Below are 129,003 nucleotides of genomic sequence, written 5' to 3' on the forward strand. Positions count from 1 at the left end.
AAAAGGAATTTCAAAGGAAATTGAGTTAAGTTATAATCAAAGACAGATGGTGACTAGCAAAAAGAAAAGAAAAGAAAGGAAAATTTGGAAAAGAATAGAAAACATATTAACATTTAAGAAAAATTTTATTGTGGTTTAAAATATTTTAATCTTAACTTCAAACGTTTGGTCTCCTTTGCATGCTGCTCACACTCGTAAGAATGCTAAAGAAATAATGAAGAATTTCCAAATAGTATCTTTGAGTAAATATTCTCCTGGGTCCTGGACTACACATGCAGACATTGATTGAACCCATGGCAGTACTAAATTATCTTTGGTCAAGTATCGACTAGAAAGATTTATAACGTGTGTTGGTGTTTCTAACTGCTTCATCCCAAAAAACCTTACGTAAAAAGTGAAGCAATCTTTACTCAAGTTATCTTTGAGGGATGAAAAGGAGGACCTAAAATTTTTCTTACTTTGGTTTTCTCCAGGATGAATGCAGACTATCTTCAAACCAAGAACATCTAGTTGGGTTTTTTAACTCACTTTTTAAAAATATAGTACTGGAAATGCTGGTGGTATTTTTTGGATAAAAATACAGTAATTGTCCCTGAAAAGTTGATAATAACTTTTTTTTTTTTTTTTATGATAGTTACAGAGAGAGAGAGGGAGGCAGAGACACAGGCAGAGGGAGAAGCAGGCTCCATGCAGGGAGCCCGATGTGGGATTCGATCCCGGGTTCCCGGGATCACGCCCCGGGCCAAAGGCAGGCGCCAAACCGCTGCGCCACCCAGGGATCCCTGATAATAACTTTTTAGGAAAAAAACCCACAAATATAACACTCAATTGCATTCTTTTAGGCCCATGACAAATAGCTAGAGACACAATAAAAAAGATTCTATTACAATTGAAACCATTAAATGCATATTTATTTAATTCAAGACATAAATGATTTAATTATTCAAATAAAATTTAAAAGTCCTAATGGGAGAAATAAAAGATGAGAGGAATAATTGGAGATATATATATATTGCTTCTTATTGGAAAAACCAAATACAGTAGTAATGACAATAATTCCTGAGCAAATATTTATAGATTTTATGCAAAACCATGATCCCAAATGAATACATCAGACTCTGACAAACTCACAGAGTAATCATTTAGAAGAATAAACTATCAAGAATATTGAAATGTTCTTTTAACCAAGATAATTATAATGGCTTGCTATAGCAGATTTTAAAACGTGATTTATAACAACCATTATCAAAACAATTAGTTATTGGGGTAAAAATAAGTTGACCAGTGGTTTGGAATAGTGTTTCTAAACTTAGTACTTAATATTCAAAGAACCAAAGCAACAGCCATATTACACCAATGACTTAAATTGGAATTATTGTCAGCCAGGACTTCAAATCTTCTGCACATATTGTATCCTACCCAAGTTATTCCTGTTCTTTACTTTATTATAGGTAACCTTAAAAATAAGATAAAATAACAATTCTTGTATAAATATAAAGTGGACATGTGTTAAATATGTTATTTAAATCACTAATAAGGGGAGCAAGCTCAAAGGAGAATCCAAAGAATACATTTATAGACTGGGAATATTGAAATGAATTTGCAAATGGAGACAAGACTCGCCAATCCGCAGAGTCAATTGAAATTCCACTGGACAAAACTTATTTGCAAGTCTATAGACAAGAATTATTTTGCACTGCTCTAGCTTATCTATAATTTACATAATTGTAAAATAGCTCAAAGGCAGTGAAAGGTGCAAAATCTCCAAAGAATCAGATTATCCAGAAGATTGTGCTGTAAACAATGCATATTTTGCCACTGAAGCACACGCTTTTCTCTGCAATTTGCACAGTTTTCTTTTTTGTACCCAACCCAAGAGTTTAACATTCATGCTGATTAGATCCCACTTTGATAGATTCAGCCTATCACAATCTCCACCCCTCCCAGCTTTATGCATACGTGTACTCGATCAGGATGTTATCAATGACACCATCCAAACCACTGATGTTTTGAAAGCAAGTTGAACAGGACAGAAAATCAAAGCATACATATATATCGACCACCAAGATGAGAAGCCTTTCTTTAAATTGAAAAGGCTGAGGTGATCATTGGAAACAAGATAGGTGGAGAGAAGTATCATCCTTTCAAACTGCAAAATGAGAGGACATAGAGAACACAAAGAAACGGGATGAGTAAATTTTTAAAATACCTGTTTCATTTATGTAACAAGTGATTCTTTTGAGAACCACTGGGTGCCAGGCACTATACGAGGTGCCAAGGGTACTGCAGATGAAAGACAAAGCCCTGTGCTCAGGAGGATGTATAGTCTGCAGTGAAATGGGACAAACAAACATTAAACAATCTTTTTGTTTGTTTGTTTTTGTTTTGTTTTGTTTTAACATTAAACAATCTTTAAGTCAGAATATTTCCTGGTAAGCGATCTACCTAACGCAGTAAGTGATACCAGAAAGAATTTCAGCCTGTCAAACAAGGGTAGAGAGGATAGACGTGAACATGTTACTCCTCTTCATTCATTTCAACCTGGTAGCTCTTAGGCTCTTTTTATTTTCTCTGTCTTTGGGGGAATGTAAGGATGTTTGAAGTGCAAACCAAAAGAAAGAGTTGTGGGTTGAGAGACAACTGCTACCTAACTACAAAACGAGAATGGTTAGTGCTTTGCTGGATTTTCTCCTCTTTCAGGACAACCAAGAGGTATCAATCACATGTTTCCCCTAGGTTGGAGGTACAGTGATGAAGACAAATCCTTAGCTGTTCAGATTCTAATGTAGCCAATTGTATAAAACACTGCTACTACCAGCCAGACACTAGGATATAAAATAGTATTGTTACACTGCAATGGGAATTTACCTTTTGCATCCAACTGGAGCTATCTATGTATGCGTATGTGATGAATGGTGAAAATATTAGCACAATTTTATAAGGAAATTAAAATTTGACTCACACATTTGCCACACAAATGACAAAGGATTAATATATAGGGCATTTAAATAATCTCTAAAATTAATAATCAATCCCATAAGAATTGGACAGTTCATGGAAGAAGAAATTCTTATGGCCAATAACCATATGAAAACATGCTCAACCTCATCAAAAGGGAGGATTTAAATTAAAACCACAACTATTTTGCCTCCACCAGATGGCAAAAATGCAGAAGTCTGGCAACAGCAAAGATTGAAGAGAATGTAGAACAATCAAAATTCCTATATATTGCTGGCGGAGTTTAAACCACTCTGGTAAAAAACGATTTGTCATTACCTAATCAAACGGAAGATGTGCATTTCCTACTACAGAACTGTTCAGATCTTGGGAGACTCTTGCACAAGTGTTCCAGCGAACATGGACAAGAATGTTCATGTCAGCATTTTTGGAATTGTAATATCTAGAAAGAGCCTAAATGTCTAATAACAAGAGTCCGGACAAATAAACTGTGGTATTCTTAAAATGAAATACCACACAGCAAAAACCCCCCAGAATTCTCAAAGCCCAAAACTGAAAGAGGAAAAGTTCCAGGGGATATATATATATATAAACATATACAGCATATCTTCCACTTGTATGAAGTTTCAAACTAAACTACTAAGGTTATAGATGTGGTAAAAATTCAAGACAGTGGTTAGCTCTAGAAAGCAGGCAGAAGGATCAGAGCAGGATGAGCACACAGGAGTACCAGATGTTATATTTTTTAAGCTTATTGTTGAACCCATTGGTCTTCATTTCATTATTAATCTTTAAACTTTACATGTAACTTTACATACAAATTATATTATTTTTATATATGTTATGTTTAATAAAAATAAATGTGAACAGATATATCTATCTATCTGTAAATAATATTTGTCAGGGCAGCGACCAGTGCTTAGAGGTCAGCCTTCAAACAATGCACAGTTTATTTATTCGTGGTTGTTTTTAATGTGTTTCTCTTCCTCTAGGTATTTTGGTTACTAGTTTCCTCTTTCATACATATGCAAAGCTGAAATTCTCCAGGTCTATGTTACTCCAATACGAAAGTGTTTCTGCAAAATAATTGCTATAAAGTGCCTTCTCTTCTGCACTGCTGTGGTGGGAAGGTGTTCTAAATTATCTTAAATTTTGGATGAAAAGAAAATAATTTCTAACACGAGTGCTATCTGGAAAGCTCTTCCTGCATACTCTGAAGTTCTTTATGGTGATTTCTTGTGTCACACTATCAAGCATACCACCTGGCTGTAGCAGCTGTGGATAAAACCTATCCACTTGCGTTCTCATGGGGCTTGTGCTGTTTAATATTTTAATTCCTACTCCAAGTGGATCTTACCAGGGGAAGTTGTGTCCAAGGGTCCAGGGTCTCTCCCTGAGTTATTGTTGAGATCTCCTTTCCCTGTCGTCTCCCTCCCACCTGAACACTCCTCTTACAGCCTGACTGAGTGCTGCTGGCTGCCTCATGCTATTCACTGTTCCATCATAGTCCCCATCTGGAAATTTTAAGACAAATTAATTCCCTGACTTCCCAAACAATCAGTGTCTCTGCTTGCATGCTAAATAACAAAGCAATGGGCTCCTTGTTTAAAGATTTGTTTGTTTGTTTTACTTTGACATCACTCATTTCCATCCTCTAGGTGCACTAACCTCAGCGAGAGGGCATGTCAGGCTTTGTCAAGTCATTGTCACTGATTCTCAAGTTGAATTACAGAGCCTCACCCATGTTACGACACCTTTCCAACATCCTTTGCTGGATGGCCCTTGCCTAAAGAATCAGCTCCTGTTTACCCCCATTTTATCCCATTTTATCCCCATGATTACAGGAAACACAAAGCTATGTCACTGGGGATTATTAAGGTTATGTGTTCCTAGTAGTCATAAGAGATTTTCCAGCATGTTGCCAGGTATATATGTCTTTGGCTCCGTGTTCTGCCCTATATGTGACATAATGGATGAATTGATCACTCTTGCAAATTGATGTCAACTGTATGCAGGGCCAGGTTTCTCACATTAAAACATAGGACATGTTCAAAAAGTTCATTTTTAGGTCAGTTGCTGAAATGTGAAACCCATTTTCTTCTAAAAACAGTTTTTGTAGTGTTGGAGCTGACCACATAGTTGGCCGTACTACCCTCTCTAACCCACAAGTATCAGAAATAGCACACTATTGTAATGAAAATAAGTAGAATACGACATTGTTTCGAAGCTGATAATAAAACATGCAACAACCACAAAGAAATCATTTTTGTTTGTTTGAATTCTGGTCTCGAGGAAAGGTCAGTTCATCTAGGGGAGACAAAGGGGTGGCTGAAAACTTCTGTGAGTATTCTGAAAGGGAATTCAGGCAATTTTCCAAGGGTTGGAGATACCATGAAGCTGGTTTTGTGGTGGGAGTAGTAGAAGAAGAATCATCATCACTCAAGCTTTCCATTTCCATGTTTTCATCTTTTCATTGATATAAACCTATCATATGTAGAACTCAAGTTATTTGTCAGTTCAGAATGAAATAACAGGGTAGGCGAAAGGTTGAAATTGAGAAAAGAGGGGCTTCTCAGAAGAAACAAAAGAAAGAAGCATCTTGAATAGGATTCATTGATTAACAGCCCACACATTTTTACTTAGCATCTACTATCTGCCCCGCTTTATGCTAGGTCTTAGGGATATGAAGACAAATGAGAAAGTCACTACTATCATGGCACCAACCTATTGCAGCAAGAGGTGGAGGAGGAGGAGTGGGACAAAATGAGGTGAAGGATTGGGAGAAAGACATGTCAACACATACATTACACTATAACGTGCTAAAAGCTGTGTTAAAGGCAGAGTATGGTGCTGTCTGGGGGAGTCTGGAAATGCTTCTCCCAAATGACTGTTAATCCTCAAAAAATGAACAGGGATTTTTCAGAAGGAACAAAATGTACAAAACCCACAGGCATGAAATCATTTTGGAAATGATGCGAGGTTCAGAGCAAATGCAGAGAAGAGGGGTAGGAAACAGAGGGAGATGAGGCTAAAGAAATAAGGTAGAAACTAACCCTACATCTTCGAATGCCGAAAGAGAGGTTAAAGTCCACTCTGGGTATGTTGGGGACCACAGCTACAGTTTGTTACGGTATGTTAGTATGTTGGAAAAACCAAGGAAATTAACTGATGTGGAATTAATTGATTTTTGTATGACTTAGAGAAATCAGCACTGGGAAATCATGGTTCCTTTTGTGGAGACAGAAAGGAGGGAATGGTCAAAAGGCATCAGATCAGAGTGTTTCTCTGGCAAGGCAGCAGTGGAGACAGTTCAATGACTTTCAAGTGACGTTGGGAAAGGGACCGACCTTGGGGTCTTCGGGAGGTGAGGTGAACAAGCAGGCACTGCTGGATGTTTGCAAGTGCACACCTCTGCCTCTTACAATGTGATTTCATTTTCATTTTGAACATACGCTGAATTTTATTTTTTTCATGTCAGTCACTGCTGACGAAATGGAAATCATGTACCAACAGGTCATCTGCGAGTTCTGGGTCATATGGAAATGGGGAATTCATGTTTAATCATTGGCAGTAGCTAATGAACAATCACTCACTTGTTCGAACCTCCCTTCGGCATTTCTGCAATGTGGTTCCTAGAATCATACTTCTCTTTTTCTTCCTTCCCGCCCCCGGCTTTCAACAATAAAAGAGTGCTTTGGTGGCTAGAAACCTCTCTAGTGAAGAATGCTCTCTTAGAATAAATTTGTGGTATTTCAATAGTTCCTCTTCTCTCTGGCACTGGTTTTTGACTTTTCACAGATCTTAAATTTTAGAACCTTGTGCAGGGAATAAGAACCGAACGAGTTAAACAAGAAAATGAGAAAATAAAAACATTACAGCTAAAAAATAAAAATAAATAAATAAAAACCCTCACATGTAATCAGGAACAACATAGTTCTCAGAACACTAAATCCTGTTATCTGATTCCCCTGTCTCTGGAGGAGCTGTCCCGGGCTGGGGTAGGTGGCCTCATCTCTCACAATGTATGCATTGCAGCCTCCTTCCTGCCTCAGGAAATGAAAATGGCCAAGCATCTAGCTGTGTATACAGAAGGAAGGCACTGCCACCTACAGGTTATAAAATCAGGGACATAATAAATTAATAATTTGTAGGAAAAAAATTTGTTTTATTAATGTAACATTTTCATAGCCTTAAAACCCTCAAAGTTAGCTAGTTTATCCTCCTGCCGTGGGGCAGATCTGTTCCTAAATATTCAAGAACTTTCCCTGAGATTAGAGAAGCTCAGCCCTCAGACAATTAAAATCTAACCAAAGTCGGGTTGGACTTGGCAGACAGTGAGCAGTCAAGGGGTGGTGGGCAATTGCTTTCTGGTACATTTTTTAAACTCAGAACTCTCTGGGCCTCAGTTTCCTCATTTGTAAACTGAGATAATAGATTAGATCAGTGTTTCTCAAAGTGTGGTCCCTGGACTAGTTCATCAGCAACACCTGGGATTTAAATATGCAAGTCTCTCTGGCCTTGTCTCAAACCCTAGACCTACTAACCTGGATACTTGTGAGTAGGATCCAGCAATCTGTGATTTCACAAGATCTTCAAGTAATCGAGATATATATGCAAATGGAAAAAATCACTGGATTATATGATCTAGAAATGTCTGTTGTGCAATTTCATATCGCTAAAGTGATGTCACCGGCAGTCAATCACCAGTCTATGGAGGAGCTGTCTCCCTGGGAAGGTTGACCTTGGGGGAAAAGAGGGGAAAAGTTGGAGCTATAGAAGCAAATTTACCACTCTATGGAATGGCCATGTGGCCACCGATGGATCATCTCAATAGTCAACCAAGTGTTTTAAAAGCTATTGGTCCAACAAAAAGGTTTTCACCCTAGATCATCAATACATAAATGTACCTGGCCATCAATCAGATCTGTCTACCTCTGTGTAAATTAATGCTTCCTCTCAGCTGAACTCCAACTACCAACTTCGACTGACCCCTGAACTCCATAGCAGGAAATTTAGTACTTAATGACAGCATCCTAGAGTATTCTCAAATTCGTTTCCCATGATTATCTCATCTTGCTCACCAGATTTCCCTCAGGATTTTTGCTTATGTAGCTCATATACTCATCTATAGGCTTCCGGCAAGACCCCACCATAGCTCTGGCACAAACTGGTGTTTAACAAAGTGTCAATGACTGGCTTTATATGGTTCTGTGGAAAACACAAATTTGAGTCTTTGAACAGATTTTAAGCCATCACAATTTTCCTCCTTCTCCCATTGTGCTTCTGAAGGATTCTGTGAAAGGATTATGTTGACTTTAAAAATACCTGACACCCACAAAAAGCAGTAGAAATTAAAGAACTGAGGTGGTGGGGGTTCTAAGTGTTATATTAGACCCACGTATGTAGATCAGTGGCATAGTCACAACTCTGACTTCCTATGTTTTGGAGCATTTATTTGGGCAGTTAAAGCAATAAAATCTAAACAACATAATAAAAATCTGAATCACCCCTTTGAAGAAAACTTAATAAAAATTATGTTTGAATGTAATTAGCACTAGAAAAGAAACACAAATGCCAGTGTCATTTCTAGCATCATGACAACAAAGTTGTTTATGCAATAATTATTGAAAAGCTCCCCAGATTTGCTTGGCTTTCCTTTCAATAATAAGAGGGAGACTGAGGGCAGCCTGGGATAGTCTTTGGCTGCCAGTGCTGTTCTAGTTGGGTGTTTGACCAAGAGAGGCCCACGTGTTAAGAAGAAGAGTCAAGGGTCTGAGATTACCCCAAGCCCTTTCCTTTTACATAGGGAATGTGAACATCTGAATGTGCTTGACTTCAAGGCCAGAAACTGTCCACTTCATGTTAGCCACTCAGCTCCAAGTCTGGCTCTGGCACATAGCCGACCCTCTGTGGAATTGTATTAGGCAAAACACATGAGTACCCATAGTTATTTGGAGACAAGACCAAGTAAAGCTTATTACACCACTCTCACATTTTATCTATATAATTCCCATTTTAAGACACCTAATTGTTTATAATAAAGAGACCACTTTGAATAGGACAAAAATGGACTGGGTCAAATTTTGGATCTTCAGCGCAAAACAAACCCAACATCACATAAACAACTTCGGTCTGGTTTTCTTAGGATCAGTTGGAGGTTGGTTAAGCGTGTGTGTGTGTGTGTGTGTGTGTGTGTGTGTGTGTTTTACGAAACTCCAGGCTTTCCTATAACCTGCAGGCCTCGGTGCTACCCTGAACTCTCATCAGCGTATAACATTCTAAATGACCCAGAATCGAGAGATGTTTTCTGCACAGCTCAGAACAGCTGTCTGGCAGCCGCACAGCGGAGGTGGTGGCATTTCAACAGCACTGGTCAATGAAAGACCCTTTATTGTCTAATGGCAGAGGACCAGGCTGTGAAGTGTATTGTGTGCTCAGGAATCTTTTGAGATAAAAGGTGCAGAAGAAGGAGAATGGACTCTATTCAGCTTCGTGGAGGGTAGAACAGAGACCGTCTTCACAGGGTCGGATTCTGTGCTTTGGGTAGAAGGAGGGCACTGGCAGCAGAGCCTCATGGGCCCAGAGGGGTGAGGGAACCCCTGGTGGCTCATCTGGGTGGCCCTGAGTCCGGGCGCACAAAAGCACTGCTGAAGAATCACTACCCTGTTGCAAGAAGCCTCTGTGGTCTCCCTCAAAGACATGCCCTGCGCTCCCACGGGGGAGGAAAGGCAGAGGTCTCCCCGAGGGGCAGAGCCCTGGGGACCACACAACAGGGAGCAGCGTGTAGGGTGCCCAGCCCTTCACTGGGCCCGGCACCGCCCAGGCTACAGGTCACTCTCAGAGACACGGCAGGGAGTCCTCTGGGAAACATCCAGGGCGGGTCTTAATACTTCCATTTATTAGATGAGGCAAATGGGGCCCAAGAGTTTAAGCGACTTGCCCAAACTTGCAGAGCAAATAACTGGGACCAGAGCCCACATCTTCTCATCCTAGTTAAGCATTCTTCTTGCACCGCCAGGCAGCTTCTCAGAGACTGCTCTTCAGGCATAACCTAGAACTAGAAGCCACCTGGCCACTAGAAGCCATCCATGTCGGCGGACGGCTACCTGATGAGGAGCGCCACCTCCCTGGCCACTCTTTCCCTGTGCTTTCCTCTCCTGGCCCAAAATGCACTTATCCCAGTATGTCCTCGGCGGTGCTGGGAAGTGGGCAAGATAAGGCTACTGCCACGGCAGGAGCCAAACCACACTAATGTCCCCAAAGGGCCATTAGTAGAGCCCCCAGCCCCTCGCCCCAACATCTGGGTCTTGTGGAGGCTCTCAGATTTTAAGTAAAGGCAAATAGGAAGTCATACTCAGGTGACTGAATCCCTTCTTTGGAAGGGTCTGGAAATGCACTAGCTCCAGTAAGTATAATAAAAAAAGGAAATCTGCAAAGAAAGCAAAGAGTAGTCCAAGATTTTCCACATCTCCAGTCACTCCGAGAGGCCTCCAAAAAGACTACAGAACTTCAGAATGCATGAGATGAAATAGCCTCATCAATGGCAACGTGTTGCTTCCTGAATGAGACCTTATAGAATTTCTGCATTGGATGTTTCCTCAAAACTCAGATCAGCCTGATTCCTGGGGATCAAATAGCTTTGTGCTTGGGGACAGTTTCTTTGTCCATTAAAATGGAGACTATGATTGGACATCTGCTCCATTTGCTTCACAAAGGTGTGTGTGTGTGTGTGTGTGTGTGTGTGTGTGAGAGAGAGAGAGAGAGAGAGAGAGAGAGAGCACAGGCAATACTTCTTGCAAAAGTGCTCTTTAAATACCAAGAACTTGACTTTTTTTTCCTTACTGTCAATGCACAGAAATACAATGGCCATCAAAGAAGAAAGTCTCCATCACCATCACCTAGGAAGGTAGGCCAAAGGAAATCTTTTTCATTTCCATTTAAGATTTTTTTAAGTTTGCATTGCTTTGCAAACTTCAGCTAACATCAGAAACTCCTGGGGGCTTGTTTCCAAATTGCTGGGTCCCAGCCCGAGTTTCCAATTTAGTAGATCTGGAGTGGGACCCCAGAGTTTTACGTTCCTCTTATTCCTGTGATGTGGAGATTACTGGTCCTGGGGTCATGCTTTAAAAACCCCTAACACAGGGAATTAAACAACAAACGGATGGAAGAGGGGGTGGTATTTGGAAAATGACTCTATGAGGGCCCAAAAAGTCCTACCAGCGTGGCCCAGGATATTAGAATCCACTTTTACTCTGGGTGACTTTGGAGATGGAACCAGGCAGTTGCCACCTTCTCAATGACACTGCCTACAGCGCTGCAATCTGTTTCCAATTTAAAGGAAGAGGGCGAGTGCTCTGCACGCGCTGAGCTCAATAAACCTGTCGTCGACAGGCAGCTCTGCACCTGGAGCTGAGCTGACGTGATGCTTATGGGTTTCAGAGAACTTTGTGAAGACTATTCCTTGCAAGAGATTTTGTCATGAGTCAAGATTCTAAACACCACTCAAAAGCCAGCCCTAGGCAAAATTATGAGTAAGACCCTCATTATTCTCCCACCTTCCCAGGGCCTCCTCTGTCTTCCACAAATCTGATCTCTCTCTATCCCCGCCTCCTGCCTTCAGCCAGTGCCTTTCAAAATGCAGTGATCCCCCAAATTACCTGGGGATCTTATTAAAATGCAGATTCTGATTTAGTTGGTCTGATGGCATGGGGCCCGAAGCTCTGCGTTTCTACTGACCTCCCAAGGGATGTCGATGTTTCTGATTCCTGGGCTATGCTTTTGGTAGCAAGGCATCAAATAAATTGAAGCTTCTTAAGATTATCTATAAATCCTATCTTTCATTCCCTAGTTACATTTCTGTCAGGTGAGACTAGGCACTAATGGAAAATCATATCCACTCCTGTTAGATGGAAGCTTTAGCAACCATTACCTCTCCTGGTAAAGTGACACTAGAATGCGCAGGATCCAGAGGCTTCCTCAGGGAATGACACAGCGGGGACTCTCAGTACAGGGACTGACCTTTCAGGGAGGTCAGTCTCAAATCTGGGGCCAGTTCTTACTCCCTTAGTATAGATCTGACCTCCATTCACTGGGGAAGAAACTAATTCCTAAGTGGACGAGCTGACCTGATTATTTATTTATTTGCAATTTATATCCTGTCTCCTTCTAACGTGGATTTAAAGCAAAGAGTTCAGAGTAAGGATCAGGTTATCTGACTGGTAAAGTCAGGTGTAAAATCTTCCCCTCCCCTACGTTTTCAAGTGTCTTCTCTTATGAAGCAGGAGGAGGAGGGGGAGGGGGGACACGCCAGTCTCCCTCCTCCCTGCCCCCACCCCCGCTTTCCTATGGGTGCACACTCAGACATTCTTTTACTTCTCGGGTGATGCATTCATCCTATCAGATCAAATTCTCAATTGTTCTCTCCCTGTTATTTTATCTGAAAAATGCCAGCTCAAATCAGAATAACCCATGCCAAGAACCAAATGAGAGAGATGATTTATCAATAATTTATGGAGTCTTCTGTGACCCTCGCTTCTCCCCTGTGCCCTTGCCCCCCATCTGTCACCATGCTCCGTCTGTGCTGCCTTTCACATTCCCTCCCGCATTCGCCCTCCCAGCCTCCCTCCCATGCCTACCAAATAGGCCAGCCTCTCGACCTCACGTCAGAATATCATTATTAATACATAGCATTTATTGGCAACCTGCTCTGGACCAGCCAATCGGCCAACAGTTCTTTGTGCATGAACCCTCCGAGTCCTTGCCACACGCTGTAGGTGCTTTCATCATCCCCTTTTTCCAGGCGGCATGTCTGGGGCTGACCTAAGTTTCCACAGCTGGCAAAGAACCTAGTAGTGGAATGGACTCTCTGACTTGGGCTCTGGAGCTGAAGCATCTGTCTGTGTGCTTATTGGTCTGTCCATCTCAGCTTATCCCCTGCCCCCCCCACACACACACACCCCCACACACAAAATTGAGACGGCTTAGAAATTATCTGTGTTAGACTAGAGTTCTCTTCCCTTGGTGAGACACTGTGCCAAGGGCACGCTCTCCGGGTGTGAGCTCTGCACATCATTCCTATGCTGCTCCCCGCGGAGGCCCTCCAGTTCCATCTCTCTCCTGCAATCCATTCCACAGACTCCCCCCAAATGCTGTGTTTAGTCAGCTCCAGCTGCTATAACACGATATCACAGACTGGGGGACTTAACCATTAGACAGTGCTCTCTCCTGGGTCTGGAGGCTGAGAGTTCAAGGTGCTGGCAGATTCCGTTCTCGGTAAGGGCCCCTTCCTGGTCTTCAGATGTTCATCTTCTGGTTGTATCCTCACATGGAAAGCAGAGAGAAGCAAGCTCGATTGTGTCTCTTCTCATAAGAGGACTAATCTCATCACGAGGACTCCACCCTTAGGACCTAACTGCCTCACAAAGGCCCCGTCTCCAAACACCATCACACCGGGGAGTAGGGTTCCCATATATGAATTGGAGGAGAACACAAACATGTAGTACTTAATGCACAATTTTCCTCACGTTTCTCTCCTGTCTTAAGAATGGACAAGGCCCAAGGGGATAAATACATAGCATTTATGTATTTGACATAAATGTTACTGTCCAGCATCTGAACCCTATTTGGGGGATTCTCTATCTTAAGAAGCAGAGACCACTCGTAAAAGTTGCATCGCTAGCCTTCCTTGCAACTAAGGCCTGGACATGTAACCTAGGACCCACTATCAGATGACAACCCCCCAATTTTAAAGTGGAAAAATCCTGGGCCTCGGAGAGCTCATTCTGGCAAAGGTTGGTGGGTGGCTATGCTGGTTTTCCAGAAGCAAGTGTGGCTGCAATTTTCACAAGAGACCAGGACTGTGGTTGCAGGAGGAGGAGCTGAGCCCTGGTGCCCAATGACAGTAAGAGAGATGTCTTCAATGACCGAGTAGGTTATACCTGGTAATGCAGCTTCCAAACGCTGCTAGTAAATCTCAGAGCTTCCCAGAACTGTCTGATGATACCTTTCCTGGAAGAAATTAACCAGATTTGGGTTTTGACCTTGCTGCTAAGCATGCTGCCTGCTACAAACCCTTTACCTCACCAGTGGGAGGGCAGTCATTCCCACCCGCCACATATGGCTCACACTCCTTAGAAGGGGAGCAACAGAGGGAGCCCTACAAGAGACAAATCTTGGCTTCTCTTTTATCATTTTCAGTGAGAGACTCACTTACATTGACCTGTCGTGCCCTGACCTAGTATAGGGGGACCACTGTGGACTCTTAAGACAGACATATGCTCTGACCACAGCAGACAGGCAGAAAGAATGCCAGGTCTTCTGTGCACACCACCCCAGTAACTGGAGCCTTAGGCCCCCCAAGCCACCACCCAGCAGAGGCTAGGGGAACTAACAAGTGAAAGAACCTGACAAAACGTGCCACTCGCAGTGACTGTCCTGCCACAGCCCCTGCTGAAAGACAACCCTGAACTAACCACCCGGGCCTGAGCCCCCTCTAGTCTCCCACAGGGACCTAGGCTATGATTCAATGGCACATAATCCGTAGAAACCAATTCTCTGACTCACCAGTGACCCATACTTTGATTGTGGTGATGGTTTCATGGGTGTTTGCATATGTCCGAACTCATCAAATTATACACATTAAATATTTGCAGTTCCTTGTATTTTAGTTATACCTCAAGAAAGCTGTTCTGGAAAAAAGAAGAAGTAAAATGGCTTGGTGCAAAATAAAATGAGCTGGTCCTTTCCAATGTTTACTTTTGGGAGGCAAAATTGGGAAAAAATAAATAAATGAAACCGATGTAAGCAGGCAGTTTGCAATAAGAAACCAAGCTGAAAAGCCATGTTGTAAGACAAGCAGGGGCCATTGTGGGCCATGAAGAAGCCCAGTTATGAGGAAGGAGAAGCCTGAGTGAGCAGAGCAATAAGGGGGTAGGAAGCCTGAGGGAGGAAGCTGATAGAAAAAGATGACAGTGAGCACTGGGAAGGCAGCAGAGTCCCATTAACAGACTGATTAGAGTGAAGACCCCTTGAACTACAGCAAGGCTAATGGCCACTGTGGGTCTGGAAGACGGCCTCATTCCACTCCGCTGCCAGGCCGCTTGCTTTCCTGAAGTCTCCATGGGTAGGCATCCTGACTACACATTGCTCAGGCCTTGAGGTCACTTAAGGTCAGGTATGATCTTGTGTGTGTGTGTGTGTGTGTGTGTGTGTGTGTGTGTGTGTGCTGCTTTTCTATTTGAAATACTGTTTAGAGGCATGGGTTGTTCAGTCAGTTAGGCATCTTTCTTTGGCTCAGGTCATGATCCATGGGTCCTAGGATCCAGCGTCCGGCTCCCTGCTCGGTGAGGACTCTGCTTCTCCCTCTCCCTCTGCCCCTCCTCCCTGCTCATGCTCTCTCTCTTTCTGTCTCTCTCAGATAAATAAAACCTTAAAATAAATAAATAAAATTAAATACTGTGTATTTGTGATTTAACATCAATTACCATTATGTCTAAGAGCAATATGAGATACCATGTATATGCTTTCCACAGGACGCTACGGTTCAGTGGTTCGTTCTTTATGCCAGTTGCAGGTAAATAGAGGTATTAGCATAAGATGCAAATAGTTCACTGTTATATTTAAAAAGTATTTATGCACACTGCGTTTATTTAAGATGTGTGTGTGTGTGTGTGTGCGCGTGTACCTGTATTTCTTTAATGTTATGGAACAGCATAGTTCACAGGTCACTGTTTCCACATACGTTGTAATAGAACATAAATGAACATAGGGATACACATCTCTGCCAAAACAAGGCTCGGCTTCCCAAGGGCCCTGACTTCAGGCCTGGCTTCTCCCTCCCAAAGCACAGAGAGAACCCAGAGGCTGGCCATCGCAAATGTCACTCGGGCGCATTGAAACATAAACACAGCAGTGTGAAATTAGGGGATGCTCCCTCCTAGAAAAACAATACTGGTGAGAAAATAAATTCTCATGATTGAAAAAAAAATACCACAGCACTGCATTCTCTTCACATCTCCAGTTCCATTTTGTTTCCTTAATTACTTCTCTTTTATTTCCTTTCCATTTCCCGGTACAGAAGTCCAGTAACTTTGCCCTCAGCCTCCGTGTGTAAAATGACTGTGGGGACACAGACACGCAGCAATGGCCCATGACCCCATAGAGGCTTGGTCTCTGCCTTTGGAACAGTTGCCCGTGCTCTGGCTTCCTGGGCCAGGGCTGAGCTCCTGGGCCGCTTCTCAAAGCCCTTCCTAGCCAGGGCCCGCCCTCTTCATCTAACTTTATTTCCCTTGCCAATAATAACCCATTAACGCAGGCCTAAACTTCCATCTTTATAAAAGGGCTCGTGTAGATTTGCTACAAGCAGCTAATTTGTCATAACTTCTAAGCACATTATACCCCCGGGACAGGGCCAGAAAAATAACGTCTGGGCCCTTGAAGATATTTCTTTGCCTTGCTGTTGTCACAGCTAAATGGAGTGATTCATTAGCCCTTGTGAGAAACTCCTGACTGTCATTCTTAGAAGCTATTACCCTTACCATGCCATATCAAGTCAGTATTCAAGGAAAACTGAAATCTCTCCTTCTCTGAACTCTCCTAGTACTTTGAGTCTACAATTCCCACAGCCCTTATCAACGGAGCCCTGTTCCTGGATTATTTCTGCCCTCATAGGGCTCAGCCCCCTGCCCGACTTCACTCTGCAACATCTGCACAACTGGCTCGAGTCAGCTCCCTGTGCCTCACTATGGCTGGCAGGACGAAGGTAATCATAATTGCTTGAAACTTAGTTTTCCTTTTTCCTTTTTAAAGAAACTACATGTATTACCCATCTTGCTTGCTCCAGACAAGGGACTACATGATTTATGCATCCTGTTGAATTATCTCCTTGAATCCCCAGAATGAATTTAAGAAGCCGGTATCACTCCCATATCCATGATCCTGACTAATGCAAGCGTTCCTTTGCCGGTAAACCCACCTCCCAGTCTTCTCTTTTTCCAGTGGCTGAGAAAGTAATTGAGACCTTCAGAGTAAGAGAAAAATACAACCTCAACAGCAAGCAATGTAAATTAACCTCTTCAACCTGCCTTCAAGTGTTTCTCCATGTGTGGACCTCAAGAAGCAGCAGAGTCACAGACTAAACCAGAATTTCTGTGGACAATTTAACATACAATTAAATGAAGATTCCTGGGCCCCCCCTCAAATCTACTGGATCAGATGCTTTATGGTGAGGTTTTGTTTGCTTGTTTATTCATGAGAGACACACAGAGAGACGCAGACACATAAGCAGAGGGAGAAGCAGGCTCCATGCAGGGAGCCTGATGTGGGACTCCATCCCAGGACCCTAGGTCATAACCTGAGTTGAAGGCAAGACGCTCAACCACTGAGCTACCCATGTGCCCCTAGGATGAGTTTTAAAGCACTTAGGGTAGTTTTGATGAACACACAAGTTTGAGAAATGGTCTTAGACTGAGTCTGTGTATTGGTCAGAATATGTTAATTATGCTGCAGTAACAAACAATGCCAAAATCTCAGGGGCTTCATGCAAGAAAAGTTAACATGTCCCTCAAGGTGGGTATGAGTAACTCTCCAGGGAGTTGTTTTCTATGTGATAATTCAGTGAACCTAACTATACTGATCTTGTGGTCCCTCCATCATTCACTGTGTCAGAAGGGAACTTGCCTCCAGAAGGAGTTATGAAACAATATTCCATGTTCACAATCTTCAGAAAAAAGAGAACTGAAAATACTAGTTGACGTGGTTTGAAGTGTTGGGGTTCAGAGCCAACAGACAAGAAAGAATTCTTGAGATGTCTTTCATGCAAAAAGGTGGTTTTATTAAAGCACTGGGACAGGACTCATGAGCAGAAAGGGCTGCACTGGGGTTGTGAGGAGTGGCTGATTCTAGAATATTTTCTATCCTGGGGCAGGGAGGGTGATGTTAAGGTCCCAGGAGATTGGGTCTATAGGTTTCTGGAGATTGCTTTTTTTCTTGTAAATCATTAAGACAGTTGCAAACTGATGGAGACTCATGTCCTGCTAGACTGTGATCTCTATCAGTTAACCACTTATTTTTCTCTTTCCTTTGTTCTCGAGCAGCCAGGAGTGCCTGAAGAATGGCACATATAACCCACCTGGGGTGTGGGGGCGTTAGCTTATGGTTTGCCTTTAGGTTGCCTTCTGTTCCCTTGTCCTGAGTGATTACCAGTAAAATATACCTTCCATAAAACAGTGTTTAAGTCCCCATGAACACATACTACCCTTCCAGGAAGCCCTGATTTGTTCTCTAGTTTACGAAATCCTAGAGTGACAGGTGAGAAGGGTGTTTAAGTTAGTATTTGCATCTTCCAGGTCCATTCCAGGAGCATGGTAGACCCCTAGGAGGAGAGCCATGGGAAAAGACAGTGATCATTTGCCTCATTGCCTTCCTTTCTTTGTGTTTCCATGTGAAGAAAATGAACTAGAGGTAGAATTTTCCTCATGTCATGTTTACAATGAGGGCAAGATGTTCATATTGCTAAATACTCCTAAGGAAGCCTCCTGGTGCTAAATACTTATCCGGCCCACTTCTAGACGCTGGAGATATCTCAAAGACAGTTCCCTTGCAAGACTTGGGGTTGGACTACTCAATCACTGCCTTTGCACTGCCTTCCCTGCCCCAGAATTTTCCTACTCCTTGGTTTACCATGGAGCAGGCAAATCAACAGTTTCTTCTTCTTTCCCATCTCCCTGAAAAATAGCACAAAAGCCCTCTAGTTTGCACATTACAAAGGAGAAATAGCCACAGGTCAACAGAATAATAAGGACAAGAAGTGTAAGAAAATGTCTATCTTAGGAAAAAGGCTGGTAAAATGGAGGTCGCATAAAGGCATATGTTAATCTGCCTGAATTGTCCTGTCTTCCCACCAGGAGGAAGGGACCACATGCCCTTTGGCTAGGCAGAGGCTGAGTGGAGGAAAGGATCAGTGAACAGAAGACAGAGGCCAACTGTGTTTCCAATTACGCCTCAGGAGGAAGCCAGAGACTCTAGAACAGTGTTCTCCACAAGAACCTTGAAAAGACTTTTGCAAGCTCCATAAGTTTTTGTTATTCTTTTTCTCCTCAGATAAGAAATGGCATCCCATGTTTCAACCAGGCTTTTATGTACTATGTGTATACAAATGTATACATGTACATACTAGAATGTTCTATGAGAAAGGAAGGAGGGTGCTGGAACTAGTATGACCTGAAAAGGGGGCCTGGTTATAACCCTGGGATGGGTTCAGTGACAGCTCCTTCAGGAAGTTACAAAGCAATATAATTTTTTTTTTAATTTTTAAGCTTTGTGCAATAACCATCCAAAGTCAAAATTGAAATTGACACACCTCTAATTTTTCTTTCAGGAGATGGTGTTGGCTACACCTCTGTATTTGTTAGATATGAGGGCTGAAAGAGGACATTGGAGAGTGAGCTTAGAAACTTCATTTTATGGACAAGGAAATTGAGGCACAGAGTTACAGTCATCTGAGATGAGTCCGTACTTCATTCCAAGGCTCTTTCCCGACAGCCCACTGCCACTCCATCCAAAGGAGATAGTGGAACAATGGGAAACTTTGGCAGTCTCTTCCCTCTATTCTCAGAATGGGTTTCTCTAAGTGTTCCTCTCTTCAATAAGTGTATCTTACCATTTTCTTGGTAATGGAGTTAAAAATAAAGTCTAATGATGAGCAACTAAACTAGTCACATCTCAGGCTCAGGTCTCAGATGAGAGACTTGGTTTCTGGCCAGAAAAGTGATCTGCACTGAGTCACTGACAAGGAAGCACAATGAGAGGCCAAGTATAGGTCCACATTTACCTTTCTCACCTCCTCCCTAAAAGTCTTTTTCTGGTGCTTTTAATGCTGCACCAGATGGCTAAAGCCTGGGTACATGAGAAAAGTCTTATTTCCCTGTGGTTCCTCCTCTTAACAAGAAATAATAGTGCTCAATTCCATCCTTGTAAGAGGAAGCCTAAGTAGATAATCACTCACCTCCCTGTTTTCAGATTTCCAAGATAAAACTGGCTTACTATGCCTACAAAGACCATTAAATCTCTTATTTCACCAAAGAAGGGAGTCCCAGGTACTGTCACCTTCATGCATCTGGCCTGCCATGTCCCTCACGGCCATGTCCCTCACGGCCAGGGCAACACACAGAGACACTTCTCTGAAAACAGAGACTTTGTTCATGGATACCTTTGTTACTGTTTGTGGACTTCCTGAGTTTTCTACTCAGTTGCTAGAGACTCTTGCTTCTCACCCAAAATAGTTGAATATGTTGAAACTGATGCTGGTAGAGAAAACTATGCAAGAATGAAACAAACATAATCTTCTCTGGGTATTTTTTCACACTAGAAATCTTTCAACTCTTCACCCCAATCCTAATACCAGGTCACACGGAAGATTGTATTCCACCTTTAGAGACATGTGGCTGAATGGCTACCATCAGATACATTCCATTTTCCTTCATGAAGAGGTAAGGCTATTGACTGCATGCGCCAGCCCTGACTCCTGCCTTGTTGACAGCTCTGTCTAAGGAAGTTCACCACATACTAGCCATGCAAACCTCTAGGACTTTGTTCCTCTTCTGTAAACTGAAAATAATCATAGAACAGCTTCATGGGTTGATTAAGTGAATATGAAAGTGAATTAAATTAATATTGATTAAATAAATGTGACGATTAAATAAAACAATATATATAAAATGCTCATAACAGTGTTCAATAAACCTTAACTTCCCTTACACCTTTATCATTATGTGACTCTGCTCCCTCCCTTGGGAATAGCCAGTTGGATCATTACTGTGTACCTGAACCTAGGACAGCAACTGAATTCATAGACTGGACAACAATTTTTTGCTGTGGCCCATCAGTGGGCCCATCTTCTTGTCCGTGCAGCTTACCCTAGAAATCTGAACTCAGATTGAATCTGAACATGCTGAGAAAGGTAGGTAGATAGAAATGGAAGCAGGCATTGAAAGTGAAGATAGAGAAAAGCAGCTACTGAGCACCAGGCCAAAGACCCCTAAGTACTGCTTGTTCTAGAGTTCTAGTTTCTTGAGGACTCCTCTTCCCAGTGATAGACCTTTCCTGGAATCCTGAGTACATGCAACCCTATAAGCCATCTAGTATTTGAAGTACCTCAAGTAGACCTCCTTTTCTTGCCAAATTAAAACAAAACAACAACAAAAACAAAAATGCATAATCTGACTCCAGCCTACCTTTCCATGCTCATCTCTCAGCTTACTTCTACTACATATAAGGCAATATAGCCACATCAACTACTTTCTCACCTCTAAACACATCCTATGATGTCATGCTTCAGAGCTTTTATTCAGGCTATCACTTAGCCTGGAATGCCCTTCCCTCCTACCTCACATCATCCTCATGAACCTCAGGTGAAGTGGACACTGCTAAGGTTTCATCCAGATTCATCCAGATTCCAAACATTTTGTTTCTAATGTTCTACACCTGAAACAGCCTACAGAGGCCCACTCTCTGGCTACTGGAACAAATCTGCCCATTAGTTCTTCCCAACCCTGTTCACCATGGCCCTTAGCCAATGACCAACTAATGTGAGACTATGAAAGTCCAGTCCCTTTGCCTGGAAGCAGGGGCAAACTCTGAAGTATAAATAATTCTCTGGAGTTACCCCATAGCATCAGGCTAAACTACTCTCCACGGAACTCGGCCAGATATCTCATCCTTGCATGGGTCTTCTCCTGATCCTCTATTCTTTTCTCTACACTCCCTTTTTAGGTCTTCCCAGGAACACTTCCTTAAGAAGTCACTTGTCAACTCACCTCCTTCTGAGGAGCCCAAGCTAAGATGCCAGGTAAAAATTATCTCCCCAGCTTCCCTTGGTCAGTTCCCTTCTGCCCCTATAATCTACCACGGCATTAGTACAACAACAGCATACTTAACTGCTTTCCATATCTGTCTAGATGGTGAGTTTCTCGAAGGGAAGGTTTGTCTTGCTGTTGTTTATTTCCCCAGTGCTTAACACAATCCTTGAAAACCATTTTTTAAAAAAATGTATGTGTTTTACAACTATCTACTATCTACAATATCCCTATAGCTATAGAAGAGAAAAATCATATAAAGTTACTGACTTCAAAGAGCTTCTGGGCTTCAAATTTCTCATATTTGAGAAGGCGATGATTATCTCTAAGTTTCCCCCAATCTATGATCTTATATTTGAGCAGGATGATGACAATTTCTCATAATCAGCTGTGCCATTTAGTGTTCCATATGCAAGAAAGGCTTGAACACCTGAATAGTCATCTTTTACCTCTGAATCAAGATATCTGATTATCCAGCAACAACTTATAAATTTTCAATTTTATAAATGTCTAAATATGACTTGGAGAGGTACAAAAATATTTTGAAAACTCAGACTCACAAATTCATTTATTAGTTTATTATCCAACAAATATTTATTGAATGAGTACTTTGCCCAAGGCATTGTAAGCAACAGGGTGATAAAACGGACTTGGATATACAACAGTTTAAATATATCAATTTACTGTTATGCTTTCATACACAGTAGCTCAATGCCTAACAAAATTGTGAGGTCATGAATATGCATTTTTTTCTAGGCCCCATAGCCAGATGGAGGGGCTCACACAAGATCACACAGTCAATAAATGAGGAGCTTGAGCCTATGAGGTCTCTCACCTTAGACATCTAGCCATTTCCACTCCACCACATTGCTTTCCTTTACAAAACATCCACAAGTATCAGCCTTTACCACATTTTCTCATTTGCTTTAGCTCGTAGAGCTAGAGGTCACCTTGAAATGTCTCAGAACATCACCCTTTAACATAGGCCTTTTAAATGATAAATGTTGAAAATACCTACTTAATAAGGTAAATACTGCTTGCATTCATTTAAGCTCTATTAAGTCTTCACAAATAATGTGATTTTATTCCTAAGTACAAGTGACACATTCCTTGTTGGGCATATGTACCAACTGAATAGAAATGTAGAAGCTTATGATAGATCACACCTGTAAATAAATTTATATCTTTATAGATGAATTCAGTTATAATAATAAGTCATACATAAGGATACATTTAGTTATAGAAATCTAAACATATGTTTATATGAGATGCCAACATATTTCTAGATAATGGTATCTGGCAAGAGCACAAAAAGCTTTAAAGCACTTGTTATTTATTCCCAGGAAACCAGGATCAGGTTCAGAGCATTCAGAGTAAGGTGGGGAAAAATGACATAAAACATAAGTAACACAAAAACACCAACACAATAAAAATAACCAATGAGATATCTAAATTAGAGTCAAGCAACATACATAGGGAATCACCCCTGTCAGCCCCTACAAAGTGATCTAAGTTTTAATCTATGTCAGAATAAAAACAAGAAAACCCTGACATTCGGGAGATTGTATGAGGAGTGAAGGTATGAATACACAGAAGAGAGTCAGCTTTGTAAAGGAGGAGGCCAAAATGTTTAAGGAAATAAGAACTAGGGCTTTTGCGATTAGTAGGTCAAGAAATTCAAATACTAAGTTTGCAAAGATGCCTCAATAGCAATGAAGTTGCCTGTTTGGTGACAAAGATCCAATTTCAGCACTATCACAGTTTAAGGCTTTCCAAAGTGAGGCACCTAACCCCTGACTGGATGGTCTGTATGCCATGAGTAGGACTGGTCCACCATGGGCCACTCTACAGAATGATGTGGACCTGATCCTCCACTGGAGAATACCCCAAATGTCCAACTCTTTAGGTCTTTTCTCATAGGTCAGTTTCCCTTGAGAAGGATTTTCTAATCTCCTATCTGGGGTATTGGGTAGAAGCCTAGCTTCCAGAAATCTGGAAGCCAATCAGGAAAAGGGGTTTGTGAAATCCTACCATACAGTATGCAAACTTTGATTTAAGCCACTGCTTCCACCAGTGTCTCTTCCCAGGCTTTGGCTATAGCTGGCATGTCTGGATCCAGAGCTTTGCTGGGTTATAGTCTGTAGAGTATACCTTCCTTAGGCAGTCTGCTGAGGTCCAAGAGGAGGAGTCGTGTAGCTGAGCAGGGAGGTGGCCTCACTTCTTTCTTCTGTACTCAGTGGCAGTCGGCACTTCTACTTTTATTCTTTCTGGGATTCTGCAATGGGAACTGTCTTGCATCTTACTGGCTTCCCACTGCCTCCCCCCACACACACACACACCCACTGCTCCCACATCACCCTACCCCACCCTCAGACATTTGGGTTTCAGATTTCTCTGCTATGCCAGGTCATTTATTGCTCATCCATCCATGTTTCATCTTCCAAATTTTGTTTGAGATGCTCGCTCTCCTTTTCTTTCTCCTTGTAGGTTTATATCGTTTTTTATTCCTCTGCTTTTGTTTCTAGAGAGAAATAAACATATGTGTGCAATTCACCATGTTAAATCCAAAGTACAATGATTTAAGAAGCCTCGGTTGCAGATATGCAAAGAGAGATTTGAAATGTATAATCAAGTGAACCTGGCAAGATCATAAGCAGCAGCCACAAAAGCAGCTTTGAGTTAAAGGGGAGTTTTCATCATGATTATGCCAATTCACAGGGGCTCGCTGAAACACAAGCTTGGGGTAAAAGGTTTTCACATTCTGCTTGTGGCAGGACATGCAGGGGGTACAGCAGGTATGAATGGATTCAGGCCTAGGCACAGGTTCCTTCTTAGCTATGTGATATTGGGCAAGTTGCTGACCCCTTCCATGGCTTCTTTGGAAAAGAGATTTAATTGTATCTCCTTCACTGAGTAATGAAAATGAGATGAGATCGTGCACATGAAAGTGGGCAGCACAGTGCCAGGCACATAGGCACACATTCCGCAGCAAGCAAAGCTGATTCTTTCATAGCCCTTGGAACCAAATGTGGGCCTAGTGGGCATCCATTTGTCTCCGCTTACTGCTCTTTGCCCCAGTAGCAAAGGGCTTATAGGCAAGGAAAAATAGAGCAATCAATCACACGTGCTGTAACCTTCAAAGTCTGAAGAATAGCACCCCAGGCAACTCCCGCACCATCCAGCGAAGGGTGCTGGCTTCCTTTCTCATCCACGTCACACACCCGAGGGCTGCCTGGCTCTGCTTGCCACCATGGAGGGGGAGACTCAGCGGGACTTAGTTGGATGTTTTCTTAACTCTTCAAGCATGATCCTACCCCTGAGGATATGGGTCAAATGACCTGTGAGGAGAGGAGAAAGGCAAGGGAAAGGCATTCCATATTCATGTGACTCTTGACCCACTCAAAGGTCACTCTCCAAGCTACATCACCCCTTCCTGGGAACAGTTAGCACCTGACTCTGGAGGGAGTGGTTGGCCTCTTCCTTGTGATTTAATTAGTTGCCCACAGGGTGGTTGGCTGAAAGCCCACATTCCATACAATCTCATAACTGGAAGGAACCTTCAAGATCACCCATCCAGGGCTTAAGTCTCCTCTGTCACATCCTCAAGTCATCGTTTGCCATGTCTGGATCCCTCCAGCGATAGGACACTTAATAACTTTGAGGGGAAGCTATGCGATCTGTGGATAGCTCTGAGTACTTCGATGTTCTCATTTTAATCAGTTCATCCCTTCGCTATTTTTTTTTTTTTGAAACATTTCTAAAGTTTAGGAGTAGCAAAGAACTCTGGAGTCCATCCCTGCTCTCAAGAAGCTGGTGAGAGAGGAGATGAACAGATTCCCAAGAACTCTAGAAGTGAGAGGAATGTGATGAGGGCTACAGAAGGAAAGGCACAGGGTGCTCTGGGCCCACCTGTCTACACACTGGTTCCCGACCACATTAGAGGAGCGGAGGACAGTTTAACCCCCCAGGGACAATTGGGAGGACAATGTCTCCAAATATCTGGAGACATTTGTTATTGTCACAGCTGAAGGAATGCTGCCAGCATCCAGTGGAAAGAAGCCAGCGATGCTAGCAGACATCTACCACAAAGAATTACTCTGCCCAAAATAGTGCCACTTAAAGAAACCTGATCTAGAGAATTTAAGGAAGGCCTCCTGTTCTAGAGAAGTGAAGTATAAGCCGTTAGCCAAAGGAGGAGTCAAAGTTATCCACCGAGAGTGTCCTAGCAAAGCAAAGAGAACTGCAGAGGCGATTCGGCATAGCCAGAAACTGGAGAAGGAAGGTAATTTGGGGACTGGATTTATGACTCGGCCTAGTTCTACCCACTGGGATCTCACAGCACAAGTTCATTCCTCCTTCCTCAGGAGGACACTTCAAGTGTCTGAGGACAGCCATGCTGGTCTTGTTAATTTTCTCTTCCAGAAACCTTTTGGTGTTTCTCCAACAGACATCTTTGTGACTCTCCCAATCACACTGACATTGTGTTTGCTTCTCCCCCTGATTCAGGGCCATGCCAACAACTAAGCCATCCTACCAGGTATGAGAGTATGGACATGGAGACATGTGGGCCCATCATCCTTTCCAGAGGTACAGACAGGATCCTGAGGCTATTTCCCTACAGCTATTTTTTCTGGGTAGAAGGAATCAACTGTGTAGGCACATCACTCTTATCATACCTGTATGGAAAATGAACCCTGACTATGGTTGACCTTGAATGTTTCTGGCCCTGGTCTGAAAAACTTGGCGAGAAAAGTGTGTGTACAGAGTGAGCCGGCCAGATGCAGGTCTTCAAACCTAACTCCAGGGTCAGGAAGGAAGAGGAAGAGACAAAGGAGAGAAGGGAGGGATTTCTCCTTACACCAGGCCTGACCGTCAGCCTTCCCAATCAAGCGTGCACACCCACCTGGAGCAAACACCCCCAGGCTGCACAGCTCTGTCAATTGCTCTGTCAGCCCCTTTCCTGACCGAGGCCGGCCTCCACAGACTCAAGGTCAGGCAGCTTAGGGCAGGACACAGGAGTCAGTTTGGGTTACAGAAGTAGGGAGGGAAGCAGGGAGTAGACCATCAGGAAAAAGTTTCTCCTCCTGAGGTGGAGGAGACTAGGCTAGGCTCAGCCCTGGGGTATAAAAGGAAATAGCATGCAAGACTGCTTGTGAAAAGTACCCAAGACCTAGGAGTCACAAGGTGGCTGTGTGGGACAATCTCTGCTCACACAGATAGGCCTAACATGTAATTACATCTGAGATCCAAGTTAACTTACCAATGGCCAATGTAGACTCATCACTGAAACCAGCAATTATTCTTTCTTCAAGTATTTTGAGTTGAATGTGTTTTGCTTTTTATTATTATTCTTATTATTCTTTAAGCTGTCAAGAGACAGAAATTATTGGTGGGGATATGTGTTCTACATTTGAACTGATGCATTCATTCATTAATTTTGAGTAGCCTCAGTTCACTAAGTCAGTTTAACTCAACAAATACTGATCGTCTCCAATGTGTCAGGCTCTGTGTTACCTTCTGGGATGGACAAAAAGGAATAGGAAGTGTATCCCCAAGGTGGAATATACCCTCATGTAGGATGGCTAAGTAAAACCATAGAGATACAATGTGCTAAAGACCACAGAGGAAAGGGAGAGTCTATTCTGAGAAGGGATATAAAAGATGTCATGGAAAAGGTAGCATGTGATCTGGGTCTTGGAGGAGGAGGAGGATTTTGATGGAAGAAGGGAATTTTGTATGTGGAAAGGAGAAAGATAAGGGGAGAAACAGAGGTTAAAAGGGGCAGGCTCTCTTTTTCCAGCTTGTTAGGTGGACGCAGCTTAAGCCAGAAGAGCTTCATCAAAGAGACATTGGTGTGTTTTCTTATAGCAGAGACTGTGCCTATCTCTCCATGGGCTCTGAGACCTTCCTGTGGTGACATCTGTTCCCCTACGAATCTCCAGTCTGGCTGGGATCATTTGTCAGGTTCCATTTCACCTTTTCTCGTGCAATCCTAGTGAAGATAAAGGCCTACTTCTGTGGTCTCCACCCTAACTGGCCATCTGATTCGCCTCAAGGACTTTTGAAATGTACGTGCTGGGACATATCCGGACTTATTAAAATGCTAGGCTATGGCCCAAGTAACTGAACTTAACAAGCTTCCCAGATTTTCCTGATGCCTATCAAGGATTCGGAACCACTGGCCTGATTGGAAGGCTGGTGTCCAGTGAAGATGCCTGTTCACCCATGGCAGTTCTACCCATGTCTACAGGGCCCAGTCACATTTGATGAACACATCTGGGCCTCATTCAACCTAAGGAGCAGACAAGGAAGCCGGTCATCTCTATGCTAGTCCTGCTTCTCACTTTTCTCTATGAGCTTGGGCAAATCCCTAAATTCTTTCTCCCTTACTTTCCTCATCTGACAAATGGAGACTACTGTCATTCGCCATACATGGTATGAAAATGGAATAGGATAATGTTTGAAATGAGTGCATTCAAAAGCAAAGGCATCTATGCATATTTTGCTATAATGCCTTATCATTAACTCACCTGCTTCTAGCTCCTTGTGGGCAAGGAGGACTATCTCATTCCCCTAGAAGGAGCCTTCAGGCAGGGTTCTGCGCACAATAGTCCATGGCAGACACCTCAATAAATGAAAATCCACTGAGCTAAGGCTGTCCTCTGCCAAGACACTAAAATGTCCTCTTTGTCTGAGGGTAATAACTGCAGTTACTATTTAATTAAGAAAGACTTCTAAGGAAGAATAATCAATTTGCAAATTACACTGGGTAAAAAGCAGACAAGGAATTGCTCGACCATCATGGTAGTCGATGCATACTGAGTGAGGGGAGAGTTCCAGCACAGAGGCCTGCCCGCCTGCCCACTCTCTGCCTTTGCAGATTTACAGTCTCCAGAGTTCACCCAAAGTTGTCAGCTCAGGGAATTTTGATGCATTGGTATATTTCTTGGGTCAGGGGCCAAACCCACTGGGTAGAACACTGTCCCTTTATCAGTGAGAGAAATGATCAATCTGAAAAAGAATATATAATTCATGACCAAATAGAGCAAAGCATTAAATCAGGAAGCCGACACTAGCCCAATTTATGACATTGCTTTACTAAGTGTATTCCCCACTGTGTCATCCAACGGCCCATCTTGATCTAAAAACACCTGCTTTGGAGAATGGGGCTCTCTTCAGTGCTGGGGAGAAAGCAAATCGCCTCAATCAGCAGCCATTTCTGTTGATGGAAAACCTTGTGGCCCCACGCCAACAACATATAAAAGTAAATAAAAATTGAAGTGCAGGTCTGAAAGAAACAGCGACACGGTATGGCTACATTAAAATATTTATGCCCTCAGACTTTTAGACATCCATTATCTACAGTATGTTAATAAGAATGCTAAACTGACCTTGGCTGGGACACAAAACTTCCAGTGCCCTGCAAAACAACTCTGTCCTCCCACATGCCTTCGGTTCTGGAGAAATACACGAGGGAGAAGGTGAACAGAAAAACTCCCCCTGGGGCTCCTGGGTGCCAACTCGTGATGGGGGTGAGTCCCGGGTGTCGGCCAATAATGAGCGGGGTGACACTGGGGGGTGGCTTGGCCTTCCTGGCCCTCCGTCTCCTCTATAAAAGGGTCGCAGAAGAGCAGCGAGTCCCAAACCTGGCTAATTGCTTTCAGATTTGAAATGAGATGTTTGAACACACAGATTGTCAGATCCCACCCAGACTTAGCATCAGAAGTGGGAAGGCGGCCCCACTCCTCACCCCCCGCAACCCCACCCATTCCAGAAAGTCCAAGAATGAAGGGAATCCTGGCACTGAACTCTGAACCACCCTACCTGTAATGGCCTGTGGCTAAGTCCTACTCGGTGACATTTCTAGCTCACCTGAGAAAACCTTCAATTGCTTCTCATTGCCTACGGAATCGGTGGCTCTGGATTTGATTCAGTCGTGGTGGTCTGGGTGCCACCTACTCTCCTGGCTCATTCCCTCACCACCAGTTGTGCTCTTACAACTTACTCCCAACACGAGTCACTTTACTTCAGACCTCCACACACTCACAGAAGCAATCTGCATCTCCCAAAATGCTTCCCCCATCCCTCAAAATCCCAAGTCCCTTCTTCAAGACCCAGCTTTAGCGTTTATTTCCATGATTGCTCGTCTTCTCCATGGCATTGCTGTGGGGTGTGCCTGGCTGTCTGTCCCACCAGACTTTGAGTTCTCCTCCTTGCCTCTCTTGTGATACTCCTGTCTGGGGGTGCACAGTTGTGTGCAAAGGAGCTTGGGGTCAGCATTGTGCTTAGGGCAACAATGTTCTTTTTTAGGTTGGGGGACATTTTTAATATTTAAACAAAGAGAGCCAAGTGCAAGAGGTACATGAAGTTTTAAACTGAGACAGAAGCCCTCAAACAAACATTAAGAGAGATTCTGACAAGTTATGCTGCCCAGCCAGCAGCAGCATCCCAAGCCAAGGGATTGGCATTGGCATTGGCTCCTCTGCACTCAATCTGCACTCAGTCCCCTGGAACCTAGACCTATGTCATGGGAAATTGCAAACAGCACTAATGGGTCTGAAAATAGTCATCGGTCACCTTTCTTCCCTTCTTCTTCTTCAGCACTATTTCTGGCACATGGGAGATGGCTCAGTACATTCGTATCCAATCACTAATTGGATGAAAAAAATGGACATATGCATTAGGAATAGTGATGTCTATGTAAAAAAAAAGTTTCTTCACACCAAGTCCCCCCAAAATGTCAAGATTTCATCATCTTTCTAATGCCAACCTCTCTTTAATACAATAAAAGTAATATACATAGTCCCTGCAGGCCACTTGGCACTAAAAAACAATGTGAAGCTTCCATGGGCTGGGATGGGGTGGGATTCTGTTAAGACTCGTTCAGATGAGAAGAAAGGCAAACTGCCCACAGTGGCTCCCACCCTCACAAGCCCTAAAGGACCTCCAGGGTCACAGAGACCATTCAGCCAGGATTGAGCCCCACCGACTGCCTGAGGGGAGAATGGCTACTGAGCTGTAACCAAAAACTAGAAGGGCTCGTAGCAACCCTGGGCTACTAAACTTGCTCAGTCACGGGTGAAAGTGAGTGAGGAGAGATGGGGCATAGGGGAGGATTGTGTAAGGCTGACATAGCCACATTCCAGAAGAGTGGAAATTCAGAGCCCAAGAACCAAATACCAAGGTCTCTTTCCCCGCGCCCCCATTTGCAGACATGGTCGTGCACCTGCAGGCTTGAAAAAGAAACCGAAAACTCAACCCAGGGGTTGAATGACCCCTCACAGTTAAGCTCTAAGGCAAAAATGCTTCAGGTGGAAACCCAATGGGACAAACCAAGCTTAGAGCAGCATTCACAAGCAGAAGGAATAAAATTAAACAAAGGCCTTCCCGCTGCTTTCTCCCTGCTGCCTACGCACTCTGCCTCCTCCAACCCTGACCCTTGCTTTTATTTCTGGCCTTCCTGGCCCACTCGGGCAGCCCTCTGGCTCCCTCTCTCTCTCCCTCCCCTCACCAGCAAATCTTCTCCAAAGCCTTGCCTCCTGGATGTCCCTCAGCGTCACCACCCCTGCCCTCCATGGCCAGCACCTAGTCCGCGGCAGCTACTCTGTCTCTCCTACACTGAGATAATAGCCTACCTGGGGTCCCCACACCTGACGGGTACCCCCCCCGCCATCCTTCTCCAACGTGCAGAACGAGATCCTGTGCTTAAAATTCTTTTGTCTTCTCATGGTCCAGAGGCTTCAAGTCTAAAGTCCTGACCCTAATGGCCTCTTCCTCCCCAGTCCCATCGCATCTTTGCTATTTCTCAGCCTCTAATCTTCAGATACTGCCTTCTTTCAGGCCACCGGAGTGGGAAGCCTTGCTGTGTAGCATGTCCTCGGCCTTGGAAGCTCTCCCAGGCCCATTTTGCTTGTTATCCTCCTCTCCTCCTTCAGCTCTTCCCTGATCTCTCCCTCGAGGCCTAAATCCCTCCTTCCCAGCACTTGCCACAGGCATATATGCCCATCACAGGGATAACTTACATCTGTGCATTTCTTTCACAATACATTGAAAACTCCATGAAAGCAAAGATTATGTGGTTTTGCTCACCATTTTGTCACCAGTATGTGGAACTTTTCCATGGTAGACACTCAATAAACATTTGTGGGATGAATGAACGAGTGAATGATGGAACGAGCAAGCTGCAAGAATCCATGGGCAGCTGTTAACACAGCTCACCAGGAGGTGAGGCCATGGGCATGTCACCTTTCTTTATAAGGTGACATCAGGTCATGTGACAAAGGAGGAAAGGTGGCCTCAGCCTGGCCACAGCTACTGAGGCTGGGGCTTATGACTATGTAGACCTTCACACAAGAGTGACCCCTGATGCCAAAACTCCTGCTTTCCACCAATCTATCCTTCAGCCACATGTACCCAGCAAATTTTATTGTTTGTCCCAGATATACCAACTATAGATCTCAATTCTCCCGAGCCCAAGTTTTAGGCAGCCAGAACTGCTTCCAAGTGAGTCAGATGCTAGAAGCAGTGGGACTCTTTCTTTAAGGAGCTCATAGATACAGTCCCCTTCCAGTATAGATATAGATTCAGATACAGATGTGGATATAGATAACAGAGAGGCAACACTGAGGAAGAGGGAGAAGGAATTAACAGGATGTTAACTCCTCATGAGTTCTAGAATCTATATACCTTGCATAACACTTAGGTCTCTACTTATCTCAGTATCAGTTAAACTGGATCGACACATAAGACCTAAGGAGAAGCTAGAATTATACTCAAGTCAACTGAAACAATGAAGCAACTGTTGTTTGTCAAGCTCCGGGCACGGTGTCACCTGTCCCCTAGCTGTTCTCGCTCCCTCTGTGATGTGAATGAATGAGTCAATGTCTGAGTTTCATGAGGCCCTTAGACTAATTGCAATGGTCAGCGCTAGAATATTATCATAACAGGATTTTAGGATTGGAGAGATTTGAGAAGGGCGTTGTCCAGCTGAGTGGAAATTTCTTCCTCAAGGAACCTTCTCTTCCTCCTCCTCCTCAAACAATTGCACCATTGGAAAGGCTGACATGAAGCCCTGAGGTTTTGCCATCCTCCGAAATTATAAAACCAAGTGTCATATGAAATCTATGGGCCAAACCTCCAAAATCAAAATATACCTTCCAACTCCCAGCAGCCCAAAGGGTAAAGATTTTTTTCCCCTAGGCGTAAAGACTCTTGATGATAATCTTTCTTTCCACTTATGTATCACCCCACAATCATATCCGTTCATTTGAAATCCCAACCATGCTTACTATCCCCCACTTCACAAAGCAGGAGATTAAGACTTGTAAAGGCTAAACCTCTTGCCCAAGGTCATCTGGCTAATTAGTAGGACAGCCAGGATTCAAGCCCAATTCTTCCGATTTCAGAACCAGGGCCCTTTCCACAACACTCTGCTTCCAATAGGAGAGAATCATGCTCAGATTATTGATATTATTAAATTAAGACCTTGTAACAGATGCCGTAAAATTTTAGTACTAAGAAAAATAATAGCCTTGTGTCCCAAAGGTAGTGCCAATTCCCCTGCAAAGCAAAAATATTAGTGGTGTCCCACTGGCTGAAATATGCTTGCCAGGTGGCACTAGCCAAAAAAGGAGACAACATATTAGCCATGCATCATAAGTATTGAAAGATGTCAACGTTCTTCAGGTGAACGAAAACTCCTGGTCGTATACGGACAGATTTTTCCAGACAGCAAGACAGCATCCTAAATGCCAACTCTATCTCACTTAAAATGCTGAGCCAGGAGTTCCTATAAGCTGTCAGTCAAATGAAGTCTGTGCCTGCCTTGTGTACTTGAACTGACAAACCACTCTGGGTCCTAAAGAAGAAGCAGAAGGAAGGGAAAAGTATCCTTGACTGGCTAACATAACAGATTTAAAACAGATTTCAAAACATTTGAATCTGCATTCAAAACAGATTTAAAAGGAATTTAAGCCAAGTCATAGAAAAGCTCACACTTTAAAGAAAACAAGTGTTTTAGTTCAGGTCCAGGGGACTTTTAAACTGCACTACTTAGGCTCAAAAGATGACACTCATACTATTGTGGTCGTGAAAATAAATAAATTGACTACCAGGAGGAATGAAGGAACAGTGCCGCTGAAATCTTTATGAGTAATCTGAAATGAAATGTTTTCAAGCAACTCACTTCTCAACCAAGGCTCTGCAGATGCTCCACAGATGACACCTTTCTCATCATAAACATGATGAAAAGCACGCAGCGGAGGTATTCAGAGCCAAAGATTACCAGAGATCACCTTCATTAGAAGTACAGCACAGACCTCAGGCTCCATCCTGGGATATTACACTTCTTTCTCTTCACGGCCACTTGGTCGAAGAAGCCATTGTGGATCTTAAAGGTGATGAGTATTAAATCAGCAATCAGAACTCAGTGAGGTTCCGACACACGTAACTCGGTGCAGAGCCTGTGCAGAAAGACCATGTAGGCTTCCCCAGCAGGATAGAATGTGGACGACAGGAAGAGAAAACAGATGGCTCACATGATTATATTCAAATACATTAGCACTTTACAGTTGTCACACATTTGTCCTCCCCACATGTTGTGCGTTGGTAAAATAGGCATTTCCTACATCTTCTCCCTTTTGCAAATAACAGAAGCAGGGCTCTGGGCAGGTGAAATGATTTGCCCGAGGTCATACAAATGGACAATATTAGAGTCAGGACTTGAACTCAGCTCTTCTAGCTCCACATTCCATTTGTTTCCAGAATACAGGGGTGTCTCACTGGCTCAGTCAGTAAAGCATGCGACTCTTGATCTCAGGGTCTCGAGTTCAAGCCCCGTGGTGAAGGTAAGAGTTAACTTAATAAAAAAAGAAAGTACAAAGTACAAAAGTGCATTTCCACCCGACTGGCCTCTATCCTCTAAGCAGGATGACTAAGAGTAAACCAATTTTCCAAGAAGAAAGAATTGGTAGGAAGGTAAGCTGGGATTCTTTCCTGCACTGTAACCAGAATATTCACATCTCTGCCCCACGCAGACCATGGGCTGAGTTAGGAAGCATCATAGGAATTTATAAAGTGTGGGGATCCCTGGGTGGCGCAGCAATTTGGCGCCTGCCTTTGGCCCAGGGCGCGATCCTGGAGACCCGGGATTGAATCCCACGTCGGGCTCCTGGTGCATGGAGCCTGCTTCTCCCTCTGCCTGTGTCTCTGCCTCTCTCTCTCTGTGTGACTATCATAAATAATAAATAAAAATTAAAAAAAAAAGAATTTATAAAGTGTGAAGATACGCATTTTTTAAAACTAAGACTGCCAACATCTACTACCACACCATTACAGAATATTCCAAGGCCTTTCACTAATCTAGCCTGTTGACATAGTCCAAATCACTATGCAGTAGGAAGTAATAAAAGTGCACTCCTTGAAGGCACACTGTAATTTCTGGCCAGTCTCTGGCCTGGTTCATGTAAATAATGAGAGTCAGGTGGTAGGCAATAGTATCTCACACTAGACAGTGCTTACAGTTTACAAACTGCTTCCACACGCATGATCTTATTTGATCACTATGACAGTACTGTTGTTGGATATTATTATTAGTGTCGGCAAGCCCTCTTGCCCAACCAAAGACCTCAACAGTTAGAACCAGAAATAGACAAGACCACTTACCTCATGCTCTAACTAAAACCCATTGTGCTCATTTCTTATTGCACTTTATTGAGACATTGATGAAGGCATTTTGCAATGACTTGGAACATCCCGAGACACCGGACCGGGAAAGCGCTGATAGCCTAGAAGAACCACACTCCACACACACCCTTCCCTGCCCCTGATAGTGGGCTGAACACCTACCAACCCTCACCCACGATCACACCCTCTCCACCTGTTCTTGCACCTGAACCTCTCCTATAAGACTCTAGGTGTCCATCTTGCTGGAAGGGAGGTCAGTTGTTAAGGCTTGAGCCCACCACCTCGCTTGGCTGCAGACACCCGAAATAAATTTCTCCATTTCTCTTTTCCAACCCCTCCCCCACCATGTCCTGAATTACTGGCTTTGCTTATGATAAGTTTGTCTGAGTTTGCTCAGCAACAGTGCTGGCAAACCCCATCAGGAGCCATGCTTTCAACTTGCCCCGCCTCCTTGGGTTCCCAAGATGGCTGGGGCAGTACCAGGGCTCACCTCTTCATTTCCTGAGTATAGCAATCTAAGATACTGATCTGTGATAGATGGGAGACATCAATGAATGTGTAGACTTCAGATAATTGACGTTCAAGAATACTACATGATTTACCCATGTTTACACAACTAGGAAATATCAGGGCCCAGGATTCCTTCAGACCCCCCCTCCACCCCCCGCCAGAGCAGTATCACTGAAGGTACCTGTGGGTTAAACTTAGCCTTCCATCTGTCATTGACCAAATCGGGAGGATGCCTGACTGGACCTACCTTTCCTGCGTGGCTCTGTCCCCTTTTTCACTCACACACATTGCTTTTCTTTAATTTTTTTCAATCCTCTTCTTTTGTCCTCAATCCAAGCTTGCGTGCCCTCCACACAACCTTCCTCACCTCCTGAAAAGACTTTTCCAAACCCTGACTGTCCTCTTCAATGGCCTCCCTGATTCAGAAGAAGCCAGATGCTGGCCCGAACATGGGTACCCACAAATGTGAGAAACAAGTGAGAACAGAAATAGTGAGCCAAACAGGCAAAGGTTATCTATCTTCCTCCAGCCGTGGTGTTTTAAGGGTTGGAGCTGAGGTCTCACCTCTGATATTGTCAGCTGGAGTCATTGCCTGGAGGCCTGCTCAGTGAGATTTCCCTGTAGCACGTTCTCCCCTACTACTGCTTTCTTGTCTTTGTCTTCAAGATCCAAGGACTCTCTGAGAGAGGTGACCCAGCCTGTAGGAGTGAGGCAGGAGCCCTCAGTGCTGGGAGAGCACCTCTCGCTGCCAACAGCTACATGACTTTTCCGAGGACACACTGTGCTCTGAGAAATGAACCCCCACGGAGGGGGGTGGGAAGAGTAGAGACTGGAAGGCTGTATTGGAAAAAAATCTCTCACGGTCAGCCTGGTGTGTTCGCACACACTCTGGCCATGTGCTGAACACAGCACCTTTCAGCTGGAAAGCTACATACACAGTATTTCTTTTTCCAAAGCTCAAGAAACACAGAAAGACTAGGGTGCATCTAACATCATACCGGGAAATGGTTGCCAGCCCCTAAGTGGGATTTTTAAGGTGAAGACAATTGGTCACAGATATTTCCAATTTAGAAGTTTGTGGATGGCCTCTATCCAGCCTTTTATTGCTTCTAGGAGTCATTTGATGGGAAATAAAGTGACTATAAATTAGTGCCTACTAATTCTCTGTAATAGAACAGAGGTCAATTTGTCTTTTGAAAAAAAGCACAGGCTCAGAGAACAAATGAATCAGTTCTCAGGGGCCCCAGTGGCTTTTTGAGGTTGGGGATGGGTAAGGTAGCTGCTCTGAGTCTTGGTTTGAGGTGGAAAAGGTCACAAAATCCTATGACAAAGAGAAAGTACACCTGAAACTGATATAACCTTGTTATCATCTAAACTTCGATTAACATTTTTTTAAAGATTTTCTTTATTTTAGAGAGAGAGAGCTTGAGATGGGGAGGGAATAGAGAAGGAGGGAGAAGCAGACTCCCACTGAGTGGGGAGCCCGACATGGGGCTCGATCCCAGGACTCCAGGATCATGACCTGAGCCAAAGGCAGACACTTAACGGACTGAGCCACCTAGGCACACCTAACATTTTTTTTTTTTTACAAAATTAAAACAAAAATCCTAGAACCTCTATAAAGAAAGAAAAATAGAATGGGGATTGTAAAACTTGAAGAGAGAGAGAGAGAGAAAAAAGATGAAGCCATGCAGATAAATTTACGCAGTCACCAGGGCTAGAGGCTGTTTGGCCTAACTCAGCAGAGAGAAGAGTGGTAATACTCTGGATATTGCAAACAAAAGAAACAGTGACAAAACTCTGTTTCTGCCTTTAATCATGGGTGTAGGGGAATCCAAGTGAGTGACGGCTTGTGGAGACCACAAAAAAAAAAAGCTGCATCCACATGCTCTTTGAGGACAATGAGACACCCAGCCCTACGGTGCATTCATCCTTCAGCTTGTGCTTTTCATGCCTTTTCACTAATGTCCTGCAGAGAAATGCTCAAGTCCTGCCTCCGACTATACAGCAGGCTCCCCGAGCAGCAGAAAGGGCTCCACACGGCTACGGGCCAGGTTTTGCAACATACCCACTCCCTTCCCCCCTACCTGGCATCCCAGCCTGTACACCTGAGTCAAAGCCTTCAACCTTGAGCACCAGACCCTGGTTATGGCTCCCAGTTGGGGATGCAAGTCTAGCAAGGCTGTCCCTACCCTCCCTCTCCAACCTCATCTAGTCAAGTCCAATCCATGTCTCCTAAAAGGCCTTCAAACCCATCTCGTTGCCAGCCACCATAGAGGCCCCTGCATATTTCTATTTCTGTGCCTGTACTCATTTCATTCTCTCTACCCCAAATATTCTTCTCCTTCATATTTGCATATTCAAAACCTTTATCTGTTCTTTACAAGTCTGTTTGCACGTACCTGGCCCCATTCCCCAGTTGGTTCTCATCCTCCAAAACTGTGAAGAGGACAAAGTCATTTGGGGTTTAGTGGCAAAACAAGCTATGGAGGTCATAATAATTCCTGTTTATTGAGCACTTACCACATGCCAGGAGCTCTGCCAAGAATTTCAGGCACATTATTTTAGCTGATCCTCACAGCAGCTCTAGCACATATCAATCCCACTGTATAGATGAGGAGGCTGAAACTCAGACCTGTTTAAACCTTCCCTTAGGATGCCGAGGTCACAGAGGCCATGGGGGTGGGCCCTAACCCTGGAGCATCAGTGTCCTAAGAAGAAGAGAAGTTGGGGGCACAGGCTTTTAAGGAGGAAGGACCACACACTGGATGAAGACAGTCATCCATGAGCTGGGGAGAGATGCTGCAGGAGACCCTGTTGACACCTCGATCTTGGACTTCCATCCCACAAACACTGAGGAAATAAGTTTGTGCTGTTTCTATTATTGAAGTCACTGGGCTGTGGTACTTTGGTATGACAGGCCAGAAACCGGACCCAGGCTATACCAAATGAATCCCTTCATTTACAAAGTGCTTCTTAGGGATACCTGGGTGGCTCAGTGGTTGAGCATCTGCCTTTGGCTCAGGTCATGATCCCAGGGTACTGGGATTGAGTCCTGCATCAGGCTCCCCACAGGGAGCCAGCTTCTTTTGCCTGTCTATGCTTCTGTGTGTGTGTGTGTGTCTAATGAATAAATAAAATCTAAAAAAAAAAAAAAAAAAAAAAAAAAAAAAACCCTGTTTCTTAGTGACTCAAGCCTTCCACTTTATCCTATTTAATCCTAACAATTACTCTAATTTCCACCCCCCTCCCTTTTTCTTTCTGATGAGAAAACAGACTTAGAGGTGCATCCGTTCATACCATGAATTTGAGACCAAGCTAGAATTCAAGGCCAGGCTTCCCAATCCCTACTTCTGTGCTCTGACTACCCGGCCTTGAGGCCTTTGGGCTATCAATTCGAAGTAAAAAAAACAAGATTGCAATAATACTTTAAATATGAAAGAAATTAAGCTATTTAAAATATACTCACATAAACAACAGATTGGATCAGTATACCCCTCAGGCTGGGGCGAAAAGGACCTATGCCCTGTACCTTACACTTTACAGGACCCCACATGAATTAGAGAAAACACAGACAAAAGATAAATATGTTAAAGAGCTTCACAGACACCCTTGTTACTCAAGATCTGGCACCTAGCACTGACACAGTCTGACCCAGGACTTCAAACATCTGCTCTGGTAACTAACACTGTTCAGGTCCCAGACAAATGCCACTTTGCACCTCCTGCCCTAAGTCCTCATTTTGCAATATATACAGATATCGAATCATTATGTTGTGTATTTGAAACCTATAAGTGATATGCTGATTATATCTCAATTTAAAAAGAAAAACAAAAAGCAAGTGAACCTGAATGTCATGAAGGTTTATGGATTTTGCCACTTGTCCAGCACTTGGAGTCAGGCACAACTTCTGGGCATGGAGAGGATTTGTGCTTAGCTAAGAGAAAAGACTAATTAACTTGTCAAATCCTTTCTCTAAGCATGAACAGTGGAATTGTGCATAATGAAGTACTATTTCCCAGTAGCACTGAGAGTGCTTTTTCTGCTTCTCTCCACATTCCAGTTTGTAGTTCTGCATGGACTCGTGAATTAGGTATTCACAACAGTTGCACATGGCAACCGAGGAATGTTTTGCAATATTAAATAATGCATATAGCTTTTAAATATATATATCTATATATCATGCTTGAAGTATGATACTGAGATTTTACATTAGCACCTTGAGGAATATTGAATGCTAGAATTGCAAATTTATTTTGAGAAACATCTAATAAGATTTAGCTAACTGTTCAAAAATTAAAATTAAAATTGTTAGTTTTATTTCTGATTTTATTAAAACATTTTGAAAATATACATAAAAAATAATTTTAATTTTATATTTTGACTTTGATGTTTATTTATCTTCTTATGAAAATATATTTAAATATATTTAAAATACATCTTGAATACAACTACAGTTTTAATCCTTCAGATGATCACTATGAATAGAACTCAAATTATGTGAAAAATCACATAATTAGGGATTTTTGCTCAAGTTAAGTGAAGAGAATAAATTTAATGGAATAAATATATGGTAATTTATGAATTATGTATGTCTTCATTTTATTCTCATGCAAATGTCACCAACTCATCAAGAGAGTTCTCAGATGTGTGCATTAATAATTAAATTCAGCCGTCTTTGGTATTTTGCCGATTTTCCATCATTAAAAACATAGAGCTTTATATATTTGGTATTGCCATGATGAGGGCACATTTATCAAGGTAGGAAGATAGAACTTATTTTACAGAACAGTTTGTTAGCTTGATTTATAATTTTTAAATACTTAGGCGTACGGTTTATGGGCCTCCATTCACACTGTTGCTCTGGGCCTCACAAATGTTAGGGTAAGCGTGCATTTTATAGCCTCCCAAAGCTTTCTCTTTGATGATATTGCTGCAATTGGGAGCACCTCCCTTGTATCGGGCCCTGTGCTCTCGGTGCGGTTGGACAGATGCCTAATACCCAGGCCCTGCCCTCGTGAGGCTTAAGATGTGGCAGGCGTGGCGGGAGACTGGCACATGATAAAAGTAACCACAACAGGAAAGGGGTGCACAGTAACTGGGTTGACCGGCAAAGGTGTCCCACAGCAGGTGAAACCTGAGTGAGGTTCTAAGGGGCAGAACAGCCTTTACAAGGGGAGAGAATGCATGTGAAGGAAGGAGACACAAAGGCTCTCACAGGATCTCAAGCAGCACATGCCCCAGGAAAGCCATGGCTACCGTAGACCATGCTGAGGCGCCTCTTGTGGATTCTCCAGGGATGATGGGAGCCTCTGAAGGTTTTTCAAGAAGGGAATAAAATGAACATACTTGAAGTTATAAAATAACATGAGTGGCGTTCAGTGGAAAATTGATTATGGAGAGAAGAGGTTGGAAGCAGAAAGAAAAATTAGGTATGGACAGTAATCCAGAGAAGAGCAGAAGGGCCCAGAAAGAGGATGGACTTAATGATTCTTGGCCAGAGCAAGAGAATATTGAGCGAGGAGCATGACTTGAGTGCTTCTGAATATAGCCTTTGTTTGGGGGTTTCATGAAGAAACAAACTAAGAAACGATGAGGGAAAAATGAAAATATATTCCATAATACATTGATTTTTTTTTTTTTTTGAAGTGTGCTGATGATGGAGACAAATGTTTCCATTTCTGGTGAAGGCTTGAGTGGGCCGAAGTGAGCTGTTCATGTGGGCAAACTTGACTTTTTAGTCACCAAGCAAGACTCTTTAAAAAGAAAGGGATGGGGATCCCTGGGTGGCGCGGCGGTTTGGTGCCTGCCTTTGGCCCAGGGCGCGATCCTGGAGACCCGGGATAGAGTCCCACGTCGGGCTCCCGGTGCATGGAGCCTGCTTCTCCCTCTGCCTGTGTCTCTGCCTCTCTCTCTCTCTCTGTGACTATCATAAATAAATAAAAATTAAAAAAGAAAAAAAAAAGAAAGGGATGTAAAACAACCCTCCAGCCCACAGGCCACTTACACGCTGCCACCTCCTCTTGTCTCCTTGACTGCCTCCCAGGCTGCTGGGCCCTACCACTAACAGCAGGTACAGTTCCCCTGAAAAAAACGAAATTTAGAGTGCAGTCATGCTACCACTGACATGCCTGTAAGATTAGAACTAGGTGCTGGGGAGGAGAAAGGAATGAAGGAGAGAGAGACAAAGAAGAGGAAGAGAAGGAAAGAAAGGACCACGAGAGGATGAGAGCAGGAAAGTGACAGTGATGACATATCTGGGACACACCATGAAGGTTATTCATTATTTATCTGAAATTCACTTTTCCCTGGGTGCCTCATATTCTATGCAGCAATCCCAAATATATTCCTGACAAAAGGCTGATTAATCATTTTCCACATATCATCTCATTTAAGCTCTACAAAACTCCTGCCCTTCGTTTCTAGATAGGGAAACTGAGACTCCAAGCTGCAAAAAGACTGCCCCAAATTCACCTCGCTGGTGAGGAATGGAGCCAGGCTAAGACCCCAGGCAGGGCGTAGGCCCTGGAGCCCTAGAAAAAGAAAGAAAACAAGCAAGGAAAGCAAGTCCCCCTTGGGATATGTTGAAATAATTTAACAGAAGCTTTAGCTCAAAGAAAGAGAAAGCAATTAGCAAGACCCATGGTCTCTGAAGATTGTCAACAACTACCTCATTGTTGGTGAGGAACTTCCTTTGGGGAGCTGTGTTTAAATTGTAATCCCAGATCTTTGACCGAGGAGACCCCTTCTCTACCTCCTGTTGGTGCAGTAAATTAAAAATCTTTCTATATTCTGAGAAGGGAAATGAAGCTTTTCTGGTAAATTTCATAAAAATGTGCCCTGGAGATGAAAAATTGCATTCAAACCACAGCCATCTATGTTAATTATGAGGAAGGATGGTGCGATGAGGGAAAAAAATATGAATTATGAAATATTTCTGGGTGCTGCATGCTGGGAGAGACTCTGATGAACCAGAACATAGGTGTGAGGCTGCGGGGCTGGGCTGCTGCTGGTGGGCAGTGGGCAGGTGGCAGGCAGCCAGCATGCTGAGCTTGGGCGACAAGGCCCCTGAGCACAATTTATGAGGAATAAAGGACAAGCAGTGGTTAGTCTGGAAATAAACAGGTAAGGGGAAATACAACAGCCCCCAGATTACATAAAATGCTATCAGTTCTAATTTCTAATGCCTAAAATTCTGTTACTGTGAAGGATAGACCCAGGATGATAAGTAAAGTTTTATAGGGGTAGGTTTCTACTCTGTATGGAAGATCATCTTCTAGAAACCAGAGTGGTCTAATGGTAGGATGGGTGATCCCTGGAAATAGTTCTATTGTCTTTTTTGCAAGCCTTCAAGCTACATCTGGATGCCAGGCCATCCGGGATGTTACAGGGAAGGTTTCTGAGTTGAGTGAACAGCTCAGCCAGGTACACACTTGTGTATATACACCCTCACACAAATATGCCTGTATTTAAGAGATTACGCTCTGATTGCAAATAAAACCCAAAAGAGGTGAAGTTATGTCTCAAGTCTGTCATTTTGGCACTCCAAACGCATAGGGATTTGGCACATTCACAGGTCCCCCAAGGATGATGGTGACAATAATTCTGCGACTCTCTATTCCAGACTTTAAATATATCTACTTGCAGATAATACATCATGGGCTCTCTGATATATAATCAAGATTGCCTGCTCACACTCTAATGAAACACACACACACACACACACACACACACACACACACACTTTTTCTCATCCTTAAAGAGAAAGAAAGAGCCATCCAGGTTTTCACCTTTATGAGAACAATTAGATTTTCTTCCAATCCTAGAAACCTCATTTTTGATCTGAGCATCCCATGACCAAGAAAGGATCCTCTCTCTGCGTGCTTATGGCAAACCACAAAACATCAGCCAACAGGACCACACATGCCTATATTAAATTCTCCTTCCATTAGTGGCGGGATCTATAGCACTCTCCTTGAAGGAAGAAAAAATATTAAAATGCTTCATTTCTTTCCCAGGATATATAAATTAGTATAGTTATTCTCTCAGAATCAAAACATGTTTAGATGGATTCAGGACACTCCATTTGAAATATCCGTTACCCTCAAATCAAATTTTCACTGCCGTTGAGTGGCAAGGGGCGATGCCCTGGGATCAGCGAGCTGCTAAGATTCCTTCTGCTCGAGTGTTTAATTTCATTTTACTTTCCACAAATAAGCATGCTTGGAGCCGCTGCCTTTCCTTCCTCTAGAGTAATCGAAAAATTTAATTCACATTAAGCCAGAGAGGATGGTGTTTCTCCCTAAGGTCACTCAAGGCAAACATTTTAAAGCTCTAACAGCCCATCAGTCAGAGATGCATGCCTCATCCTGTCCTGATGAGGTGCCTCCTGGAGCCAAACAAAGCCTTCTGCCCAGCTCACGCCATCCTCCGCACCCCACCCACTCGGCCCCCGGCTGAAGGTCACCCAGAGAGGCCAGTAGGTACATCTCTAGATTCAGTGCCCACTCTGATCCCTAAGATGCCTACTGTATACATCCCAGGCACCCGCTCCATTTGGAGATGCAGGAGTTTCTAGGCTTCATTTCTGCTTAAAAGATTAATGCGTGTGGGGACCAAAAGCCTCTTTGCTGCTGCAATTTGAACTGCAAGCAGCTTACCCGAGAATGAGTATTTCCAGGGCTAGGTTATGCTTCAAATCTTATCATCCCTTCCTTAAAAGCTAATAACATTTTGCACTTCTACGATGCCTTTCATCAGCCATAGGTGATACACCACACATTGCTTTAAGTCAGAGATGAGTAAATCATTAATTGATCATAATGCCCCAAATAAGCACCTTCAGATTGTCATGCATAAGGATTCAATCAAGCACAATGGCATCTATGCGTATTTCTCTTTTATTCAGGTATAAAATGTGTGCAGTGACTTAGAAACGACAAATTTCTCATGAACACAACCAAAACATAGCACCAAAATGACCTGGAACTACAAAGATGGGAGAAATTCTGCTCACGGATCTCAGAACTTTTTATCCGAAAGACTCGCAGAGCTTCCAAGGAAGAAGAAAAAGAGTAAGAATCACCTGAGTATTCTTACTCAGAAAAACACCTAAGAAGCTAGATTCCCTTTCTGTCAGCATAGAACAGCACTTCTTAGGCGCTTCTCCTTCAAAGATAATACATATCTTTTTTTCTTTTCTTTTCTTTTTTTTTTTTTTAATGGAAGAAAGGTAGTGTAGTAAAACAACGTGAGATCTTGCAACAATTCCACCTGATTCAGCTCCTGGATTTTTCTTTATTTCAATTGTGGAGTTAGAATTTCTGCTGCAAAAGGGAATCATGCAGCCACAGGGGTGGAATCAGAGTTTTCAGAGGTGAGTCCACCTGGAAAGAGGCTGGAGGGACGTTTAGAAATGTCCAGTGTGGGCAGTTATTCCCCCTGGTCTCATGTCTGACTCAGATAGAGAGAAGCTGCAAGTAGAATGATAATGCTTTACATTTGAAAACCATCTCTGCCAAATTTGAGTCAAGTAAGGTGACTTTGTTGGTTATCCTCCATCTGAGCTGGATTCATTCTCTACTATCCTCAGTTTGTGTAAACTTTGCTGCTTCAGGTGGCATCACAACAGTGGTAACAACATAGCAGACACCACAGGCCCTTCCGCATTTCACAGAAATCCCAAATCCCTCCAAATCCCTTCCTCCAAACACCCCACTGGGCATGGCTGCCATAGGCACCTTGCCCCCTCCCAGTGGCCACCATGTCCCCATGGTTCCAACTTCGGTCTGGCTCTCCAGAAGCATCAGCTACTGCTCCTCTGCTCCTCTGGGCCTCCTGCCCATCCTCACCCCCTTTTCCATTCTACTCCAGGTTGGGAGCGGGGGAAGCAGAGCAGGAGATTTCTTCTCCTCACCCATGGGCAATTCTATTACTGGACTGTAAACACCAGTGCCCTCAATCCTCAGTTTTCAGGACTTGATGGAGACCCTGGATGCTGTCATTTCCTTTGGCTTCTTGTTTACCATGGCCATGTTCACTATCACATCCCCTCTTCTAGAGTTTTGCGGCTGTTGCCTAACCTGGGTTTGGACTTTAGACGCTCCAGAATTAAGACCCCTTTATTTGCCAATGACAGAATTCCACATAATTAATTTAAACAAAAATGGAAATTTGCCATATTATATTTAATTTTTAATAGATGATCTCACTAAACTACTCAAAGACACAGAGGAGCCTCAGAAATAGACCAAAACTAGAATGTCTTTATGACTGCTTCCCTGGTTTTTCCCCTCCATGCTTTCAAATGCATCCTCATTACACTTTGTCACTGCAGCTTAGCATTCTAGGCCACCCACAGTTCCCTCTGAGGCTGGAATATCTAAGTCCCAGTTCCAGATTCCCAGGGGAACCATGTCTGACCCAGTGTGGGCCCAAATGACATCATATAATATGGTTGTCATGAGAGTCCGCAGAGTGGAGAGACAGTTTCCAGAAAAAGCAGAAACGAAGTAAGAAGCTCCTTAAGTGTATAAAACAGGTCCTCCAGTGTTGGCGTCCAACTGAATTTACGTATTTCAACTCTCTCTCCCAGCTGGTAGAGCTCCTTCTTCACATATTAAATACCATGGCATGGAGGTCATTGCTACTGGACAGATGCCAGACACTTGATCAAGGAGAAAAAGACCTTGGCCCAAGAGTCCAGTCAGTGTGGTTTTCATGAAAGAGCCCTACCCCCTTCCCCAATTCTAACAGCTCTTCCCCACATCTAGATGGTAGTTATTCCATGATGGGCTCACAGCAGGCTCACAGCAGGCTGCACAGCACTCTTTGCAGATGGCCCCACAGCACTCAGGGATCAGGCCAGTCTGCTTTGGATGTCGATTCCATCACTAACCAGCTGAGGGTTTTCAGGTCAGCCATCTGCCCTTTGTGAATCTCAGCTTCACCATCTGCAAATGGACACAGTAATACCCATTTCAAAAGGTTGAAATGAGCTAACACATGCCACACAGGTGAAACAGTGCCTGGTAAACTTTCAGTGCTCAGAAGAAGATTCCTTTCTTTACTGTTATTATTATTATTGCTGTCATTAATATTAACCTTCACAATAGAATCTACAAATGCTGTTTTAAAAGAGGCAAATGTCTAAAACTAATATAGCACTCTATGTTAACTAACTGGAATTCAAATAAATTTTAAAAAAATAAAATAGGCAAACAATTTTCAGTTGATTTCAGAACTACAGACCCTACACCATGTTCCAAAAATACTCTATAGCACATTCTAATAAAGCAAATGGCTATAAAGCAAAATGAAAGCAAATGGTAAATTTTAAGGACTTTTTGTCTTGTTTTTTTGTTTGTTTGTTTGTATTCTCTGATACCTGCACAGAATGTCATCTCTTAATCAGAACTGTAAGAATTAAATAAGAAAAAATGCATAAAGGACTAAGGACTGGGCCTAGACATCGAACATGTTTAACATGTGATGGCTGTTGCTTTATTACTATAATTAGCATGATTACGATTACTATTTTATTATTAGTCCCAAGAGGAAAATTGCTAAAATAATTATTGGCAAATCATTTAAGGTGATCATTTCACTGACTACTGTGCAAAGCCATGAAGTTTCCATTCCTGGTTAAGTTTAAAATAAACATGTATAGATATAGACATAGATATAGATACAGAAGTATATAGAAATCAATATAAAAAAACTCAAAGTAACTTTTAAAAAATATTTTTTAACTCTAAAGAGAATCATTGATTAGCACGGCAAAGAGAGGAATAGCAGTGTTTTGGTGGTTATTGCTGGATGCAGCTCCTCCTAAGCTCCACACTGCTCTCTTGCTCAGGCAGCTTCCTAGCTTCTGTTGCAAATAAGTCCCTTAAAACCTCAAGGCAAAATACACAACTTGCCTTGGCCTCAAGGCCACCACACCTTGAACAACTTATCTCGGGTGTCAGTGACCTAGATTCCCCATAACACGAAAGGGAGGAATGAATGTTGGCTTCTAAAACCTGGGATGCCTCCCTCTGCTCTGGGCTTCCACCTGGATCTCCAGGCTGATTTGGAATGGGTTCTAAGGTGATTACTGGTTAGGAATTCTGAAAGAGGAGGTAGCTAGTAGGGACACCAGTGTAAAAATAATTCCTTCTACAAGGAAAATCTAGGGGCTGGCAGCAGCCATTACAGTTCTTGGCCAGGACCTGCAAAAGATATCTTCTTTAGGCAGGCACGAGGGAAGTGCTGCCTCTCTGGTGCTGCTAGATTTGTTCTCTGTGTTTGGTATTGATTTTTCCTTCAGCAGAATAGCAAAGGCATGAGAGCATGAAGGAGAGGTGGGTTCCCTTCCCTCACCATGTGCTCCTAGTGATGAGTCAAAGCAACTCTGAGCCACTCCTTAACTTCCACATGCTAAGAGAAAGTGAGCTGGGGACTCTCCTCTAGTTAGAGATAGCTGTGATAACAGGAGCACGCTATGAGGCTCTCTGAGAGATGTGCATTCCCCTCCCTCTTATCACTCTGTCTCCAGTCACATACAGCCTGTTCAGGGTGTTAATAACCATATGACAATCATCCACATACAATTTCAGTGTGGATCAAAGCGTACTATATTTAGAGTTGATTTTCCTCCCAAAGCAGAAAGTTGTTGTCTTCTTTATTTCCTTAAGTTTCTCAAGAATTCTGCAAATTGTTAAATGTGTTTATTAAAAGATGTTTTTCACATCAGAGAGACTGATCCGTACAAAGCAAAGGTTTGGGCTGGGCAGGTCCAGTGATTCTAGCTCTTTGATGGGGAGAAATTGCTTCTGTGCAAGAACTAATACCCACCTGGTTTCAAACCTCAGCCGCTAGCAAATATGTCATAGCAAAAGACATTTCCTGTTTCTCTGACAGATTGGCCCAGGGCTGAAATTTAATCTAATATATCAAAAGTGGTAGGTGGGAGGGGGAGAGAAAGGCAGAGAAACACTGACTCCCCAGATTTTTACAGTAGCTTGAGACACTACTGTGTGTGTATTGGTTGGTGTTGATAAGCCGTAAAAGTAAACACTGAAAGATGAAACAATAAAGAACTTACACAAATCTCTACATCTGTATTTTTTAAATGATAAAATATTCACACCAAAGGATGTGGATGTTCGCATGCGAAAAAAAAAAAAAAGAATCTACACAGACTTTACATTCTTCACAAGAATTAACTCAAAATAGATCACAGATCTAAATGTAAAATGCAAAACTATGAAACTCCTAGAAGATAGAGGAGAAAATCTAGACGACCTTGAGTATGACAATGTCTTTTTAGATACAACACCAGAAGCACAATCCATAAAAGAAATAATTGATGAACTGGACGTCATTAAAATTTTAAACTTCTGCTCTGGAAAAGACACTGTGAAGAGAATGAGAAAGAAAGCCACAGACTGGGAAAAAATATTTGCAAAAGACACATCCAATAAAGCACTGGTATCCAAAATATACAAAGAACTCTTCAAACTCAACAATAAGAAAACAAAAAATCCAATTGAAAAAATAGGCAAAAGTACTAAACAGACACTTCACCAGAAAAGGTATACAGATGGCAAATAGCATATGAAGAGATGTTCCACATCCTATGGCATCAGGGAAATGCAAATTAAGCAACAATAAGTTAGCACCACACTCTAAAATCCAGAACACAAGCAACAGTAGATGCTTGTGGGAATGCAAAATGGTACAGCCTCAGTGGGACAGTTTCTTACAAAACAAAACATTTATCTAAATGAATTGAAAACATAAGTTTTCAATTTTGTCCACACAAAACCTGCACATGATGGTTTAAAGCAGCTTTATTCATAATTGCCAAAACTTGGAAGCAACCTAGAGGTCCTTCAGTAAGTGAATGGATAAATAAACTGTGAGACATCCTGACAATGGAATTTTATTTATCACTATAAAGAAATGAGCTATCAAGCCATGAAAAGACATGAAGGAACCTTAACTGCATGATACTAAGTGAAAGAAGCTGATCTGAAAAGGCTACACGCTGTATGATTCCAACTATATGACATTCTGAAAAAGGCAAAACTATGGAAACTATAAAAAGATCAGTGGACACCAGTGGTTAGGGAGAAGGGAGGGATGAATAGATGGAGCAGAGAAGATTTTTAGGGCAGTGAAACTATTCTGTATGATTCTGTAAAACTGGATGCATATCATTACATTGTCCAAACCCTTAGAATGCACAACACCAAGAATTAATCTGAGATAAACTATGGTCTTTGAGTGATTATGATGCATCGATGCCAGCACGTCTGTTATAACAAACATCCCACTCTCCCGTGGGATGTTGATGACAGGGGAGGCTATGCATGTGTGGGGACAGGGGGCACATGGGAATCTCTGTATGTTTTTCTCACTTTTGCTGTGAAGCTAATACTGTGAACTCCATTCAAAAGGGAAAAAAAGATGATGTGACATTATGATGAAGTCCCCTTCCATAGGAGGGACAAAGAAAGATGAAAAGAAGTGGAAGACTCACCAGTCAGATTTTAAAATGCAACTTGTTGCTGTTATAGAGCTGTAATAACACAAACCCATTGCACAAACCCTTGTATTTTTTGGTTGGCCCCATGTTGCCATTTCTTCATTGTTCCTTTTTCTTTCTGCTCTTGCCTTCTGCTCCTGCCTATTCCCTCTTTGCTTCATTTTCCGGTTTGTACTTGTTTCCTGCTGAGGGGACACATCTGCATTCCAAATCCCCAAAACCTTTCTAGTTGGCTGCCCTTCAGGCCCTGATTTCTGGACTCTACACCCCTCTTACCATACTATAATTAGGAAGCTTAGTCATTTTTCTCTGACTCTGAGGCAGGCACCCCACCACTTGGATAGGGTGGAATGACACCAGAGCCAGCATCCTTACTAAAGCCAGGAAACATTCTTTACATACACACAAATCATCAGAGAGCATTCCAGAAAAAAAAAAATAGCAATTTTCTCAAATAATATCTACCCTGCACTTGTCTTTAAATATGGCTACCATCCATAGATTGATTTCCCTAATTAATTGTGTAAATCTTATTGAGGCACTGAGGACATGGTTGCTAACCTCAGGGAGTAGAGGACTATCTTTTAAGATAGACTTACATGCAAATAATTACAGTCTGATGTGCTTAGTTCAACTTTGGAGGATTATTCAGAGAAGGATGATTATGGAGAACATAATCAACATTGCACAGAAGCAATAAAAAAAGAGAGAAAGGCTTCCCAGAGGAGGGGACATTGAAGAGAAATTTAAAAGGAAACACAAGTATTTTCCAGGCCACTGGGGCAGGGCAAATACAGTTCAGCTGAGAATACAGCCAAGGTTCCAAAGCAAGAAAGCACATGCAGTGCTAGGAAAGGTACCAGTATTTCTGAAGCAAGGAGGCAGGAGAGAGGGTGGCAGAGGATGAGGCTGAGTAGGGAGGGGTCAGATAAGGAAAGGCCTTTGAGTCATGCTAAGGAAATTGGCCATCACTCTGGAAGAAGCCTTTCAAGGATGTAAGCAGGAGGTTCCACACAAGCAACTAGAGGAAGGGACACTAGGAGGCCACCTCAAAAAGCCAAACAAGGGACAAGTGAACAGCAAGTGAGGGAAAGCAAGAAGCTAAGACACACCAAGGAATCTGGCTCAGAGGGCTAATTATGTGGCTGAGATTTTCACTAAGATCTAGACTACAGGGGCAGAGAGAATGTGGACTTCATAAGGAGATGAGAGATGCCCATTGCTGGCATAGGGACATACTCATTAGATGAAGGAGTAAGTGTTGAATGAGTGAAATGTCAAGAGCAACAGTTTGGTTAAAAACACTGCTCCTCTGTAGTGTTGTGTCTGTATGGCCTGAATGTAGGAACACCCCAATTTGCAGAATCAATAGACTGATAGCCAACCACCAATGTTATATCTCAATCCCAGGTACCATCGTTATCTCAGAACTCAACCTCTTCTCCCTCTCCACTATCAAAAGTCACGGCCTCATCCTCAGCTTGAGCAGGAGGCCATAACCACTGCAGCTCACAGGACTCCACGTCAGGTCTGAGAACCATGTGCAAGAAGTGCCTTCTCTCTCTCAGGGCCTCACTTTTATTAAAGAAACAATAATGCCCACCTCTCCCACTGCACACCCTCACTTTAGGGGCATCTTGAGGAGGTTAAGTTATCTTATACAGTTGGCCACATCGTGTGCTGTAAAAGTAACTGTGTTGATAAAAGCCCACTTATGAGATGCTACCCTCTAAGAACTTAGCCTTATATTCCAAATGAGGTTGGTGAAACTCATTCCTTAATGTCTTTTTCTTGCTAGAAGTGCATAATCTCAGCTTTTCTCTCCAAACCGCTTCTCGTATATGCCACGATGGCCAATACTTAAGGCTGCTGTTGTTAGAAATTGGTAACAATTGTTGAGCACTTGTTCTCGGCAAGCACTACGTTGACATACCCTATTTCATACCACCCTTACAACAGCATCACAGCAACATTAAATATCTCCACCTTTCAATTGAGGAAATGGAACCTCCAAACTGTTAAGTAAAATGCTGATGGTCCCACACAACGTAAATAGAGCAGCCCGGATTTACACCAGGTTGTCTAAATCTCCCAGCCGTGAAGCTACAGTTGAGTCAGCTATTTCAGAACTGCCCAAGGAAAAGAATGTCACTTCACTGGGGAAAGCCTAAAGGCATGTGCTAAGTTGTCCTATTCCCTGCAGCTGCCTGAAGTCTCCCTGCTTAGAAATGCATAGAACATTGAAGCAGAGAGGCAGAGTTTCAAAGAGCCTTCAGATGTGCCATGTACCTTTTAGACAAGTGCAGTTTTACTTTTAATACAATAACAAGGACCCCTTCATCTAGAACTTTCTCCAGGGCTCACATTTCAAAGTGTGTGCATGCATGCACGTGAGCGTGTGTGTGTGTGTGTGTGTGTGTGTGTGTGTGTGCACGTGCTCGCATGGGTACACCCACGTGATGCAATACCACTCCCAAGTTTTTATCTGCAATGAGCTGCCATTAAATGCAAGCTGACAGGAGAGGAAAGGAGGCATAATCACTAGCTATCTATGCAATTTTTAAACTGCTCAAATGGGGCCATCATCTGAACTGAGATTAATCCTGGCACCCAAAAGCTACAAAGGAAAGTTTCTTTCCTCAGGAGACACCTTAATCGAGACCCTGACCAATGTCAGATAGAAATCTCCCCAGAATATTAGAAAACCATCGCAGTGTGAAGCCTCGATTTGGCCAAATGCAGGGCCCCTCTATTCCCAGGCCCCATTTTGAAAACTGGCATTTGTCTTCTGATTTTCTTTCCCTTTCAATTTGTTTTCCTGTCAAAGGGATCTCTCCCCCTTCTCCTACTCTACAGCACCACCTGATTGAATTCCGTTCAGGGCTCCTGGTGGTCCTGTTCTCCATGCCGACTTGATGGAGCCCTTTTGGCTGTTTCATACCATCCATCTCTCTGGGCAACTGAAATTGTGCTGCAAAATGTAGCGCTACTTCGTGGGACCTCATTAACACCAGCTCCAAGGGAATGGACTTCAACAGAGGAGGCATTAAGCATCTAAACAGCACACTGAGACAGCAAAGACGTCAAGAGCATGGCAGACAAGTGATAGAAATCGAGTCACTGATATAAAAAGCTGGGCAGAACACAGAGGGCCAAGGGAAGCTTTTCAATTTATATTTCACGTTGATATCACATTGGTTCCCACACAGCAAGGATAGGTGCTGAAAATAGAGAGATGGCAGAGAGTTTGTGTGCCTCCTGAGGTCCCTCGGTTCACCTGAGCTTAAGCCAAAAATAATATCATAAAACTAATTTAGCCATCACACCAATAGGGCTCCTCAGCCATGAGGCAGACTGGATAATTATATGTTTCCTGCAATTTCTGACACTCGGCTAGTTTCAGCAAATGGCACTTCTAAATATATATTGCTTTGTCACAGCTACCTGTCTACCTCAGTTTTTCTTCAAGGAAAAGAAGCAGAACAGAAAGTTAATTATGAAGATGGGGAATCCAAGACCCCAAAGTCAAATGCCCTTGGTGATCAAGGACACAAGGTAATCAAGCCACAGGCTCTTAAAGTCCATGCAGGCAGTAGCAGAGCAGTTGCTTCACCCCTGGAACTACCCCTGGAGATTGGACTGAAGATCCCCTGCAGTTCTGTCCTGTGTGATCATTGGTGCTGTGTCAGCCACTACCTTGTCCTATCCAATTGTTTGTGTTTCTCTATTATTTGTATGAAGCCAGAAAGATTTCCCCGACCTTTTTTGTTGCCTGTCTATCGGTTCCCCTGAGTCCTTATGGAAAGATACCCAATTTTCTCAAGTGTCTTCCAAAATAAATTTTGATTTACACATCTATTCACACACACCACAAACAACTAACAGAGGCCAACAGTTCTCATTTGGCAGAAGGTGATGTGGCTAAGATAAGGGCAGGGCTAAACCTTGGATGACAAAGTCTCTGGCCAGTCTCTGGTCTTCCCTACTCAAAGATGGATGACCAGCAGAGTTTGCCCCACCTTCCACACTAAACAAAAGCAGGTTACACAGAACCACAGAGGAAAACAAGCAATGGGAGAATTTAACATTATTTTCCTGTCCAATGACCTAAGTAGAAAAAAATGTGTTAGGGGCACCAGGATGGCTCAGTGGTTGAGCATCTGCCTTTGGCTCAGGTCGTGATCCTGGGTCCTGAGATTGAGGTCCGCATTGGGCTCCACATGAGAGGCCTGTTTCTCCCTCTGCCTGTGTCTCTGCCTCTCTCTCTGTGTCTTTCATGAATAAATAAATAAAATCTTAAAAAAAAGAAAAAAATGTGTGATGAACTATGCTTCTAAATTATAGGTGACCCATAAATGACATTAACTGAGAACTAATATGCTAACTGCTGTTCTAGGGTGCTAATTTCTTAATTCATCAATCCATTGCAGCAACTCTATGAAGAAGGAAATGGTATTAGCCTCGTTGTGTAGTTGGGAAAACTAAGATACAGAGAAGTTAAACTGCCTGAGGTCAAACAGCTGGTGAATGGAAGAGGCAGGATTTGAACCTCGACATTCAGATGTCAAGACCTGTACACTTACCACTACTACTGTGAAGACTTATTATTATGCCCTTAGGAAACAATGACAAAAAACACAATATAATGTGGAAAGCATCCCCAGGAGTGCATAAGGCCTGTCTATATCCGGAATGTGTGTGTTGCTCCTCAGGTTTCTGTATATTAATTAGGGAAAGAAGAGTAATGAGCACAGCTACAGCAAGCAGAGGCAGAATGGCTCTGGGTCCAGGCTGAAAGAGGACTTTGGAGAAGAAGAGTTACTTGAGGAGAAACACTTGGAAGAATAAGGATCTGGGACAGTGGAACCAGCCTACAGTGGTGTAAAGTCGTATAGTTGTCACAGAACCTATGGTGGGATGAAGATTTAAGTTTGAATCCTGACTCATGCATGGACTAGTTTTACAAGCTTACTTTTTTGGTTTTATTGCTATGTCACACACCATCCTAAAACTTCATAATATCAATGATGTTTACACTGCTTGTGAATCTGCAATTAGGTCAGGACTTAGCAGGATCAGCTTGTCTCTGCTATGCCACCATAAACTGGGGTGGCTTGACATTGGGGGCTGGAATCATTGGAAGGCTTAGCACTTGGTGTAGGCTGTTGGCTGGGACCTTAGCCAGAGCCATTGAACAGAATGTCCACATGTGACCTCTCCACATACCCTGAGCTTCCTCACAACATGGTTATGCGCTCCGGTGGTAAGTATTCCTAAAGAAAGAGAAAGAGCTAGATATAACAATGTCACCTTTTATTAAAACAACCTGAGAAGTCATGTAGCATCACCTTTACAACATTCTACCTCTTGAGGCAATCACAAAATCCTGCCAAGTTTATAGGGGAGAAAAAAATGGACTTCCCCTCTGGGTAGGAGAGAGGCAAGACTCTGGATGAGCCACGCAGCAGGAAATATTGCTAAGACCATCTTTTGAAACTATAATCTGCCAAAGTCACTTGATTCTTTCGAGCCTCAGTTTCTTTATCCGAAGACCTAGTATAACAACATTTCACAGAGTTCTCATAAAGACTATAGATAATGGAGGTTATATGCTTACATGCAGTAGATGTTCAATACCAATTTCAGTCCAGGATGGAGGTCGAATGTGGGACAGCAGAAATGATCTCTTCCTCCTTAGATAGCTGTTGATTCACCTGTACCAGGACAAGGAACAAAGCTTGTTAGAAATAGAATAAGACTAAATACCAAACCATACATCCGTCAGGCTCTTCCTAATTATTCGGGGAACATCTCACAAGGATCTCACCTTCAGGAGGTATCAGCTCAGTTCTGGAATGAAGACAGTTCCTTGCTCCCAATTCCGTGCATTGATGTCAGGGCCTTTAGGCTGAATATAAACAATAGGCAACTAAATATGACTAGTTAAATAATGGGATTTAGAAGGAATCTTGATCTCATTTTTGGGTGTTTACTAATGTGAGGAGGAAAACTCTTTACAAATGTTCTGACAGAAGGACAAACTTCTGGTATTATTCCTAGAATCCAAAATTCTCCCTAAATAAGTTTTGAGCCTGGGATATTCATAATGGTTCACAGTAAACCAGTTTAAAATATTTAAAATATAAAAATGTGATCAGATTCACAATTTTCAAATGAGACAACCCATGGATTTTTAGACAAGTCCACAGTCTTTGGGGGTAACCCCATGAGTTACCGGTAGGGTGCTGAGGCAGTCCTAGACAAGGCCTCCCAAATGATTCAGTGGATGTGGCAAAGCTACATTTCGGGGAAATTACCTCATTTTTAGCCCAAGTCCATGGTGCAGTTTCAGGAGAGGCTCCCTCTGTGGAGCAGCAGTTTGATCACTGATTCCAACTTCCCACTCCTTCTACAAGGGTTGAGGAAGAAAAGCAAAACAAATGGGTTAAAATGCACTCTGTCTCAAGATACTATTTGTGAGGGGCCCCCCACAAAGAAGTTCTTCAAAAGGAAGAGATGAAAGGGGGTCCAGCTTTCTGCTGGCATTTGAGCTGGCATTTGCAGCATTACCGTATGACTTTGAGCAGGCCTGAGAAGCTCTTTGATTGCCAAAGAACAGTTGCACCTCTGTCAGAGCGGCCCTCATGACTCATGTGGCTCAGCAGCAAAGGAGGGATAAGAGCAGATGTGAGGGGGAAGATCACAGCAGAGGGAAAATAACTTGAATACAAACCAAAAGGCAAGGGGGCAGGGGTTGGGGAGAGAACACAAAAGAAGGAGGAACGGGAAGAAAAGAGGAAAAGAAAGAAGGATTTGCTATACTATGGCAGAGCACCTGTTGTCTTTAGAGACAACAGCACACCCAGGAGGGAATGAATTGTTCCTTCTTGATCATGAAATCGAACACTAATGCCCAGAAAATGTCTCAGTGGCAGCACACACCTACTTTCTCTGTTGACTTCACACGGGAGAAGCTTGATCTATGTTGGAGAGCGTGGAGAACTTATGAACGTGTTTTTCTTTAAAATATCAACACTTTAATGGCACCTACTGTGTGCCAGGTATTCTGTTAAACTCTTTTTAATCTTCTCAACAATCTAAGAGACAAATAAGGAAACTGACATCCTTGTCTCTTTCAGGTAATCCTGGTTCTCACCACCTTCATCCCACACCACCACATTAGCAATTATTATTTTTTTAGTGTTCACTGTATATCAGGTGGTTCTTACATCATCTTACATACTTTGTCCCGTCAGTCCTTCCACCGTCTTTATGATATGGGCACTATTTTTATTTCCATTTTTCAATGTAATGTATATATCGTTTTAAAATGACTTAGAAAGGTTATCATACATAAAGTGACAAAGCTATCGAGTGGCAGATCCAAGGAAAAGACCCAGTTCAGCCTATCCTCAAAGCCAGGGCCCAAACCAGCATGACACACTCATTAGGCAATAAACACTCCTTGTTATTTCTCATGCATTAAGCATTGTGAGAGACTCTGCTCCCAAGGAATTCACTCAGAACCATCATGTTCCATGCTATTTCCACTCTCTGGTGGGCGCCTTACAAGAAGCCAGGCACTGAGTCATAGAACAGTAGAGCTTCCCCTCACCACTCCACCCCCATCATACCCACACAGAAATCAAGGTCCGTGGTGTCAAAATCAGGATTCAGATCTTATGACTTCAGTCTACCACCCTCTTTCAGGAAATCCCTGGCTCAGAAAAATGGGTCTATATTAATCATGTCAAATTTTGCTGGATGAGTTTCCATCTTAACCAGACAACAAAGCACAGGACACAGGACTAGAATGTAAATTTCACATCCACTTTCATTGTTATCATGATCAGACACCTTCTTCTGTCCCATTTTCTGAGTAGTGTGAAAAGAGAGTCTGATTTTTTCCTCTATGGACAAACTTCATGTGCTGAAATGCCTTCTGCAAACTCCAGAAATGGGCTTAATTTCATTAAAATTAATTCAGAATTGTCATAAAAATCTACTTCAAAATGTTTGTTACTTATTTCATTCTGAGATAGCAGACAACCAAAAAGCAAATCCAAGATGAAAGACGAATTTTTTTTAATAGCAGTCCCAAGTTTGGTCATGATCAATTGACAGTTCCCCTGAAATTGTATTCATTTGTTTATTAAAAACAAAACAAAATATTTACTTTGTAATATTTAGATCCTGTGTAGTGACAGGCAGCAAGAGACACACAAGGACAAGATGGGTTTCTGGCCCCAAAGGAGCTCCCTATATCACAGAGGGGACTGGCATGTCTACAAAGGAAATCCAACAGAGCATCCTTATAGCCAGTTAATCAAAGACCTTTACACAGAGAAACCCTAAGAACAGGGATGTGAACAAAGATGGAGTTCAAAGATCTCTTTCTAATTCCATCAGCTGGATAATAATCAAATGACCATTTACCAAAATGAGTTGAAATTGCAGAATCCCCTGATCTGTCTTCAGAATTAATGCTCAGATAATGAATGCCCAGTTCCTTCAGATGTTTAATTACTGAAGGGCCTTACTCTCAAAAGAGAGGCTATACAAACTCAGGAAGTGACATGGAATCTTAATGAGATGTGATCTTGAGAGGTCATATAATTAAGGCTCCATCTTCAGGCAAGACTCTTATTTTTAAAAACCTCAGGGAGAGAAACTTGACAACCTTCCTGTTGACAGTTTTGACAACCCTCAGATGGGTCCGCAGTGGTAGCTTTTAGAGTATGTCCTCCCGTCATGGCCTCCAGGGTCCTTTGCAGAGACTTGACAAGAGTGAGGCCTGTGTTTACCCTGCATCTGGAGCTGAGGTTCTTGGTCCCTTTGGTTCTGGAGGATGATCTGACCCAGCAACTGGAGGAACTGGAGACTGTGGGGCCAAAAGCAAGGTAGAGGGTACATTGTATGTGTCCCATGGGGAAGGGGAAATGGAGCTGGGCCCTGGGGCCCATGGGGAAGGGGAAATGGAGCTGGGCCCTGGGGCTCATGATAGTAGCTGAATCTTAACATTTAATAATAACTCACATCTGGATAAAGCTTTCACATTTACAAAGTTCTTTGACATACACCATCATTTGGTTTCACAGCAGCCTTTTGATACAGATTGGTATCTCATTTCACTGAATAGAAAATGAGACAGGATTTAAGGTAGATAAATATGAGTCTACCATTACTACTCTACTACTGTTCCTGATAATAGTAGTAGTAGTAGTAATAGCAGTAGTAGTAGTAATAATAATAATTGCAAACATACATATGTTCCAGCCACTTTGCATGGAATATTTCATCTAATCTTCATAATGGCCTGGCAAGGTAATAATAATTTCTAAAATGCCCATTTTACAGAAGGTGAAACTAGGATTTTAAAATATTAGGTCTCACACTTAACAAGTGGTAATAGAATTCGAATCTAGGTAATTTGACATCTAAGACCATGTTCTTGCTATATCAATTAGCATTTTTAAAAATAACCATTTCTATGAGGAAAGGGATTCAAAACTCTGTTAAACCCTTGACCCTTCCTGACATGCATTCTAACCAACCTCAACAGTGAAAAACCCCACGTCTCCCAGTTCCTGGATAATGCCATCTCTACCCACCTGGTGAGCCCCCACTTGCCCTCTGAAATTCCATTATTCTTACTTTCTCACGCATTAGCAATTGGCTAGGTCAATAATGTCCCTCCCCATAAGCAGGATACAAAGATTTGAACTGAAAGCATAGGCTGCAATTCTCTTGCCTTGAGCAACAGGCAAGACCCTCAAAGAATAATACAAGACCATTGGTAATCTTCTTTCCAAAACACTTTCCCACCTAAGATTCCTTTAAATGTTGAGTTTTGTAGAGGATATGCCTGTTGAGACATGGAAAGGATAAACATTTGCCCAAAGTCACAAAGAAGTTAGAGGCAAAGCAGGGACTTAACTCCAGTCTCCTGGCCCATTGACTCTGCAACATACTGGCCAACAGGTCAATTCAACAAGCACTCAGGGTGCTACGATCTCAGTGTTGTATTCAGTTACCCAAGGCTCACAAGGAGGTCCATTTATTTATTCAAGAAACTCTTCCTGAGTACCTAGAAGGTGCGAGGGACTGCTGGTGCCACTAGAGGTATGAAGGAGACAAAGCCGTGCTGCTGCTTTCCTGAAGCTAGCATACTGGTGAGGGAAGAGAGACGACAAACATATAAACAAGAAAATAAATGTATACCCAATGCTAGAAGTGCAGGGAGAAAAGCAAAGCAGTGTGATAGTGATAGATGGCAATAGGGAGTATGAAAGTGGGGGTTACCACTTCATATGGGGTAATGGCTTGAATATAGGCTGAGACCTGGGGGAAGTGAGGGATGAGCCATGCAGATCTACAGAGGAGCATCCCAGGTAAAGAGAGGAATGAGTGCAAGAGGCTGGAGGCAGGTGTGTGCTGGCATCTCTAACCAGCAGCAGAAAGGCTACTGTGATGGGAGTAAAGTGAGAAGGGAAAATATTTGTAGAAGATGAAATTAGTTAGAGAGGCCAGACCAGGTGGGGCCTTGCTGGCTCTTGCACAGACCTAGGCTTTACTCTGTGTAACCTGAATAGCCAAAGGATGGTGAAACAGAAAATGACATGGCCTAATTGATACCCTAAGTCCTGGCTCTAGAGAGTCAACAGGTGGATGATGGCCTGCCATTCAATTGTCTCCTTCTCCCCCCATCCAAATCCAAACTCCTCATTTCCTGCAGTATAGGCTATCCTGGATTCCCTAATCAAGTCCTGGCTCCAGAACATAATGGAGAAAGAAAAAAATCAATTCTATTTCTAACCTGAACAACTCTGGCTCCTAATTATAAGAACCAAAACTGGATATGATATTCTAGTCACGGCTTTAATATTCTTTAGAATTTCTAAGTATATCTGATATTGTGCTTTTCCTTTTTGGCAAAAACACTAGATTACAGTCTCATGCCTTGTTTGTTCATTATTTACCTTTAGCTCTTTTTTTATGTAGTCACAATGGAGTGACCCATCTTGTATTTACAGCCTGACCCTATTAAAGTTTATTGTTCATTTATGACCACTTATACAACTAGCCAAGGTCTTGGTCTAAGTTGACTGATTTCTAGAACCATATCTGTAACCCCTAGCCTGAAGTCATCTGTGAAGTCTGTGGGTATGTGGACCTAATAAAGCAGCATACTTTTTAAAAACTGTATGGTAGATTAAAGATGACCACAAATTCTTTCCTCTTCCTTTCAGTGAGAGGTGAGTTTACTTCTCTTTTCACTTGAATCTGGGCTGGCCCAGTGTCTCATTTTGCCCAATAGAATGCATGGAATACAGCAGAAGTAATTTTCTGGGATTTCAAGCCCAAGCCTTAAACAAACTGTCAGCATCAGCTTTTTTTTTTTTTTTTTTTTTTTTTTTTTTTTTGAGTTGGCTACAAAGATAGTAGAGAGAATTGGGCTGCATTACTGAATTAGGAGAGATCACATGGAGAGCAACTCATAGAGGACGAGAGACCATCCTGGACATTTCAGCCTCACTAGAGACCGTACCTGAATGCAGCCGTGTAAGTGACCTCAATCTGATCATGTAGAACAGAAGAACCACCTAGCTGATCCCAGTCCCACAGAATTGTGAAAAACAACCAGTTGTTGTTTGCTTTTCTAAGTCACTTAGCTTGGGTGCCATTTGTTACACAGCAATAGAAAGCTGAAAAATTATCCTCGACTTTGGTGTTCCTAAAGGGAAGCATAGTGGGAAGGAAAGGAGAGAGAAGAAGCTGGCTGGCCTGGCATTTGCACCGTGATTTGGTTCCTAATTATTTTTTTCTTTTGTAAATCATGAAGCTATTACCAGTTGTTTCCTAACATTGGTCTTCAGACCAGTACTGACTACACAGAACTATCTGGGAAATTTGATGCAATTACAATTTCTGAAACTTCCCTGGCAATTTGATTCAGAAGGTCTTGGATGGTGCCCAGAAATCTGCATTCTTACAAGTGATTCTGATGAGCATCCATAATTAGCAATCTTGTCTCTAACTGAACTACTTGAGGTTGGAAGTAGGTTTATCTGTCTATCCAATTGGCCTGGTACAGCATCTGCCACTACAGTTTATGTTTGAGCGTGGGCAAATAAATGAAAGAACAAACAAACGAATCTGAAATGAGCAGAAATATCTGTAGGTATTTTGCTATACCACAGCCTATTCTGTTCAGACCATCTCCCACCCTCCTTTGCCCCCCAGTGTCCATGATAGCATAGTGCTTGTATCTCATTCTTCCTTCCCTTTGTTACATGGCTCCCCAGTCAGGAATCCTGTAGGGATGAGCAGGGTGTGCAGACAGTTTTAGGGAGGGGGTAGGTGGAAGGGCAATGCATATATATAAAAGTAAACAAAACAGCAATACACATACACTGCTTGGCACAGTCCTGGAGCCTTCTTACTAAAGGTAGCCCCTGAGAACTGGAAAATAAACTCGTTTCCTCTTCTTATTTCCCTAGGCTATTCTTCTCTCTTTGGGAAGAAGTTCAAATTCAAGGACACTGGCAGTTTAGGGAGCTGAGAGGATGAGAAGTAGAGAAAAGGCAGAGAGATGTTTGACAGAGGAAGAGAGCAGAGAAAGCCCAGGACACTTGGGGAGCTGGGAGGGACCAAGGGATAATATCTTCGCCAAGGCGATTTGCTTGCTTTTTGCACCAAATTCTGTTCCTGTCATGCCTAGGAAGCTCAGTCGAAGGCCTTGGAGACCTGTATTTTAAAAACCTGAGAATCTGAAAGCCTTTCTCTCCCACATGGGCTTTCAATCTTCCCTGAATACAAAAGACTGAAAAAAAAGCAAAGATCTTGAAAAACAGTCCCAAATCATTTCCTGCAGCCTGATTCATTCTGATCCACACCTACTCAAATTACATTGGTGGCTTTGTTCTGACTGCTTTACTTACCAAATGAAAAGGCAAGTTTTCTAGGTACTGGGAGCAAACATACACAGAGAACCCAGGCCAAAAAAAAAAAAAAAAAAAAAAAAGATCCAAGTTGAAATTTTAAAAACTGACCCAAATTGAAACCAAAAAAATGAAACCAGGCGAAACACATTTTACAGATATTTTTAATGCCAGCTAGGAATGTGACTGCTATTTCCAAAAAGGCTTCAGATTTAAGAACATCTACTCAAAACTTTGACATCAACAAAATTTATATTTTTTACACAAGATGCAAACATTTACGGTAGAAAATAAGAATATAAGGATTAATAAAAAGAGGAAAAATTGTCCATAATCTCACCATCTAAAGGTAAGTATTGCTAAGATTCTAGATATAGCCATCCAGATAATTATACCTATAGCTCTATTTACAAAATGTGACACTATACATACCTTTTTTTCACTCAGTAAAAAACTAAACAATTTTCTAGGTTAATTCAGATATGCATTGACATCGTTAATGAGAGTATAGTATAGTGGAAATATATTCTGTTCTTAAAAATTAACTCTTATCATTACAGCACCAGAATAATGTATGTTATTAATTAATATATTATTAACATATATTAATATATATTTACGTATCTTCTTAAACTAAATAACTATTGGTGACCATGTTGAATCAAAGCTTTTGGTAAATATTGCAAAACAGCTCTGGAAAATTTATACTGCTCAATATTCTCACTAGCTATATGGCAATGGCCATTTCCCCATATACTTGTCACTCCAGGACGTAGCTTTTTTTTTTTTTTTAAAGATTTTATTTATTTATTCATAGAGACACAGCTAGAGAGAGAGAGAGAGAGAGAGAGAGACACAGGCAGAGGGAGAAGCAGACACCATGCAGGGAGCCTGACGTGGGACTCGATCCCGGGTCTCCAGGATCACGCCCTGGGCTGCAGGCGGCGCTAAACCACTGCACCACCGGGACTTTCAGGTTATAGCTTTTTTCACTCTTGGCTTATGGGTCAGAGGAAAAATGCTTTCTCCTTATTTGAAATTTTCATTTCTTCTTCACTGGTGAGACTTTAAAGTTGGAGCTCTTCTCACCTATCTACTGCTCGTTATTTTTCTTCTTTACTTTGGGTTTTTAAATGTTCTATTGGAATAATGACAAATTCAGCTTCAATTTGTAACAGACCTTTTTCAAGTAGGGATAATGACCTTTTGTCATTGATGACACTTTTCCTAGGTTGTCACTGTCTTCCACATTTGTTTAAAGAATGGGGAGTTTGAACAAACCGGGTTCAAATCATGGCTTTTCCACATCCTGGTTATGTAAACCAGGTAAATGTCTCTGTAGTCCTCAGTTTCCTCAACTCTAAAATAAGAAACATAACAGTACCTTAATTATAGGGTTAGATGGCAAATCATATCAAGTCCTGATAACAGTGTCAGGTACATAATAAGCTTTTGATCAATTTTAGATACATGAATTACAGTAAATTTGTTGCCAGAGTATTTGGATGGTTCAGTCAGTTAAGCATTGGACTCTTGATTATGACTTACGTCATGATCTCAGGGTTGTGAGATCGAGTTCTGCATCCAGCTCCATGTCAGCACAGAGTCTACTTGGGATTCTCTCTCACCCTTTCTCTCTGCCTCTCCCCTCATGTGCACATACTCACTCTCTAAAATAAAATAAATCTTTATTACAGTAAGTTTGTTGCCATTGTACACTGTTAATCTTATTTGATGTTAATATTTTTTCTCTTACAGATTCTGATCTTGAGATCATCCTCGGGAAATCCTCTACTCCCGTTGTTACATTTTTTTCTAGCACTATTAAGTTTTCTTTTCTGTATTAAGTTGGATTTTAATCCACCTAAAATTAGCTTTAGTATAAGGTATGAGATAGGGAAGCTGACTTCATTTTAATTTCAATACTGTTTATTGAATGATCATTCATTCCCTACTAGATTGAAGGATCACATGTGTTATGTACTAAGTTCCTACATATGCAAAAGTCTGGTTCTTGTTCTGCTCTTGCATTTCTGTTTCACTGATTGGTCTCTCTTTGCCTATGCCAATAATCTACTCTTAATGATTGTGGGTAGCTTCATAGTATACTATCTCATGGGGCAAGATTTCCCCCATATTTTAGATGAACTTTACTGACAGAAGTTTTGTCCAATTTTCTTCACAGGGTAGATGTTGTGATGAGCCACCAGATCCTTCTTCAGGTAGAGAGGATTATTCTCCCAACTGCTGAGAGTGCTCAAGAGATGGTCCTCAGCTGTGAGCACTCAGCTAAAGAAAAACACCACACCTGTGATCCGGCCTCCTTCTTGAAGCATGTGATAACTGACTGATTGGGAGCTAGGGGAACCCCAACTTGGTATAACTAAAGATTCAAACTAGTGCCATGCTCCCCATGGGGAGAGGAAGCTTGATACTCTTTTGCAGACCAGGTTTTCCCACTATTCAGCCCTGCTTCTTCCACCCCATACCCCATCTTTCCTCAGTCCGCAAGCACTCCCATGCTAAACTCAGGCTCAGTCAAGTCCTAATTCAAAATATTCCCTGCTAAAAGCTAAAGCTGTTGGGGTTTGAATAAGAATTATATTATATCTAATGATTAATTTGGTAATAATCAGCATTTTTATAGTATTGTCTTCTCATTGTATAGTATTGTCTTCTCATTGTGTTTTTCTCCATTTGTTTCCATTTTTCTTATATTTTCAAAAATGTGTGAAATTTTCTACACATAAATCCTGGAATTTTTTTAAGTTTATTTTTAAGCATTTTGTGCTTGCTATTGACCCTACTGTGAGATCTAGTATTTTTCCTTCCTCTAGTAGAAAATAAATTTACAATCCCAGACTGCCTTGTTGAAGAAATTACATTCATTTTGTGTGACTTCAAAGGGTAAGACTCAAACAATGGAAACAAATCACACAGAGACACATTTCAGTTCATTATTTACACAACATTTCCAAGAACTAAGGGCAATCTACTTATTCCATCCCCAAGGAAGATACAGGAAGGACTATCTTTAGGGATTGAGAGTCCCATAACCCTAGAGGCATACAAGAAGAAACTAAATGATTCTTTCAAGGATGTAGTAGACTGGAATTACATGTATACTTGGACTAGATTCAGCAACCAGGCTGCATAGTGAAGGCAGATTGTGTGTGTTTAACATCTCTCTCTCTCCTTGTTCTCCTAGACAGAGCCTTGTATATCATCACTGTTCCTATTCTTTTGCCTCTGAATCCTGCATTTATAATAGGACCTGCTAAGCCAAAAAAAAAAAAAAAGAGAGAGAGAGAGAGAGAGAAGAAAGAAAGAAAGAAGAAAGAAGTTAATGTTCCTTATAAGAGAAATAGATCTTAGGTAAGGGAATAGGTCATATGACACATGACTGCCTGAAATGTGAATTAAGCTTTATCACTAGTTATGATGACCTGGAATGAACTCATAAATCAAGAACCAGGAAATATAGCCCACAGGAGACAAGAACAGAAAAATCCACCCATAACCTAGAAGCAGGAATTGGCAAACAGAAGCCCACAGGTCAAATCTAATCTATCACCTGTCTTTTAAATAAAGTTTTATCAGAACACAAGCACACTTTTTTATTTAGAGATTATCAGTGGCTGCTTTTGGACTGTAGGCAGAGTTGGATGGTTGCAAGGAAACTACATGACCTGCAGAGCCTAAAATATTCACCTGGTCCTTAACCAAAAACAAAACAAAACAAAGCAAAAATTTGCTTTACAGGCAAGGTAACCAGAAAGAACAATCTAGTACTTAAGACATGAACTTTGGAGTTAGGCTAAGCTTTAAATTCTGATTCCATTATTTAGTAGCTGTATGACCTGAAGCAATAACTATATCATTTTCAAACTGCAGTTTCCTCTTCTGAAAGTGATAACTCTGGTGTTTTTGTCTACCTAAATAGAATTGCATTTGGTATACTACTTGACACATAATATAATCAATATCATTATATTTAAAATGAGTTCCTAGTAGGTAGCACATGGTTACTGGTGTTGCTATTCTTATTTTTAAATCTGACAATGCCTGTCTCTATTTGATGTGCTTAGAAGATGAAAATACTAATAATAAAAAAAAAGCTAAGGGGAAAAAAAACTGGAATCACTTTTAATATCAAAGTAGATGTCAGAGCAAGGAAAATTAGCAAGGATAAAGAGAGACATTACAAATTAATAAAAGGCCAATTCATCAAGAAGACATAACAATCCTGAATTAGAGTTGCCAGATAAAATACAAATGTTACTTAGGATATATTTATACCAACAAACTATTCATTGTGTATCTAAAATTCATCCTAGTCATTTTTTGTTTCGTTGTTTTGGCTGATTTCGACAGCCATATCTTTAACATATATTGCATCTAACAATAGAACTTTAAATTACATGAAGCAAAAAGAAATAGAAGTGAAAGGAAAAATGGACAAATCCACAGATATAGTTGGAAATTTCACACTGTTCTCTCAGTACTCAATAGAACAGGTAGGTAAAAAACCAGCAAGAATGTAGAACAACTGAACAACATTATCAACCAACTTGACCGAACTGACATTCATAGAACACTCTATCCAACAAGAGCAGGATACAAATTGTTTGCAAGTGCATATGACAGATTCACCAAGGTAAATCATATCCTAGATCATAAAACAAACCTTAACAAATTTTTTTAAAAAATCAAAACCCAACAGAGTATTTTCTCTGACTTCAATGGAATTAAAATAAAAATCAATAACAGAACCATAATTAGAAAGTCTTCAAATACTTGGCTATTAAGCAACATACTTCTAATTAATCTGAGTCAAAAAAGGAAGTCTCAGAGAAAATTAGAAAATATTTGAACTGAACAAAAATTAAAATACAACATATCAAAATGTTTGGGATGTAGCTAATAAAGTGCTTACAGGGATATTTATATTAGAAAAGAAAATCAATGTTTATATTAGAAAAGAAAGAGGTTTTAAATAAAAGGTCTAAGATCTCACCTTAAGAAAGTAAAAAGAGAAGAAAAATAAACTCAAGTCAAGCCTAATAGAAATAGAAGAAAACTAATGAAATTGGAAAGAGAAAATCAATAAACTAAAATCTGGTTCCTTGAAAAAAATAAAGAAAATTGATAAGTCTTCAGCCAGACTAACAAAGAAAAAAGAAAGAAGATATTAATTACCAATATCAGGAATGAAAGCAGGAAGAGCTTATCATACCCCCATAGCTATGCAAACAACTATGTGCACACAACTAATTCAACAACTTAGTCAGGTTAAGTATATTAATTCCTTTACAAAACACCAACTACCAAAATTCATTTAAGATGAAATAGATAATCCAAAGAATTCTTTAGCTATTAAAGAAATTTATTAATTTGTAAAACCTTCAGAAAAGGAAATCTCCAGGCCCAGATGGTTTCATTGGAGAATTCTACCAAACATTGAAGGAAGCTAGAAAGCAAATTCTACACAATCTTTAATAGAAAATAGATAAGAAGGGAATACTTCCCAATTCATTTTGTGAGACCAGCCAAAATCAAAACCAAAGATACTAAATACCAAAAATAGTACCCAAGAAAACTGTAGATCAGTCTCCTTCATAAATATAGATGTTGGAAATCCTAGCCAATGCAACAAGGCAAGAAAAATAAAAAGGCACACAGATGGAAAAGGAAAAAATAAAGTGTACTTTTAAATAGATCACATTTGTCTATATAGAAAATCACAAGATATCTATTTAAAAAATAACTGAGTGGGAAATAACAGAGAGGGTGACAGAACATGAGAGACACCTAACTCTGGGAAATGAACAGGGGTAGTAGAAGGGGAGGTGGGTGGGGGGTTGGGGCAACTGGGTGACAGGCACTAAGGGGGGCACTTGATGGGATGAGCACTGGGTGTTATACTGTATGTTGGCAAATCGAACTCCAATTTAAAAAATATACAAAAAAATAAATAAAGTAAAAAAAATAAAAAATAACTCCCAGAAATAAAAATGAAATTAGCAAAATCTCAGTATACAAAATTACACACAGAAGTCTGACAATGAACAATAATTGGGAATGAAAATCTGTAAAAATACCATTTTCAATAAATCCTCCTAAAAATGGAGTTATGTAGAAATATAATAAGACATGTGCAGCACATGTAAGCTAAAAACTACAAAATGTTGATGAAATAAATTTTGAAAGACCTAAATAAATGGAGAAACATACTGTTTTAATGTATTCAAAGATTCAAATTGTTCCATGGATTTAATGCAATAGCAATCAAATCCAAGATTTTTGTTAGATATGGACAAACTGATTCTCAAGTTTATATGAAAAGTCAAAGGAGCTAGAATAGTCCATTTTGAAGAAAAAAGAAAGAGTAAATGTGGATAAATCATACTATGTAATTATAAGACTTAATATAAATCTACAGTAGTCAGAACAGTATGGTATTTCTGGATAGCTAGACATTAAAATAAACTAAAGAGAGTAGAGACCCAGAAATATGATCAATTTACCTCTGAGAAAGATGCAAAGGTAATTCAATAGGGAAAGCTTGGTCTGTCCAACACTTGGCTTTAGAACAATTAGACATCATTATGTGAAAAATTGATTTTGACATATCTTTCACATCTTATACAAAAATAACTCAAAATGGGGTCCCAGGATGGCTCAGTCAGTTAAGCATCTGCCTTCGGCTCAGGTCATGATCCCATGGTCCTGGGATCAAGCCCCATGTCTGGCTCCCTGCTCAGCAAGGAATCTGCTTCTCCCTCTCCTCTGCAGCTCCCTCAGCTTATTCTCACTCACATTCTCTCTCATTTTCTCTCTCTGTCAAATAAATAAATAAAAGCTTTAAAAAAGAACTCAAAACGTATCACAGATATAAATGTAATAAGTATAAAGTTTAGAAGAAAATAGGAGAAAATCTTTAGGCAAAAGTTCATGGATATGACTCCAAAAGCACTAGCCACTAAAAAATGAAAAAGATAAATTGCACCTCATTAAAATAATATTGTTAAGATAATTAAAGGACAAGCTACAGATTGGAAAAAAATTATAATATATAACTAACAAGAAACTTGTACCCAGAACATATAAAGAACTCTCAAAACTCTGCAGTAGGAATATAAATACAATTTTTATAATGGGGAAAAGAACTGAACAGACACTTCAACAAAGAGAACATATAGATGACAAATAAGCACATGGAAATTTATTCAACATTATTAACCATTAGGGAAAAACAAATTAAAACCATATGAGATACCATTACATATCTATTAAAATGGACCCCCCCAAAAAAATAAATACTGATACTACTAGGTTCTGGAAAAGATTCACAGCAACCGAACTCTGATACATTACTAGTGGGAATGTAAAATGATGTGGCTACTCTGGAAAACAATTTGCTGTTCCTTATAAAGTTAAGCATATATTTATCATATGACCCAGAAATACTATCCCAAGATATCTAGCCTAAAGAAATGAGAATCTGAATTAACACAAAAACATGTTCATAGGAAAGTTTATTCATAATGACTGAAAAATGAAACCAACCCAAATGTTTTTCAATAGGTGAATGGATGAACAAACTGTGGTATATCCATACAGTGGGTTACTACTCAGCAGTATAAACACTGCAGTCATAAATTATTGAAATACATAACAGTTTAGATGACTCTCAAAGGCTTGCATGAATAAAGAAATCATTTCTCAGAAGGTTGCATACTGTAATTCCATGTATTTGACATTCAGGAAAAGGCAAAACCTTGGAGTGGAGAATAGACTAGTGATTGCCAGGGTTTAGGGGTAAAGGAAAGGATAGCAAGACATTTCATGTAGTAATGAAATTGTTTTGTATCCTGATTGTTAATGGTAGTTACATGAATCTATACACTTGCTCTGTATTTTTATTTTTAAAAAAATAATTCTTTAATGTATTCAATTTATTCAGGAAATATTTAAGCACCTCTCTCTTTTAGACACTGGCTTGGATTCTAGCCTTCAATGTGCTAAGAAACAAAGACAAGAGACAAGAAAATAAATAATTCTAATACACTGCATTCATGTGCATAACAGGATGCGGAAGAAACACATGTCAGGAGAACCAAACGTGCATTGACCTTGGGTTGGGCAGTCTGGAATGCACACTGGAGAAGAGGAGTAAAAATTAAGAATGAGTTTTCTAGTCTGGAGAAGCAAGTGGGTGAAAATACCAGAGGGCATTTGAAACAAAGAAAGCAAGATGAGGAGACTGAGGCCTGGAGAAGCTAAGTAACATACAAGTTTGTAGAAATCTGAAACTATTCTAACATTAAAATTGTATTTAAAAAAGGGATGGCAAAAAAAAGGGGGGGGATGGCTGGGTGGCTCAGTGGCTCAGTGGTTGAGCATCTGCCTTCAGCTTAGGGTGTGATCCTGGGGTCCTGGGATCGAGTCCCACATCAGGCTTCCCACATGGAGTCTGCCTATGTCTCTACCTCTCTCTGTTTTTCTCTCATGAATAAATAAATAAAATATTTTTTAAAAATTTATTTAAAAAAAAGAGAAAGATGATTTCATTGGGAGGAACCAAAAGCCCAGAAGGCAGAGCTGAGAGCCATGGAGAATTAATTATTCCCAGGCTTCAATAGTTGATCAAAGTCAAGCATTTAACTAGTTGGTTTCCAGATTGCTATTTCTAAAATACTAGTAACTTTTTGTGTGCCTTTCATTCTCCCTCTTTTTGAACAGAAATGTCTATCACCATTATCCTATGCCTGCTCCCCCACTGTATGTCGGGTGTGGGGAGTTAGTTTCATAAATGAAGAGGAACTGTACTTGAGAAGTTGCATTTAAGGAGCTACACCTGAAGAGCCCCTTCTTCTGCTGGAGCTGATATAGATAAGAAAATTCTGGATTTCAAGCTAGTGCTTCAGTGAGATACTCTGGGGCAACCTGTGCAGGAATGAATGTATATTGCATGTGGGAATGATGTGAATCATTAGGAACCAGAGGGTAGAATATGGGACTGATCCTCCAAGATGATCCCCAAGGAACCCACATTTGGTTATCCACACTCTTTTGTAGTCTATACCCACATGGTACGAGTGTTGATCTGCATGTCCAATACTATACAAAAAATAATAACATGCCATCTCTACTACTAGATTATAAAAGCTCTGGCTTCCATTTTGGACACTCTTACTCATTCACATGGCTCACTCTCTGGAGGAGCCAGTTACTGTTGTGTGTAGGCAGCCCTGCAAGAGAAGCCAACCTGGCAAGGAAATGAAGGCCCCAGAAAATAGCTATGCTCACAGTTTTGGAAGTGGATCCTCCAACCCAATCAAGTCTCAGAAGACTGCAACCCTGACTGACACCTCGATTGCTACGTCGTGAGAAATCTTGAACCATAATAACCCAACCAAGCCACTCCCAGCTTCCTGACCCACTGAAACTGTGAGATTGTAGATGTTCATTGTCTCAAACTGCTAAGTTCGAGGGCAGTGTGGTATACAGACACAGATAACTAAAACACTCGCTCTCCCTCTGTTAAATCCTAAATCAGTCCTTTGCAAGCATCTCTGAAACTCAGAGATGAGCAGCTGAGTGCAAGGAAAGGGAGGAAGCTGAGCCAATAACAAATCAGCTGGGAATGAATAAGGAGCCCAGTAAGCATATGCTTAAAGCAAGAGTTCCAGAAAATTGTGGATAAGGATGATCTGCTTGAAGAATCATAATACATCCCTTGTATAAATCGGGACACAGAAATTCCAAACTCTCTTTTCCAGAGCAAAACGTTCAAGCAGAAAGTATCGGGTAGTTAAATGTAAATCAATGGATACCTGTCCAGTTCTTAAGCTCTAGGCTAATTTAATGCAGCAATAAATTTTTAAGAATAGGATCTTCATCACTGTCAGAGCAAGAATAGAATTCAATTCAATCCAACAAATATGTAGTGGTCACCATTTCTGCTGCAGAAGAAATGACTGATGCTCTAAAACAGAAACTCGATCATCAATGGTATTGCGATAGAGCGTTTAATCACTCCACTAGGCTTCCCTCACAAGGATAATAAAAGTTAGTGCCTGGGCATATTTGCTAGATTGCTACAGTCAGGATTTAAAAGACTGAAGTAAGACAAAAAGACAATGGAAGAGGCCAGAATTCAGGGGAGGACCTCAGGAAAAAGAGAGACAGAGGGAAGGATTCCCGCTCCGAAGATGGAGTGTGGCGAAATATGTTAAGAGCCTAAAAACAATGTTTAGGGTGGACCCCAAATAGGTAATTTCCAAGAGAGCAAATTAATATTAATCATCATTGTCATCACGGCAAATGTGGAGGACTCTTCTGCATGCCGGGCATTGTTTCCAATGTTTTTCATGCATTAATTTATTTAATCTACAATGACCCTGTTGGATAGCTGCTAGTACTTTCCCCATTTAACAAGCGCTAATGTCTAGAAGCTAAGTAAATTTCCCAGAGTCACAAAACTGCTGAGTGGCAGGGCCAGTATTCAAATCCAGACATCCTAACCCCACAACTAGTGCCATGTTGCCTCTCCGTGAGTCAGTGTGGACTTCTAACCACTTGTTCATTTACAGCGTGAGTTTATACTTTCACCAGAGGAAGCCAAAGATAAAAATATAAAATGAGAAACAAAGTCCCATATCTGTCTTTTTCTGCTCAGCTCCCCCAGGTCAGATATGGAAGAGATTCTATTTAAAAATGCCCCTGAGGTCAGCCATGTGCAGCTGCCACCATTGGTACCTGCTGACATCCAGGTTCCCCACTTCCTGTCCCAGGAAGCCCGATCCAATAAAAGGGAGTGTCTCAGAGCACACCCCTCTCTCAAGCCTTTGGGGGAGACTTGCCCTTTAAACCACATGCAGAGACCTAGCCTTGCCAAGTTGCTCCAGACCACAGCCTTCAGACTACTTAAAAATTAAAGAATCTTTAAAAAAAAAAAAAAAAAAAAAACTCCATCCGATGCAGGATATCCTGAACAACTAATGTTTTAATAATACATATAAGACAACTGGTAATAAAGCAATATTAATACCTGTGTGTATAAAATGTTATTAAAAGAAAGCTAAAATATTATTACTAATAAGTAAGTAAAAAAAAAAATAACCAGAAGAGTTAAGCTGGAAATACAGTCACAACTTTCTTTTTTTTGTTTGTTTCTTTGGCTCCTTGTTTATATAACAGCAAAAAAAAAAAAAAAAAAAAAAAGTATCTAAAATTCTCTGGGTAATTATACATGTGTTCTAGTAAACTGAAATAAACTGAAAATTATGCCTCTTTTGTAATGCTCTCTTCAATGCTTCAGAAATACCCTTGGGGTCATCTTTACCTTCATATTCTCCCCTAATCATGTGCTTATGTCTGTGCTGTTCCCTCTGCCCCATCTCCTAGATCAGGAGTGGGTAAACATTTCAGGCTTTGTGGCTCATACAATCCGTGGCAAGTACTCAATTCTGACACTGTAGCAGGAAAGCAGCCAGACACAACACATGAACGAATGAGCATGGCCATGGTCCAAAAGCACTTAATTTACACACCTTGAAATTTGAACTCATGCAATTTTCACATATCAGGAAACATTAGTCTCTTGATTCCCACTTCCCAACCATTTAAAATGCAACAGCCATTGTTAGCTCACAGACCGTGCAAAAACGGGAAGTGCATTGGATTTGTCCCAAGGGCTGTACTTTCCGACCCTTGTCTTCGACTCTAAGCTTCTTAAAGGCAAGGAAAAGAACTCGTTCATCCTTCTGTCCCCACTGCCTAATGCAGAGTCTGCATCGGGTCAGAAGCTCAATGACCACATCTTTAATAGTAGAATAGGCCTAAGTAATAATTTCTCCCTGTGAAGATCTGGGGGTACATCGTTAAGTTCTTTGCCAATTTAATTTGATTTCTGATGCAGATTCCCATGTTTCTAATTATTGCACCTTAACTTCAATTTCATTTCTGGGTGTACGGCTCATACTCAAATTTGTTTTTTGCCTTTGTAATTGACTCCTGGGTCATCTTTTCTTAACTGCCCATTTCCATAAAATACTGGCTTTTCTACCTTGAACTCTGGGTCATTCAGTCTGTACCTAGAGGCTATATATCTAAGGCCACCTGCTCTAGATTTTCCCAGACTATCTTGTTTTCAAAGATGCATGTGTGTAACCAGATGCCTTGGCGTGGCAGGTCTCAGAGGCCCATAAGGAGTGGAAGTTACACGCACTAACATCTTTAGATTTATGGGGCTAGGAGAGGGTACAGATGTGTGAGTTGGATGCAAGATGGCAAAGGAACCTCTGCTTGGGAAGAATTGACAGAACTGGCTGGCTAAACACTGTAACTCCTGGGGCACAAGCAACCCGAGCTCAGTGTGCTGGAGGAAGAGTTCATTCACATGACAAGTCATGACAGGTCGCCATCTCAGAACACAAGGCTCCATTCCAGGGACACCAACATCACATCCAGATCTCTGGCTCCACCAGCATTGAGGCTGTAAACGTAGAGGCAGCCGTGAAAATGGAAACAAAATTTTGGCTCAGTACTGCGACTCTGTACATGGAGACTGAGTCTACAGAACTCTAGCTTAGCCAACAGAGCAGCAGGCTATGCTCAAGAGTGATCAGCAGACTCATGGGAGACACCTAGCTACTCCCGGGAATTCTTAGGCTCAGAGACTCAGTAACATTTCATTTCCCAAGAGTATATAGGATCACAAATGTATATGATTGTAAATCAACAGAATATCAACCATAGCACATGCCTGGTGTGTAGCAGCCTTCAATAAACCTCTGTTGATAAAACAATGGACTACTATCTATGGTCAGCACTTTGTTTAGTCTGCATCATATCCACTACCTAAAATCATGCCTGGCATACAAATGGCACTCAATAAGTATTTGTTGAATGAATAAAAGTTGAATTTGTGCCTTTTCAATTCATTTCATTGTTTTCTATAAATGTGATTTATTAGTGAGAATACTTTTTAAAGATGTAAATATATTAAAAAAAAATGAATCGGGGGAAAGTCCTTTGTCCTGTGTCCTGATTTATGTTTTAAAACATGTGATCATTCTTCCTAATGTCATTCCTATGATCCACTTTCCTTTGAACCTGCAGCTACCATTATCCCCTTGTACAGGAGCTTATAAATTAGACCAGCCCTCTGTGGATAACAGTGCTGACGATGTTTGAATATCCATTTAATAGCAACTAGTGCTGGCGTTTTCTTAATGTGGTTTCTCTTGTAATTCTGACAGCTTTATGAATGCTCCAGTAACTTTCAGCTAAATCATCACAGAGTTTCAATTTCCATCTTTAAGCCCTGCAGATAGATCCGTAAGCATATTATGCTAATAAATAACTGCATCTCAGGTGGATGGTGGGAAATGGTCTAAACGAACATACAAGGTAATAATGCCGGTCCTTAAGCTTGTGCCGGCCCTCATTCACTATTTCCCCTTCAGTGATCAAAGGCGTAGAATCCAATTAAAAATAAAATTGGTAAATGGTGCTGACACAATTTCATTCTTGTTGTTTACTCTAGAAAAAAGAGAGCATTTCCGGTGAGTCAGTGCTCTCCCAGCAATTTCCTACTACCAACCCAAAGCACCGGGGGAGAGGAGCAGGAATATGTGGGTGGCTGTGTTTCTCAGCTACTGGAAGAGAAAAGGGATTCTGCATGTATTATTTAGGGAGCTAAGTTTGCATTTGTGGCCCTGGCTTCTCTATGTCTTACTATTCCCAGATGAAAAATAAGGAACTCTGACCCCAAAGGGGTGCCATCAAAAACATTCTTGAAAAAATCTTCAATGTGTATTATTTGCTGGGTTGTCTTCTATTTATATTAGGGAGACTTGCTTTAAAATGTACTTTTTTATTCCATAACATTTCAGAGTTTCAAATGCCCAACTGGATCAATTCAAAGATTTCTATTTTCAAGAGAAAGGGGAAGAGCATCTGGGTGGCTCAGTGGTTGAGCTTCTGCCTTTGGCTCAGGTTGTGATCCCGGGGTCTTGGGATCGAGTCCCACATCAGGTTCCCCACAGGGAGCCTGCTTCTCCCTCTGCCTATGTCTCTGCCTCTGCCTCTCTCTGTGTTTCTCATGAATAAATAAATAAAATCTTTAAAACAAATAAAGAGAGAAAAAAAAAAAACAAGAAAGTGTGTTATGAACAACAAAATGTACCATGTGGTTGACTCTCTTTGGAGATCTCTAATTCCCAGCATTGGAATTTATCAAGAAAGTTGTTGATAAATTTCCAAAATATACTGTGATTAGTAAAATGAATTTATAATCTCTGTCCAGTAAACTACATAACTCCTCTTGTCCCAAGTGCAGATTTCTTGGACTCACCATAATCTCCTTGCACTAAATTCAATCTTCTGCTGTCCTAAGGATGAGTAATCAACAAAAACTAGTTGAACATCCAGGAGGACATCCTTATGCCACCAAAGAATGCATCTTCAGTGTCATACACTGATGGCCCCCAAAAGATATGTCTATGCCTTCATCCCTGGAACCTGTAAATTGACCATATTTGGGGAAAGAGTCTTTGCAGGTGGAATTATGCCAAGGATCTCAGAGATTATCCTTGATTCATGTGGGTTCTAAATCCAATGAGAGGTATCCCTCTTAAGAGAAAGGCAGGGGGAGGCTTCAGATATGGAGATGCACAAAGAAAATCACATGAAGCTGGGAGGCAGAGTGATGTAGCGTCAAACTAAGGAACACCTGGAGGCTCCAGAAGCTGGGAGAGGGAAGGAAGGGTTCTCCCTGCAACACCTCAGAGGGAATGTGACTCTGAAATCACCTTGATTTTGAACCTTTGGTCTCCAAAACTGGGAGAAAATACATTTCTGTTGTTCTTAAGCCATGTAGTTGGTGACCATTTGGTAATCAGCCCTAGGAAAGCAGTACACAATCAGATACCAACTTCAACACTTCAAACTCAAAGACATGTTTAGGATTTGAATCTCATGTGTTTATTAGAATCCTTTCTGTTTTGGCAAGCAATTCCCCAACCCTAACCACCATCCCTCTACTATGCCTTGCCAAAAAGAAAAAAAATCCATTCTTGTATTTACTTTAAGCATGCTAGCACATAGTGTTACCAAAAGAATAGCTAAGAATTACTGACAATTTATTGCTGATAATTAAGTTGGTTAATTGTTTCTCTTACCCTTGGGTGGTCCTTCTTGTCCTCTTATTGAGCATGAAAAAAGACACTGTTGTCATAATATTTCTAGTTGTTCTTTGATGAATCAACAACTCTGAGAGCAAAGGAAGATCCAAAAGGATGAAGTAAGAAAAGTGCAAAAGACTAATTTCAGCCTACTTCTTGCATGGAGCATTTGGGTTTTCAGGAATATGATTGTGAAATGTGGTGATTTCCATGTATTGACCTCTATGTCCTGTCACATACACATTTCATTGTCTATAAAGAGACCCCATAAAAGGAAAGCAAGCATGATTTCCACTCCTTTGGATAGTGAGTAATGGAAGTCTCCGTACCAAGGATACGTTATTGCCAAAAGTCACTTCTGGGCTTGAGTAGAGAAATAACCTAATCAAATAACTCTTGACAGTTGTTAACAAACAAGGATGTCTCCTAGGCCCAATCAGAAACCCAGAACATTGTATAACTGGAAACAACTAAACCACGACTTCTAGCCCACTTAGCTGGTTTACCAACTGTTATTCTTAACTTCATGAACAAAACAAAACAAAACTTTAGCTTTAAACAGGATGGCGTTCTGTTTACAGAACATATACATATGCTTTTTAAAGATACATCGTTGTTTTTTTTTTTGATACATCGTTTTTTAAAGATGTATTTATTTATTTATTTGAGGGGCAGAGAGGGGCAGAAAGGGAATCTTCAGCAGATTCCCAGCTGAGTGTACCCCTGCCTCAGATCCCAACATGGGGTGGGGGGGAGTGGATCCCAGGACCCTGAGATCATGACCTGAGCTGAAATCAAGAGTCAGAGGCTTGACCTTCTGAGTCAATGAGTTGCCCCTGCCTATACATCTTTCAAACAAGACAGTGTAGCAGGCCCTAAACATGTCCTATCATCTCTGTCTCCTCACCTTTGCTCTCCTTTTTTCTCACCAAGAACGCCACTCTCACTTCTCCAATGTCTGCCTATTGAAATCCTACCCCATCCAACATCTGGCTTAAACGCCTCCTCTTGCAGAAAGACTGCCCTCAGCTCCTGTGCCTTCCTTGCCTTTCAATCCCAGACCACTGAAATGTGTCCTCTTCTTTACCTAGCCCTGCCATTCTTTTCAGACTCCTCTGAGCATCCCCTAGAGCTGGGAGAGGGGAAGGGAGACAATCTGTTACTCACCTTTGTGACTCAACATATACCCCATGTTAGAGTCAAAAGAAATAGCTCTTGATGAAACAAAGCCAAACAAAATCATTAAATCATTAAACTACCCATGGTGTTCCTGGGAAATCCAAGTCCCTTTCCCTCTCATTCATACTCGTGGATGATAGTAAATACAACGTTCAATCATCTCTGATTCTCTCCAAAGGGAATAGAAGTTTTGGCCTGGGTTCTCCTCTAAGTCTCTTCTCTAGTTGGGGCAAAGACTGTGTCTGGTCACCTTTGCTGTTCCTGTATTGCTTGTCTCGCACAAGATAAGAGAGTAGCACTAATCAATGTTTGTGATTATTGAACTGAGAAGCTTCCCAGCCAATGGGGATCAGTACATAGAAGCACACAACCGCTTCCTGATACGTCACTCTCTTCTCTTTGATCCCCACAGCATTGCCAAATCCTGCTCAGTCTCCCTCAGGACCACTCTCTAAATCTCATCTTTTCATTTCTATTCATACTGCCACTGCTCCTGCCTTCATACACTGTTATGTTGATGATCTTCCTGGCCTGAAAGGAAGACTCTTCTTCTTTAAAGCACAATTTGTCATGTTCACTCATCTGTCTATTGGAGGATAGCCTCCAGTGCTTATGTATCTGACCAAATCAAGTAAAAACTTCTCGTCTTGTTCCATGAGCATTGCACAGACTTGTCTTGGCCAACTTTCCTAGGATTTTCACTATTCTCCTTAAGAAACCCTGGGCTCTAGCCAAACTAAACTTTACCCACTGCCCAAGTATTCCAGAACTTTCCCATCTCCCTACATATACTCGGGTCGACAGTGCTCACCACACCTGCATGGTTACAAATGCTCACCTGTTCTTTAAGGTCAACCCAAGTGTTACCTCTACCTTGACACCACCCTCAGGCACTGCAGCAAAGATTTTCTGACCCTTGTATATTTTGTTTAGAGCACCTGTGTGGCCCTTATATCTCCTTATATCAGGGACCCCTGGGTGGCTCAGAGGTTGACCATCTGCATTCAACCTAGGGTGTGATCCCGGAAGTCCCAGGATCAAGTCCCACATCAGGCTCCCTGCACGGAGCCTGCTTCTCTCTCTGCCTATGTCTCTGCCTCTCTCTGTGTATCTCTCATGAATAAATAAATAAAATTTATTTTAAAAAATCTCCTTATATCAGAGTTGCCTGATTTTACTTAAAAGCCATTTTTAAGGCCTATTCAACCCCAGGCACTGCACTATAGGCTTGTCTCATCTACAGCACCTCCCAGACTTCTTCCCAGCACCTTTACCCTAAGGACCCAGACAGAGTATGTTCTCAGTGAATACTTGCTAAATGAAAGAATAAATTAAAGTATAAGCCATGTATCTGTTCTTACAAAAAGTCATCTTTGACTATTGGAGAAGGAACAGAATCTGTACAAAAAGGAGGTAATAAATAGTCCTGGAGTATAACACCATCTCTGTCTTCTCACTGTTCTCTCTCTCTGTCCTTGGAGAAATGACCACATGGGAGGACAGAGAACCTTCCTCAGCCATGGTCCCAAGCCTTGGGAGCTTCCCTGCACCAGCACTAAAGTCACAGTGCATCCCTTCCCTCCCTTCTCCCACAGCTTCTCCAACCCCTGCCCCCTCTGTGGCAAAGGACAGAGCAAAAGAAGGGCTGGGGTGGAGGAGATGGGATCTGCTAACAAAGCAGGTCAAACAACAGACCTAGAGGATATGTGGTGAGCCCCAGGGTGTGGCAAAGACAGCAACAGAAACACCAGGAATGTCTGCCCCTCGCCTCCCACTTGGCCAGTTCCCGAGTCTCCAGAGAAGTCTGCCCTTTGGGGCTTGGCCCCAGGCCTCCTCTCTGACCTCCTTATCACCACAGGCTCAAAGGACTTACAGAATCTTCCCTACTGGCAGCAAGGCCACAGGGCCTGGAGTGGAGAGCTGTGCTCAGCAGTCCAGATTGGAGCAGACCAGCCCAAGGTGCTGGTTACACTGGCTTGTTTCAAGCTTGGAGCAAAGACAGTGGGAAGGGGACCCACATCCTGTGTAGGCAACGATGGTGGAGAAAGCAAAGGGGCCACAGAGCAGTTCCAGGGAACCGGGCCAAACACCAGGGAAAGGGCTTGAACAGGGTGTGGAGGGGCCATGGTTTTGGCGTGTGAGGTATGACCAGTACTAGTGAGTGTGAGAGCAGCTGCAGGGGCTGTCTCCTGAGAGACTAGATCATCTCCTTATCCACACCCCACTGTCCCTGGTGAGGAGACACCAGCTGGTGACACGGGGGTCATGGCATCTTAGTTTCTCATGACTGAACTCCAATTGCCCTTTAAAGAGGATTGCAGGTGAACCAGGAGACAGGTCTAGGGAGAAGACAACCATCTAGCTCTGCGTGAGAAATTCTGCTGGACAAGAAGATGCGGAGAAGGCCTCTGCGAGGGAAAAATGCCTAATGCATACAGTGTGTTCAGCAATGGGAGTGCTCAGCAATGGGAGGGCAAGAAAGAGCCTTCCAGGCAGTGGAGCTAGCAGAGCACAGCAAGGAAATTCATGTGCACTTGGAGGAGAAAGCACTTCCTCACGCAAGGATGAGAAAACAGAACACCTCATGGTCATGAAGAAGACGTGTCCAGGTGGGGGAGGGGGAGCAGGGTAGCTGAGGAGAGGCAAAGTGGGAAGCAAGTGGATTGAAACCATCCTAAATTGGGTCCAGGGTCCAGAAGAGGAATTTTCTCAGCAGATTTGCCTGAGACATTTATGTTTTCCAGATTTGCCTGAGACATTTATTAAAACACAAATTCCTAGGTTTCTCCCACAGAGATTCTGATTCTGCAGATCTGGGGTTGGGTCCAGGAACAATAAACAGTCAGGAGTCTGGATAAACGAAATCTGGTTAGTAGCCTAACACATCAAATACAGCAGTAGTGACCATGTGATAATAACTCTATGCCAAGCATGGTTCTAAACACTGTTACCTGTTTGATCTACACATTAGCCTTATTAGTTCCATTTTACAGAAGAGGAAACTGAGGCACCAAGAGGTTAAGGCCCTTGAGCAAGATAAGAGTGGCAGTGTGAGATGTGACTCCAGAAATTCTATCTTGAAAGCCTCAGCTCTGAACCACTCTGTTATCCTTCTCCTTGAGGCTAGATAGTTCTCTGGCCTGTAATGAGGCCAGGGTTAGGCCCTCTTCTTGCAGTGCCTCCTGAGTGCATAGTACCCTCTTCACATAAGATCACTTCCTCCTCATTCCCACAGTCCAGAGGTTTGTCCAGTTAGGTGAAATGGGATGGAATCATCCAGCACCTCTTCTTGGCTTTACTTTCCTTGCCCATTAGCTGAGAAAAACTGATACTTCCATCAGAGAATGTGCTTTTTTTTTTTTTCTTTCTGATGTTAATCTAAACAGGTCCCTTATCTCTTTAGACCAATTGATCGTGCAGCATTGACAACAAATAGTCTGGGAATTAAGCAACCAGAATCTGAAGATTAAGCCAAACCCTACATATCTGGGTCAGATACTTCCCCAGGTTGCCAGGCTACAGTTTGGGTAGCTCCCTCTGGGGCATCTTTAGGATTCCTTCCCAACCAAATGAGGTCTGTTGAAATCCTTGGTTTTTCCTCAGGTTTCTTCCTTGTCTTTAATCTGAAAGTTCTCTTCAGCTGGGCTTCCCACCACATGACCATAAGGAATTAAAATGTGGAGGTACTTCCCCTGGGAATTCATAATGATTCTCAGTTCATCGTTAGGGTGGCTGTGGAATGAGGAGAGAAACATTGGAATGAGATTAAAAGTGCCTGTAAAGTGAAAAAGTCACTTCTCGATGCTTTGGGGTCAAAGTGGGAATGTCCTTGTGAAGGTCAAATGAAACTGCAAGGAAATTCATTCTTTTTAAGTAGCAAAGCACCAGCATTTCCGATAGCCCAACAGATCCTCTCTAGGACCAGGCCAGTTTATCAAAAAACTAAAACTCTCCTGGTTCTGGACAGGGTATGTACATCGACTCCCCATCTTGTACCCCACTAGGGGAACGGTGCTGGATTCTAGGCTTGAAGCCTTCACCTGTGCTCGACTCTGAGTCAGAGGCCAAATCAAAACAGCGGAGCTTCCAGGAAACCTTCAAGCACCTTTCTTCAGAGTTAACCTGTCCTTGAACAGTCAGGGAGGCTAAGAGGAGTGTCTGTCATTCTGACTATAAATATAGTAAACTGGAAGACAGGTATATTGCTAGGAGATCCTGGAGACCCTGTCCCCTCCAATGCAGAGGCAGGACAAATTGGGCCATTTCGTTGCAGTGGCATGTGGGATGCAAAGCCAGAGCACAAATTATGATGGTGCCCGGAGCTCTAGCCCACTAAACATTAGCACAGGTGGCAACTGGAGAACACCTGCGCCAGGCATGGATGATATTTTGGATGTTTATTAGGCTGGTCTGGGGTTGTTGTCTGTTTCCCAAGAGCAAACTGTCTCATGAAGTCCTCCACAATTGCATATATGAGTTTGGAATATGAATACTAATAAAATAAAGTGATACACCTTCCACTAAAACTTTATTTGTAGATTTTATTTTCTGCCTACAGGAACATTGATGTGAGTGCTTAGGTCTTTGCTGCATTTAAAGTGCCTCTTTAAAAATCTCATCTGGAGCAAATATTCCATTAATGTTTTGTAGTATTTGGCTTCGTTCCTTTGTGTCTTGGTTGTTTGCTTCCCCGCTTCAAGGGAGGCATGGGAAAAGGGGAAAAGGAAGATAGAGTTCTGACTATCAAGATGGCAATGTATACATCATCCTGCAACAGAACAGGATGAAATGGACAGAACCCAATGAGATAAATTCTTGGTAACAACAAAGGTAAATCTTGTGGGAAAATTTCACTCTCCCCTTGGTCCCTCAACACCAATCACCAATTCTTCATTTTGATTCTTTTCCGCAGTTGTAACCTCATGTTGTCCCAGAACAGATGTTAGGTGGCTACAAGGACTTGTTGTGATTAATTTATTTGGGTGGCTGATGAGACCATTTCTTGGAGTTCCTAAATCTTTGGCCAAATGAGTCATGCTCCCTGGGATCTTTGTGGAATGGAGCCACCTCTCCAAATTGGCTCTGATGACCAGAACAGGTCAGATCTATTCAAGGGCTCCTAAAAATAATGTTAATTTGGCTGGAGTCATCCCAGAGTTAGGGTGAAATACTCCATCACACAGAACTGCTGAAGGAAAACATCACTAATATGTCTCCTTTCATCAGAGCTCTTTGGAAGTTTGCATAGTGTCTCACCAAGCACATTCCTATAGCCCAGGAAGTCAAGGAAACTTGGAGATCGTACCTTCCCTGCAAGCTCTTTGCAGGATGCCAAGGCAAAGGGGGCAAAAGCTCGCTGCTTCATGAGGCAAAGCATTGTCATAGAGCTCACAGGGCAGATCATAACCTTGCTCTCTTCTATCCCTAGAAGGAGGTCTTGGGAGCCCCAAGTACACAGCTGAGATCTAGTGCCTCTTAGCTACTATGCTACATGGCTCCATAGAGCAAAAAAATATTCACACCAGCGTACTCTTTGAGAACAAGGTAGCCGAACCCTAAGTCTTAACCCAAATAGTTCCACTAAGTATCAGAATCAACCCATTTATGCCGCACAACTTCCACCAAGAAACAGGGCTGGGAGGCAGTCACGGCTGGGAACAGGTCCTCCTACTCTGGCCATTTGCACTAGCAGGCTTTGGCTAACCAGTATGTAAAAGATCCTGAAAGTCATATAAACACAAAATTAATAAGCCTAACATTGTGAGGTTCTTGACGTCACCTCTGTTACTTACCCAGACTTACCAGGCATCTATTGTTTCTGTTCTTGCTGCAAAGCCTACCCACGGATGGGGTGGGGAGGTAGAGGCCAGTCACAGAAGAACCCACACCACTGGGGCTCTTCTTCCAGTCATCAACATTCAAGTTCTATGAGAAGAATTTGTCTGTGTTGTTTAGGACCAGATCTTCAGTAACAGCAAAGTGCCTGGCCCCTCGTGAGTGATCAATAATATCTGTGGAATAAATGAATGAATGGAGCCCACCCTCAAGAGAAACCTAAAGAACTACTTCAGTGTACCTTCTGTGGATTTATTCATGGCTTGAGAAAGAAAATTCCAAGGACTGGATCATAGAAATCAAGTAATGTCTGAGTTTCTAGGAGTTGAAATGAACATCCTAAGACATCTCAGCCAGGCCACAAGAGGAGGATGGCAGTGAGCAAGGCAGGGGGCAAATCACATGGGGTCACCTGAGGAGCCCCAATGCATCTGGAATCATAGACTCTTGGCTTTTGAAAGGACGGTCGATGTCATCTCCTCCATCCTCCTTCTTAACAAAAGGGCTCCCTTCCTGGGCACCTGGGTGGCTCAATGGTTGAGCGTCTGTCTGCCTTTGGCTTAGGTTGTGATCCTGGGGTCCTGGGATCAAGTCCCACATCGGGCTCCCTGCATGGAGCCTGCTTCTCCCTCTGCCTATGTCTCTGCCTTTCTCTCTGTGTCTCTCATGAATAAATCAATAAAATCTTTTTTTTTTTTTTAAAGGACTCCTTTTCTATAGGTTCCCTCCAAAGAGAATAGGATGTAACAGAACCACTCAGGACAGTTTTTAGGTTGCAAGTAGATAGTAAATGAGTATCCCCTGGCACCCACCCCTCCCAAAAACAATCTTTGAGGATAATCAGAAGGAATAATATCCAAAGAGTATTATCTGTAGAATATTTGACTCATTTGTTCAACAAATTCTTATTGTGTCCAGGCTCTTTGAGGAGAAAACTAGTGGTTGAGACCTAAACTCTTCCCCCTACAACCAAGGCGCCACTTGCATTTGTAAAGCCCTCCACAGTTTACAAGGCATTTCATTTGATTTGATCATATGGCCACATCGGAAGTTGTTAGTAAAACTGCTTTGGAATTTGGAATATAGCCTGTTGGACAAACTTCTTCATGGTGAGGGTAGGGAGAAGGTGGCCTCCTCCTGAGGTCCTAAAACCTAACCACCCGTCATATCATTCCTGGAAATTTTCATTCAAAGGGCAGCAAACATTCATCATGGTGTACCCCTGAATTCCCTCTCTTTGCCTTAATCCTTCAGATCAATATAATATAACCACTGCTCTAGTCAGCAGGTTTTACATTTTCTATTATTCTTGTTGACTTCCAGTCAATTTTTAAAGCTTATTTTTAGCTTGATGTTTTTTGTGGATTTTCTGGTTCATTAAAGATTTTTGGTCTTATGGTAGATTTAAGGAAACATAAGAATATGATTTTATTAGATTTTCTTTATTGGCCTTCAAATCTTAATTTGACAATGTCCGCCAAGGGTGAGTTTTCATAAGTGAATCTGTTCCACTGACCATTACTTCCATAAAGGTATTAGAGTTAGTAGGTATGAGACATAGAATTCTCTTTTGTGAAATAACAATTTGAGAGTTTGAGGAAATGAGGGCAATTCAAAGAGTCGATATGCAGATGGACTCAATTTGGGGGAATCATGTAGAGTAGGAAAAACTCAGTCTGGTGTGACTGCCATCTCCACCTATCCTTCCAGAACTCTGCTAGATAAGAAAATGATGTCAAGATTCTGGATGTATGTGCAAGCCCTGGGGGGGTTCAGCTACGAATGAACAGCACTTCATCACAATGAAGTAGGTGGCATGCAGGGCTCACATGCGGGGGTACCCGGCTGGTGTGTCAGGTGTTGTTGCTAGACACTGGCTTTCTACGTAGGGTGATGGGATGGCACCTCGGCCGCGGAATGCTAATGTAGACAATCTTCTGGCAGGTCTGGAGACTGAGCTGAGGATATTCAGCAACAGGGCATGAGGTTTGTCTCAGTCTCAGAGAACCTTCTAGACCAAGGGGCCCATCTGGTAAGCAAGGTCAGCTGCCTGAGGGAGGGCCAACACCCATCTCCTAAGTCACCTAACCCAGTGCTGTTTTCGCCCCATGACGAAACTACTCACCCCTGCTCCTCTTGTCATCCTCAGCCTCCAGAGGAGGTGTAAAGCAGGATTGCTGCCCAACTCTTTGGTCTTCTCTGAGGCTTTTTTTTTTTTAAGATTTTATTTATTTATTTATTTATTTATTTATTTATTTATTTATTTATTTATTTATTTAAAACAGAGAGAGAGAGGCAGAGACACAGGCAGAGGGAGAAGCAGGCTCCATGCAGGGAGCCCGACGTGGGACTCGATCCTGGGTCTCCAGGATCACGCCCTGGGCCCAAGGCAGCACTAAAGCGCTGAGCCACCCGGGTTGCCCTTCTCTGAGGCTGTAACAGCAGCCCCCCCGCCGCCGACTGTGGCCCCTCAGCCCATGTGGCTTACACACAAACCTCTTTAGCACATTCTGGGAGAGTCCATGGTGCGAGCTGGGCGGTGACAGCCCTAGGCCGGGGTTTCAGCACCCACACCAGCTCGGCCCAGCCCGGCGCGGGGCGCAGAAGGCAGTTCGCAGAGGGACCTGCTGTGTTCTGGCTGCTTCTGCCACCCCGTCTAATAAACCAGACCTTTCAGGGGAGCACAGACAACACTCCTTCCCGGCCCAGCCCCAGGTCACAAGCGCCCTCCGCACAGACGTTCACCCTCAGGTACCGACTCGCTCCTGGATTTTCCAAACGGAGCCTGGTTTGGCCCCATCCGAAGAGTCCCCCCGGGAGCCTGGGGTCAGCCCAGCTCTGCACTCATGTCTGCAGCTTATTCACATTTTCTGCCCCAGCTTTTCAGATCATGATCCATGTCCCCCTCTTAGAGGGGCCAGGCTTAGGGTGTTCCAAGCACAAGGTCTGCCTTATTTTAATACCACCTTGGTCCTCCCATCTTCCCTGTCACTCCTCTTCAGCATCTCCCCGTCTCGGCCACTCAAAACACCACCAGAGGCCAGTCAGCCAGGCTCAGGTAGGCACAAAGCAATCCACTTTACCACAGAGTGTAAACTCTCTAAGGGACAGACTCTATTCAACTATAAAAGTGGATAAATCACAGCCATGCATTACCTCAAAGTGGAGGTTTGGGGTCTCTTTCATCCTCATGTTCTTCTCTGGTCTCCAGCCTCCCCCAGCCTGTGGACCCCCACTGCCCCCACATCCAGCCCTCCTCAACACCCCAGCAGAATGGAGTATCAGTCAGAATGGTGTGGGCCGGTGTGCATGCACCCTCCCCCCTGCGTCTTATCATTGCATTGAGGCTAGGCTGTACTCCTAGTCACCCTGACATTCGGAGAAGGGGCCCTCCCACTGCCTCCCCCAGACCACTCCCTGGATTCCTCTCCTCACTGACTCTCAGTCTTCTCCTCCATCTCCTAACCTCCTCTATACAGTCTCCTGCAGACTTCTCTTGTCTTTGGTCTCTCCTGACCACCTTGCAGTCACATCATTGGGCTTTCAGGTCCCAAGATCTCAAAAATGCCTCCCCCTCTCTTCACTCCCACCCCACGCCAGAGAGGGCCTCTGCCCAGGCTCATTATCCAGGTCTCAGCAAGTTTCCCCTCTGGTGAGGCAGAGTCTTGGCAAGGGGAGCAAAGGCCAGATTTCAACTCTGACTTGTCACCAGGGTCACCTCCTTCAGTGCCATAACTGTAAACAGCCCTCTGCCCAAGGCATACACTTCGACCATCAGGGAAGAGACCATAGGAAGGAGAGTCCCCGGGAGGTTGAGTTACACTCCCAAAGTCACACATGAATTAGGGGTCAACTAGAACCATAGTCTCTGTGTCCTGAGTCCCAGGCGTGGGTTCCTTGCACAATTCCATAAATGCTGGCTGCTATTCCCTGACATCATTAGCACACTACACTCACAACTAAATTAACAGAGGTTTCTGCCTTTGTGAGGTTCAAGTACATGAAGCAGCACAAGATGAGAGTTGGAATTTCCAGGACTCCCACTCACGATCACATCCACTGATTCCAGCTCACCTGGGCCTGAGCTTGAGCCTGAGCCTGAGCCGTGTCAAATACTCAAGAAGAGGGGTGTTCATTGTATTGGAGGAGGAGAGGAAAGAAGAAAGAGAAGAGGGAAAACAGAGAAGTCAAGAGGATGAGATTTTTATTTATCTTCCTTTTTGGATTAATTTTTATGTAAATACAAAATGTCTTTTGATTTATTTTAAACCAGTTATGTATCCATTTGCTGTTAGATAAACAAACTTCTAAACTGTTCTTTAGGCTTTTTTTCCTAAGTCAAAACAGCTGTCTCTGGTTGGAGGCCTGGGATTCTTTCTTTCCTTTTTTTTTCTTTTTTTTTCTTTTCTTTTCTTTTCTTTTCTTCTTTTCTTTTCTTTTCTTTTCTTTTCTTTTCTTTTCTTTTCTTCTCTCAAGACAGCCACCCGAGTGCCACGGTGTCATTAACTCAGTTACGGCTTTGATTCTTCTGGCTCTTTCCCATGGTTCCCGCAGCTGTCCCCAGCTCATTGTCTTACCCTGCAGAGAGGTCGGCAGAAGTGACTGCTCATGGGCTGTGGCATGTGAAGAGACACCAGGGAGTCATCATCCAGGCTCCCAAAATGGGCAAGAGACCTAAATGACGAGAACTCTGACATGGCAAAGGATCAGGAAAGAACAAGCCGTCTGTCATCCTTGCTGCTCTGGTCGAGGCATGCCCTCGCCAATGGCCTAGAAGAATGCCAAAGCCTCAGGTGTCTTGACAGCTGGAATCAGCCTTAGCTTCTCCTAAAATGAGCCACAGGAGCACCTACTAGGTGCCTGGTACCATGCTGGTCGCTCTATCCACATTATCTCTATTATTCTTCTTCTCTTTTTTCAGATGAGGAAATTAAAGCTAACAAAGTAATGTCACATCACCAATAAGAGATGTTCACACAAGGTGAACTTGTTATAGGTAAATGATGGCTTGAAAAGACCCCAGGAAGCAGGATGAGGCCATTAGGAAATGAAAGAGGAGAAAACTGACTGCACTCACCATGAGGCCAGAATTTTGGTGCCAGGGCAGCAGACTTCTGAGAACTTGAACTTGAACCCCTCTTGTAACTCCGTGCTCAGGTGATAGTCAAACATCCTATGGCCCTGGTCCCAACCTGAGCCTGGACAAGGCATCAAGCAGCTACCCTTCAACCTTGTGTAATCTGGTTTGCTCACGCGTGTGCACTTGGCTTGCTCCTTAGAACAAAGAATGCTTCCATCTACTTTGTCCAATGGTGTATGATGTCTCAACTCCCTTGTTCATATTCCTCGGGGAAAAAATAAAACTTCCCATTTGGAGGCCATTGGCTTCTAGCCTAAAGGCTTTATCCCAAATGGATTTGCATCTGGCTGGCCACCCAGGACAGACAGGTGATATCCATATTTTCAGTCCACCCAGACCATCTGCTCACTTTGCAATTACACTGTCCTCTAGTCTGTGCTAAGGGACCATTTAAGAAAATGCCACTTTAAGAACTAAGCCCTTTGGTGAGAATTTAAGATGGATCCTTATTACAATTAACTTGATCTGATAGCCCATAAAACTATGGTGGGTTTCCAATAGAGTCCTAACAAGAAGGAATTAGAAAACAAAAGTCTTTTTTACTCCTAGATGCCAATTAAGTCTCAGCTTAAGTCCAGCGTCAGAGCTGCACTGTTGCCTACCTTATTGATTTGCATAAGCACGTATTGACTGTCATGCACAAAGTTTTCTGATAAAAACACCAGGGGAAACAGCCTTGATGAGATGAACTGAAGCCCTTAAGGGATGTTTGAAAAAACACACATGACCCTCATTAGGCTGACGTGGCAGGTTTTATTATGCTGACTAGACTTTTGCTCTCACTGGAGAGTGGTTGTAGAAGAGAGGGGAAGAGGAAGTGGATGAATGTGCTTCCTGATAGAGACATTTGATTGTCTTGCTGTGGGATTTAGGATGGATTCTCACTTCCAATAAATACCTCACAAAACTTTCGAGAAAAGCTACATTTTTGTCAATGTTTAGAGTTTGAGTTTTCTTCATGGGAATACATATATCAGAATGCTATGTTGGTGGAGACTTCTAAGGAGGACCCAACTACATGGGTATTACACAGAAGGAGATGGATGCGGTTCCTGACCTCAAGGAACTCGTGATCCGGTAGGATTGACAAGGCAAAGAATACTAAGGACAGGGAAGGCCTTGTTCAGGACCCAAGTTAGGTATAAAGTCAAAGCAATTCAGAGGAGAGCATTCGGTCATTTTGACTTTGCTGATTTTATATCATAAGCACTACCTCATACTGATTTTTATCACCCCATCTGGTGAAGTGGACATCGGAGAGAATAAAGAACAAGGCAAAGATGTCTGTTTTGCATCTTACTTGCCATAACCCTGAAAATGTATGGTTGTAAAAGTAATAAAAGATAACTCACATAAATAGTTCTAACCATTGGGGTGGAGGGATTTCTAAGCACTATACCAAAGCCGCAGTAACAAGGGAAAAGACAGTGACTCGATGATGGTATCACACATAAACCTGCATATACACAAGCACCCAAGTTTAAGAAAACTGGATAAATATTTGCAATGTGTATCACATATTATCATTTGCTTTTTTAAAATTGGTTTAAGTTTACCTTGATTTCACACTTGGATTCTTACCAAGCTCTGCCTTGCATCAATCATGATGGTTTTTTTCAAACCGTTAATAAAAATATACGCACCTGAGAAACTTTCATTGGCCTAAGAAGACAATGGAGAAATGAAAACTAAATGCAGGGTATCCCTGGGTGGCTCAGCGGTTTAGCGCCTGCCTTCGGCCCAGGGCGCGATCCTGGAGTCCCAGGATCGAGTCCCACATCGGGCTCCCGGCATGGAGCCTGCTTCTCCCTCTGCCTGTGTCTCTACCTCTCTCTCTCTCTATGTGTGTATCATAAATAAATGAATAAATCTTTAAAAAGAAAGAAAGAAAACTAAATGCAAAGTGGGATCCCAGACTGGATCCTGGAACAGAAGAAGAGCAAGTACCCCAAGAAGAAAATGGACAAAGGCTAGATACAGGTAATTCAAAAGAAGAAAGAGCTAATAAGGAAAAAATGTTCAACCTCACTAAAAATCAAGGGAAAATTATTTAAGTTATACATATAATCCATATTACGTGTATTGTATACTACATACACACGTTGGATTGGCAAAGATGGAAAAGATTAGTGATATCTACTCTGATACTGGTATTCATCGATAAAATTATAAAATCGTCCACTTTTCTGTGTTTCAGCCTTGATCACCTTATTGTTGTCTATAATTCAGGCTAGTTGAAGCTAGTGTCACCTGTCCCTTGGCCGACTACAATAGCCTCCTAACTTGTCAACCAGGTTCATTCTTGCCTATTTATCAGTTCTCCACTTGGCCAAAGTTATCTTTTTAAAACACAAATATGCTCTCTAAACCCTGCTTTTATCTCCTCTTGCCGTTGGAACAAAAATATGATCCTTAACAAGACCTACAAATGCATCTGTGGCCTACTCCCTTCCCATACCCCCAGCCTAGCCTTGCACCAGGCCCTCCTCACTTTCCACAGCAGCAACACAAACCTTCTGCAACACCCCCTGTGTCCCCATTTGCACAGGCTACTGCTAAAGAGCTCTTATGGCCCCCACTAGTCTAGTTGCCTCCCACTTAAGCTTTATGCTTTATCTGAAATGTCTCTTCCTCCACAAAGCCATCCTTGAACTCCCCAACTACACCAAATCCTCTCTACTGTCCTTTCTAACAAAACTATGTGTCTTCCTTAGAAACACTTACACCAGACCTCTAGGAGGGCAGGGACCACACCTGCCATTATTCACCATTGTATCCTAAATACCCAGCACCCAGTACTTGGCACATATTTTGATCTCAATGACTATTGTTGAGTGAATTATAAATTTTTCTGAAGATCAGTTTGGCAGCATATGTCAAAATTTTAAATTTGTGTTTCTTTGACCCAGGGATCTGCTTCAGGAAATTTATCTTTCCTTTAGTGTGTGTGTGTCTCTCTCTCTCTCTCTCTCTCTCACACACACACACACACACACACACACACACGGGAGTGAGTCTTGAGATTTTCCACTTATTTAAGTATGTGCATTTTACTTATATAATCAGAAACAAACAGTTAAGATATTTTCATTCTTGGGGGAAATGTAAGTTAATAGTGTCTTCCGTAGGTTGTATCAAAGGGTCCCCAGGTTAAACAGTTGCATCAAAGTAAGGACATCAAGATATATCGCTGTCATTCTAGAGATGACTCACAGTGCTGTGGCAAAAGTCGTAGCAGGTAGAGATTTTCACATAAGGATAGGGGATTGTCAAACATTCAAGGATGTCTTCAGAAGAGGTAGCATGTGAGTCTGGTTATAAAGGAGAGTTAGGACTCACATAGATGAAGAAGAAGGGAGAGGTGGGGAAGAGTGCATGTCGGCAACGGGTTCAGCGCAAAGAGAGGTATGAAGATAGGACTGTGCAGGGTAGCAATGTGGTCGTTTGCCCCAGTATAAGAAGTGTAGACAGAGGTAAGATGCAAGAAAGAAAAGGCAGGCTGGGGCCAGATCACAAAACTTTACATGCCTGATGGGAAACAATTGGGGGTAGGGGGTGTTGAGTAGAGGGTAAACATGGCAGGTTTTATGCTTTACTATTTTTTCATTTCTTTTTTTTCTCTGCTTTTTTTTTTTGAGATGATAAAATATGTTATTCCACTTAGTGCTGCAGTGAATATCCTCATACATTTCTTCAGCCACAAGCTTCAACAGAATTGTAGGAGACAATTTAAAACATGGGACTGATGTGTGGAAGGGTATGCACATTTTCAATGTTGATAAATATTCTGAAATTGCTCTCTTTAGAGGTTGTATTAATTTACATACCTTAAAAACGTACAAATGTCTGTTTTCCTATATCCTTGTCAAAAACAAGTTGTCAAAAATACATTTTAAGGAACTTTGGATATTAGGTGAAAAATGCAGTTCTAGTTTACATTTGCTTATTGTGTAGGGACCTAGGAATATTTTCAACTATCTTAGTACCATTTGTATTTCTTTTTGGGAGTTATTTGTTCATGTCCTTTGCCAATTTTTCTAGTAGAGTGTTAATCTTTTTCTTATTGATTTGTAGAAGTTCTTTATATTTTAACATATTCAGCCTTTTGTCTGATATGTTTGTAACAAATATTTTTCCCCTGATTATGATTTGTCTTTTGACTCTATTTATAGTGTTTCTTACCATGCAGAAGTCTTTGATTTTTAGATCCAAATTTATCTTTTCTTTTATGTCTGCTGAATCTCATCATGCATAGGAAGCTCTTCTCCACTCCAAGATCATTAGAAAAAATTTTTCCATTTTCTTCCTAGAACTTTGATAGTATAATTTTCATGTTGATAGTCCATCTGGCACTTATGTTGGCTTAAAGAGTTAGAAGAATACAACTTTATTATTTTCCAGATGGCTACCCAATTGGCCCAACACCATTTATTAAACTGTAAATCTTTTCTCCACTAATTTACATGTGCAACCTTTATCGAGTACTAACTTTTCATAAAAGTATAGGGATCAATTTCTGATTCTATTATATTGTTCTCACTTATGATGTGCAGTTAAGCTATATTAAATACTATCACTGTTTAATAATTTTAATATCTTTTAGGATTCATTCTCCCCTTTCATTTATCCTCTTTAGAATTTTCCTGCAATATGCTATCACACTTATTTTTCCTTAAAAACTTTCAGATCAGCTTATCTGGTTACAGAAAAATAAAAAACTAAAACAGAAACAAAAAAGCCCTGTTTGTATATTTATTGACACTCATTAACTTTATATATTAATTTAGGGAGAATTGTCAGCTTTATAATAACTTATGCTTTCTGGCCTTTCCATTTACGAAGACATTTTCTGTGTATCCCTCATTAGCATTTGAAAGTCTTCCTCACAGATCGTATGAGCACCTCTCTCCATGAAGATTATTTTGTCAGCTACGTAGATAGCAGAAGAATAAAGTTGGAGGTGAGGTGGTCAGTGAAGAGCTCCACGGGCAAGACATTAATGCATAACAAAGCTATATGAGGTCAATCAAACTCAAAACATCAATTTTTTTTAACTTATTGGAAATGAAAAGCAAGGGCAAAAAAACAAAGAATCAAAGTTTTCTCTAAGGTTTTGTGCTTAAGGAATGTGGAGTTGGGGACGCAGTGCTACCAGAAGAATAAAGCAAGGAGAAGAACCAGATTGTAAGAAAACGATGATATATTTGACTCAGGGAAATACCAGTGCTCGAGTTCCAGCAAGATCTCTAGGTGAAAATGCCCATCAAGCAAGTGGAAATAAATATCTAAAGGTATGGACACAGACTTGGAGAGGAAACCCATAGGGTGAAGATCAAAGCTCTTCTGGGGAAGGGAGGTAGCTAGAGACAGGAGGGCAAGGGCAGGACCTTGGAGACAATCTTGTGTGAGGAGATGGGAGAGCCAACGAAAAAGTCAGGAAATGAGCAGTGAGAGTAGTGGAAGAAATAGTTCGGTGGAGAATCATGGAGGAGAGAAGCTGTCATTGGTGAGTGAAAACACTGCTGTATTTGTCCTTCAAATATATGTCTTCCCATGTTTACTGAAGCATTATTCACAATAGCCAAGATATGGAAACAACTTAAATGTCCAACAGTGGATGAACAGATAAAAAAGACATGGTCTGTGTGTATAATATACAATGGAATATTATTCAGCCACAAGAAAGGAGGATATTTTGCCATTTGCAACAACATGGAGGAGCCTTGAGCACATTATGCTAAGTGAGATAAGTCAGAGAAAGACAAATATCGCATGATCTCACTTACGTGTGGACTATGAAAAAATCAAACTCGTAAAAAAAATAGAGTAGAATGGTAGTTACCAGAGGGTAGCAGATGGGAGGATAAATTGATGTTATTTACGGTCACAAACCTGCAACAAATAGTAAATAAGCCATAGTGATATAATGCACAAAAAAATTAACATAGACAAAATATTGTACTGTAATTATGTGATAATGTCGATACAATGGCAAGGATATTACAATATATAAGTGTATCAAAGTAACCCATTGCACAGCTGAAACTTATACAATGTTACATGTCAAATATATTCAATTTAAAAAAAACAGTGAATGACATATTCTCTCCTATGGTGTCTGTTCTTGCTCTCCCATCAGCCTACTTTCTCATGTACCCTTCTAAAGTTTCTTTATGTGTATACGCCTATTACACATATTACACAGATCAAAATGTAGTACACTGCACACTGTGTTCTATACCTAACTTTGACTAACAAATGTCCTAGAGCTTTATCCAACTCTGTATGTAGAGACCATCTTTCTTCTTTTAGGTTGCATTCCAGTGTATGGATGTATTACAGTGCAGTCTACTCTCCACTGATGAACATTTGGGTTGTTTCCAGTCTCCCACTTTCATAAATAATGCTGAAACGGTTAGCTGTGTACACATGTTGCTTCACACAGCAGTTCTATCTCTGGATAAATTTCCCAAAGGAAAGCGGCTATAGGACAAAATCTTAATCAGACCTACAATGGGAATCAACCTATAAAGACAGAGACCATAATTCTTCTGTGAGGTGTCCAGGTTAGCACAGGAACAGATAACTAAAAATCCCTACAGGAAAAATATTTCTTACTTCCTCTCTTTGTAAAAACAGAAAATACCCCAAACACCCATGATGAATGTGCATTTTACTCCCCCCTTGATGTGCTTTGCTCCAGATGTTATAGAAATCATGGAGTTTGGTGCGCTCTGCTATAACTTTTATTCACAATGCTGTTCAAAATCTTTTGAATAACATTAGGGAGGTAGCTGTGTTCTGCAGGAATTAATATACAGAAACCTGAGTTGGAATTTGTTAGAGTGACAACTACAAAGCCCTTTGATGAGGACATAACTTCAGTGATCATGTATTCCTAAATTGAGTATTGGGTTAGTCTTAGTCGTTGGCAGGCATGCAAGTTTAAATTCATATTGTTCTCCCACTCCTTTCCTGGTGGTTTCCAGCACACTGACCCCAGAAACAACTGTATAACCCTCAATTTATAACAAGAAGCCTCTTCTTCCATGAGGCTTCAAGCACTAAGCCAGCTATCATGTCCACGACCGCTGGGAGTAGAGACTTGGCACTTCAAGTGTGTGAGATAGAAGAGCCAGAAGAGACGAAAGAGCCAAGGGGTGGCCTGCTTTCCTGATTCCTGACATCAATCATTTCCTTCTAGATGATTCTGACAGTAAAAGAGCTGAATTTTTCCAGAGGAACTCCATCTCAGGCCGTGTCCTCATAAATCAGAACAAGCTGCCCTCCCAGAGTCGACTCCAAGGACTAGCTCTGCAGGCTAAGCAGAAGGCCAGCCCAGGCACCCAAAATGAACACATGGGGACCTTACCCAAGAGGGATTTTTGAAAGTATTAAAATACTCCAATCTTGTGCTTTGTAGTATTTTCTTAACAAATTGAGAAATAATTTGGGATGCCTGGCTGGCTCAGTGGTTGAGCGTCTGCCTTCAGCTCAGGGCATGATCCTGGGTCCAGGGATCCAGTCCCACACTGAGCTCCTTGCATAGAGCCTGCTTCTCCCTCTGCCTGTGTCTCTGCCTCTCTCTGTGTCTCTCATGAAAAAATAAATAAAATCTTTAAAAAATTTAAGAAATAATTATAACCACAAAAATGCTAGAAAACTCAGCCCTCAAGGAAGAAAGAATAGAGAGATTGACCCACTAAGCAAGATGTAACCAGCAGCAAAATTCTGAAGAGGGTGCCGGCTGGTGAAGATTCAGAGCCAACGCAGGGTTAAAGAGAGGAGATCAAAAAACTCCAGTGAGCTGGGAGAGCCGGGAGGAAAGGCATCAAAAATCAAAGTGCAGCTGCTCTTTTTGCTGTTTAAATCATTATATATTAGCTGAAATTTTAGTTTGTTGGCCAACGCTCAAAAGTGACATATGGCCAATAAAAGGTTTGGTGGAGTTTTCCATCTGCTGCTGGACTTTACCGGGGCTTCCACGTGTACGGCTCTTGGCGTCAAGCAGGCTGTACTTCTGCATCCTTCCATGAGCTGCATGCAGGCTGTTCCCTGGGCACGAGCCTACGCCACCGTATGCCCCCAACCCAGCAGAACATTTGACAAGTTGACGTGCATGTTCCCTGGAATTTGATCTATGCTCAGCTCCAACCGTCTTCCAGGACCCACAGAACAAAAAATGTCTGAGTGGCCTAGCCCTCCGGAATGCTGCAGGTGTGGATGCCAGAGGTTCTACAAGTGGAGCTCTCCTCAGGTGTCATCTGGACACTCTGCAAAAAGCCTGGGAGATATAATGACACCCGGGGTGCTCATTAAAATCCACTCCAAATGCAGAGGAATTGGCAAGTGCCACTGGCTCAATTTTGGGACCCATGCTTATTGGTATTCAAATTCAAATTCAAAGAGATTTGTTTTCGTGGCTCTAAGTTCTTTATTTCACCCACCTCAGAAGTAGCATCACCTGCAATTGAGCAAACTGGCCCTCCACCACCAATATTCAGGGGCCCCTCAAAGGCCCTCCTGCTCTTTCATTTTTAGAGCCCCCTGCAACGGGGGACACATTTTTACCCCAAACCCTGGAATGGGAGGTATCTAAGATACTCGAAATCATTCTAATCCTTTTCTCATTGTTGTGCTCTTAAAAGTAGAATTGGAGGGTGCGTGATATCCACAGTGACTCTTTTGTTTAAGGAAAAGAGCAAAAGCTGTCCCCAAAGGTGACCTCACCGTAACCCAAAGACACTAGCAGGAGAAATGATGATGTGCGCTACTACATTGGCTTGTGTTTTGCATGATGCTGTCATTCCTCCTGCCTGTGCTGCACCTGTCAGACATAGGCCGCCAGAGGCAGAGTGAGCTTCGGGGCCAGACAAAGAAAGCCCTGTCGCGGACTCCTGTTTTGAATCTGTTGGCAGAGACGATGGAAGGGCAGGAGGGAGACAGGGGAGGAAGAAAAGACTTGTTGGAATACTACATAGGAATTGATGTAAAAAAAGGAAAAGTCCCTGAGTCTATGAGGAGGTGGCACAAATTATAACAATGAATCATTTGCACAGAAACGGGCACTCAGCTCTGACAGGCAGCAAGGATTTAGGAAGACGGATTCCTCCCGGGTTCAGCAAGAAGCTAAGGCAAGGAAGCCAGTGGCGCTTGGGGTTTGGCAGAGAGTCACAAACTCTTTCTCCAATGTGCTGACTTGGCAAAAACTCAGTCCTCAAGGAGCCAGGCTCTCTAGAGACTATAATTTTTTTAACCCATGTGTATTTGAGGGAAAATTTAATCTCTCTGCCTCTGACTCATTTACACTTAACTCATCAAAAAGTTGTTTGCTTTGTGCTATTTCATGGCCAGTAAGTTAGAGTCTAATTTAGAAACAGCCTCTGGTCCTGGAAAAAGACCCAAACCCCGATGACAGGCTCATATCCAGCTGTGGCTTTGATTACAAAGGGTGGGAACTTATTTCTTTGGGGAATGACTGCAGGCAAAGGGGTCACCGTGTTTCAACCCCCAGCTCCCATGCTCCCGACAGCCAGTGCTCACACATACACACACTCCACTAAGAAACCGAGTCTAGAGGTGGGCATTGGAACGGGGGGCTGAATGGCTGTGTCTCCTGAAATTAAATCAGGTCACGGTAAATCTGCAAATAGCAACGATTAAGATGCATCATCCTCAACCATTAACTTAGAGGCACAGAATCTGGAGGCTGACTGCCTTGGGTTCAAGTCCTACCTCTGGCCTTCTGTTACTATATTACTTGAGGCAGCTTACTTCTTCCTTATGATGCTTCCGTTTCTTCATGTGTAAAATGTGGGCCGTGTTAACAGCGCCTGCGTCACAATGGTGAGACTTCAATGCATTGATTCACGCGTGGCCTCTGCACGCGGTACACCCTTACTTAGGGGCAGTTTAAAATCAATGAACTCTAACTCTTCCTGCCAGGCGCAGCAGACACCATTAGACACCTGTACGTGCCTCAACCTCCCCTGCCTTCCGCCCCTACTGGGACCACAGCCAGAGCAGCTGCACGGTGCACTACGCCCATGCCATGCGCTTCTCACCTCCCTGAGGACCTCTCTACTGGCTTTGGCTAAGTTCTCCTAAAGCAGACTTTGAGGTAAGAATTTAGAGTGGATCCTAGGAACACTGATAAGGGATAGGAAGAAAGCCGATGTTGGTGGGAGGTGTTGCCGTGGGTACCTGGGCTTCCGTGCCCCTGGAAGCCTCCGGGAGAACCCACAGCACGGGCTTTACAGTTGACACACCCAAGGGCTGCAGGCACCAGAGTAGTTAGCACCAACTCTCAGCTCCCAGGAATGTTAAGCCCCTGGTGTGGGGGTCAGACATGGTCCTGCAACCAGGGAGAGCCTCAGGCAGAAAGTTGCCAAACAGGGGGTACTAAGGGACGCCGGATAACAAAGTGGCCACATCTATGACTAGTAGCCTTGGGACTTCTCCAGGCTCCACTCGGGGCTGACACATGCAGCCCGGAAGTACAGGGAGACAAAAAAAACTGTCAGTAAATCTTTCGGGGGATGGTGGGAAGACAAGAGCTGGTGGATAAGTTCTACCTCCTTTATTCCCTCAAGGTTGACTGTCCTAAGACCCAGTTTATACATCTTCTTGGAAAATGGTCTCAGGAGATGGAGCAACCCTCACTGAGAGGAGGCTAGTTCTACAGCCCATCGTCACCCCACCCCTCCTCTGTCCTGCCTCACTTCCCTCAGCCCTCATTCCTGCTCCCTGGAACTAAGTTGAGAGACAGAGAGAGCAAGTGCACTGTGCAAGTGGGGTGGGGGAAGAGCAGAGGGAGAGGGAGAGAGAGAGAATCTTAAGCAGGCTCCAGGGTGGAGCCCAGTGCAGGGCTCAATCTCACAACCCTGAGATCATGACCTGAGTCGAAACCAAGAGACCGATGCTTAACCGACTGAGCCACCCAGGTGCCCTAGTGGGGTTACTTGCTTATTAATTCCAACCTCCACCACTGTACCAACCTCACAGAAGCTCAATCTCAGTGAAGATGGTGCGAGGTATAATGTGGGATCAGATCTTCTAGGTCATCCAGGAGAAAAGAGTAGATCCAAGTACTTGTGGGTCCCTAGGAAGGGAGATACAATTTCTGAAGAGAATGGTTCACAAAATGCAAGTCCCCTGCTTCCCCCGATTTAGAGAAAGTAAAATTAATGGAGCAACCAAGGGGTTACACTTAGTGACTTCTCGAAATGGCTACAAGACAGCCATTCAATTTTATCCACAACAAATCCAAGCCACCCCTGCAGCTAACCAGTGGAAAACAGGATTGCATGATGGAAATGGTCCTTAACAAAAGTATAATAAAGAAGCAGACACTGCAGTTAACTTCAAATTAACTCCAAGTACTTCAAGACTTTTCGGTTCGGTTCGGTTTTTGATATTTTAAACATATTCTGGTGTAGAAATTAAGTCCCTTCTCTAACCCTGTGAAGGAAACAGCTGTGAGGACACATAATTGCCCAGTGTCTGTGGCATGGAGGCATCAATCCCTGTGTCCTGCTCTCTGGTCCTGGGACTGAGGTGACACTCCCAGTCCTGGGCTGTTTCCACCCCAGCCAGGGCTTCTCTGCTGTCTGCACACCAGAAAACACTCTCTGCAAAATGAATAATACATGGCTTTGCTTCTGCGAGGATGCCTGTCGCTTTTTCATTTGCCAAGGTGCAAGGGAATATCCAGCGAGGATTGTAGCCCCCATGCCCGCTGTGGAGGGGCAGGGGCAGCAGCCAGCCACGTGATGTGATTGCAGAACGCTCCTCCTGCTGGAACTCCCCTCAGGAAGACATCTGGAACCTGCAAGAGGAAATGACCATTTGCAGGGTGCCTGTGCGCTGAGTTCTGCGTAGAGTCTCTGCACAGGTTAGCTTGGGGATGGGCAAAATTTCTCTGTAGGGTCCAGAGAGCAAAAGTTGTATGCTGCCGTTGTAGCATCAAAGCAGCCATAGACAGTCAATACACAGGAGGGCACAGCTGTGTTCCCATAGAATTTTATTTACCGAAACAAATTTGGCCAGCAGCTTGCCGACCCCTGGGCCAGCTGATGCCACCTGCGTAAGCACTCACGGTGGTAAGCGCTGTCCTCCCAGTGGAGTTTCTCGTCGAGGACAATCACTCTCGAGAGAAATCACTCAGCAAATCTCAAAAGTCTTAGCATGATTTAACTCACCATCCACGCTTCTAGAGGTGAGAAGCAGAGGGAGGAGAAACAACTGTCCAGAATAAATGTGAGTATCCGGAGATGAAAACAGAAAGTCAGAGGGAGAGGTAAGGAGGAGGTGACAAGCTGAGCTTAGGGTGGGGAGGGGATGAATCTGGGCTGGGAAGGAGAGGACAGCTTTAGGGACACAGTGTTACAGGGTTATATCATCCCAACTTTTCCCAGGACGACTGGAGGCAGCATCACACCACGGTTAAACACATGGTCTGGAAGTCAACAGTGTTGAGATAACTGGCCTTGCTTCTGACAGGTGGTGGGAGCTGGATAAATTGTTAGTCCTGGGCATCAAGTTTCTCATCTGTCAAGTGGGGATTCATAAGATTGAATCGAGGATTGAATTAGATAATTTATGGAAAGGGCTTGGCCATGTGTTTGGTGTGATGTGCGCATTCAATAGAAGCCGGCTGTTCTTACCATTTTTACCCAGAATTAGCCCAAGGAAGTAAAGGCTGTCAGATTGAAAATGCCAGCTCTCCATTCACAGATACTCTTCGTGAATGTTCTGTAAGCTTCTCTCTCCTTATAAGTAAGAAGCCTATCAGTGAGTCAGCTGGCCTGTCTGGACTACTAACAATCATAAGCAGCAACACGCACTCAGACGTAAGTTCCTCCACAAGCCAAGATCCATCAAACTTTGCCCCTATGAAGTTTGCCTTCCCTGATCTTATACACTTAAATGTATCAGGTCTTAGCAGTTGATCACGGGTACAACAGGGAGTGCTTCTGTTGATCCAACCGAAATGCTGGGGCTTGTTTTTTCCAGTCATTTATTTCAGGCATGCTTTCTGGAGGGCTTACTGAGGCTTGAGTAGAAATACAAGAAAGGGTACAAATTAGATAAAACAGAGTGTTTGGGGTACACCAGACTAATTGCTTTTTAATCCTATTTGCATGAATTCTGGCAAGACCCTGTTTGCAGCTCTTTGAACATTTAAGTGCATGTAAGATCAAGTTTCTAAGGAATCAAGTTTCTAAGCGAAAACGTAGCCACTGCCAGAAAAACAGGAAAATGAGAATTGGAAATTGAATGTTTCCTGGGCTCAAAAAGCTCATTTATTGTGGGGCGTGGCCTTATCAATCCCTTCTAGCCTTTGAGGCCCCATGCATGTTCTGACCTCTCTGAGAAGCTTGAATTCACAGCTTGAGTCTGTACTGGCTTCTCTCACTGCCTACAGGACAAGTAACAGTTACTCTTAATTCTGGGTGAGCATTAGAATAATCTAGGGAGCTTTTAAAAATACTAATGCCCAGGCCCTTCTCCAAGAAATCTGATTTAGTTAGTCTAGGCAGGATTAGACACCAGAATAGCTTTTAACTTTTTATTGAAATAAAATATCACTTAACAGAAAGTGCAGATGAGTGTTCAGCTTGGTCAATTTTCACAGTGAAACATGTTTGCTGATGTAACCAGCACACAGATCAAGACACAGAACATGACCAATTCCCCACAGTCCCCTCACGGACCATTCCAGAAACCACTCCTCCCAGGGTAAACATTTTCCTGACTTCTAACAGCGTAAGGCAAATTTTGTCTTCGTATTTGACGTAAGTGAAACCATACAGTATGATTTTGTTTTATATTTAAATAAACTTTTAAATTTAAGAACCGCTTATTTTTATAGAAAAAGGATAGGTAGTACAGAAAGTCCCTCTACACCCTGTACCAAGGTTCCTCTATTGTTAACATCTCACATTCGAATGGCAGATTGAAGGGTGCTCTTTTTTTTATCTGGTTTCTTTCACTCAACATTATATGAAAGAGATTTATCCACATTGATGTGTGTAGTTGTCAATCTTTCAATCTCATTGCTGAATGCTACTCCATTACATGAATAATCCATAATTATTTATCCAAACTACCATTGATGTGCGTTTGGAGAGTTTCCAGCTTGGAGGCCTTACAAGTAGTGCTACTACTAAAACATTCTAGTAGGCATTTGCATTTTGTAAAGAGCTCTCCAGGGATTCTAACAGGCATCCAGAACTGGGAACCACTGATATGATCTAGGCCAAATAGTCATCCCTCCTTGGATTGTTGTTCTATTATTTCTCATCCCTGTCTTTTCTTTTCCGTGGAGCGGGGCAGGGGCCCGGAGCATAGTGTTCTCATGTTCCTCACAATGAACAGGATAGTTCCGGAGACAAAATAGATCTTCAGTAAATGCCTGTGTCTTGATTAATCAACTGATCGTGCTTTCATATGTCCCATCACCCTTTGCTCCCAGGTCGAGGAAACCATCTCTGTGTGGCAACGCCTGCCCTGCTGATGGGTGATGGAGTAAGTTATGCAGTGCTCTAGGCCTTTTCTCTGGTCCTTACAAGCTGGGTCCTGTATGTGCATCTTCAGGATATGCTTAAAAAAACACACTTTGAGCACAAATTTAAGGGGAGGCAGGATGCACATTGAGCCCGGGTCATCCTGGGGGTGACTCATTAGTTTCTTCCTTTGCATCTTGATTGTTCCTCAATTTTCCTCACTTTTCTAAAAGTCATTTCTCTTTTTTTCCTGATGTTTTTTTGTAGCAGCTTTTCATATATAAGGAAATTAACCCCTGCTTTGCTATCATATAAGCTCCACTTCTTTTCAGTGAGTTTGCCGCTGGCTTTTGTACGTAGTGTCCCTTGGAAACCTTGTATCTAAGCCTTTTCTTTCCAAAGCTCTGCCAATGTGCCTGGCATCACGAACATCCCAACCTATTCCCAGAGTAGGACATCAGACCCTAACTTCTACTCGGAAATGTGCCTGCAGCACGGCTGAGTTTACTGTATATTCACTTTCTAGGGCTACTGTAACAAATTACCATAAGCTAAGTGGCTTAAAACATCATGAATGTGTTCTCTCACAATTCAGGAGGGTAGAAGTCCAAAATCAAGTTATTACAAAACAACAACAAAAAACCAAAATCAAGGTATTGGCAGGATTTATTCATTCTGGAAGCTCTGTAGGATAAACCAACCTAGACATCTGTCCTCACTTTTGATAGTTTCCAGCCATCTTTGGTTGTTTCTTGGCTTGTGGGCACATCACTCCAATCTCTGCCTCCATCTTTACATTTTCCTTATCCCTGTGTGCCTGAGTCTCTGTGATGGTTAATTTTGTGCGTCAATTTGGATTGGCTGTGTTGCCCAGATATTTGGGCAAATGTTACCCTGGATGTTTCTTTGAGGATATTTTGGGGTAAGGATAACATTCAAATTTGCAGATTTTGAGTAGATTGCCTTCCATGAGAAGGTTGAGCCTCCTTCAATCAGCTGAAGGCCTAAATAGAACAAAAGATTGACTTCCCATCATCCCTAGCCCCCTATCAAGAGGGAATTCCACCAGCAGGTGATCTTGAACTGCAATATCTATTGGCTTTTGCTTGGGCCTCCAGCCTGATGGCCCTCTCCAAAGATATTGGACTTGTCTACCTCTATAATCCATGAGGCAATTCCTTAAAATAAATCTCTCTCTCTCTCCTCAGCATGTTCTCTTAGCATATCTCCTGATCACTCTGTAATACCCACTCCTATTCATCATAAAAGAAGCATTCAAATATATTACTATTGTCTATCATCCTCACATGCCTTGCTGAGTGGGGCTGAGTCATACCAGCACAGCTCTGGAGGCATGAGTTAGCTATGCCACAAAGCCCCAATATTGGAAACCTCATCTTGGCCCTTGTCATTGTTGTTGCACCTACATTATTGCACAAAAATATTTCTATCATTTTGGGGATATGGCAAATTTACCTGTAAACTGACCCGCCCAATCATAGAAATGAAAATTAAGTTCTTAACTGAGGGATCTAAACAACATAAACAACTAAGACATGATGGAGAATCCCAAAATGTTTGAGTTCCACCCCAGATGGTAATGCAACCAGGTAGTGTCCAAAGAGTCAGTCATATGGCTAGATAAGTTTCTTAGAAAGCCCAAGATATAGAAAGAAAACTGGTATTAAAATTCCTTATGCATCTGGTGAGAGATGATGAAAGCTTTTCTCTTAAGTATATTCCTGAATTCTTGGCAGGGACATTTAGGACTGCTAGTCAGTAAGCATGAGGGAAACAAGCAACACTGACTTCTCTAAGCTACCCTCTACACTGTGACCAAAGATGTTATTCCAGACTCTGACCACAACCATCTACTGATTCAAATGGCCCAGCACTCCTCCCTATTTCATCTAGGGCCAAGCATCATCCAGGCCCCCGCTTCCTCTAGAGCAGTGGGTCACTCCATGCTCCTCACCCAAACTTGACCATGACACTGTATTGTCCAGCACACAGACACACAGGGCTGGCTGTCACTCCTCCATGCCTTGGTCATGCTATTCCTCTGTATATATTTCTATCTACTTTCATCCTGCTGGAAAAATGCAACTCTATATCTATATCTATATCTATATCTATATCTATATCTATAGATAATCTTTATTTCCACTACACTACGTTGCAATGAATCAATCAGAACTAGAAACCATGGTAAACTTTTTTGAGGGTGGGGGGATGGGGGTGTAAGAACAAGTATTACAAAGATACTCATAGCCTGTGGGCATGGAAGAGCTTCAGTGAATTCTGGAAACACATTCTACAACAGCCTCCTACTTTCCCCCTGTTCACCCTGCTTAAAGTGGGGTTGCCACTCAATCCCACTGGTGATAAAGGCTGGAACACATAATAATGCTTTCAGTGCTTACTCACCATTAGAGCTTAGTCACGAACTCCTGTTATATTACCTTAGACAACCAAATGTCCTAATCAGATTCCAAGCTCCTCTGAGGGCTGTCACTAAGGCTTTGCCTCACATAAAACACAACATCAAGCAGCAGCCAATTTGAGTCTTAAAATTGGATTTGAAAAATGAGTCTGCATAGCATGTAATTCTGATTATCCTACCTCTCATCCTACCCAACTCTGACTGCCCACCATTCTTGCCCCTCCCAGAACTTCATGAAACCCTTTACTCCCTCCCGCCTTTCCCTTTATCTCATTCTTAATGGGGTGACTATCAGAGTTGTGGTAAAGAAAAAACTGGCTCTAAAGGAAGAGGTGAGGAGTGCAGTGATGCATCGTGCATGAGTGTTACTTGATAACTTCTTTCAAGGTGAAAGTTCAATTATTGTTTTACAGTCTAGTCAAAATACTCTCAAATTATTTTATAATTTTATCTTTATCTCAAGATATCATGTGAGGCAAGGCAAGGAAACACTAATTGCTGTGGCCAGGGAATGGGGTTGAGGGACTTTCACTTTTCAGTATATATTATTAACACCTTTTGCATTTTGTATTATGTGCATGCATTACCTTTTATCAAAATACAAATGAGTTTTCTTTAAGATTGTGTATGTCCTTAAGAGACCCCATGCATTCGAGTCCTAGAAAACAGTGCATGACATCTCCAGGAGGGGACACGTTTAATTAAAATTCCTATTAATTCCAATGTATTTGCACCATCGCTTTGGTGGAGATGTAAATTTGAAGGTTCTCTTAGAAATGTTCTCTCTAAAATTGGAATTGGAGTCTAGAATTGGCTGTGAACTTGTAAATAGCAACTGAACATAGGATATAGGTTCAACATCACTCCTCCCTCAGGAAGCTGAAGAATTATACAAACAAGTGTGTCTGAAAAGCAGAGGCATATTTAGGGATGCAAGCTCATGTTTCCTGATTGGTGAATAAATATTACAACCCTGTAACTCAACATAATCTTCAGTGGTAGAGTTTATTGGCTTATTTGTTTTTCAGAAACTAAACCAGCAAAATACACCGTGCTGCAAATGTGTTTCATTTGCTCTCCTCAGTCACTCCAGATGAGTTATTAAGAGTGTTACTCTTATATAGGCTATCGATAGTTTCTCCATCAAAAAGCTATTTTAATTCATTATGGATGCTTTTTAAAAATGCCACTGTCTAGTCACCACCCCATTAATGGCAGAGGATAAAAGGGAAAACATCTGAGGAAATGTGAATACAACCACTGCTTTTGTTTTAATATGGTTCATTAAATTCTCTCTGCTGATGCAAGTAAACTCAGTGACGTCTCCATTACCGACCAAGACGCTGGGAGTGCTTACAGAAATTTCCAATGCAGGCCCTGCTCTGCTCCCCTGAAAGCAGACAGTCAATGTGGCATACATATTACACTTTGGGGCTCTGGAGCCAGACTTCAGTCCTTCCCTAGCTACTAGCTAGTAACCTTGGCTCATTGTCTTAACTCTTTTGCTTCAGTTTCCCCACCTATAAAATAGGGATAACAGGTGTATCTCCTGCATGGGGTAGTTATGTGCAGTAAATAAAATAATGCACGTCAAGAGCTTGGCAGCAAGTGAGTGCTCAATAAATACTAGCTCTCATGGTTATATGATAATAGAACGTCCAGACTTGGTGCTATTGGATCTGGAAATTGTTCTACGTGGGTACTTCTCCATTTCACCGTGTCTCCTTGATGATCCAAAATGTGGATGGAGAGCATACTTCGATTGGGCATCACGTTCCCACAATTCATTGCCTCATTCGGCCTCGGGCCTTTCCCATGTTTGGTATTCAGCAATTTATAGGTGAGCAATCCGGAGACGCTGGCTCTCTTCTACCCCTTTCCTCTTCTCTTCCCTTTCCATGATTATCAACCCAGGCAGGACGGTGAGGGCCAGGGCAGCAGCATCCCAAGGGAGAAGGGAGCCCTAACCCTCCCCTCGTCCCCACTCCTTCCTGGTGTCTGGAGAATGCCTGAACTCATACCACTGACCCGGCCCAGTCTTTGGTTAAAAATAATGAAAAGGAAAAAGGAAATGAAATTAAAACTCTCTTAAAATAAATGGAACACAATCTTACCTCTTTCCAATCTGCCTCAGACTCGGGCTAAAGATGTGATGGAAAAACAGGGCGATTTTGGGTTGCTTCTGGGTTATCTTAAGAACCAAATCCATAGGCTTTTAGTTATAAAACTTCATGAATAATAGAAACATAAATTACCTTTTGCCTTCTGCCCACCCAAATCCTGTGCATCATTCTGGAATATTCTACACATATTCCATCCAGGAATAAACCCTCCCTTTTTTAAATGCCCTTAATGCCCTGTAAATTGATTATAACCCTTATAAATAGCTGCCTTGGTTTAAGGTTGTGTGTCACACAACTAGATGACTAGGTTCTAACTTTTCCAATGAGCTGTCAGAAAGCTGAAGTCAGGCCTCCTAGCTCTATTTCTCACCCACAGCTTGTAATCCAAGTTCATTTGCAAGGTGTGTCATCCGTATTGCTCAGGCCTGCTCAGATAGGCCCCTTAGATACATAAGCGGCAACTATCAGAGCTGCAAACTTATAGTGACTTTACATCCGCACGGCCTTAGAAACCATGACATAAACCAAGGAATAATCAATCGCATCGTTTTAAATAGTGCAACTAAAAATGGATTACCTGCTCCTACACACAGAGAAACAATTACAGCTGGCGCTGCTACAAAGGGAAAGGACAAGGCTTACTAACATGACAGAGGAAATCTCAGGAAGCTACAGAAATGGGTTATCTCTTCTCAGCTCCAATCTGGAAGCGACTTTTCCCACACAAAGGGGTTGCAAATCCCATTAATAACCACGGCCCTTAAAAGTTGAGCTCTGGCCCCAAAATTACTAATCCTTGCAAAGGGAATGCAATAATCCAAACAATCTCATTTTAGATCTACAAACCTCAGAAATGTATATGACCACTGGCAGCATGTTGGAGGAATACTGAAAGGAAACAAGCAAGGTCTTCTAAAAAACAAACAAACAAACAAACAAAAACTGTATCTGATAGACTCAGAGCCAATGACACCAGAGCCAGAAACAGTGTTCTCTTTTCATCCACAGTAAGTCTACCTCAAAGATCATGTCACTCTGGGTTAGAGGTACACGGCCTCTCCGACTTTTAGTCCAGCCTCTTACCCCTCCACTATTTGGAAGATGTACAAAAAGCCGTGAAATAGGGGCAGGTCCTCATTTCTCCCAACAGCTTCCTCTAACATGCTCAAAATCTATATTCACAGGGTCCCTTGAAGTGTGACTGCTCCAAAGTAGAGAGTCTCAGCCAGTCGTGCTGGTGCTGCAGTGACCTTGACCCTCTGGAACCTCTCCCCTCCTAGAGCACTGCCGGGCACAGGGTGTGGGTCCTGACCTCACTCCAGGCTAGCCAAGCCTGCAAACCCTGCTTATCACCTGGGACCCCCCTACTCTCATCTTGTCCCCAAAGGTGCTCCCTCCACATCACTCTTCTCCAGAATACCCAATGCCATCTCCGATGAGCTCAAGATTTTATAACGCACCGGAGGGGTTTTTCCCTCACGCAGCTTCTCCTCTCTGCTCTGCAAAAAGTTTCCAGGGCAAAGAAATCCAACAACCTGGTTTCCCATCTGAACTAAGAAAGGAGAAAGAATTTCCCATCTGAACTAAAACCAGGGAAAACCTGCACCAATTATTAACTCAATCTTTTGTTCTGCCATAAACAAAGACTCTGTAATAAAGGTGCAAGCAGGTTGCAGATGCCCCAAGGCAGGTAAGACCTTTTCAGATAAAAGCAACAGGAGACGTGCAGAAGAGCAGCTTGTTTGGACCAGAATTGATCTAGTGAAAGGTTATCTCCAATCTCTGCAGTGAGGAGGGAAAAGGGAAATGGCCAGAATCGCTGCATATCTTTCTTTGCAGCTTGAAGTCAATACATAAGAACAGTGAATGGTGTTTCAATTCATTTTCCACAACGTGTTTATGATCTTCATAAAACCCAAGGTACAGAATCTTTTCTAAAAGTTTTAGAAATAGACACAAGATTCAGGCAATACACACTTGAACACCAGAGTCACAATACTGGGTAAAACCAAATAAGCAGCTACCCCTACAAGGACTGATTTAAACCCAGATCATTTCCAGCTGTACGTACAGAATATGAAAATCACAGCTTTTGAAAAAGAATCCAGGTGTCCGGGTGAGACTTTTGCACAGCACAGATGACTTGAAAAACAGCAGATGCTTTTATCCAATTTATTACACTGCTCAGTTACTAAGGAAATGGGAATTCTGGAAGTTTGCCAGCAATGCTTAATCTAAAGATGTGTGTTCCAAAAAGGAATGAAGATAAGCCTAGCTTATCTTTCTCATCACAGACATGGCCTACACAAGGCAGAAGTTTTCCAAAGATAATATATGGTCCCCAAATCTTTTATTTTTTCCATTCTCCTGAGTTGTTGGCCAAATGATCCTGGATGGAATAACAGAAGAATTGTAAAAAAGTGTGGCAAACACATGGGAAAATTATACTGCATAAGTCATAGAGTAATACATGTTTATTATTAAACAAAAAACCCTAGAAATTATACAGACAAGCCAATAATAGGAATTAAGAATTACTTATTATCCTACCACCAATAATAACATCTTTGTATATATTTTTCTGGACTTTTTTTGTACATACACATAAGTAGACTATACATCTAATTTTTACAAGATTAGAGTCATTGTACATATTACGTTGCAAACTATTTTTTCATTTAGTAATAAATTTCCATAAAAACAAACTTCTGTTTAATCCTTTTAACATCGACAGAGCTCTCCCATTATACCATAATCCCTTCATTAGAAAACGTAGGTGATCTCCAGCTTTTTGACATCATAAAAAAATACTACAATGAATGCTCTAGATGCATTTCTGGCCATTCCCTAGGACAAATTCTTTAAAAAGGAGTTTGAGGTCAATGTTGTGCAGCTTTCATAGGTTGTTTTGATGTACATTGCCAGATTGCCCTTCAGAAGTGCTGTTCCAATTTATACTCCCACCTGCATGGTGTGGGTGAGTGTCCAAAGCATTAGTCTTCATGCTGCGCAGTAAACTCTCTGACAGAACCAGGTTCTTGTGGCTGTAAGAATCTGAAGCCCTTATGACACATTGTCCATCATTTGCACACAAGCACACCGGAGGAAAAATAATAATATAGAATACATCCATGTGCAAACAAAACAAAAATCTTCAGGAATTTCTCATTTGGCAATAACTCAAATCATATCCTATTTTTCAGTATCTAGTTTAATCAAGTCACCATCTGGGCGTCAGGTTTTTTATTCACCAGATGTTCTCCAAACCTGTGGTTCCCTTCCACAGAGGGCAAGGAAAAGGCCTGAGCCCCCTGGCTGGGAACAGAAGGCCCTGCATCTGGCCCAGCCACCCCCCCCCCCCGCCCCTCCTGCCATCCTGCCCTCAGTTCCTGCACAAGCATCTCATGTCCCAGGGCTATTGCCTGAGGCAGACGACCCCTTCTGAATTCTGCCTTTGAACATACTATCCCCTCTATCTCAGAACATTCCCCTTCATTCCTTCCTTCTCTGGCAAATTCTACATCCTCCCCGCAGATCCACCATCAAGAGCACCTGCTGTGAACCTTCTTTGAACCCCCTACCAGTCACCTTTTGTGCTTCTGACATCACATCGTGTGTAGCTCTTCCTTCCATACCACTTGTCATACTGAATGCAGTGGCCTTGTTCACAACTGTGTCTCATGAGACCACTTTCTGGGATAAGAACCATGCTGTGTATATTTAAGGTGCCTAATAAGTACTCGGAAAATGTGCAAATGAGCAAATGAACAAACAGATTAGAATTCTCCTGAGCCCTTCTTGTGACCTCTCCAAAAACTTCAGAGCTTCACTCAAATCCACATCAACTTAAAGATGTTATTTTGCATATTAGGGGCCAAGCTTTCCCTGAGGGCTTATCCCAGTCCAGGCTCCCACCCATAGCATGCTCTCCCCGCCTTCTTGTGAACAAATACTACCACCAGTAAAGGTGATTAATCCATAACACAGTGGGTGACACCAGCCGGACACTGTCCATTGTCCACATTGAGAATATCAGAGAGAGAAGGGAAGGTGACACGATTCTAGCTGAACGAAGGTGGGCTGTGAAGGTAAATGGGACAGTTTCTGCATTCCCTTCCAGTGGCAACTATAGCATGACAGGGAAAACAAGTGAGAGGAGGTGAAAAGAGCCAAATGTGTTTCCACTCTATCAATTTGATCCTGTAGGACTCCGGCGCAGGACACAACATGAATTACCCTCAAGCAGCGTGAACATTCTGCGGGTACCTCATGGCGTAATGCTTTAGAAGTGCCGACACCACACAATACAGCTCCCAAAGACACTCCCCTCTATTTTCACACAGCAAAACAGATCCCAGCTGGATTTCAAATCTGTTTTCATCAAAGATGTGTTTATCTTTTTGCCATGAGATTGCAGCCTGGCCACACTGTTGTGGCCCTGAAGCAGTGAGTGGCAAGCCCTGACTTTGGAAGATGGAATTCCAAGAGTTGAGATCCTACTTTCAAAATTGCCCTTAAGGCTGGTCATAGAATTAGCCCAGAACTCTACCCCCAGTGAATTAAATGGTTGAAAGGGATGTTCTAGAATTTGATAACCCTGGGCTTAACCTTTTGCAAGTTACTTAGCCTTTTTTGAGTTTGTGTTTATGAAATGACTCGCTTTCTCACTGTACACAGGTTTCTTCTCAAATATCACCTCCTCAGAGAGGCCCTCCCAGACCACTCTTTGAAAATTGTACCCCCTATCAATCTCCATCCCCTTGCCTAGCCTCACATTTCACCAGGCATTTATTACTATTGGTCTTCTGTTAGATTGTTCACTCATTGTCCTCCATTGCTAAGGAAACACCATGAAAATACAGTCTTTGTCTCACTCACTAAAAAAAGTTGCCGGCACATATTAGGAACTCAATAAATATTTGCTGCATGCATGATGGGAATAGTGATCATCCCTATCGTCAGATTACGATGAGGATTAAACGAGTAAGGCACAAAGAATGTCTAGCATTTGCTTAGCACGTTGGAAGCACACAATGTATGATAGTTAATAGTTCTAATAATACCAATAGGAGACATTCCATTCCCAGAGTCATTTTTTAAAATGCAGTACTGAAAATATGACTGTCTGGTTTTACATTCTTTAATGAATAGCCCAGCTTTTCCCAAGAAAGGATTCGAGGTAGCTTACAAAAATATGTGAAACTTGCTTTGCCAACATAACTTAGACCATTCTGGAATATCTTTATAGTTGTTGATAAAATATTAATGCATTTGATTTTCTTATGCATATATTTCATGGCCAACACAATCAACAATCTCATTCTTCTCAGACACAATACTTAATGAGACCAGTGATCGCACTTTACAGAAAGAAGCTTATAGTCATCCCTAACCAAATTACACACAGAGGTCTGGTCACGGCCCCATTGGTGCGAGTGCCATTGTTGAGTTGCACTTGTGTATCATTCTCTGTCCTGTACGTTCCACATTTCCATCTGTGGAAAGCAACGGTTGTAAAATATAGTAGGTGTCTCAGCTTGTGTTCTGGAACACACTCTCCCACAATGACAGTATTTATGTACTCTCTCAAAGCACTAATGACTCTCCAATATCGTGTATTGCAAAGCCCACAGCTGTAACACGATTCCTCTGTTTTTCCCTTTCATTTTCTGTAGTGTGTAGATTTCTGTGCCCAGTATTCCTCTGTGGTTAGTCCTATAGAGTTTCCCAGGTCCTCTCATTTCCGGCCATCCTTCTCATTCCTCAGTGGCCTTTGTCCATATTTGTCATCTTGATCTCTGCCTTACTATTGCATTTGCATTTCTAATAAGGCTCCCAAAGTCCTTAGTCATGACTTAGTTCCTTTCACACTTCCTCAATTATTTAATTAAGCAAGCATATGCTCAAAAAATTCATAAGATTCTTTAATTAAATTAATAAAGGCTCAGATAAGAGCTTTTGATTTAATTGATAAATTCTCAAAAAAGTGTTTACTTTTTGTAAGCAATTTTGTGCTTGGTATTAAGTCCAAAATAGGTGACATGTATAGCATTCTATGTAGAAATTCCAAGCTTAACTCAAAAAGATTAGCTCAATAAATTCCAAGAAACATGTATTGTTTATAAATGATTATAATCTAAATCTTCATTCTTACAGGTTATGAAATAACAGGCTCGCTTTTCACCTGATCACCAGAAGCATGCACCAGTTGAAGTGGTCGAGATAAAATTCCATCCAGCTGCACCCTGGGGAAACATACTTTAGCTTTACATATTTGAGAAATATTCTAGAATAGAAATGAAACACGAGAAGAAATCACCGAGTTGAGGAACTCAGGAAAAGATAACCAGATAAAGCAAAGGATAAAATTATTCCTAAGAAATAGATACCATATTTTTCTGCATAATTGCTGAAGTTGAGCCTGAGCCACAAATCTGCCTGTAATGGGCAAAGCGGAGAGGGATACACATTTGCTTACGAGGCTCACAAAGTGTCAGTTCACTTAAGGGAGTCACAGGTCTTCCTAGCAATGAAAGCTCAGACAAGTTTCCCTTGTGGGTCCTAATGAAGGGAATACTACGCAAAGGAGCGAATTACTTCCTCAGCATGCCCTTAAATACCAGGGAGAATTCAACAGGACTGCTTCCACAGCAGCAGTAAATGGCATTACCTACAAGGCAGCTCACCGAAAGTGGTCCAGAAGGAGTCAAGACAATGGTCCTAGGGTGCAGCTCTCGATTCAGGAATACCTTCTCGAATTTTTAAAAGAATAGACTTTTTTGCCCATTCAGTAAATATTTATTGAGTATTTTATGGGTCAGGTACTTCACTGGGCATGAGAGAGGAAGCAGTGATAAGACAAATGGAGTTCCTTCCTTCAGAGAATAGCATACTTGTTGGAAAGATAGACCAACAACCGAAAAACACTGAGATGTGTGCAAAATGAGATAACGTCTAAACGCTGAATGTTCAGCTCCTCAACGTTCTCACCTCTGGTTGTTTTTTCCTCAGCCTATTGCAGCTGAGCTAGTCTTATTGTCACCCACTACTGTGTTACTGCTGTATCACACCACCTCCAGCTCTGTTTCATGAAAGCCAGTCTCTAGCCCACACCTCCTCCCGTAGTTCCCACTCACTGACATCATTCTTTAACCTCAGTGGTATCTCCAAACTATCAACTACATTCCCATTACCCATCAGTCTGTTAGTCCCCTCTTTATAATTTCTTTCTGAGTCATTTAGATCATATGCTCTATAATTATTATCGCCTCCTTGAAAATTTCCTCTCCTTAACACCTCTCTCTTCTGTCACACTTGCCTGGAATAAAGCCAAGCCTGGTGGACTCATTTATCCATGCCCGTATTAAATAATAATAATAGTAATAATAATAATAATAATAATAATAATAATACTCCTGGAGGGAAAACACACACATGAAACACAGCTGACCAGATTCACTCCAAATTCATGACCAGAATACCTGAACAAAACACTCAACACTCCTCTTATGTTTCCTCAGTAAATTAGCTTTTCCAGTCTTATGATTAGTTTATTCCTTCTACAGTCTCTTTCTCAAAACTTCTTTAACTATGAATTAAATGTAATTTTTCAAATGTTCTGATTAAAAGATAGACACTGTCGGGTAAGAATTTGCACTCTTCCTCCCTACCAAATCTGTAAGTCAGCCTCATCTATGCTCATCTTCTCCATGTCTCCTGTTTCAGTGGAGGTAGCAGAGTGCCTCCAACTACAGCCCATCTACCTCTGGAGCTCTGGAACCCTGATCCCTAGCACCTTCTCAAGGATTCCCTTGTCCTTGCTGCACTTTCAATCTCTTGCTTGTTATTGAATCATCCCCATCAATGCATAAACATGCTATAGAATTTTCCTTTTTTTTTTTTTTTTGCTATAGAATTTTCTGTGGTAAAAACAAACCAATAACAAAAGCCAAAATCCCTTACCCAACATTCTCCACCAGCTGCTATCCAATTTCTGTTTCACATACATTTAAAATAAATAAATAAATAAATAAATAAATAAATAAATAAATAAATCTCTACTTCTTTCCTTCTCAGGGTTAATTCCCATTTTATTTACCCACAGGATTCTAATGACTCTTCTCAGTTAAGGTTACCCATGATCTCTGTATTGCCAAATGTATTGGACTGTTTTGTATTTCAACTTAACTTCACTGGAAACCACCCATCTTCCACTCTGGCAATACCACAACCCTCTAGTTTTCATCCTACCTCGGTGACCTGCTTGCTGAAATTCATTTGCTGGCTCCTCCTCTTTTATTAGGCTGCACCTTTGAGTTTGTATTCCTATATTCAACTGCCTATTTGACACACAAGGACAGTGGGCTGTAGGGTGGTAAGAGAGATGACACCTCTGTCAGGAAGACTCTGGGCAACAACTGATGGTAACAATGGACATGGAAGGAAGCGTGTTGACCCAAGAGATGTTTAGGAGAAAGAAATATCTGGACTCAGAGATTGAGAGATATGATAGAGGATGGGAAAACTACAAAAAGTCAAGGATGACAACCAGGGTGATGTCATTCACTAAAAGTGGGCACTTGGAGGGAAAATGGGCTGCACATAAAATTAGAAATTTTCCAGAAACCTGGTTTCTCTCAGCTTAGCCTTTAAGAAAAATTAGACAGCATGCAGAGGGTTTGAGGCGGATTCCCTAGTCAAAAGCCTTGATATGCAGGTATTGCCCCTAAAGAACTGGATGTTCTGACCACCTTTGATTTCCTATAGTGAAGGAACCATATGTGCTTTATCCTGCTCTCTATCCCCCAGCGCTGCCATTGCACCTGGCATACAGTAGGTGGTTAGTGAATAGTTACTGAGTAACTGAAAGGAAAACACAGTTACTAATAAAATAAGATTACCTGCACCCTCCTCCCAAAAAAAGAAAAGATAGCTAGCAGCTCCTTATGAACAGTTAGGAAATGAACCAGAATGGATGCCTGTTTCCTTTGCCTCTCTTTCTTCATGATAAAATAGAAATATTAGTAGCAACTTCCTTGTAGAGTTATTGTAAGAATTAAATACAGTAATAACTATAAAGGCTTGGAACAGTGCATGGATCATAGTAGATGCTCAAAAAGTCTATTTTTATTATTGATTTTTTTTAACAGAACCTCTACTCTGCCATATGGAAGTGCCAAATGATTTCTATGATTTTTTTTTTTTTAAAGAAAACCATGAGTCTTAAAGAAAGAGAGAAAGAATCCTGAGACTTGGCTAGAACTTCTGAGCCCTGCATCAGTCTCCCAGGCACAAAAAGACCTGGAGTCAATGAAACAGTTAGCTAAGAGACTCTACCTACATGGCAGCCCTATTTCTACTTCTCTTTGTGACCTCTCCTCAAAGGAAGCCAAGTCTCCTAAGGGAGTGCTGAGTGAATCTTAAATGTTACAGCTAAATTCCTTGTGAAGGGATCAAAGGCTGCTGGTCTTTTGGGGTTCTCCTATGTTACAACTTCCAGCAACATAAGTCCACCATGCAGGACAAATCGATGGCTGCACAAGTCACATTCAAAAGTTTAAGCACAGAAGGCACAGAAATAGAGGTGGCCCTTCAAAAATGAACCTCTTCCTCCTTTTGTATGTAGGAGAAAAGTCTGAAGATCTCCAGATTAGAAGGATCCATCAGAGCCACAAAATATGGACATGAGCAAAAGGAGATCAGAAAGCATGATAGACTATAGAGACAGCAGCTAAAATTATTTTAACCAATTAAAGCCATTTATGCCATCATAGCCACTGCTCTTTCCTGCCTAAATAGTCTCCCAAAGCATGTGGGAACACCAGAGACGGCTGAGGAAGAGACCAAAATGAGGCCAGCCCAGTTGTTCAGTGGACCGCAACATGGTGAAAGGGATAGTGACCATCCATCAAAAAGTAGCAACCATCAGGATTTGCCTGGTGCTCTACAGTTTACAAAGTTCTGTAATTGAGATACAATGGGGTTGATGTTTTAGAAATACTTTCCAACTCTTTTTTTTTTCCCATTTCCTCTTACCTTGTGACTAACAACCCATCCATGGAATCAATAGTATTCATGGCTTCAAGGAAAGGGTAGACACAGCCTAGAACCAGGGAGTCACTCCTCAAATTTGAGTTTCAAATTCAATCTGTTTTTTCTATCCATAGACAACAATTTTGAAAGCCACGATATATTAAAAGAAAAAAAGCGTTTTCCAAAATCTAAAACTCCCTGTTTATAACAAAGAATAGAAGGTGGAATTCTGAGCATAGACTCTCCCCAGCTACCAGGCAGGTTGGAGCCTGTTACACGTAGGTTTCTCTGAAACTGTCACTGAGATGAAGTTGGGGTGTAAGAGGTTTCCTGGGGCTCAGCATCTGTGAGAGAAAAAGGAGGAAGTAGGATTTGGTGGTGGAAGAAGTTGAACTTTGGGGCAGATGAATGAAGCACAGCCGAACCAATGAGAAGCTGTGAAATGAGCAGTACCCATCAGAGTTGTCTCTGTCTGGCTAACATGCCTGGGCTTCTACAGCTCTCCCTTATTTAGATGTGAGCTTCCCTGGGAACGCTGTGATCTCAGGTGAGGCAGCTCTGTGCCACTCAGGCAGCCTCACATGGGGCTGAGAAGTGGAGGCCACCCACTAATGGCATTCCCAGGGCTGGGGCAACAGTCCTTTCTCGAAGTGGCTCTGGGAGACACATGTTCATGTCTCCCATAGTGACCTTCCAGCTTGAAGAAGAACTGGGAAAAGAGGCAAGAGAAGGGCAACAACTGAGGAATGTATGTCCTTAGGTTCCAGAAAAAAGTACTATTGTTCTAGTTCTTTGGGAATATCTAGCCAAAGACAGAGCAGAATGAGTAGCCCAGTGTTCTGGAAAGCAAAGGCGCTTTTCACAGACTTGTGCATTCCAGGCCTGCAAGAGACTGATTTACAAAGACGGACCACAGTCATAATCGCAACAGCAGTCCCGGACTACAAGGGCATGGTGTACTAAGCTACTCTTATTACAATAGTCAATCTTTTTGGCCCACTTCCCTACTAGCTCCATACCTCCACCACCACAGCGACAGAGCTATGACAACTTCCTTCTCCATCTACTAGGCAAGGACTTCAAAGCACGTAGTATAATCTCTACAGCCAATCCCAGCCAGAGAGAATCACAATGCACTTACTGGCTTTCTCTCTTCAGGATCAGGCTCTGATGTTTGGTCCTCATGAGCTCTAGGGCTTTTAAGTTCCAAGCCTAGGGGAGAAGTTCTAAGGCCAGCAAATTTTGAAGAATCCCTGATAAATGCCTTCGTCTCGATTATTTATAGTAAAGGAGGCATCAATCTCCTCACATAGGGTTGGCAGCCTTCAGAGAGCAGACTAAGGAAAAATGATGATGCTAACTCAGACCCTGAGGGGGTTTATTATATTAAAGTGAAGAAAATAAATCTCCACACTCCAGCATATTTTAGTCAGGCCCCTCCACTTCTTGTCTCACTTGCCACCCCTTCAGAGCACCTCAGTGAAATAGAGCTGGAGGAGAAAATGCAAAGTCAGGCTGAGGCAGGCCTTTTTCCGGATCACTCACTCAGCCACCAGGTACTGAAACACTCACGGGAGGCTTTTATTTTAATTCTGAGAGCAAAGACAAAGAAAGACTACCACAAATTAAGTGACAGTAACAAGTATCAAAAAGCAAGCTAAAAACAAAATTCCAATTTTCATAAATATAGCTAATGAAAATCCCTTACCACTTTTCCCCCTAGATGATGGCCTGCCGGATGCATTTGACTTCATTGAGAGCTAAGCACTCTGCCAAGTTCTAATAACACAAAATGTGGTCTCGTGGAATTGCAGCACAGAGGGAAAAGGGACAAATATTTATACTCTAGGTCTATAATCACACAGCCTAAAAAACATGTGGTATTATCCCCCACTCACTACATTTCAGAAACAACAAAGAAGGGGAGATTTAACTGAGGTTTGGATAATCTAAAATTATTTCCACTCCAAAATGTTTTTTTTTAAGTAACATTCGATCTAAAAAACTTGAACTCCCCTCTAGTACTCAGAGAATTGACATATGCCCTCCAATAAAAGGAGGGAAAAATAGAAAATTTGAGAAGACTGTGAAGGCCTTCTAGGAATCGAAAATGTTTTTGAATAATGTTCACTGAGTTGGACCCACACAGCAGTGAATGAGACAACCTGGGTTGAAAATTGACCATGTTCAGTCATACCCTAAACCCATCCATGCTCAACCCTGATTTTTGGCTGATAAACTCACTGAGGATGAGGGAGTGGGAAAGATAACAGGCACCTTGTCAATCTGTGAACCGAGTAGAATGCTACTCAACTCAACTGCATGGCTATGGCTCAAACTGGCAGCTCTTGTGATGGTTGGAAACAAAATATGAACGTTCTCGGTAGACTGAACTGAAAGTTCCTTGCCTTGAGGATTCCCGGGCTATTTGCCTAAGCAAGCAGCCACTGAAGCCTCCTTGCAACAATGCACTCACATTCAACACTCACTCTCCCCCAGGCCTTCCCAGGTTGCTCTGAACGTGGTGACACTCAATCCCTCACCTTACAAGGGTTACCTATGGGGCATGATTCTGCAGGTCTAAACTGCAAAAGGCAATGGCAAAATACATGCACTTTTCTGTATGTATGTTATATATGCAAATATAATATGTGTATATATATTATATAATGTATAATAAAAAGTTCTATCAACAAGCTGGAGTCAGAATATGGGGACAGCCTCAGCCACTGCTTCTTTCTCCTCCTCTGTCCTCACAGTAATAGGGGCAGTCTGTGAAAACTTTCATTTAACGGTGCAGATACTAAAAGGCAGGAGGTGCAAAACATCCCTAGCTTTCATTCTATGGAGGAGAATCAAAACCTTTTGAAATGACTGATTTCAAAGAGCTTCTAACAGTAGATTTTTCCATATTTCCTCCAACAGGAAGTTGGAGAGCCCGTGTTTGAAGCATCAGCAGGTGGAGCTGGAGAGCTAATTGAGCTGCTCGTTTAGGGGACACTTCAGACAAATGCTCAGACATCCGAGCCAATGGCATTTGGATGGGACAAAAAATCCTCTGCATTCTTATGGGGGCCCAGGGATGTTTTCAAGGAAAAGCCACTGTGAAATTCCTTATGTAGTTCATTCATTCGCACCTCCCACAATATTTATTAGATTCCCACCATGTGCCTGACACTGTGTTGAACACCGGCAATGGAGTAGGAAATTAGGTAGGTATGGGTTTACCTTCATAAAACTTACATTCTAGGAGCTGGCTCAGCAAGTGAGGATGTTACGTACATTGACATCAGAGAAACCTTTGCCTACATCTTGGCTCTGTCACTTAGATGGGAACTATGTAACCTTAGATCTTATGCAGTCGTTCAAACTATCATCTATAAAGCAAGGATAGCAATATCCTTCCCAGTACCAGTAGTTCTCAACCCTCCTGGAATCACCCGGGAAATTTTTTAAAGTATCCGTGCGTGAGCCATGCCCAGAAATTTTATTTCATGGGTAAGTGCCAAAACATCAGTAATTCTAAAAGCCACCAGCTAGTTCTACTGAGCAGCCAGTGAGAACTCCTCTTCATCTTTTAGGATTGGTAGGAGAATTGCACTGCATGATGCACAAGAATACCTCAGGTTTACTAAACACATGACTGTTAGCTTTGATTCTCAAGCACAACTGCTGCTGTCTTACTCAGCAGAGTTCCAAGTATCTCAGAGAAGACTGTTAAACTGAAGTTGGTCAGTGAGCAAAGAAGAGCTGGAGGTAATTCTGATAGTTTTACTCCTTAAAAGAAGGATGGCTACTAATCTATAACTTGACCATAGCTCAATAACCACCTCTGCACTGACTTTAATGGGTTACTTACTTGGTTATTTCAAGAGATGGCTTGTTCTAGAGATTCCCTATTTGTTTATTCATTTTAATTTCCATTTTGATACAAACCGCTACTCAGAGTCTAATACTGTTGAATACCAGCAAAATGTTAATAAGAAGAATTAAGAAGTTATCTAGTTCAGTCCTTTTATTTTAAATGGGCGTGAGGAAACCCTAGGAAGTAAAGTCAAAATACCAAGAGTCAACACCCAGTGGGTTCAGTTTTGTTTTGTTTGCACAGCATGAACCTCAGTAACAGTTTAGCTGTATGCAACTTTACATAATAGATGAGTTTCCCACTGGTTGTATGTAAATAGAATCTTTATCAAGTATAAGCATATGTTCAATGTACTAAAAAAAAGGTCTGGTTAAAAAAATACAGCTATGGATTCCTTTGGTTAAAAAAGAAAATGTTTTTCAAGACGGAGACAGGAGTGGCACGGTTTCTCAATCTTTCCGAATCTCCACATAGAAACAAAGAAACCAGGTAGCAAAGATCCATTAACAGCATTTAACGGAAAGTTGTAAGGAGCTTATCACCACCAGCCCCAAACACAAAGTGCCCTCATGCCACCAAATATGCATAGAATCAGCTTGTATGCAGGAGAAAGTACAGGAAAGGCCCAGGGAATCTGACCAACTTGAGAACAGGAGACCCCAAGAAAACAACAAAAATTGGATGAAATACAATAGGACTATTTGCAACCAACAGTTAAACACCAAAAAAAGGTTCAGCTCAGTGTAACAGTGGTTGAGTACAAAGGGTCACAAGAAGGTCTGATACATATGAACTCTCAAAACCAATCAAGCAGGGCTCCCTTCCAGGATTAGGCTGACACACAGAGATTTGAAACTACATATTGAAACATCTAGTCATGAAATAAAAGCTAACCAGGACAGCAACAACAGGGGAAAAAAGGACAGAGGAGGTCCCAATACAAGTAGGCATGGGGTACAGAGCCAGCAAATTTCAGAGATTTGGAACACCACCAGAAAACAATAGAAGAGCGATCTCTGCAAATTGAGAAAAGCTACACTGAACAACACCTCTTCTTAAAGTTCAGGAAAAATTAGTTTCACATAAAAATGACAAAAATAAAGATACAGAGGTCAAATCCCACACAAAGTTACTATAAAAATAAAAGAGAATAAGGGGCAGAATAGCACTGCTTCAAAAACGGGAAGCATGCTAGGAAGACATGCCCACACAACAGATCAAACTGCAACTAGAATCTAGAAGACTTGAAGAAAATCATATAAGATAAAAAGAACAACATAAATCAAATTAGAAAGAAAAAACTCAGATATGTGGTGTGGTAGCAATCTGGAAATACTGGATATAAAAGAAAAATTTTTGAAAAAAATGAGTATGAAACTAGAAGGAACACAGAAGCAGTAAACACAGCAGATAATATCTTAAAAGAAATGAAATGCAAAAAAGAAAAGAAGAAAAAATTTTAAATCAAAAAGAAGTGAGAAAAAAACAAAAAGAAGTGAGAAAAAAAAAGGTGAGAAAAAAATAGAAAAGATTTATGACCAAGTAACAATACTGAAGATATTCAAAGAATATCCAACATAGAAATAGTGGAAGTCCCTGAAAGAATAAATCCAAAGAAAGGTAACAGAATACTAAAAACTGTAATTCAATAAAACTTTCCTGAAACAAAGAAATTTGAAACTACAATTGAAAGACCACATTATGTACCTAAGAATACTGACTTAAAATGACCAACACTCTGATAGATATATTCTAGTATAATTACTAAACATTAAAGAAAAAGAAAAAAAATCTTCTGGGTATTTAGGAAAAAAAAGAAATCGACTTAAGGGGAAGAAAATTATATAATTATCAGCTTGTCAACAACAATGCTTTATGCCACAAGGAAACAAAGTAACATATTTAAGATACTCAAGGGAAAAAAATATGAGCCAGTGATTTTATATCCAGCACAGCTGACTTTCAAGTATAAAGACCATTGAGAAATCATTATTGACAGGAAAGAACTCAAGGAACACTATTCCCATGAGCTTTTCCAAGGCATCTACTAGAAAATAAGTTTCAGGCAAGTCAACCAAGACAAGTTGAGGTTTAAAGGGAGCCACTTAATGACTATATGCCCAGGCAATGCAGATAGGCTATAGCTCCTGGAATGGAAGAATGGAAAGAGCAAGAACAAAAATTTTTAATTCTTCTCAGTAATTAATATTAGTGGTTGTAGAATCTATGTCATCATTTGAGACTCATATTTGTAATATAGGATCAGTGAATAAGTAATTATGAAATATCAGATATTCTAATTCTATCATCCAGGACCCTTGAATGGGAAGTATGAGTATGAACTCATGAGGTATTTTATTAAGAGATATTGGGGTGGGGGAGACAGGGGAACTACAAATAATGAGCAATCCAGCAACAATGAGCATCCTTAGCCACCCAGATTCTTAGATCATGATATGGATGTTCTTTCCACTTAAAAAAATAAAGGAGTATTTTGGAGAAATGACTGGTTTTATGTGTAAGATGAGCCCAGAACATCTCTTTTATATCAGATAATAAGAAAGCTATCAAAAACTATTAAGGTCATGTCAAAGGCTCTCAGAACTCAACCTAGACATAAGGTTCCCACCAGCTAAAGATGAGATGATTTAAAATTCAAAAAGGATAATCATTGCAATTGGAAGCCATCAAATATATTTAAATACAGGGGATCCCTGGGTGGCTCAGCAGTTTGGCACCTGCCTTCGGCCCAGGTCGTGATCCTGGAGTCCCGGGATTGAGTCCCACGTCGGGTTCCTTGCATGGAGGATGCCTCTGTGTGTGTGTCTCTCTCATGAATAAATGAATAAAATCTTTAAAATATATATATATAATATATATTTTAATATATATAATATATATTTTAATATATAATATATATTTTAATACATTGACTCATAATCGTTTTTAAAATATAGTTGGTTATTTTTGGAAAAAATTGAGAACCAATTAACTTGAGAACTGATAAGTAGAGGAAAAGGATCAAGTACATACCTTATCTTTTCCATCTAAACTGGGTACCCAAAGAGTAGATGATAGAAATCATCTCACTGTAAAACATTGCAAGTAATAAGTGAAGAAAAAATTATAGATAGAATTAGAGCATGACCGTTTTGTGACCTCAAAAGAAGGAATGGTGCTAACATCACAAAAGGAAAGACAGGTGCGGACCTTGTGTGCTTTCTGAGGAAAGGTCACACCACTCACCCACTTTGGTCTTGCCAGTGGGTCAGAAAACCCAGTCTGATCAAGCCTCTGCCTCCAGCCGCCAATTAACAAAAAAAGAGGGAAAAGAGGAACATGTTGAGCTATGCCATCGGACACACTCAACAAAATCAGAACTCTGGGAAACTGCAGATCAAGTGTCCTGGCGTCTTCCAACAGATAAATTATAAAAAAGAAAGAAAAAACAGAAAGAGAGAGAATGAGAGAGAGAAGAAGGAGAAATCTGTAAACTAAAAGCACCTTAAAAGTCTTTTTTTCTAAGGCTAATCTATAGTGTCCTAAAGATGCCCCCATTTAGATGTGGGTAATAAACTATTAAAAATACACTCACACGGAAGTGACCACTATGGAAGTCGGTAGCTGTTTACTTTCCAGGAGATGGGATTGAGGCACATGCAGGGACTTCTAGGGTGGCTGGGAAAGTTCTATTTCTTGATTTGAGGTGTTTACAAGTGAATCCATCTTAGAAAATTACAATAATAATATGACAGCAAAGTGTACATTTATTTTGTGTGGCTTTATCTGTGATTTTACAATAAAAAAAACTTTTTAAGATACTTTTGCAAAGTGAGCAATAAATGTATAAGGCGGATCTAATTAACCTCCTAATGTCCTTGGTAAATTCATATTTGGTTTTTGACTTTGTTCGGAGCAAGTACACATGTGTTCTGGGAATGTGTTTTCAAGAACCATTATAATGTAATCAATCCACAAATGTTTATTAAGTACCTACTATGAGGGGGCCTGAGTGGCTCAGTTGTTAAGTGTCTGCCTTCAGCTCAGTTCACCATCCCAGAGTCCTGGGATCAAGCCCTGCATCAGGCCCCCGGCTCAGCTGGGAGTCTGCTTCTCCCTCTGTCTCTACCTCTCCCTCTGCTTGCTCTCTCAAATAAATAAATAAAATCTTTAAAAAATAAATAAAAGTACCTACTATGTGTAAGGCACTCCTATTCCATTATAACTGGCTTGTATCTTCAGATGTTTGCTGTTTCCTGGATTAATATTGGCCATTAGAAATATTTACTGTTGATTTGAATTTTTGTGCTATTTTGTTTATAATGTTCACTTTTATTAATTGGTTGAACTACTGCATTTTGGAGAGGAAAGGCTCATGTGACACATCCACTCCGCACAAAAGTGGTTCCTACCCTGGCCCCAGCCACTGCAGGCCCTGAGGCCACGGTTCAGTGGCCCAGGGCGCCACCTTCTGTGGGGGTTGGGTCGGTGCTGCTTGCTGAGAATTTGCTGTTTTGGGCTACAGTTTGCTGACTCATCATCCCAACCTCACAACCACACCACACATGTGGATAGACAGTTCCTAGAAATGACAATTTCAGAAAGGTTTATAATGGCTACCAATTCCCAGCAAAACAAAAGGGCATTTGGGAATTGTTACCAACCAAAGATCATAAACATCCGGAAGCAACTTAACTCTTTTCCACCAGAAAAACCCAGTTTCTAAATCTAAAACTTAGCAAGCACATCAATTTTTATGCTTTTTCCGCAAAGCAAAGGAACCACGAGAGTTGCAAAACTTAAAAAAAGAAATCCTTTGGCCAAGAAGCTTTTATCTTAATCAAGAGTAACACGTTAATAATAATATAGATAGATGATAAATAGATAACACTGACCACGTGGCAGAGGCTGCTCTAGGGGGATTGCATGCATTCATCTCTGTAATCCTCACCACAGAGGTGAGGTGGCACTAACCTTCCCTTTTTTACAGATAATAGAACTGAGGAGCAGAGAGGTTAAATAACATGCCCAAGGACACACAGCTAGTATTAGCAGCGCTTAGGACTCATACTATAGTCTGGCTCCAGAATCTGTGCTATTAGGCACAGGTTACTTCACTGCCCCCAAATTCTCAATGCTGTGGCAAGCAAACTACATGCTGGGGTAGGCAAGATAGTGGTATTTAGCCCTCCCGGGCTTGCTGAATTTG

At 42.0% G+C, this 129,003-nt stretch overlaps 4 long non-coding RNA genes across 9 annotated transcripts; 1 reads left to right on the forward strand and 3 right to left on the reverse strand.

The window, feature by feature from the left end:
* Positions 1–12,921: 12,921 nt before the first annotated feature.
* On the reverse strand, positions 12,922–14,640 carry LOC140623151 (uncharacterized). The gene is made up of 3 exons (XR_012022811.1): positions 14,521–14,640; positions 13,896–13,965; positions 12,922–13,277 (listed from the first exon to the last, which is right to left on the reverse strand). It is a non-coding gene; the product is annotated as an uncharacterized lncRNA (long non-coding RNA).
* Positions 14,641–22,372: 7,732 nt separating this feature from the next.
* On the reverse strand, positions 22,373–36,762 carry LOC140622660 (uncharacterized). Of its 2 annotated transcripts, XR_012022352.1 has the most exons (4): positions 36,567–36,762; positions 33,994–34,292; positions 27,070–27,175; positions 22,373–25,147 (listed from the first exon to the last, which is right to left on the reverse strand). It is a non-coding gene; the product is annotated as an uncharacterized lncRNA (long non-coding RNA). The 2 variants fall into 2 exon arrangements; XR_012022353.1 differs by lacking the exon at positions 27,070–27,175.
* Positions 36,763–44,886: 8,124 nt separating this feature from the next.
* LOC140622706 (uncharacterized) lies at positions 44,887–100,645 on the reverse strand. 5 transcript variants are annotated; one of them, XR_012022396.1, is made up of 6 exons: positions 100,560–100,638; positions 96,667–96,716; positions 56,853–56,944; positions 56,363–56,443; positions 56,153–56,249; positions 44,887–46,954 (listed from the first exon to the last, which is right to left on the reverse strand). It is a non-coding gene; the product is annotated as an uncharacterized lncRNA (long non-coding RNA). The 5 variants fall into 5 exon arrangements; XR_012022395.1 differs by lacking the exon at positions 96,667–96,716 and having other exon boundaries at positions 100,560–100,645; XR_012022397.1 differs by lacking the exons at positions 96,667–96,716; positions 100,560–100,638 and adding an exon at positions 88,841–88,941.
* Positions 100,646–100,707: 62 nt separating this feature from the next.
* LOC140622674 (uncharacterized) lies at positions 100,708–117,863 on the forward strand. The gene is made up of 3 exons (XR_012022360.1): positions 100,708–100,944; positions 102,520–102,717; positions 116,054–117,863. It is a non-coding gene; the product is annotated as an uncharacterized lncRNA (long non-coding RNA).
* Positions 117,864–129,003: the final 11,140 nt, after the last annotated feature.

The sequence above is a fragment of the Canis lupus genome, chromosome 32 (assembly GCF_048164855.1).
Source record: "Canis lupus baileyi chromosome 32, mCanLup2.hap1, whole genome shotgun sequence".
NCBI lineage: Eukaryota > Metazoa > Chordata > Mammalia > Carnivora > Canidae > Canis > Canis lupus.